Source organism: Ornithorhynchus anatinus, chromosome 1 (assembly GCF_004115215.2).
Source record: "Ornithorhynchus anatinus isolate Pmale09 chromosome 1, mOrnAna1.pri.v4, whole genome shotgun sequence".
NCBI classification, from domain to species: domain Eukaryota; kingdom Metazoa; phylum Chordata; class Mammalia; order Monotremata; family Ornithorhynchidae; genus Ornithorhynchus; species Ornithorhynchus anatinus.
The window spans coordinates 71,000,672-71,144,850 of record NC_041728.1 but is presented as its reverse complement, the minus strand read 5'-3'; the positions used below and the strand labels follow the sequence as shown (position 1 = coordinate 71,144,850).

Here is a 144,179-nt window from a genome sequence, read left to right as displayed (position 1 = left end):
CTATTATTATTTTTACCTCAATTACTATCAGGGTTATTATTAATGTTATTGCTATATTTATTAAGGATTTTTTTTTTGCTAGGTGTGCTAAGGATAGAGGTCTGTCGGTCAATTGCCGCCATATCGTATCCTATTCATAGCGAATCCCTGGACCCACTTTTTCCAGAATGTCCTACTTTCACCTCATTCTGGCATGTGCATTCATAGAGTTTTCTTGGTAAAAATACAGAAGCAGTTTGCCATTATCTTCTTCTGCATGGGGAGATTACAAAACAAAAATTTCATGCACAGTCTCGGTTCCACTAGAGGCTCACATTCTAAGAGGGAGGCAAGCATGAAGAGAAAGCGGTAATAAAACACAAAAAATAGGAAATTAAAAACTTTAATTTTAAAATATTTTAAAAAGTTTAAATACAAGTTAAAAAGATTAGAATAAGTAGCTAAAACTGTACTTGGAGCAAGTAGACCAGTATAGCTGATGGGATCTGTCATGTTTTCAGAAGACTCAATCAATCAGTGGTATTTATTAAGCACCGAAAGCAAAGCACTATATTAAGCACTTGGACACTATACTAAACAATAAGCACTTATGATAGAATTGCCTTGGTAGACATGATCCACCCATAAGGAGTGGGGAGACGAACTTGAAAACAAATCAGAGATGGGGAAATAGCAGAGCTTAAGGTTGTGAACATTAGGACTTGGAGTTGGGGTAAGTATCAAAGTGCTTTAAGGGGTTCAAGTTCAGAGTTGATGCAGAGATGGGGGCAGATGGGAGAGCTTAGTCAGAAAAGGACTAAGAAGAATGATGAACTGTCAGATGTGAAGGAAGAGGTAGTTCCAGGCTCAAGGGAGGATGTGGGCAAGGGCTTGGCAACTAGATAGATGAGACTGTGTCCAACCCAATTATCTTCTAATAATAATGACGGCATTTGTTAAGCGCCTAATATGTGACAAGCACTGTTCCAAGCGATGGGGTAGATGCAGGGTAATCAGGTTGTCCCACGTGGGGCTCACAAACTTAATCCCCATTTTCCAGATGAGGTAACTGAGACACAGAGAAGTGAAGTGACTTGCCCAAATTCATACAGCTGACAAGTGGTAGAGGCAGGATTAGGACCCACAACATCTGACTCCCAAGCCCTTCTATCTACTGGAGCATTTGGAACAGTGCCTATCGCATAGTGTTTGAAAAAATACCATTATTATTATGGTGGAGATCTGCTCCCTTCAACTTTCCCTTCTCTGTTGTTTGTGCCTTATAAAGGGCCAGGGCAGAAATGGAGAAAGCAGTGTGAAGACAGTGCATGCTTCTCTGTAGACACACAGAGAGAGTGTGTGTGTGTGTTGTGTGTGTGTGTGTTTACCCCTGTGTTTGCTTGCTTACTTGCTTACATTCCTCCCTGGGGAGACATACTGGTGGACATGCATCTATTCAGAATGGAAGCTCTCTCACTGAAGCCAGGTAGCCTTGGGGCAAATTTCCCTCTCAAGCCAAAACTGGCTGGAGGGGAAATCTTGGAGAAAGAGTTTCTTCTCTCCTTTAAGCTCTAGAAAGTGTCTGGTTGGGAACTTCTTGGTGTAGAGAGGAGTATTTAACCTCGCATCTAAGTCAAGCCATTTCAGCCACAACTTGTATTATTATGCATTCATTCACTCCATCGCATTTATTGAGCGCTTACGATGTGCAAAGCACTGTACTAAGTGCTTGGGAGAGTAGAATATAACAAAAATAGATACATTCTCTGCCCATCACCAGTGTTTTGTTTAGAATGCTGTTGCTGTGGGAGCATTACTTTTTTGTTGTTGTTATTTGTTAAGTGCTTACTATGTGCCAGACATTATACTAAGCACTGGGGTAGATACAAGTTTATCAGATTGGATCTAGTCCATATCCCACATGGGGTTCACAGTCTTAATCCCTATTTTACAGATGAGGGAACTGAGGCCCAGAGAAGTTAAGTGACTTGCCTAAGGTCAAACAGCAGACAAGTGGCAGAGCTAGGATTAGAACCCCAGTCATCTGACCCCCTATCCACTAGGCCATGCTGCTTCCCCAGGTCTTCCCACAATTCATGTCTGTCTACAGCACTTTCCTACAAATCTTTAAACTTTTGCATCCCCGTATCTAATTTATTTTAGTTTCCCCTGCTAGAGGGCAGGATCATGCCTACTAAACTCTACTGATTTCTCTCAAGCACTTAGTCCAATGCTCTACACAGAATAAGAGCCCAATAAATAATATTGATTGACTGCTGCAATGAGGTACAATGTCAAAAGAAACCAACCTTGGATCACTTATGCAACAGGCTTCCTCCATCCCTGCTGAGAATTCTTGGGGGAAATCCAAATACCTGGTTGAATTCTGCCACTTCATATTCTTCTTATTCAAAGCAAAGGGAAAGGAGTAATAAGGCAGTGAGAAGCTGGAGGTAGAAAAGAGAGTGAAAAGGGGGTCTGAGGTACAGGCAGAAGGAGATTTCAAGAGGAGGCAGGAGACCTCTTCAAAGACAGAGGAGGCAATAGTGAGACTATGGAAAGTTCATTCTAGATTGTAAACTCGATAGGGACAGAGAATATGTCTACCATCGCTGTCATATCGTACTCCCCTAAACATTTAGTACAGTGCTCTGCACACAGTAAGAGCTCAATAAGTGCAATTGATTGATTCCAGTTTTTCCTCTCATCAAGTCATATACTTCAATTTGTTGCCCAGATTATCTTTCTAAAATGTTATACTCTCAGGTCTCATCACTCATAGAAACCTTCGATGATTATTCATGCCTCTTGACATTAAGCAGAGACGCTTGTCCATTTACTTAAAACACTCAGTCAGCTCTCTTTCCTACTCACCCAATCTCTTCTCCCACACCACCTCAGCTCACATTCTTCCTCTTCCCAAGCTCACCTACTCACTGTGCCTCATTCTCTTGGCTCCAATTCCTTGCTCACACCTTTTCTCCTGCCTGGAACTACTTTCTTTCTTCAATCTGTGACCTTGGGCAAGACCATAAACTTCTCTGTTGCCTCAGTTACTTCACCTACAAATTGGGGATTAAATCCTCCTTCCTCCGATTTAGACTGTGAGTCCCATATGAGACAGGAACTGTGCCCAACTTGATCATCTTGTGTCTACCCCAGCACTTAGTACAGTGCCCAGCACATAGTAAACACTTAACAAGACTATTTAAAAAAGGTAATCCACCAGATTACAGCTCTCTCCATCTTCAAAGGCCTTTGAAAATCCCACTTCCTCCAGGAGGCTTTCTTTGATTAAGTTTTCTTCACTCCAAATCATAGGCTCCCACCTACCACCTCAGCCTTCAAGGACTCACAACCATCCATAGCATTTCCATACATTTCAATGAACACAAACTACTATTTAAGCTCTTGCTTTCCCAAATATCCATCTTTACAGTTTCTTCTTCCTCATATCTGTAAATTATTTAGTTTCTGCCTCCAATTTTACATTGTGTCTTGAAAGTAGAGATTCCCATCTTTTAAATCTTTTACATCTATTGTACCTTCCCTAGTGCTAAGTACAGAGCTCTGCACACAGTAAGTGCCTAAAAATACTATTCATTCATTCATTTAATTGTATTTATTGAGCACTTACTGTGGGCAGAGCACTGTACTGTACTCTTGGGAAAGTAAAATACAGCAATAAATAGTCACATTCCCTGCCTACAATGAGTTTACTGTCCAGAGTCAGGGAGACAGACATCAATACAAATAATTAAAATTATAGATATGTACATAAGTGCTGTGGGGCTGGGAGAAGGGAAGAGTAAAGGGAGCAAGTCAAGGCAATGCAGAAGGGAGTGGGAGATGAGGAAAAGTGGGGCTTAGTCTGGAAAGGGTTCTTGGAGGAGGTGTGCCTTCAATAAGCCTTTGAAGAGGGGGAGGGTAATTGTCTGTCTGATTTGAGGAAGGAGGGTGTTCCAGGCCAAAGGCAGGAAGTGGGCTTGGGGTCGGGCTGCAAGACAGACGAGATGGAGGCACAGTGAGAAGGTTAGCACTAGAAGAGCCAAGTGTATGGGCTGGGTTGTAGATGGAGAGAAGCAACATGAGGTAGGAGGGGGAAAGTGACTGGAAGCTTTGTTCTGAAAGTTCCTTGTTGACAGGGATCATGCCTACAAACTCTATTTTACACTTCCAAGTGCTTAGTATAGTGCTCTGAATATAGTTAAATGCTCAATAAATATCACTGACCGGCATTTATTGAGCACTTAACTGTGAGAGGAGCTATGTGATATTGATTGAAGAAACCGTTTTCCACCTGCATGTAGTTTCAGTAAAGGAATGAGGCCTATAAGAGTTTTCTGAAACACAAAGTTCTTCAGAAACAAAACTCACTTTATAGGAAAACTGACTGTGTCCATGTGGAAGGGCCATTGTGCTACAGAAAGCTTACAATCGAAAACAGACAATACTAAGGGGGGCAAAACATAAAATAACCTACCAGAAGAATCATATAACACACCAAGGGATAGTCCATTGGCAAGAGGCAGAGTTCTGATTGCATAAATAAGTTAATAAATGCTTAACTATTTACACTAAGTATCTCTGACCTATTTCTGCTATCTCTTATCTCCTGCTATCTCCTAACTGGGGCTCTCTCCAGCTTAATATGAAAAAAGAGTCTTATCTTCTCTCTGAACCCTCCCCTCTGATAAACCTCTCTATGACTGAGACCCTGCCATCTATCTCCAAGTTCTCACAGATACAGAATCACAGAGTTCTCACCCTACTTTCCAGACAGAACCTTGTGTTCCAGCCAAGTTCACCATGCATCGGTCATAGGTCCAAACTACCGATTTCAACTCTCTGTCCCATCCACCCATTACTGCTTAGAGAAGTGCTAGGTGCAGAGATGGGATCAGCGATCTCATCCTCACGTGACACCCAGTGACCCTTGTGTTCATTCATTCATTCATTCACTAGTATTTATTGAGCACTTACTATATGCAGAGCACTGTACTAAGCGCTTAGAAGGTACAATTCGGCAACAGATGGAGACAATCCCTGCCCAACAACGGGCTGATGGTATTGTCTTCATTCATTTATTCATTCATTCATTCTATTGTATTTATTGAGCGCTTACTGTGTGTAGAGCACTGTACTAAGCGCTTGGGGGAGTGCTAAATAAACAGTAAACATTCATTCCTGGCCCATAACGAGTTTACAGTCGTATTCCAGATATCCAGATGCCCAGGTATATGTGCTGTGCCAGGTACAGGTACCGAGACTGGGTAATGTAACAAGGACATAATGTAATATGGAACATTTTGCCCAAGTCTAGAGTTGTTGAGTGCTTTCTATATGCCAGGGACTGTAGCACTTGGGTAGATACAAGCTAATCAGGTTGGACACAGCCCGTGTCCCTAATGAGGCTCACAGTCTCAATCCCCATTATACAGATGAAATAACTGAGGTGCAAGAGAAGTGAAGTGACTTGCCCAAGGTCACATAGTCAACAAGCAACAGAGCAGGAATTAGAAACCATGACCTTCTGACTCCCAGGGCCATGCTCTATCCACTATGCCATACTACTTCTCTGGAGTCCCCCACTCTGCCCCTCACCCATCACTCAGGAACCACTGCATTTCCCTTCCAGGTTTCTGCTAAAGTGGAAATTACTTCCGGGCTGCAGGAGTCAGTAGCCAGAGTTAAGGTAGAGGGTATTTAAAATAAAAAACATGGGAAAATAAGCCTTCTGGTTCTGTACCCATACTGGATGAGGGACAGACCAGCAGAAAAAATCAATTGAATGGCCACCCTAACATTCAAACCTTAACCAAGTCTGGGTGTTTCACTGCAGCACCTTTAGGATTTCTCACTTCCTGTTTGGGCCAACCTGCCTGTAAAATAATCAATCAATCAGTGATATTTATTGAGCCCATACTATGTACAGAGGACTGTATTAAGCCCTTGGAAGAGTAATAATAATAATAATAATGTTGGTATTTGTTAAGCGCTTACTATGTGCCGAGCACTGTTCTAAGCGCTGGGGTAGACATAGGGGAATCAGGTTGTCCCACGTGGGGCTCACAGTCTTAATCCCCATTTTACAGATGAGGGAACTGAGGCACAGAGAAGTTAAGTGACTTGCCCACAGTCACACAGCTGACAAGTGGCAGAGCTGGGATTCAAACTCATGAACCCTGACTCCAAAGCCCGCGCTCTTTCCACTGAGCCACGCTGCTTCTCCAGAGTACAATTCATTAGAATTGGTAAACAAGTTTCCCTGCCCATAAGGAGTTTACAGTCTAGAGAGGGAGACAGACATTAAAATAAATTGCAGATGTGTACATAAGTGCAAGTAGGGAGAGGGTGGAGTGAATGGCAAGTGCTTAAAGGGTATGGATCCAAAGGCATAGGGAGAGATACAGAAGGGAGAGGGAGTAGGGGAAAAGAGAGGCTCAGTTGTGTAAGGCCTCTTGAAGGAGATGTGATTTTAATACAGCTTTGAAGGTGGGGAGAGATATGAGCTGTAGGATACAATGGGGAGGGGGATTCAGGCCAGAGAGAGGATGTGGTCAAGGGGATGGTGACCAGAAAGATGAGACTGAGGTACAGTGAACAGGATGGTGTTAGAAGATGCTGGGTTGTTGTAAGAAATCAGTGAGGAAATGTAGGAGCAGGGGAGAGAATTGAGTGTTTTATAGATGGTAGAGAGTTTCGGTTTGATGTGGAGGTGGATGAGCAACCAGCAGAAGTTCTTGAGGAATGAGGAGATATGGACTGAACGTTTTATTAGAAAAACAATCCCGCCAGCAGGGTGAAGTAAAACAGAAACATTCTAATCATCTGGCTCATCAATCTACCCTACTGAAAGGAATTATTTCAAGCCCAAGAAATAATTGACATAGAGAATTAGTTCCTTGCACTGGATGTGTGTGTTTTGCCCATACGGGATTACATGGGGTAATTCACAGGGTTTCAACAGGGCCAGTGTGTCTAGATGCGACTCCAGCTGGGAGACGGCAGAAAACCAGTCCAGCCATCTTCTTGATGAATCTGTGAGGTAAAGAAGCCGCCATTAGTAAAGGTGGATCCCAATGTATTGCATGGAGCCATGGAACAAAAAAGGGATTTCCGCTAGACTATAAACTCTTTGAGGCTAGGGAACGGATATTCCTACCTACTATTGTACTTTCTGACCTTCTACTGTAGTGATCTGTATGTAAAAAGTGCTCAATAAATGTTACTCATGGACTGATAGGCAAGTAGGTACATATAGCTGGGATGCATCCTTTGTGAGCCTTCCCACAGCTATGAGAAGAGAGCTGTCTTTGACACTCTTTGGAGTGGAAAGGCTGTCTCTCCAGCTAGCCTTTTGTTTGATTGTTTGTTTTAATGTTATTTGTTTAGAGTTTACAATGTGACAGGCTCAGTACTAAGTGCTCAGGTAGATACAAGTGGAAAGAGTTCGGGCTTGGGAGTCAGAGGTCGTGGGTTCTAATCCCTGCTCTGCCACTTATCAGCTGTGTGATTTTGGGCAAGACACTTAACTTCTCTGGGCCTCAATTACCTCATCTGTAAAATGGGGATTAAGACTGTGAGCCCCATGTGGAACAACCAAATTACCTTGTATCTACTCCAGCGCTTAGAACAGTGCCTGGTGTATAGTAAAGGCTTAGCAAATGCCATACTATTATTCCCAGACTAAGCCCTCGCTTTTCCTCTACTCCCCCTTCCCTCCCCATCACCCCTACTTGCTCCTTTTGCTCTACCCCCTCCCCCCAGCATTTGTGTATATATGTAGATATTTATAATTCTATTTATATTAATGATGTGTATGCATCTATAATTCTATTTATTTTTATTGATGCTACTGATGCCTGTTTACTTGTTTTGATGCCCATCTCCCCCCTTTTAGGCTGTGAGCCCCTTGTGGGCAGGGATTGTCTCTATTTGTTGCTGAATTGTACTTTCCAAGCACTTAGAACAGTGCTCTGCACACAGTAAGTGCTGAATAAATTTGATTGAATGAATGAATGAATGAATGAATGAATGAATACAAGATAATTAGGTTGGACACAGTCCCTGTCCCACATAAGGCTCTCAATCTTAATCCCCATTTTACAGATGAGGTAACCGAGGCACAGAAAAGGTAATAATAATAATAATAATTATGGTATTCGCTAAGAGCTTACCATGTGCCAGGCACTGTTCTAAGCACTGGGGTGGAAACAAGCAGATTGGGTGGGACACAATCCCTGTCTCATGTGTGGCTCACAGTCTCAATCCCCATTTTACAGAGGAGGTAATTGAGGCACAGAGAAGTGAAGCAACTAGCCCAAGGCCACACAGAAGACAAGTGGCAGAGCCGTGATTAGAACCCATTAACCCATGAACTTCTGACTCCCAGGCCGGGGTTCTATTCACTACACCATGCTGCTTCTTTTAAAGATTTTACAGATGAGTTAACTTAGGCACCGAGAAGTGAAGTGACTTGCCAGAGGTCACACAGCAGACATGTGGCGGAGCCAGGATTAGAACCCAGGTTGTCTGACTCCCAGGCCTGTGCTCTTTCCACTGGGCCACACTGCTTCCCCAGCCCTTTCTGGGTTGTCATCTCCATTTCCAGATATGCCTACGCTCAAGGTCACCCATTCCCTTCCTGCCACATCCTCTTTGTCCTGTTCCTCCAGCCTCCGTGGCCGCCATTCAACAGAACCTCCAACCTAACCCTCCTTTCCAGGTCCAAGGCTTCTTTCTCCTTTCCCCACTGTGATTGTCCGGTTCACCCCCCATCTTTCTCCACCCACTGCTAATTGCTCCCCCTATACTCTGTCCGCAACCTTGGCTCCTCGATCCAGGTCCTAGTCACCTCTCCAAAGGTCAGCAGGTCTGGGCTTCCCTCCCATCCACACAAGACATGGCTCCTAAACCACCAAGATACCGAAGTTTATTCTAGGAGGGTCTATCTGGGGGACTCTCTCTCTTGCCTTGTTTGATTGGGGGGGCTGCTTGGAACTGGGGCAATGTGAGTGCAAGCGGGGGTGGAAAGAGCCTGGGCTTGGGAGTCAGAGGTCATGGGTTCTAATCCCAGCTCCGCCATTCTAATCCCAGCTCTGCCACTTGTCAATGTGTGACTTTGGGCAAGTCACTTAACTTCTCTGGGCCTCAGTTACCTCATCTGTAAATTAGGGATTAAGATGGTGAGCCCTTGTGGGACAACCTGATTACCTTGTATCTCCCCCAGGGTTTAGAACTGTGCTTGACTCATAGTAAGCGCTTAACCAATACCATCATTATTATTATCCAAAGGTGTGGTGGGGTATCCCAGGGTGGCAGGCAAGGCCTCACTAGCATCACAAAGCCGACATGCACTAGGGAAAAGGCCTCTGGGAGAGTTGACAGGAGCTGGCGGGACTGGGAGAGGGAGAAGGTGAGATCTCTATGGCACACACCAAATATTTGATACATAACAGGGAGAGCAGACACCAAAACCACTACTACTCATTCTGGGTGTATTGTAAATATTTATTTTGAGTCTGTGTTCTGGCCTGAGTATGACCTTCCAGGTTTCAAAGCAAAATGTTACAGAAATTTCAGCTTTAAAACAATTTTCAATTTGGAGAAAGAAATGTATGATAAAATAAAATTATTCCTAACCTAAATGGGGATGAAAAAAGAAGTCCTAACCAATAACACAGCAGCACTATTTGTATCGCTACTGTGACTGATCCAGACTCAACTACTTATTTGCTGTATGGCCTTGGGCAAATCACTTAACTTTCTCTATGCCTCAGTTTCCTCATCTGTAAAATTGGGAGTTAAATATACATTTTTTCTCTTAGTCCCTGAGCTCCATGTGGGACAGGGACAGTGTCCGACCTAATTATCTTGTATCCATCCTAATGCTTAGAACAGGAAACAACACAGAGTAAACACTCAATAGCATAATTTACTGCTTCTTGTTTTGAATGGGCTCTTTTACTGGTTCCAACTTTATAACTTATTTTTAAACTTTGTGGTAAATTTTTTTAAGTGGTATTTGTTAAGTCCTATGTGCCAGGCACTGTATACTAAGTGCTGGGGTAAATACAAGCTAATCATGTTGGGCACAATTCAAGTCCCACGTGCAGCTCACAGTCTTAATTCCCCATTTTATAGATGAGGTAACCGAAGCACAGAGAAGCTAAGTGACTTGCCCAAGGTCACATGGCAGACAAATGGTGGAGCTGGAAGTAGAACCCAGGGCCCAGGCCCAGGTTCTTTCCACTAGGCCATGCTGTTTCTCTGAACTGTCTTTTGTTGCTAAAATATTTCTTCAAGAACTATGGTCATTAACATTCCTTTTTACTTTGGTCTAGCCCAAACAAAATTGATCAATTAACACTGTAATCACCTTTTACAGCCATTTAGAAGTAATTAGAGTTAGCACTTTCTCATATTTCCACATCCAAGAATGATGTGATGTTACATGTCAGCAGCCAGAACAGTTTGGTACTATCTAACAGAGGATAGCATCATTAGCAGTGCCAGGTATTGTATTTATCACTTACATAAGCTTACAAGAATTGGGTCAGAGGTGGTAGAAAGGGTGCAAGTCAGAAACCAAAAATAGGGGCTTGCTTTCCTGAGGAAACTAAACCTCTATTGGCATCAATTCACAAGTGTTATGATTTCCATGACTACCATTGTGAAAGGCCCAGTAAGAACCCATTAAACTAAAATAGCAGGCTTACTAACAATGAAAACAAACATAAAAAAAATCCCCACTCCAGTTATTTGTTTTGGTGATTCTTAGATTTTTATAAATGGGGTAACTGCTTGGAAAACAAAACCTTTCTTTTTTTCCGGGCATGGAGCACTGAGAAACCAATATTTGACTGAGATTTCAGTAAAACGCAAACCTAGAAAGAGAAGCCTTTGGTTATTAGAAGCTTAGACCCTGCCCACCTAACATTTCGAATTGGCCCAACCTCTAGTCGCTCAATCTGGTTTCACTCAGGAACAGGAAATGGCACCTAAGTATAAGGGTCAACAGGGGTGAGCTAAAGACAGGGAAGAGCTATGTATTTATCATTTCCCCAACTCTCACCCTCTACCCAGCCTCCCACCCCTGTCATGGATCCAATTCTCCCCTCCTACAGAAGATCCTGGAAGGCACAAGAGGAAGCTGAGAAAAAGGTTAGGTAGAGTTATATGGAGAGGGTGGGTAAAAAGATGTCTCATCATAAGAACAGAGTCATGTTTAATCTTCCTCACACCTGTGCTTCTTTCTGCCTCCCCATGGGCAGCTCTGCCTTTTCAAAAAAATGTGCCCCTCCTCCCTTCTTCTCACCCCTGTCTCAGCTCCCACCTCCCTATCCCTGTCCGCTGCCCTCTTCTCGGTGTACGGTGGCCAGCTACCTGATTATACACTGGACAGTCCGGACAGCCCGGTTCTCAGCAGGTCCGGTCTCTCCCCAATGCAGTCTCCCTCTGCCATGGCTCTCGCTGCTAAAGCCCATGTCTTGGAAGCAGCATGTGTGTTTGTACAGACCTGGGAGAGGAATTCAATAGTTCTGGAGCAGGTTATGGAGGTGGAGTTAGGGGGACCCTCTACTCAGAGAAACACTGTAGGGTTCAGAAGCAGTTGGCATACTTTGGCAAAATGGCACGTTTGACGCCATCACGTTACTTGTGAAAAAAATGGGATGATACATGCCCCTCTTGGTTTAGGAAGAATGAGGGTCAACAGTGGCCATCCCCTATATCCCCACCCAGGCCCATCCCAATCCAGTGAAGAAGTAGGGCCAAGGTAGGGGGTGGAAAGTAGAGTAGAGGACAGGGCCAATGACAGAGAGCAGTCAGAGCTTGAAATGAGTTGGCAGGGGACGAGACTGGCATGGGAGAGGGACAAGAGGAATGGAGCCGTGGGAGTAGACAAGTTTTCTTTTTACAAGGATAGAAGGGACGGGATTGGGGTGAGGGAGAAAGTAGTGGAGAGAGAGTGGAGTGGGTGAACAGAAGCCATATTAGGGTGGGGCAGAGGGAAGAACAGCAGGGAGCAGGGTAGAAACAGGTTAAAAAAAAAAGATTGCTTATTTCAGAACTGGCAGCTGTGGGGAATTTCTCGCTTGGAGTGGGAGCAATGTAAAGTTCAGATAGTTCACGAGTCTGACATGGCAGTGGTTTGATGGGTGTTCGTGTTAAGTGCTTAGAACAGTGCTCTGCACACCGTAAGTGCTCAATAAATACGATTGAATGAATGAATGAATGAGTGAGGTCTGCTGCTGGCCAGCCTCCCTCACTTCAATCCTCTGGGGTGGCTTGTTCCTGGCAGCCTTGTGGTTTTCAAGAACTGAGCTCCTTCATCCATCACTAGAGTGGGATAATTCATGGTCCCTGACTGGGCCACCCATCCCTAATCTTGTGCCCCCACCTCGCTGCCCAGGTAGTAATAAAAATAACTGTAGTAATTGTTGAATGTTTATTATAGCATTGTGCTAAACGCTGGGGTAGATACAAGCAAATCGTGTTGGACACAGACCCTGTCCCACATGAGGCTCATAGTCTCCATTCCCATTTTACAGATAAGGTAACTGAGGCACAGAGAAGTAAAGTGACTTGCCCAAGGTCACACAGCAGAAACATGGCAGAGCTGGGATTAGAACCCATGACCCTCTGACTCCCAGGCATGTGCCGTATTCACTATGCCATGCTCCTGCTAGAGTAGAGTTGGGAACAGGTTCTAATCCCGGTTTGCCTATTGGAGGGCCCTGAGCAAGTTACTTAATTTCTCTGTGCCTCAGTTTCCTCATCTGTAAAATGCGGATTCCCTCCCCCTTAGACTGTGTGTCTGTCCCCTCCTCTAGACTGTGTGTAGGAAAAGTGTCTGTTATATTGCACTCTCCCAAGTGCTTAGTACAGTATTTAGTAAGTGCTCAATAAATATGATTGACTACTGGGATTGTGTCTGACCTGTCTTGTATCTACCCCAGAATTTTACACAATGCTTGGCACATCGAAAGCACTTCACAAATTATCATTATTTCTACTATTATTATTATTGCTATTACTCCTACTCGGATGTCCCATTAACCCCTCAAAGTCCAAAATGGAACTCCTCAATCTTTCCACCCAAAACCTGTCCCTGCTGACTTTCCCATCGATGCAGACTGCACCACAATCCTCCTTGTTCCACAAGCCTGGCACTAACCTCGATTCAGGTCTCTCATGTAATGTATATTCAGTGTCATCAAATCTTGTTGTTCTACCTTCACAATGTCACTAAAATCCACCCTTTCCTCTCCAACCAAACTGCTACTATACCGATCCAAGTACTTACCCTCACCAACCTTGCTGCATCAACTTCCTCATTGACCACCCTGCTCCCTGTCTCTCCCCACTCTGCTTCACTTCACTCCATACTTCACTCTGCTTTCTGGATCATTTTCTACAAAATAGTTCAGTCCATGTGTCTTCTCAAGAACCTCCAGTGTATGTCCATCCACCTCCTCATCATACAGAAATTTCTTACCATTGGCTTCAAACCACTCAGTTCAACTCGTTCCCTCCTATCTTTCCTCACTGATTTCCTACTACAGCCTAGCATGCTCACTTCACTCTTCAAACACCAAGCTACTCACTGTACCTCAATCTCATCTTTCTCAATGCTGACCCCTCCCCCTCATCCTTCCTCTGGCCTGGAACTCCTTCCCCCTTCATATCCAACAATCCACCACTCACCCCACCTTCAAAGCTTTTTAAAAATCATATCTCCTCCTACAGCCCTTCCATAACTAAAGTTTTATTTCCTCTACTCCCTCTTCCTTCTGCATCACTCTTGCACTTGGATTTGTACCTTTTTTAAAAAAAAACTTGTATGGTATTTGTCAGGTGCTTACTATGTGCCAGGCACTTTACTAATCACTGTGGTAGATATGAGTTGATCAGGCCAGACACAGTCCATGTCCCACAAGGGGCTAACAATCTTAATCCCCATTTTACAGATGAGTTACCTTTTCACCCCACCCTCAGCCTCACAGCACCTATGCATATATCCATAATTTATTTTAATGCCTGTCTTCCCCTTTAGTCTGTATGCTTCTTTTGGGCAGAGAATGTGTCTACCAAAGCTGTTATACTGTACTCTCCCAAGCTCTTAATACAGTGCTCTGCATACAATAAGTGCTCAGTAAATACCATTGATGTTATTAGCAGGGCCAGATTCAGAAATTTGTCCTCTCTGTCCCCTTGAGGGTCAGTGGATGTTGGGGGCTGGGAGTTATGGAGCAGAATGGCCCCGGTGGGCATGATTCCTCCCAAGGAGGCAGGGAACAATTCACCCTGCTTCCTGTTCTGCATGTCCTCATTATGCTGCTCGTGGATGCACCATGCCATACAATGTCATATAGAACACCCAACCTATAAGTGTGGTTTAGTGGCAACAGCACGGGCTTGGGAGTCAGAGGATGTGGGTTCTAATTCCGACTCCACTTGTCTGCTGTGTGACCTTGGGCAAGTCACTTAATTTCTCTGCGCCTCAGTTACGTCATCTGTAAAATGGGGATTAAGACTGTGAGCCCCACGTGGGACAACCTGATGACCTTGTATCTACCCCAGCACTTAGAACAGGGCTTGACACATAGTAAGATCTTAACAAATACCGCCATCATTATTAATATTATTAGAGGGACATGGGACATTCTAGTGAGCCAGGCTTCTACTCCTTTCGTCACCACTTCTCTCCATGAACACGACCTCTTCCTCTTCCCTGTCTTCCTGGAAAGACAGTGGCTGTGGGGGACATGTGTTATGGAAGGGAAATGTCCAGGTGAGCATGGCCCCTCCCAAGGAGTCAGGAGACAGCCACCTTGGATTCCCCCAATGCTTGAGTAGCCTAGACACAGTGTTGTGAGGATAATAGAGTTGGAAGCAGCAGCAAGTGTGAGAGGGACCCCTCCTTCCATTGAGGGAACCAGTTCACGGTGGGGGACTCAGGGCTGACAGGGAGACGTCCCTCAGGGAGCTGGCCTTGGGTGGTGGAGGCAGCCCAATGGAAGAGGGCCATCCCTCCCTGTGTTCCGTTTCCGGAGCAGGGAGGGGCCTAGCCTTTGTGAAAGTCTTGTAACTGACCATGGTCAGTGATCTATCTCCCAGAGCTGGAGGGCTGGGGGCAGCGGCCATCCAGAGTCCTCCCTGAGGCGGTTCCCTTGGTTCAGGTTGGTCCTGGCCAGACCCCTGGGGATGTAGCATCTGGAGTGCAGGCTGACAGAGAGTGGGTGGGGAAGTCCTGGTCTATCTCGACTTCAAATGGGACCTAGCATGGAGAACTTATTGAGTAGGGTGACAGTTTTCCCTAGACAGTGGAAGTGTAGGAGGAAGGCCTCTGGATGGACTATCTGGTTTGGGGGTGGGGGGAGGAGACAAGGGGAGGAGGGAGAGGGCTGCCATCCTCTGGGTCCTTACAGGGGAAACTTGGGGCTTCTGAGGTACCCTGTTTCCTCACAAATCCCTCAGGGAGAGTGGAGCCAGGTAGCTGCTTTTCCCAGATGATGGTGCGGGGCTCTGGACAGTCCACCCAGTGACACAAGCCCCCCCAAAACAATCTGGGGTCTCATGAGGCACCCCAGGGTCCCCCAAGCCTTCTCTGCATCCTCTGGGGTTTGACCTCCCTCTTCCTCCTTCCCCTGGTGAGGAACCAGGACAAACGAGAATGAGACTGATTTTAATTTTTCAGAAACATTCTTTGTCCCTCTCTCTCTCTCTCTCTCCCTCTATGATTTCACTGGGTCAGAAAGCTGGCAGACCTTCCAGTGAATCAGATCCTGCCTCCAGGAATCAATCAGAGAACCTGGCTCATGAGCAAGATGTAAATCAGCCCCTTCAACTTGGTGGGGGATGATCGATCAATCAATCAATCAATCAATGATATTTACTGAGCACTTACTGTGTGCCAAGCACTGTGTTAAGCATTTTGGAGAGCACTATACAACAGAGTTGGTAGACATGTTCCCTGCCCACAGTGAGCTTATGATTTAGAGGTGGGGAAGCAGACATTAATATAAACAAGCAATTTATAATATATGACTTATAGATCTGTAAATAAGTGCTGTGGGGATGAAGGGGAGTTGAATACCAAGTGCAAGAAGAGAACAGATTCAAGTATATAGGTGACGTAGAAGGGAGAGGGAGTAGGGGAAATAAAGCCTTAGAAGGGGAAGCCTTGTTGAAGCAGAAGTGATTTCAGTGAGACTTTGAAGGTGGGGAGTGGGTGGATTGTTGGATAGGAAGGGGGAGGGAGTTCCAGGTCAGAGGAAGGACTTGGGAAAGGGGTCATCAGCAAGATGAGATGAGATCAAGGCACAGTGACCAAGCTGGCACTAGAAAAGCGAAGTGTGTGGGCTGGGCTGTAGTAGGTGATCAATGAGGTGAGGTAGCATGATCAGATAGGGGCACCCAGGGATATCAGTAATACAATCAATGTACCTTAGGCAAGGTAGCCTTACGAGAAGCAGCATGGCCTCATGGGGAAAGCACTGGCCTGGGAGTCAGAAAGACCTGGGTTCTAATCCTGGCTCTGCCACCTGTCTGTTGTGCGACCCTGGGCAAGTCACTTCACTTTTCTGTACCTCAGTGACCTCACCTGCAAAATGGAGATTAAGACTGTGAGCTCCACATGGGACAGGGACTGTGCCCAACACGATTTGTTTGTATCCACCCCAGTGCTTAATACAATGCCTGGTTGCCAGGGCAGAAGACATTGGTGGGGCTGGCAACCAAGAGCAGTGCTGAAATATAAACTACCCCAGATTCTTCTCCCCTCCTCCCACTCCTCAAGAACAGCCATGGGTTTGTGGAACAGGGAATAGCTCCCATCTGTCTGGGAGGGTCTAGGTGAAGCTCAGCCTGATAGTAAGGAGACTAAAGAAGGCCCTGACTAAGACTCTTTAGTTGAATAAGGGTAATAGTGATACCTTGGTTTTTATGGCTCTTTTAAACCTCAAAATTCAGATCCAAGTACTGACCACATTCTCACACCATCCCCGTGAGGTGGGGAGAGGGGAGGAGAGGAAGAGCTTACCAACCTCATTTAACAAGCATGTACACTGAGTCACAGAGAGGCTCATGACCTGCCTAAAACCACCTGGTGGGTAAGTAATAGAACCCAGATCTCCTAACTCCCTGCTCAGGGCTCACATTCTTCCTCTTCTGGGGTTTTGTGGAGCAAAGCAGAGAGAATGGGAGGGGCAGCAGTGGAAGCGATAGTCCTGGCAGGGGAACAGTTGGAGCAGCTGAAATAGCATGGCATAGTGGATAGAGCACAGGCCTAGGAGTAAGAAGGTCATGGGTTCTAATCCCAACTCTGTTGCTTATCCACTGTGTGACCTTGGGCAAGTCACTTCACTTCTCTGGGCCTCAGTTACCTCACTGGTAAAACAGGAATTGAGGCTGTGAGGCCCACATGGGGCTGGAACTGTGTCCTACCTGATATGCTCGTATCCACCCCAATGCTTAGTACAGTGTCTGGCACACAGTAAGTGCTTAACAAATGCCACAATTATTATTATCATTATTATTATTATTATTAGCCAGCTGGGGATCAGATGCTCCAGTGCAGTAAAGTTCAGGACAGCTGTAGTGTACTGGCTGTTAGCAGCCAGCTGTTGAGGGGCAGACAGCCAACTGTTTGAGCATCCTGGCCTCGTCTGCTATGTGTCAGAGCCAGATGGAAGAGGCATGTGTAAACCTAAGGCGGGGAAGGATGTGGGATGGAGAAGCAAGTGAAGCATGAGGGAAATAATGTGGCCTAGAGGAAAGCGTACAGGAGAGGGAATCAGAGGAACTGAGTTCTAGTCCCGCCTCTGCCACCTACTTGCTGTGTAACCTGGGGAAAGGCCCTAAACTTCCCTTAGCCTCAGCTTCATCATCTGTAAAATGGAGATTAAATTCCTGTTCTCCTTCCCCCTTAGACTATGAACAATGTGTGGGACAGGAAATGTGCCTGACTAGGTTATCTTGTTTCTACTCCAGCTCTTAGTTCAGTGCTTGGCACTCAGCGAGTTCTTAACAAATACCACAATTGCCATTACAAAAGAATGTCCTGCTAAATAATAATAATAATGATATTTATTAAGTGTTTATTATGTGCCAAGCACTGACTCATAGTCTTAATCTCCATTTTACAGATAAGGTAACTGAGGCACAGAGAAGTGACTTGCCCACGTCACACAGCAGACAAGTGGTGGAGTCAGGATTAGAACCCACGTCCTCTGACTCCCAAACACGTGTTCTTACCGCTAGGCCACACTGCTTCTCTGTTTGCCAGCCTGACGTTGGGCTCTGTGTGTTCTGCTGCTTGCTCATCTGGATGTGTGTGTCCTGTGATTGTCATCTATCTTTGTGTACTTTTGTGTGTCCAGCTATGCCTCTGGCCTTTTGTCCATTGTGTGTCTGGTTGCTTGGATAGATGTTCTGGCCTACTTTCACCATTAGACTGTGCATTTCTCAAGTTCAAGGGCTGTGTCTGGGTCTCTTTCTGTCTGGCTGTCTGTCTCTCTCATTCTCTCTGTCTCTGTCTCTCTCTTGCTCGCTCTCTCTTTCTCATTCGTTCTCTCTGTCTCCCTTTCCCTTGCTCTCTCTGACCCTCTGTCTCTCTTGCTCTCTCTTTTTCTGTCTCTATTTCTCTCTCTCTCTCTCTCTCTATAATTTGTGTTTACGGAAACTTTGGATCTGTGCGCTCAGGCTGCCTCCCGGATCAAACTTCAGTCGCCCCAGGGTCAGTGTCGAAATCTGATCCTTTCTCTGTCACTCCAGAGGAGGCCCGGATCCAGGACTTTGTATATGGTTCATTCAGCACCTACTCTGAACAGGTTCACTTTGGGGTGGGGAGGTGAAGTCTTCAACACTTCCTCCCTCAGGGTGTAGTTACACACCTGGGCTCACTCTACATTGGGATATAAGAGGGTCAACTGTGCTCAGGTTAGGTCTCTACCCATAAAAGGAAAGTAGAAAACTAGGGAAAACCCTCCAAAATAATGAAAGAAATTTGAAAAATGTCCTTGTGAAGCAAGACTCAAGAAGATGGGAGTGTTTAGGTTGATGAGGAGGCTAGGAAGGGGAAAAATAACTTCACCAATAATTCAGAGGTTTATAATAAGGATGGTCCAGACCAACTATTTCCATCTGCTTGGAGGACAGAGCCAAAAAAACTTGGCCTGGGTTCTAATCCCAGCTCTGCCATTTGACTGCTGTGTGACCTTGGGCAAGTCACTTAGCGTCTCTATGCCTCAGTGCCCTCATCTGTAAAGTGGGGATGAAGACTGTAAGCCCTATATGGGACTGGGAATTTGCCCAACGTGAATATCTTGTGTTACCTCCAATGCTTAGAACAGTACCTAGCACATAGCAAGTGCTTAACACATACCTTAAAAAAATTACAGCAAGAAAGATTTAGTCTAGGTGATTTAAAGAAGAAATTTCAGGGAAAAAAAAGTAAACTATAATACTGGCGCCCAATATAGGACGATTAAGCTCTCAGTAAATATGAATGACTGACTGTCTGACTTTTTTCTGGCCTCCTTTGTCCTTCCTCTACTTTACAGTCCCTTATATCCTTACCTGAGGGTAAGCTGGGTCTTGCCCTCTTCCTCATCTCTTTCCTTCTCAGGCCGTCCATCGTAATGTCTCCATTCTGCAGACTCTTTGCATTCTCCCACTCCACCACACCCTGAGACGTACTGCCTGGGCCCGTAGCTCTTCCTCCCCAGGCTGGGGTCCTCTCCAGCCGCCACCCTCAAATGGTCTCAGCCCCCTAATCTTCTCTGCTCTGAGGCCCCTCAGCTGCCTTCCCTGGGGCGCCTGCCATTTACTGGAAGCAGGAGAGGTTGAGGTAGACCCCACTGACACTCCCAATGATTCCCAATGATCATCACTCCACCCCCAAGCTCCCCCGCCATGCTTACCCAGCTCCTTCCCCCAGCCTCTTCCTCCTCCTTGCTGGATCCCTCAGGTCACACTTTTCCCTACAAAACAATCTACCAGGAACTTTTCCAGCAGGCTCAGTCCCCAGAGGATTTCAATATCCGGTCAGGTGGGAGTCCTGAATCCAGGCTGGGTGTCGATTCCCTTCCTTTTACTATACAGCAATCCCTCCCATCCCTCAGGTACCCTGCCCCCCTTCTCAGATGCAGGGCTCCACCACCCCACAACTCACCTCCTTCCTCAGTCATTCTGTAACTTCTTACCATCAAGTTTGTCTTCTTACATACTCGTCTTCCTTCGTATTCAAAGAAGACACCTCTGACAGGAAAGTTCACCTATGAGTAGGTATGTGTGGCTGAAATGGCCAATATGGGATTCACAGTCCCAGCTACACTGTGCTCACGAAGATACTGTCCCTTGTTGTGATGTTACACTTAATGTTGCAGTACCTGCTGCTCTTTTCTTTTTTGCCTCCTTGTTTTTCTTTCCTTATAAACTAACAGTAGCGTGACCTAGTGGAAAGAGCATGTGACTGGAAGTCAGGACTGGATTCTAACCCTGGCTTGCCTCTTGCCTATGTGACCTTGGGCAAATGAATTAGTTTCTCTTTGTCTCAGTTTTCACACCTGAAAAATGGGGATCAAATACCTGTTCTCTCTCCCCCTTAGACAATGAGCCCCATGTGAGATAGGGATTATGTCATATACCCCATCACTTAGTACAGGTCTTGGCACAGAGTGAGTGCTCGACAAAATACCTCAATTATTATTTTCCCTTCCTAAGTGCAAAGGTCAAGACTGCTTACACAATTGTACTCTCCCGGGTTATCTGTACAGTGCTGTACAGAGTATGTGCTCCATAAATACCATTGGCTCATTGATTTTGCTCAAAGACAGTCACTCCTTTCTTGATAATACTGCACCATACTAATCTACCCTCTAACAACTGACTCCCATTTTGCAGCTGTGTTGCAGCATTGTCTGGAGCTTTGTATTACCATGTCTTTACAACCTTGCCTCCGCCCTCTTTGCTTGTGGTTTCCCATTCACAGCTCTCGGTAAGGCAGTTATTTGGGTCTGTCACTCATTCTCTCCCAGGGTAACTGACTGGAGATGAGCACAGCTTCCCTGCTAGGCGCCTTCGTTCCAGAACTTCACTGTTTCTGACCTCATCTCGCCGTTTGATATCCAGGGGGACCAGCAAATGATACCGATGGAACTACTCAAGGAGCCTGACGGCCCACTGCAGCCACACTCTGACAATCTTCCAAAGGATGTGCTGGCCTTCTTGATTTGGTTTCCTACTTCCTTGTCATTGGCAGGTCAGTGTGCTGCCTAGAACTTCTACATTCGAAGCTCTTTGTGGGCAGGGAACATGACTACCAGCTCTGATGTACTGTATCTACCCCAGAGCTAAGAACAGTGCTTGGTACATAGTAAGTGCTTAACAAGTACCATTATTTTACTCTCCCACTCACATAGTTCAGTGCTCTGCACACAGTAAGTGCACAGTAAATAACCCCTCTATCAATCAATGGTATTTATTGAGCACTTACTGTGTGCAGAATACTGCACTAAGCACTTGGGAAAGTACAATATAACAGTTGGTAGATGCATCTCTGCCCACAAGGTGACTACAGTCTAGAGCGGGGAGTTGGGTTGGCAGGGAGACAGACAGTAAAATAGAAAAGGGGTAGGGGAATCCTCCCTCTTCCAACTCTCGATCACAGTGTTCCTGCCTGCAAAAGAGTTTCATTACCCTCTTTTAAAATCACAGTTCCAAGTACACCTGTTCCAGAATGTATATAATAGTAATGATGATAATAATAATAATAATGGTATATGTTAAGCACTTACTATGTACTAGGCACTGTACTAAGCGCTGGGGTCGATATGAGCAAATTGAGTTGGATGCAGTCCCTGTCGCTTGTGAGGCTCACATTCTCAATCACCATTTTCCAGATGAGGTAACTGAGGTACAGAGAAGTGAAGTGACTTGCTCAGGGTCATGCAGCAGACAAGTGGCAGAGTCAGGATTAGAACCCATGACCCGTGCTGTATCCACTATACCATGGTATATCCCAAATGATCCTACTTATTCTTCTCCCTTTGAGCTCAACCTGGGATCCATTTGTTCCTTTTCATCCTTGCACTTATTTGATCTATTTGTACATATTTATGTTAACTATATGTTTATCACTCCCATCTCCCACCCTCAGGCAGGAGAAAAGCAAACACTTAAAGCATCCCGTGGGCACTATAAATATTTTTCATTGAAGCCCTAGGGAAAGGCCCTGAGTAGTTTTTGTATAGTTTTCCCACTTCTCTACTGGTTTTAAGTCACTCAACCAGTTCTGTCTCCCTTTCCTTGCTTCTCTCCCACTTCAACCTATCCCCATACTTCACTCCTCTAACACCAACCTACTCACTGTTCGTTGATCTCCTCTCCCTCACCACCTACCCCTTGCTCATGTTAATCAATCAATCAGTCAGTGGAATTTAGTGAGTGCTTATAGTGTGCAGAGTACTGTATTAAGAGCTTGGGAAAGTAGAGTATAAAAGAGCTGGTAGACACATTCCCTGCCCACAAGGAGCTGACAGTCTACAGAGAGAGGTAGACCTTAAAATAAATTACAGATAGAGGGAAATAGTAGAATATAAGGCTCTGTATATAAGGGCTGTGGGGCTGAAATGAATACCAGTAACGGATACACAGCAAAGTGTGCAGGCAACAGAGAGGGAAAGGCAAGGTAGAAGAAATGAGGCCTTAGTCAGGAAAAGCTCCTTGGAAGACTAATTGATTTTTAAGTGTGCTTTCTGCCTGGAATTCCCTCCCCCTTCTTATCTGGCAGACCACTACTCTCCTCATCTTCAAAGTCCTACTAATATCACACCTCCAAGAAACCTTCCCTGACTAATCACCTGTCTCCCATTCTATTTTCTCTCCATCTCCCCAGCCTATTTTCCCATCCTCTTGCCTCACCTTTGTACTTGAGTCTGAACCCCCTAAGCACTTAGGTAAATAATAATAATAATGTTGGTATCTGTTAAGCGTTTACTATGTGCCAAGCACTGTTCTAAGCACTGGGGTAGATACAAGGTAATCAGGTTGTTCCACGTAGGGCTCACAGTCTTCATACCCATTTTACACATGAGGGAACTGAGGCACAGGGAAGTTAAGTGACTTGCCCAAAGTCACACAGCTGACAGGCAGCATAGCCATGACTTCTGACTCCCAAACCCAGGCTTTTGCCACTAAGCAGCGGTGGTGAGGCAGGGGGGTGAGCCAGTCTTCTTCCCCCAGGACCTGGCCCCTTACGTCCTTCATGGCAGCTGCTTCAAGGAGCGGGAGAGCCCCCCGGAGCTCCCATCGACCCCCCACTCCGCCCCTGATCCAGCCAAGACCAAGGTTTCCAGACCCCCCAAATGCTGCCTTCTCTAAGTCCTCTTTTATCCTACTTGCTCTCCTTTCTATGCCGCCAATGCATTTGGATCTGTGCTTTTTAAGCACTTCATCTTCACCCCACTTTCAGCCCTACAAGTTCTATTTACATATCATAATGTATTTACTTATATCAATGTCTCTCCCTCTAAGCTCCTGTGGGCAGGGAATATATCTACCAACACTGTTATATTATAATCAATCAATAGATTGTATTTATTGAACGCTTACTGTGTGCAGAGCACTGTACCATGCACTTGGGAGAATACAGTGTAACAATATAATGGAGTTAATAGACACATTCCCTGAACTCTCCCAAGCACTCAGGACAGTGCTCTGTACACAGCAGTTGCTCAGTAAATACTACTGAATGATTGATTGCTGCTTCCTCTACATGCAATGTATTTTAATGACTGTCTCCCCTCCCCCCCTCGGCCGAACTGTAAGCTTTTTGACCAACTCTGTTATATTGTACTCTCCCAAGTGCTTAGGACAGTGCTCTGCATGTAGTAAGCACTCAATAAATACTATTGATTCATCGATTGATTGTGAGCAGGAAGGATTGTGTCGACTAAGTCTATTTTACTCTTCCAAGTGCTTAGTACAGTGCTCTGCACATGGTAAGTGCACAAGAAATATCACTGATTGATACCAGCAACATTCCAGGTACGACTAATGTATGAAGACATAACTTTATTCTTCTAATTTTCTACTTTTTTCCTCTATCCAAGTGTTTTCTTTTCCCCTTTCATCCTATCTTTCTCATACCCAGGCATCATCCTACAGCAAGTTATTTCCTAGCTTCCTTTCCCTTGACTGTTCCTTGAAACCTTACTGTACACGTTTTTCATCTGTAATAATAATAATTGTGTTTTTTGTTACATGCTTATTATGTGCCAAACACTGTGCTAAGCTGTGGGGTGGTTTAAGATAATCAGGTGCCTTGTGGGACTCATAGTTTAAGTAGGAAGGAGAACCGGTATTGAATCTCCATTTTTGCAGATGAGGGAATTCAGGCACAAGAGAAGTTAGGTGATTTGCTCAAGGCCACACAGCAGACAAGAGGCAGTGCCGGAATTGAAACCCAGGTCCCCTGACTCCCAGGCCTGTGCTGTTTCTGCTAAACCACAGTTCCTCTCCCTACTTCTTAAGAATATTGAGGGTAAGATTAGATCACTGATGCAGAAGTGCTATTTAAAGGCAATGTGTTGTTACAATTGTATTTTGACTCCTGATTATCAGTTTCCTTTCCAGTTCAGAGAGTTGTTTCTGCACAACTTTGTGATTTTCTTCCTACATCAGTGTAATTTAATTATCCAACTCACAGACAATATATGAATTAGATGATGTGTGTGAACTCCAAGGCATTATTAAGGTGGTTGAGTAATATTAATAAATAATTTTTATAGGCCACTCTCAATGTACACAGTTACTGAAATTAAAATAGAGATGACAAAACCCTTCCTTAAATATTATTGCATACACACACGTATATAGATGTTTCCTAATGAGCTCAAATCAATCATCATCTCACTTATCCTCACTGCATGGTAATTGGGGAATTAATCTTATTTTCCAGTTAGAGAATTTGAGTCAGGAGTTGACCTTGACTCATTAACATTGACAGAAATCAAACCCAGGTTTACTTGCTTTCTAGTCTATTGTCCTTCACAGGGACGAAAGTAAAAGCAGCGTGGCTCAGTGGAAAGAGCACGGGCTTTGGAGTCAGAGGTCATGAGTTCGAATCCCAGCTCTGCCATGTGTCTGCTGTGTGACCTTGGGCAAGTCACTTCACTTCTCTGTGCCTCAGTTACCTCATCTGTAAAATGGGGATGAAGACTGTGAGCCCTACGTGGGACTACCTGATTCCCCTGCGTCTACCCCAGCGCTTAGAACAGTGCTCTGCACATAGTAAGCGCTTAACAAATACCAACATTATTATTATTATTATAAAAGATTTCTCATCTCTATGTCCATGATGTCACATGTGTCACATGCCACACTGGGTAGTAGTAATAGTAATAGTATTTATTAAGTGCTTGCTATGTGCAGAGCACTGTACTAAGCAATGGGAGAGAATACACAGATGGGAATTAGATCTGATCCCTATCCCTTGTGGGGGACTCACAACCTGGGACAATAAGTGGGGAGAAGGAACTGGAGACAGACACACATTAAAACACAATAGAGACAAAAACACAAAATAAAAACAAAATCAGGAGGGGGTTGTCAATAGAGAGGCAGATTTTCAGGCTCCTGTGTCTCAGAGTTCAAGGTATACCTGCAGTTCCCAGTTAGCGCTTAGAGCAGTGCTTGGCACATAGGAAGAGCTTAACAAACACCATTATTATTATCCCGGGTTTTTGTGGAGGCCTCATTCTGGGAATGTTTTTCTCTTTCCCTCTGCGGTGGTGGAAGGCAGGCCAGGGCGGAGTCTCCTTGACGAGGAGAGCCGGTGCCAGTTCCCAAAAAGGCAGCATCCGGTGGTTGGCCATGGACACTGAGAGCAAACTAAAAGAATGACATCAATCAATCAAATAGTGGTATTCATTGAGCGCTTACTGTATGCAGAACACCAGTACTAAGTGCTTGGAAGAGTACACTAGAACTGAGTTGGGAGACACATTCCCTGCCTTCAGTGAGCTTACTGCCTAGAGCTGGAGACAGACATTAATATAAATACCTAATGTATGGATATATAAATAAGTGCTGTGGAGCTGAATGTGTGGTGAATTGCAAGTGCCCAGAGGATAGAGATCCAAAGGTATAGATGACTCAAAAAGAAGTGGAAGTTTGAGGAGAATGGAGTTCATAGCAAACATCATAGGCCCTTTCCAGACCAGCTGTCAGACAGAGGGCAGAAACTCCCAGGAAAAGTCCTCTAATTCTCTCCACTTTCTCCACCTCATACCCAGGGTGGTTTTCCCGGCTGTCTGGTGGGAGCGGGTCCCTCAATTGTGGTCACCCAGGGGCCAGAGGGCTGGCCCGGGCCCTTCCACTCAGACCCGAGGTATCCCTTCCCTTCTCACCAGCCCCCACCCACCTACCTGATTGCTGCCTCCTGATCACTTTCTCCCAGAGAAGCAGTGTTGTCTAGTGGATACAGCACAAGCCTGGGAATCAGAAGGACCTGGGTTCTGGTCCCCGCTCCACCATTGGTTACTTAATTTCTCTGGGCCTCTGTCGCCTCATCTGTAAAATGGGAATTACGACCCTGAGCCCCATGTGGGACATGGACTGTGTTTGATCTGATTACCTTGATTACCCCAGCGCTTAGAATAGTGCCTGGCATAGTAAGTACTTAACAAGTGCCGTAAAAAATAAATAAATAAACACTCCCCAGTTCCTGCCCCAAGGACCCCATTGGTAACGATGGTGGTGACAAGAGGATAGGAGAGAGAGAAAACAGGAAGGAGGGAGGAAGGGGAGGCATGGGGAGGAAAGAGAGAGAAAGACTGAGCCCCAGAAACAGGGGCTCAGGGTGGGGACGGAGCTGCAGCTCACCCCTTGGCCCCTTTATCTACCAGAAACCACCAGGAACATTGTCGCTTTCCTATCTGTGCCCGAAATGCTCTGTGAACGTGGGCCCCTGAGGGCTTAAGCTACAGCAGAGGTGATCCCCCAACCTCTCTTTTCCAGTTGGCCAGGTCAATCCACCGGGAATAATAATGATGGTATTTGTTAAGCGCTTACTATGTGCCAAGCACTGTTCCGAGCACTGGGGTGGATACAAGGTAATCGGGTTGTCCCACTTGGGGTTCACAGTCTTAATCCCCATTTTACAGATGAGGTAACTGAGGCACAGAGAAGTTAAGTGGCTTGCCCAAGGCCACACAGCGGACATGTGGTGGAGGCGGGATTAGAACCAGGTCCTCTGACTCCCCAGCCCACGCTTTTTCCATTAAACCCAGCCACCTCCCTTCTGGACTATCTCGGGCCCCCTCTCTCCATATGCCCTGTGCACATTGGACCGTGGGGGAATTTAGTGGGAGCAGCATGTAGCTGCCACAAAATTTGGGAGACCCTTACAGATTCCTTTATTTGTCGATTGTTTTGTTTTCATCTTTCCTACTGTGCTTGTCACCAAGCACTCCCCCACCCTATTTTTAGACTGCAAGCACTTGGAGGGAGTGGGACCCTTGTCTCTCAACTATGTATTTTTTCCCTGGGTTTACTGCAGTGCTCTGCATACAGGAGGTGCCTAGTAAAAATGATGAATAAGAAAAGAAATAAAATAGGGATCTGGGTCTCTGGATCCTAAGTGTGCAGAGCTGAGAGGTGGGAAGCCCCCATTTAGACTGTGAGCTCCTCACTGTGCAGGAATTGTCTCTACCTGTTGCTGAATTGTACATTCCAAGCGCTTAGTACAGTGCTCTGCACATAGTAAGTGCTCAATAAATACTATTGAATGAATGAATGAATAAATGAATGAAGCAGTGTGGCTTAATGGGTAGAACATAGGCCTGGGAGTCAGAAGGACCTGGGTTCTAATCCAGGCTCTGTCACTTGTCTGCTGTGTGACCTTCTCTGGGCAAGTCACTTCTTCTCTGGGCCTCAGTTACTACATCTGCAAAATGGAGATTAAGACCGTGAGCTCCACGTGGGACAGGGACTGTGTCCAACCTGATAAGCTTGTATCTATCCCAGCACTACAGTGCCTGGCACATAGTAAATGCTTAATAAATACCCTTAAAGAAAGTAATGGAGCCCCTGATTGAAGTCCACTGGGGCCGGGAGATTAGAGGAGGAGACACTTGAGGGGCAAAAAGGGAGCACCGAGAAATGGCATCAAATGTCAGATCTTACTAAAATTCAATCAGGTACAAAAGGTGCCCAGGGAAGGAAAGATTTGGATCTTGCCAGTAGAAACAGATCTGCCAGGAAATCATATCTTGCCTACTTACTCTATCTTGACATTAACTTCTCGCTCATGACCTGCCTCTATTTCGGAACGCCCTCTTTCTTCATATCCCACAGACGATCAGTCTCCCCACCTTCAAAGTCTTAATAAAAGCCTATTTCCTCCAAGAGGCCTTCCCCGACTAAGGCCTCATTTCCGCTTCTCCCATTTCCTTCTGCGTCACCTTCGCACTTATTTTTGCATCCTTTGTTCACCCCTCCCTCAATCCCACAGTAATTATGTACATATTCATAATTTACTTTTATTAATGTCTGTCTCCCCCTCAAGACTGTAAGCTCCTAGAGGACAGGGAAAGTGTCTACTAACTCTGTTGTATCATACTCTCCCTGGAGCTCAGTACAGCGTTGTGCACAGTAAGAACTCAATAAATACGACTGATGGAGTGTTTGCCCAGAGCCTAAAGCAGCTAGCTATTCAAGTGGGTCAAGTTGACAAAAGATGTCTATTTCCTTCACTTTCCTGCCCCTGGTGAGGGTGGGCTGAGAAAAGTAGTAATAATAATAATTGTGGCATTTGTTAAGCACTGGAAAAGTGGCATGACGTAGCGGATAGAACAAGGGCCTGGAAGTCAGAAGGTCGTGGGTTCTAATCCCCGCTCTGCCACTTGTCTGCTATGTGACCTTGAAGTCACTTCACTTCTCTGTGCTTCCATTACCTCATCTGTAAAATGGGGGGGGGGTTAAGAGTGTGCAACCCAGGTGGGACAGGATGTGCCTAACCTGATTTGCTTGTAACCACCCCGCCGCTTACTACAGTGCTTGGCACAGAGCAAGTGCTTTACAAATACCACAATCATGATTACTATGTGCCAGACACTGTTCTAAGCACTGGGGTGGTTACAAGCAAATCGGGTTGCACACAGTCCCTGTCCCAAATGGGGCTCACGGTCTCCAACCCCATTTTACAGATGAATTTGTTGGGTTGTACTTTCTAAGCGCTTGGTTCAGTGGAAAGAACACCGGGCTTGGGAGTCAGAGGTCATGGGTTCGAATCCCAGATCTGCTACATGTTAGCTGTGTGACTTGGGGCAATTCACTTAACTTCTCTGTGCCTCAGTTACCTCATCTGTAAAATGGGGATTAAGACTGTGAGCCCTACGTGGGACAACCTGATGACCTTGTATCCCCCCCAGTGCTTAGAACGGTTCTCTGCACATAGTAAGTGCTTAACAAATACCATCATTAGTAATAATGATAATGTTGGTATTTGTTAAGCGCTTACTATGTGCAGAGCACTGTTCTAAGCGCTGGGGGAGACATGGGGGAATCAGGTTGTCCCACATGGGGCTCACAGTCTTAATCCCCATTTTACAGATGAGGTAACTGAGGCCCAGAGAAGTTAAGTGACTTGCCCACAGTCACACAGCTGACAAGTGGCAGAGCTGGGATTCGAACTCATGACCTCTGACTCCAAAGCCCATGCTCTTTAGTAGTAGTATACACAGCGCTCAATAAATATGATTGAATTGAATGAATGAATGAGGTTACTGCAGTCCAGAGGAAGGGAAGGGACTTGCCCAAGGTCACACAGTGAGCTCCTTGTGGGCAGGGATTGTCTTTATTGGTTGCTGAAGCAGCGTGGTTCAGTGGAAAGAGCACCGGCTTGGGAGTCAGAGGTCATGGGTTCTAATCCCGGCTCTGCCAAATGTCAGCTGTGTAACTTTCGGCAAGTCACAACTTCTCTGTGCCTGAGTTACCTTATCTGGAAAATGGGGATTAAGACTGTGAGCCCCACGTGGAACAACCTGATCACCTTGTATCCTCCGCAGTGCTTAGAACAGTTCTCTGCACATAGTAAGAGCTTAACAAATGCCATCATTAGTAGTAGTAGTAGTCTCATCTGTAAAATTGGGATTAAGACTATGAGCCCCATGTGGGACAACCTGATTCCCCTATGTCTACCCAAGCTCTTAGAACAGTGCTCTGCACATAGTAAGCGCTTAACAAATACCAACATTATTATTATTATTATTACAGTACTCTGCACACAGTAAGTGCTCAATAAATACAATTGAATTGAATGAATGAATGAGGTTACTGAGTTCCACAGAAGAGACTTGCCCAAGGTCATACAGGGAGCCCATTGTGGGCAGGGATTGTCTCTATTTGGTTGCTGAACTGTACTTCCCAAGCAGTTGGTACAGTGCTCCTCACACAGTAAACGCTGTGGATTGAATGACAAGTGGCGGGACGGTGATTTGAACCCAGGACCCTTCCGCCTCCAGGGCCTTTGCTCTACCCGCTAGGCTGCACTGCTCTGGGGGCGGGTTGCTGGAAGGTTTAAATGTATTTAGAAATCTAGAGTGTTGTGGGTGGCTTCAGGGACCTCCAGCAGAAGAGGTGCCCACCCCGCAAGCTCCGCTCCTCCGCCGCTCACCTCCTCACTGACCCCGTTCTCGCCTAGCCCGCCGTCAACCCCTGACCCACGTCCTCCCGCTGTCCTGCAATGCCCTCCCTCCTCACCTCCGCCAAACTAATTCTCTTCTCCTCTTCAAAGCCCTACTGAAAGCTCACCTCCTCCAGGAGGCCTTCCCAGACTGAGCTCCCCTCTTTTCCCTCTGCTCCCCCTCCACCCTCTGCTCCTCCCCATCCCTCCTTCCCCTCTCCTCAGCACTGTGCTCATTTGTATATATTATTCATTCCCCTATTTACTTTAATGAGGTGTACATCCCCTTGTTTCTATTTATTGTGATAATGTTGTCTTGTTTTTGTTTCATTCTGTCTTACTCAGCCATGCTTCTCCCCCGATTAGATTGTGAGCCTGTCACTGGGCAGAGATCGTCTCTCTCTGTTGCCCAATTGTCCATCCCAAGTGCTTAGTACAGCACTCTGAACATACTAAGTGCTCAATAAATACTACTGGATGAATGAAGAGGGCACAGGAAGCTGCAGGGGCCTCCTCCCCTTGGCTTTCTGGGAAGAGCCCAGATTCAGGCCAAGTTCACCCTTCCCTTCAACTCTGGCCTCGGGTAATAATAATAATAATAATAATGTTGGTATTTGTTAAGCGCTTACTATGGGCAGAGCACTGTTCTAAGTGCTGGGGTCGATACAGGGCAATCAGATTGCCCCACGTGAGGCCCACAGTTAATTCCCATTTTACAGATGAGGTAACTGAGGCCCAGAGAAGTTCAGTGACTTGCCCACAGTCACACAGCTGACAAGTGGTAGAGCCGGGATTTGAACCCATGACGAGGTAGGGGCTGAGGCCTGTGGGGTGGCCACCCCGGTCGAGGGCGGTGTGCAGGAGGGTTGTGCGGTGTTTGTGAGGGGGGGCCGAGAAGGGCCTTGAGGGCGCCCTTGTCCCTGGCCTCAGCCATCATGGTTCTTATTACCCTATTTATTTTGTTAATGAGATGTATATCCCCTTGATTCTATTTATTGCTCTGGTTTTTGTCTATCTCCCGATTAGACTGTAAGCCCGTCAAAGGGCAGGGACTGTCTCTATCTGTTGCCAAATTGTACATTCCAAGCACTTAGTACAGTGCTCTGCACATAGTAAGTGCTCAATAAATACTATTGAATGAATGAATGAAAGAGCATGGGCTTGGGAGTCAGAGGTCATGGATTAAAATCCCCGCTCTGCCACTTGTCAGCGGTGTGACTGTGGGCCAGTCACCTCACTTCTCTGGGCCTCAGTGACCTCATCTGTAAAATGGGGATGAAGACTGTGAACCCCACGTCCCACAACCTGATGAGCCTGTATCTCCCCAAGCGCTTAGAACAGTGCTCTGCACATAGTAAGCGCTCAATAAATACTATTGAATGAATGAATGAACGAGCATGGGCTTGGGAGTCAGAGGTCACGGATTCGAATCCCTGCTCTGCCACTTGTCAGCTGTGTGACTGTGGGCAAGTCACTTCATTGCCATTGTTCTTGTCTGTCCGTCTCCCCTGATTAGACTATAAGCCCGTCAAAGGGCAGGGACTGTCTCTATCTGTTACCGATTTGTACATTCCAAGCGCTTAGTACAGTGCTCTGCACATAGTAAGCACTCAATAAATACTATTGAATGAATGAATGAATGGGCTTCAGTAACCTCATCTGTGCAGCGTGGCTCAGTGGAAAGAGCCCAGGCTTAGGACTCAGAGGTCATGGGTTCGACTCCCGGCTCTGCCACTTAATGTTGGTATTTGTTAAGCACTTACTATGTGCAGAGCACTGTTCTAAGCGCTGGGGTAGACACAGGGGAATCAGGTTGTCCCACATGGGGCTCACAGTCTTAATCCCCATTTTACAGATGAGGTAACTGAGGCCCAGAGAAGTTAAGTGACTTGCCCACAGTCACACAGCTGACAAGTGGCAGAGCTGGGATTCGAACCCATGACCTCTGACTCCAAAGCCCATGCTCTTTCCACTGAGCCACGCTGCTTCTCTTGTCAGCTGTGTGACTGTGGGCAAGTCACTTCACTTCTCTGGGCCTCAGTTCCCTCATCTGTAAAATGAGGATGAATAATGTTGGTATTTGTTAAGCGCTTACTATGTGCAGAGCACTGTTCTAAGCGCTGGGGTAAACACAGGGGAATCAGGTTGTCCCACGTGGGGCTCACAGTCTTAATCCCCATTTTACAGATGAGGGAACTGAGGCACAGAGAAGTTAAGTGACTTGCCCACAGTCACACAGCTGACAAGTGGCAGAGCTGGGATTCGAACGCATGAGCCCTGACTCCCAAGCCCGTGCTCTTTCCACTGCGCCACGCTGCTTCACGGATGAAGACCGTGAGCCTCACATGGGACAATCTGATGACCCTGTATCTCCCCCAGCGCTTAGAACAGTGCTCTATACATAGTAAGCGCTTAACAAATACCAACATTATTATTATTATTATTCTCTGTGCCCCAGTTCCCTCATCTGTAAAATGGGGGTGAAGACCGTGAGCCTCACGTGGGACCACCTGATGACCCTGTATCTCCCCCAGCGCTTAGAACAGTGCTCTGCACATAGTAAGCGCTTAAGAAATACCAAGATTATTATTATTATTCTCTGTGCCCCAGTTCCCTCATCTGTAAAATGGGAATGAAGACTGTGAGCCTCACGTGGGACAATCTGATGACCCTGTATCTCCCCCAGCGCTTAGAACAGTGCCCTGCCCAGAGTAAGCGCTTAACAAATACCAACATTATTATTGCTATTGTTATTATTATTAAAAAGAGGATGAAGACCGTGAGCCCCACGTGGGACCACCTGATGACCCTGTATCTCCCCCAGCGCTTAGAACAGTGCTCTGCACAAAGTAAGCGCTTAAGAAATACCAAGATTATTATTATTATTCTCTGTGCCCCAGTTCCCTCATCTGTAAAATGGGAATGAAGACTGTGAGCCTCACGTGGGACAATCTGATGACCCTGTATCTCCCCCAGCGCTTAGAACAGTGCTCTATACATAGTAAGCGCTTAACAAATACCAACATTATTATTATTATTATTCTCTGTGCCCCAGTTCCCTCATCTGTAAAATGGGGGTGAAGACCGTGAGCCTCACGTGGGACCACCTGATGACCCTGTATCTCCCCCAGCGCTTAGAACAGTGCTCTGCACATAGTAAGCGCTTAAGAAACACCAAGATTATTATTATTATTCTCTGTGCCCCAGTTCCCTCATCTGTAAAATGGGAATGAAGACTGTGAGCCTCACGTGGGACAATCTGATGACCCTGTATCTCCCCCAGCGCTTAGAACAGTGCCCTGCCCAGAGTAAGCGCTTAACAAATACCAACATTATTATTGCTATTGTTATTATTATTAAAAAGAGGATGAAGACCGTGAGCCCCACGTGGGACCACCTGATAACCCTGTATCTCCCCCAGCGCTTAGAACAGTGCTGTGCCCAGAGTAAGCGCTTAACAAATGCCATCGTTATCAGTATCATTATTATTATCGTCCCTCAGGCGGTCGGGGGCGGGGCGGGGCGGAAAGTGCTGAGTCACGGTGGGGGGGCGGGGCGGCGCGTCACGTGCGGCGGCCGCGGTATCACAACAACGGGCCGAGCGCTAAGCCGGCCGCGCTTCCTACTCGCTTCTGCGCATGCTCGGGGGAGCCGCTCCGCAGTCCGCTCCGCAGGAGGCTCCGGGCCGGGTTTTGGCGGAGGCCGGGGAGCCAGGACAGCCTCCCTCCCTCCCACCCAGACACCGGCCTCGGGGGGAGCCCAGCCTTTATAATAATAATAACAATAATAATAATAATGGGGGAGCCCAGCCTTTATAATAATAATAATAATAATGTTGGTATTTGTTAAGCGCTTACTCTGTGCAGAGCACTGTTCTAAGCGCTGGGGGAGATGCAGGGTCATCGGGTGGTCCCACGTGAGGCTCACAGTTAAGCCCCAGAATAATGTTGGTGTTTGTGAAGGGCTTACTCTGTGCAGAGCACTGTTCTAAGGGTTGGGGGAGAGCCAGGGTCATCGGGTGGTCCCACGTGGGGCTCACGGGTTTCATCCTCATTTTAATTATAATAATAATGTTGGTATTTGTGAGGCTCACAGTTAATCCCCAGATTAATGTTGGTGTTTGGTAGGCGCTTACTCTGTGCAGAGCACTGTTCTAAGCGCTGGGGGAGAGCCAGGGTCATCGGGTGGTCCCACGTGGGGCTCACGGTCTTCATCCTCATTTTAATCATAATAATAATGTTGGTATTTGTGAGGTTCACAGTTAATCCCCAGAATAATGTTGGTGTTTGGTAAGCGCTTATTATGGGCAGAGCACTGTTCTAAGCACTGGGGGAGATCCAGGGCCATCGGGTGGTCCCACGTGAGGCTCACAGTTAATCCCCAGAATAATGTTGGTGTTTGTTAAGCACTTACTATGTGCAGAGCACTGTTCTAAGCACTGGGGGAGATGCAGGGTCATCGGGTGGTCCCACGTGAGGCTCACAGTTCATCCCCACTTTACAGATGAGGTCACTGAGGTGTATTGCAGGGGACACTTCGCCTGGAATCCCCTCTTTCAGATGGAATTGGTTGGGATAATAATAATAATATTGGTATTTGTTAAGCGTTTACTATGTGCAGAGCACTGTTCTAAGCACTGGGGTAGGTAGAGGGTAATCAAGTTGTCCCTCATGGTGCTTACAGTCTTAATCCCCATTTGACAGATGAGGGAACTGAGGCCCAGAGAAGTGAAGTGACTTGCCCACACTCACACAGCTGACAAGTGGCAGAGCTGGGATTCGAACCCATGACCTCTGGCTCCCAAGCCCGGGCTCTTTCCACTGAGCCACGCTGCTATCCCCTTTGGTGATGCACAAGGAAGGGAACTAGAGGATATAATAATAATAATAATAATGTTGGTATTTGTTAAGCACTTACTATGTGCAGAGCTCTGTTCTAAGCGCTGGGGGAGACACAGGGGAATCAGGTTGTCCCACATGAGGCTCACAGTTAATCCCCATTTTACAGATGAGGGAACAGAGGCCCAGAGAAGTGAAGTAACTTGCCCACAGTCACACAGCTGATAAGTGGCAGATCGGGGATTCGAACCCATGACCTCTGACTCCCAAGCCCAGGCTCTTTCCACTGAGCCATGCTGGATATGGCCGCTGTAATCAGTGGTGCTTAATGAGCACTTGCTGTGGGCAAAGGAAGCAGCATGGCTTGGGAGTCAGAGGTTGTGGGTTCAAATTCCAACACTGCCACTTGTCAGCTATGTGACTGTGGGCAAGGCACTTCACTTCCCTGGGCCTCAGTTCCCTCATGTGGAAAATGGGGATTGAGACTGTGAGCCTCATGTGGGACAACTCTGTCTCTCCCCCAGGGTTTAGAACAGTGCTCTGCCCATAGTAAGCGCTTAACAGATACCAACATTAATAATAACATAATAGTAAGGATAGTATTTAAGTGCTTACTATAATAATGTTGGTATTTAAGTGCTTACTCTGTGCATAGCACTATTTTAAGCACTGGGGTAGAGACAGGGTAATCTGGTTGTCCCACGTGAGTGAGGCTCACAGTCTTCATCCCCATTTTACAGATGAGGGAACTGAGGCCCAGAGAAGTGAAGTGACTTGCCCACAGTCACACAGCTGACATGGCAAAGCCAGGATTCGAACCCATGGCCTGTGACTCCCAAGCCCGGGCTCTTTCCACTGAGCCTTGCTGCTTCTTTATGTTCCCAGCACTCAACTAACAGCAAGCGTGAAGACAAGCAAATTACCGCACAGCCTTTTTTTCATTCATTCATTCAATCAGTCGTATTCATTAAGTGCTTACTGTGTGCAGAGTGCTCTATTAAGTGCTTGGGAAAGTCCATTAATAATAATAATAATAATAATAATGATGGTATTTGTTAAGCACTTACTCTGTTCAGAGCACTGTTCTAAGCGCTGGGGGGTAAATACAGGGTAGTCAGATTGTCCCACGTGGGGCTCACAATTTTTAAGCCCCATTTTTACAGATGAGGTAACTGAGGAATAGAGAAGTTAAGTGACTTGCCCAAGGTTACACAGCAGACAAGTGGCGGGGGTTGGGATTAGAACCCTTGATATCTGACTCCCAAGCCCGTGCTCTTTCCACTAAGCCAAGAGTACCAGCCCCTGCCCACAATGAGCTCCCGGTCTACAGAGGGGGAGGCAGACGTCAATGCCAATAAACAGACACCAATACAAATAAATAAAATTACAGAGTTTAGACTGTGAGCCTGTGGTTGGAGAGGGATTGTCTCTATCTGTTGCCAAATTGTACATTCCAAGCACTTAGTATAATGCCCTCCCTCCTCACCTGCGCCAAACTCTCTTCCCCTCTTCAAATCCCTACTGAGAGCTCCCCTCCTCCAGGAGGCCTTCCCAGACTGAGCCGTCCCTTTCTCTCTGCTCCTCCTCCCCTCCCCATTCCCCCTACTCCCTCCCTCTGCTCTTCCCCCTTCCCCTAACTTCAGCACTGGTGCATATTTGTAAATATTATTTATTACTCTATTTATTTTGCTAATGATGTGTCTCTATCTATGATTCTATTTATCTTGATATTGACGCCAGACTACTTATTTTGTTTTGTTTTGTTGTCTGTCTCCCCCGTTTAGACTGTGAGCCCATTGTTGAGCAGGGATTGTCTGTTGCCGAATTGTAATAACGTTGGTATCCGTTAAGCGCTTACTATGTGCAGAGCACTGTTCTAAGCGCTGGGGAAGATACAGAGTCATCAGGTTGTCCCATGTGAGGCTCACAGTTAATCCCCATTTTACAGAGGAGGTAACTGAGGCACAGAGAAGTGAAGTGACTTGCCCACAGTCACACAGCTGACAAGTGGCAGAGCCGGGAGTCGAACCCATGACCTCTGACTCCCAAGCCTGGGCTCTTTCCACTGAGCCACGCTGCATATTCCAAGTGCGTAGTACAGTGCTCTGCACATAGTAAGTGCTCAATAAATACGATTGAATGAATGAATGAATGCTCTGCACATAGTAAGCGCTCAATAAATATGATTAAATGTGTGAATGAAAGATGTCTACATAAGCGTTGTGGGGCTGGGAGATGGGGGAAGAGCAAAGGGAGCAAGTCAGGGTGATGCAGAAGGGAGTAGGAGATGAGGAAAAGTGGGGCTTAGTCTGGAAAGGCCTCTTGGAGGAGGTGTGCCTTCAGTAAGGTTTTGAAGAGCAGGAGAGTCTTTGGTGGATTTGAAGAGGGAGGGAGTTCCAGGGCAGAGGTAGGACATGGGGCAGGGGTCAGCAAGGGTGACACACAGTGAGCAGGTTAGCACCAGAGGAGCCAAGTTGAGCAAAGTCGGGCTGGGTTGTAGAAGGAGAGAAGTGAGGTGAGGTAGGAGAGGGCAGGGTGATGGACAGCTTTAATGCCAATGGTGAGGAGTTTTTGTCTGATACAGAGGTGGATAGGCAACCACTGGATATTTTTGAGGAGGGGGGGTGACATGCCATTGCTTTTATGAGATGTTCTTCCCCTTGACTCTATTTATTGCCATTGTTCTCGTCTGTCCGTCTCCCCCGATTAGACTGTAAGCCCGTCAAACGGCAGGGACTGTCTCTATCTGTTGCCGACTTGTTCATTCCAAGCGCTTAGTATAGTGCTCTGCACATAGTAAGCACTCAATAAATACTATTGAATGAATGAATGTCTTAATCCCTAGTTTACAGATGAGGTACTGAGGCACTGAGAAGTGAAGTGATTTGCCCAAGGCCACAGTGAAAACAAGTGACAGAGCCGGGATTAGGGACAGGATCTTCTGACTCCCAGGTCCAAGTGCTTGGGAGAGTACAGTACGACAGAGTTGGAAAACCGTTCTCTGCCCACATCTTAAATCTTAGAGTGGAAGATGGACATTAAAATTAATTTTGGGTAATGCTGTGGGACTAAGGGTGGGGTGAATATCAAATCTGTGAGGGCAGGGATCACGTTTGCTCCTTTTTATGGTACTATCCCAAGAGTTTATACAGTGCTCTGCCCTCAGTTAGATGCTCAATAAATGTGATGGATTAATGTGCCATGGATGGATTAAACGTGGGAAATTATTTTTGTACATATGGTATTGGTGATTTCACCGTGATCTTTATTAAGCGCTTATCAGGTGATAAGCACTGTTCAAAACTCTAGGGTAAATACAAGATCATCAATGAGGCATCTCCAAAAGAACTCACAATCTAAATGAAATCTGATGAAGAATCAGGGTGAAACATCAAAAATCCATTAGCGCTCAATAAGGAAAAACAAAAAGATGCTAGTGGAAGAAAAAAGTGACCTTAAAACCCATCCCTCCAAGAATCTAGGAACACATGTGAGAAACTGATAAAATGGAGCTGCCCTAACAATAATAACAATGGTATTTAAGTGCTTACTATGTGCCAAGCATTGTTGCTGGGATAGATACAAGATAATCATGTCACACCCAATCTCTGTCCCACATGGGACTCAGTCTAAGGTGGAGAGGGGGATAAACTAGGTATTTAATCCCCATTTTACAGATGAAGAAACACAGAGAAGTTAAGTGACTTGCCCAGGAGACTAGTGGCAGATCTAGGATTAAAACCACGTTCCTCTGACTCCCAGTCCCATGCTCTTTCCACTAGCCCATCCTCAAGAAAGCATATGGGTAAGGTCAAGGGGAAACATTGACAACCAGAGTCAAGCCTGGGGTCTGTATTCCTCCGCTCTCTGCAAAATAATAATAATGTTGGTATTTGTTAAGCGCTTAATTTGTGCAGAGCACTGTGGTAGATACGGGGTAATCAGGTTGTCCCATGTGAGGCTCACATTCTTAATCCCCTTTTACAGATGAGGGAACTGAGGCACAGAGAAGTTAAGTGACTTGCCCACAGTCACACAGCTGACAATTGGCAGAGGCAGGATTCAAACCCATGACCTCTGCCTCCCAAGCCCGTGCTCTTTCCACTGAGCCACGCTGCTTCTCTAATTCATTCATTCAATAGTGTTTATTGAGCGCTTACTATGTGCAGAGCACTGTACTAAGCACTTGGAATGTACAATTCGGCAACAGATAGAGACAATCCCTGCCCATTGACGGGCTTACAATTTAACTGGGGGCGACAGACAAAAACAATAGCAATAAATAGAATCAAGGGGATGTACACCTCATTAACTAATAAATAGGGTAATAAAAATATATGCAATGATTCCCAGCCTATTCCTCCCCTCCTACATTCCATATAATCGATCAATCAGTAGTATTTTTTAAGACCTTACTATGTGTGGAGCACTGTGCTAAGCGCCTGGGAGAATACAAAGCAACAGAATTAGCAGACATGCTTCCCGCCCATAAGGAGTTTACATAAAGATGGTATTAAGTGCCTACTATGAGCACTGTGAGCTCACTGTGGGCAGGAATGTGTCTATTTGTTGCTATACTGTACTCTCCCAAGCGCTTAGTATAGTTATTTGCACACTAAGCGCTCAATAAATACAATCGAATGAACGAATGAATTCTGTATACACTTAATAGTGCATAGATCAAGTTGGACACAGTTCTTGTCCCACATAGGCCCAAAACCTATTTTATCCCCTTTTAACATATGAGGAAAAAGGCCCAGAGAGGTTAAGCAATTTACCTGAGGTCATACAGAAATCCTGGTGGACAACCTGTGAATAGAACCGAAAGTTGGGCGTTAAATAATGATGATACTTGACCTAGATCTTAATCCAAATTCTGCCCTTGCTTGCTGTGTGACTTTGAGTGAGTTACTTCTCTGTGCCTCAGTTTCCTCATCTGTAAAATGGGGATTTCAATAGCTGTTCTCCCTCCTACTTAACTAAGAGCCGCATGTGGGACTGGGCCTACATCCAACCTGATTAACTTGTATCTACTCTAGTGCTTCTTTGGTACTTAGTAAGTGCTTAACAAATAACACAGTCATTATAGAGACTGCTTCTCATCTGATTCTCTTGCATGGGCTCGGGAGTCAGAGGTCCTGGGTTCTAAGTGACTGTGGGCAAGTCACTTAACTTCTCTGTGCCTCAGTTACCTCATCTGTAAAAATGGGGATTAAGACTGTGAGCCTCATGTGGGACAACCTGATTACCCTGTATCTACCCCAGCGCTTAGAACAGTGCTCTGCAACGAATACCAACATTATTATTAATCTCCCTTCGCCACTTGTCAGCTGTGTGACTTTGCGCAAGTCACTTAACTTCTCTGAGCCTCAGTTACCTCATCTAGTCTGTGAGCCCCACGTGGGACAACCTGATTACCTTTTATCTATACCAGTGCTTAGAACAGTGCTTGGCACATAGTAAGCGCTTAACAAATACCATCATTATTATCTTGTACATTCCCCGGCGCTTAGCCCAGTACTTGGCACACAGTTAACACTTTTATGTACATCACAATTATTTCCAGATCTTTCCCCTGGGCCATTCCTCTTACCTGAGCCTACTCACCCAGGCAACAGTCACTGTGCCTATCTAAACTGTGGCAATTGATGCCTTGGCCACACCCAGGATGAAACAATTCAACACGGTTGGCACCTCTCCTTTTTTCCATGCAGCAAACACATTCCCAAAATCTGAACGTCCTTTGCCTCCCTCAAGGCCTGAGTGAAGATCAGTCTGCTGAGTGTCACGGCCACACACCTCTCTCCCCACTGTGCCCCCACCAAACTCTCGACTTTCAATGGGTACAGGCCCCGGGGGGCCAGGTCGTTGGCCGGATCACTTATCGTTGTCTGGGCCTAGCATGGTCTAGTGGATCGAACACGGACATGGGAGTCAGAAGGACCTGGGTTCTAATCCCGGCTCTGCCGCTGGCCCATTGTGTGACCCTCGGCAAGTCACTTCACTCGTCCGGGCCTCAGTTACCTCATCTGTAAAAGCCTGTTGTGTGACCTTTGGAAAGTCGCTTCACTTCTCCAGGCCTCAGTTACCTCATCTGTAAAATAGGGATTGAGACTGTGAGCCCCACGTGGGACGGGGACTGGGGACAACCCAATTTGCTCATATCCATCCCCATCCTCATTACAGTGCCTGGCTCATAGAAAGCGCTTAATAAATACCACTATTGTTATTATTATTGAGTGTTTAACAAATACCACAATAATAAGCTCGTTGTGGGCAGGGAATGTGTCTGTTGGGCAAGTCACTTCACTTCTCTGGACCTCAGCTTCCTTATCTGTAAAATGATGGAGACTGTGAGGCCTGCATTGGGCAGGGACTGTGTCCAACCTAATTTGCTTGTAATAATAATAATAATGTTGGTATTTGTTAAGCGCTTACTATGTGCAGAGCACTGTTCTAAGCGCTGGGGTAGACACAAGGGAATCAGGTTGTCCCACGTGGGGCTCACAGTCTTAATCCCCATTTTACAGATGAGAGAACTGAGGCACAGAGAAGTTAAGTGACTTGCCCAAAGTCACACAGCTGACTAGTATCCACCCCAGTGCTTAGTACAGTGTCTGGTACATAGTAAGTGCTTAAGAAATACCATAATAATAATTATTATTGTTATACTGTCCTCTCCCAAGCGCTTAGTACAGTGCTCTGCACCCAGTAAGCGCTCAGTAAATACGATTGAATGAATATTATTATTTTTATTAACTAGGCAGGCTGGCTGGGCTGGCTCCGGGTTCGGCTCGAGGGGGCCCGGACCCCATGGGTTACCCACACACGGCCCACCTCCATTCATTCATTCATTCATTCATTCATTCATTCAATAGTATTTATTGAACGCTTGCTATGTGCAGAGCACTGTACTAAGCGCTTGGAATGTAGAAATCAGTAACAGATAGAGACAGTCCCTGCCCTTTGATGGGCTTACAGTCTAATCAGGGGAGACAGACAGACAAGAACAATAGCAATAAATTAATAAACCTCCAGGAGCTCTGCATCCCTCCAGCCGGTGCCATCACATGCCCTAGTATTTTCGGTCCTCTAAAGCAGGTGGCAGGGTGACATCGCTAAGCCTTTCAAGTAACTGGGGCTGGTGTGAGATTCCACACCAGAAACCGGATCTGCCAGAGCAGCATGGATTTAGTGGAGAGAGCCCGGGCTTGGGAGTCAGAGGTCGTGGGTTCTAATCCCGCCTCTGCCACTTGTCTGTTGTGTGACTTTGGGTATGTCACTTCACTTAGAGAAGCAGCGTGGCTCATTGGAAAGAGCACGGGCTTTGGAGTCAGGGCTCATGAGTTCGAATCCCAGCTCTGCCACTTGTCAGCTGTGTGACTGTGGGCAAGACACTTAACTTCTCTGTGCCTCAGTTCCCTCATCTGTAAAATGGGGATTAAGACTGTGAGCCCCACATGGGACAACCTGATTCCCCTGTGTCTACCCCAGCGCTTAGAACAGTGCTTGGCACATAGTAAGCGCTTAACAAATACCAACATTATTATTCTCTGTGCCTCAGTGACCTCATCTGTAAAATGGGGATGAAGACTGTGAGCCCCACTTGGGACAACATGATGACCTCGTACTTCCCCCAGCGCTTAGAACAGTGCTTGACACATAGTAAGCACTGAACAAATACCAACATTATTATTATTATTATCATTAAGTCACTTCACTTCTCTGGGCCTCTGTGACCTCATACGTAAAACGGGGATGAAGACTGTGAGCCCCACGTGGGACAACGTGATGACCACGTACTTCCCCCAGCGCTTAGAACAGTGCTTGACACTTCCTCCTTCCCCTCCCCTCAGCACTGTGCATTTTTGTATATATTATGTATTACCTTATTTATTTTGTTAATGAGGTATATATCTCCATGATTCTATTGATCTTGATGATGTTGTTTTGTTCTGTTTTGCTTGGCTGTCTCCCCCATTTAGACTGTGAGCCCGTTATTGGGCAGGGATTGTCTCTATCTCTTGCCATTTTATACATTCCAAGCGCTTAGTTCAGTGGTCCGCACATAGTAAGTGCTCAATAAATACTATTGAATGAATGAATGTTGGGCAGGGATTGTCTCTGTTGCCGAATTGTCCATTCCGAGCACTTAGGACAGTGTCCTGCACATAGCAAGCACTCAGTAAATCCGATTGAATGAATGAATGTTGGGCAGAGATTGCCTCTGTTGCCGAAATGTCCATTCTAAGTGCTTAGGACAGTGTCCTGCACAGAGCAAGTGCTCAGTAAATCAGATTGAATGAATGAATGTTGGGCAGAGATTGTCTCTCTCTGTTGCCAAATTGTACCATTCCAAGCGCTTAGGACAGTGCCCTGCACAGAGCAAGCAATCAATATGATTGAATGAATGAAAGTTGGGCAGGGACTGTCTCTCTGTTGCCAAATTATCCATTCCAAGCATTTAGGACAGTGTCCTGCACAGAGCAAGGGCTCAATCAATATGATTGAATGAATTAATGTTGGGCAGGGGCTGTCTCTGTTGCGAATTGTCCCAGCACTTAGGACAGTGCCCTGCACAGAGCAAGCACTCAATCTGACTGAATGAATGAATGTTGGGATTGGACTGTCTCTTTGTTGCAGAATTGTCCAAGCGTTTAGGACAGTGCCCTGCACAGAGCAAGCGCTCAATCAATATGATTGAATAAATGAATGTTGTGCAGGGCTGTCTCTCTGTTGCTGAATTGTCCCTTCCGAGTGCTTAGTACAGTGCCCTGCACAGAGCAAGCGCTCAATCAATATGATTGAATGAATGAATGTTGGGCAGGGACTGTCTTTCTGTTGCCGAATTGTCCAAGCGTTTAGGACAGTGCCCTGCACAGAGCAAGCACTCAATCAATCTGACTGTATGAATGTTGGGCAGGGACTGTCTCTGTTGCCGAATTGTCCCAGTGCTTAGGACAGTGCCCTGCAGAGAGCAACTGCTCAATCAATATGATTGAATGAAAGAATGCTGGGCCGGGACTGTCTCTGTTGCTACATTGTCCCTTCTGAGCGCTTAGTACAGTGCTCTGCACAAAGTAAGCTCTCAATCAATACGATTGAATGTCGGGCAGGGGCTGTCTCTGTTGCTGCATTGTCCCTTCCGAGCGCTTAGCACAGTGCCCTGCACAGAGCAAGCGCTCAATCAACACTACAGCGTGGCTCAGTGGAAAGAGCCCGGGCTTGGGAGCCAGAGGTCATGGGTTCGAATTCCTGCTCTGCCACTTGTCAGCTGTGTGACTGTGGGCAAGTCACTTCACTTCTCTGGGCCTCAGTGACCTCATCTGCAAAATGGGGATGAAAACTGTGAGCCTCACGTGGGACCACCCGATGACCCTGGCTCTCCCCCAGCGCTTAGAACAGTGCTGTGCACAAAGTAAGCGCTTACCAAACACCAACATTATTATGGGGATTAACTGTGAGCCTCACGTGGGACCACCCGATGACCCTGCATCTCCCCCAGCGCTTAGAACAGTGCTCTGCACATAGTAAGCGCTTAATCATTCAATAGTATTTATTGAGCACTTACTATGTGCAGAGCACTGTACTAAGAGCTTGGAATGGACAAATACCAACATTATTATGGGAATTAACTGTGAGCCTCATGTGGGACCACCTGATGACCCTGCATCTCCCCCAGTGCTTAGAACAGCGCTGTGCACAGAGTAAGCGCTTACCAAACACCAACATTATTCTGGGGATTAACTGTGAGCCTCACAAATACCAACATTATTATTATGATTAAAATGAGGATGAAGACCGTGAGCCCCACGTGGGACCACCCGATGACCCTGGCTCTCCCCCAGCGCTTAGAACAGTGCTCTGCACAGAGTAAGCGCTTACCAAACTCCAACATTAATCTGGGGATTAACTGTGAGCCTCACAAATACCAACATTATTATTATTATTATTAAAATGAGGATGAAGACCGTGAGCCCCACGTGGGACCACCCGATGACCTTGTATCTCCCCCAGCGCTTAAGCACACACAGAGTAAGCCCTTCACAAACACCAACATTATTCTGGGGATGAACTGTGAGCCCCACGTGGGACCACCCGATGCCCCTGCATCTCCCCCCAGCGCTTAGAACAGCGCTGTGCGCATAGTAAGCGCTCAACAAATACCCACATTATTATCTTTGTGGGTGATGTGCAGGCCGCCCCGCCCCTGAGCCCGGAGCCTCTCCCCCTCCGCCCCCGCCCCTCGGTGGCCTTTAAAACCCGGACCGCTGGAGCGGAGCGGAACGGACCGTCCCGGGCGGCCAGTGGGCATGCGCGGCCTCGCACGGCGCCCTCGCTAGCCGGAGCCTTCCCCAGCGGTCGGGGCAGCCGTCGGTCGCCTCGACGCCGGTCGGCCGGGGGCAAGCGGGGGCAAGCGGGGGCAAGCGGGGTCGGCCGAGGTCGGTCGGGGTCGGCGGGGGTCGGCCGGGGTCGGCGGGGGTCGGCCGGGGTCGGCCGGGGTCGGCCGGGGTCGGCCGGGGTGCCCTCCACCCGGGCCAGGACCGGCCGGTCCTTAGGGCGGCCATGGGGCTGTTGTCGCAGGGGTCCCCGCTGAGCTGGGAGGAGACGAAGCGCTACGCCCACCATGTGCGGCGCCACGGGGTCCTCCAGTTCCTGCACATCTACCACACCGTCAAAGAGCGACACAAGGACGTGCTCAAGTGGGGCGACGAGGTGGGTCGGCGGACACCCCGGCCGGGGCTTCCCCTCTCCGGCCCTCCCTCTCTCCCTCCCCGTCCTCACGCCGGGCCCCATCCTCGCCTTCCCTCCCCCGCCCGCGGGCTCGCATCACCGGGGAGGAGGAGGAAGAACGTTGCTCCGCTTTTAAGCCCTTACTCGGTGCCCAGCGCTGCGGGAGATAAGGGGTGATCAGGGTGTCCTAGGTGAGGCTCGCAGCCCTCATCCCCACTTTACAGGTGAGGTCCCTGAGGCCCGCCGAAGGGAAGTGACCGGCCCAAAGTCGCACGGCTCATAGGTGGTGATGAGGATATTTCTTAAGCGCTTACTATGGGCCATGCACTGTTCTGAGCGCCGGGGGAGATGCAGGATCATCAGGGTGTTCCATGTGAGGCTCGCAGTCCTCATCCCCATTTTACAGATGAGGTCCCTGAGGCACTGAGAAGTGGACTGGCCCAAAGTCGCACGGCTCACAGGTGGTGATGAGGGTATTTCTTAAGCGCTTACTGTGTGCCAGGCACTGTTCTGAGCGCTGGGGGAGATGCAGGATAATCAGGGTGTCCTAGGTGAGGTTCGCAGTCTTCATCCCCGTTTTACAGATGAGGTCCCTAATGCCCAGAGAACTGAAGTGACTTGCCCAAAGTCGCACAGCTGACAGGTGGTGATGATGATGGTATTTCTTAAGCGCTTACTATGTGCAAGCACTGTTCCAAGCACTGGGGTAGATATAGGGTAATCAGGATGTCCCATGTGAGGCTCGCAGTCTTCATCCCCATTTTACAGATGAGGTCACTGAGGCCCAGAGAAGGGAAGTGACTTGCCCAGAGTCACGCAGCTGACAGATGATGGTATTTGTTAAGCACGTACTGTAGGAGAAGCGCTGTTCTAAGCGCTGGGAGAGATACAGGGTAATCAGGGTGCCCCACGTGGGGCTCACAGTCTTAATCCCCATTTTACAGAGGAGGTAACTGAGGCCCAGAGACGGGAAGTGACTTGCCCAAAGTCCCACAGCTGACAAGCGGCAGAGCCGGGATTAGAACCCACCACCTCCGACTCCCAAGCCCAGGCTCTCCACCAAGCCACGCCGCTTGTCAAAGTAGCAGTGAAGTGCTTCTTGAAGAGACGTGAAGGTAGTTGCCCAAAAAGGTCGCACAGCAGACAAGTGGTGGAGGGGGGAGTAGAACCCAGGACCTTCCGACTCCCAGGCCCTCACTCTTTGCACTGAACCTCGGGGGTTTTGGCTTGGCAGCCTGACTCTCACTCTTGTACCCACTTCCCTCCCTAAGGGTGGTCGCCGAGGGCCGGGGATGCACCAGCCAGGGCCTTCTCTGGGGTGGTGACCTCCCTGCCCCAACCCTCCTCCTCTGCCCCCCAAAAAACAGACAGTCCCATGAGTCCTTCATCCCCTTTCCCTGCCCAACTTTTACCTGGAATACGGTTGGAAATGGGCCGGGAGAATTAGTTTGACTTTTTGCAGGCATCAGAACCTCCTTGGGGCCAGAAAAATGATGCTTTGAAGTTCTTCCTGAGTGCGTTCCTGTTGAGCAAAAATCTGCACCTTGACAGCTTCCCCTTTTTTGCCTCCCTTGCATTCATTTCTCTCCCATCAGTAGCTTTCCTGAAATTCCCCGGGGCTTCTTTTACTCCTCTGCAACTAGAGAGGAGAGCAGCATCCTAGAGAGTGTTCAGTTTTTGCATTGTCGACTGGCTCGCTGGCTCAGGAATCCTTGCTGAACTTTATTCAGATGCCCCAACATCTATTTCTGGGCATACTACTAAGCCCCTACTCATTTTCCCCTGTAATAGTTTCAGTAGTGTTCCCGGGGAGCCATTCAGTATATCATGCCCTTCTAGGGAACTTTTTTTTTAATGAGGTTTCCTCCTGTTTTGTCTTAGAATGTAAATAAACTAGTAGCGAAGTCACAGTGCAGGTTTGCATGTTGGCCCAGGGAGCCATTCAGTATATCAGGACCTTCTAGGGAACTTGTTTTTTTATGAGGTTTCCTCCTGATTTGTCTTAAAATGTAAATAAACTAGTAGCAAAGTCACAGTGCAGGTTTGCATATTGCAGAAGAATGATTTATCAAGTAGCTAAGTTTGACTCTAAAATGTGTACACACTCTAGCCTTTTCCATTAGGTCTATTTTGGCTTTTGTGACATGTTCACGTCAGTCAAAAGTAGCCAACAGTGGAGTGAGTTTTTTAAGCCAAACTTCATTCTTCTTTTAACTTTAGGTATTTGTGGATGAGAATTATTCTCGCCTTACCGACTGGAAGGTTTTGAATATCTGCCTTGTCGAGAAACCTTAGCTTTGGTTGGAGTTACTCTTCTAATTATTCTTGAAAAGGATAATGGTTTGTTGTATAAATATATCATCCAGATATTGTTTTCTTAATAAATGACCTAGAAGAGCTGTCATCTTTTTTTCTGAGTAGAACAAAAGAAGTCTGATATATTTTAATTTGGGATTGTGCTGGATATTTGTAATGCAGCTAGCTGAAGTAAAGTATAGACATAAAATGTCTTAACTAAATATTAAGCTTAGGTTTATTTCCACATGAATCTCCCAAACAACCCTAACCTCAATTCGTCTCCGACCTGATTAGTTTGTATCCACCCCAGTGCTTAGTGTTTAATACCTAGTAAGTGCTTATAAATGCCATAATCGTCATCACTTAAAAAAACAAATGGACCTCAAAATGCACCCCTTGGTGAGGGAGGGAAGATGAGCGAGTTGTGTTAAATTTGAATGTTCCTATAATCTGAAGTGAGTTTAAAGACTCGTATATAGATTATTTTAATGTGAAAATATGAATTCTACTCTTAGTTATTGTAATGGAATTGGAACTGAGAACTGGCCCCTTGGCATACCGCAGGGACCTCAAGTAGTTTGTCACAGTTCCCTCAAAATACTTCTCCCACACAGATTCAGGTCAGGAATGTTATGATGATCTTGACAGGAGCTTTTACTTTTATATTTATTGGAAGTTTTTCTAAGCTGTGTCTTCTTGAAAAATGGTTTCACGAGAAGTCCTGGTTAATTTTCCTTGCTCTTACAGAAAGAACCAAGAGCTCACACTTTATCTTTTCAGCACTATAGCTGTGAAAGTAGTTGACGACAATGTAGTCTGAAGAAAAGGGCACAAGACTATCATTTTAAGCTTTAAAAAAATGGAGCCCATCATTTATGCAAAAAGCTTGTCACTTTTGAACTGGCAGAGTTGAATTGTCTTTTGAGGGTTAGGAAATTTGGGGGGAGGGCATTCTCTCCTGCATGCCACTAAGATATCCAGGTATCCTTGCATTTAAAGTTGATGCTTATAGAGATGGTAGAATTTTACCTCTGAAGGAAAGGACCAGTGCCCCACCGACAATCCCTTCCGTGCTGTGTCCTCATAAAGTAGATGAAGGGACTATCCTTTACTGTGGCACTTTCTATTGCAGTCTTTGGTCAATCAATCGTATTCACTGAGCACTTTGTGCAAAGCACTGTACTAAGCAGTTGGGTAAGTCCAAAATAATAACAAGACACATTCCCTGCCCACAACAAGCTTACATTCTAGAGGGGCAGACAGGCATTAATAGAAATAAATTACCGATATGTACAAAGTACAGTGGGCAGTGAGTGGGGGTTGAATAAATCAGCTTGGCCTAGTGGAAAGAGCACAGGCCTCAGTGTCAGAGGATGTGGATTCTAATCCTGCTTCTGCTACATGTCTGCTGTGTGACCTTGAGCAAGTCACTTCACCTCTTTGTGCCTCAGTTACCACATCTGTAAAATGGGCCTCGAGACTGTGAGTCTCATATGTGAAAAGAGGGTCTGTGTCCAACCTGATTACATTGTATCTACCCCAAGGTTTAGCACAGTACTTGGTACAAGTTAAGTGCTTAACAAATACCACAATTATGGTTATGATTATCTGTCATATTTGAGTGCATACTGTGTGCAGAACACTATGTTAAGGGCTTGGGAAAGTCCATTATAACAGATGTGTGCATTCCCTAGCCCTTACCGAGTTTACAGTGATTCTCCCTATTGCTATCTTGGTCATTTGAAAAACCTGCTCTAAAGAGCCACCTGCTTTTGATTGCTAATAGTAATAGTATTTGTGTCCTTTGGATGCACTGCAGTGAGCTAAGTGCTTGGGGAAGTACAACAGAAGCTGATGGTCTTCAGATCCAGCCTGTCTGTCACAAGCCCTCAGCAATGCTACATTGCCCACTGCTGTTGTTGTGTTTTTTTTTCTTTTTAAATATTTCTTCCAACCATCGTGATTTGTCGCCCACATTTCAATAACTGCAAAAATATCATCCAGTTTCCTCAAGTTCCACCCAGTTTTTTTTATTGGAAGAGATGGAGAACAGTTTCGTATTAACAGTGGGTTTATAGAATCTTTCATCTCTAGGCAAGTTAGAAATAATTAATCTTAATTCATCTGTTAATTGGTAACTTATTTTCCCAGGGATAGGTATCCTTGTCTTTGAAACTACATCTCTCATAAGGGCTCCTTGGGAGATAAACAGGTGAAAGATGTTCACTGCATAATTCTTTTTTCCATTGATGTTTACTTTTGATGTTTACTTTGGTATTTTTAATTGAGGCATTATGTATAGAATTTTAGATTCTCCCCTCTAGACTGTCAGCTCTTTGTGGACAGGGAACTTGTCTGCTGGCTCTGATGTAGATTACTCTGCCAAGTGCTTCGTGCAGTGCTCTGCACACTGTATGCACTCAAATGCCGATGATTGATTTCTCAAATCGCTTTTGCATTATGGAACAAGGACCATGTGTTAAAAGAATATCTTATTATAATAATGTTGGTATTTGTTAAGCGCTTACTATGTGCAGAGCACTGTTCTAAGCGCTAGGGTAGATACAGGGTAATCAGGTGGTCCCTCGTGAGGCTCACAGTCTTAATCCCCATTTTACAGATGAGGTCACTGAGGCCCCGAGAAGTGAAGTGACTTGCCCACAGTCACCCAGCTGACAAGTGGCAGATCCGGAATTCGAACCCATGACCTCTGACTCCCAAGCCCGTGCTCTTTCCACTGAGCCATGCTGCTTCTCATAATTATTATATCCATGTACCTAGTACAGCATGCCCTCCCTCTGGACTGGAACTCTATCCCCATTCATATTCCATCACTCCTCCATCTTCCAAACCCTCCTAAAAAAAAAAAGATCCCATCTCCTCCAAGAGGCCTTCCATGACCAAGCCCTCATTTCCCCTGTTCACCCTCCTGCACCGCATAGGCAATTGGGTTTGTATCCCTTAGGCACTTTTATATTCCGTTCCACAGTGTACTTATATTCTGTCATTTTGCCTATCTGTAATCTATTTTATCTCCCCCTCCAAGCTGTCAACTCTTTGTGGGCAAGGATCAACTCTGTTAAAGGGTACCCTCCCAAGTGCCTAGTAGAGTGGTCTGCACCCAGTAAATATCATTGATGGATAGAAAGATAGCCGTTATTCTTGTGATATTTTTGAAGTAGTTTAATAAGTATTATTATAGGTTTAAAAAATGCTATTTTCTTTCAGTTACTACATTTTGGCTCCCCTCTTTTCATACTCTTTTAAACTCATTTCTACATACAGACTGATTCCGCAGCTTAATTTTTGTCTTCATGAGACTGGTTTGCTAGTTACCAACAAAGCTTACTAAGTGAGCTCACAAAATAGTCCCAAGGAACTTTAAGTCTAGGACAGATACTCTGCCTCTAATGGTTTTGGGGTAGTGCTGCCTACAGTTAGAGACTGAGCTCAGTAACTACAACGACAAAGTAATAAACACACATCCCAGTTTCAGCCAAAACATTGAGCTCCACATGAGTTGACTGTGCAGACTGGGACCAGATTCGGATTGCAGGGAAAAGAAGGGGGTACCTGGGGCCTGTTCTGGAGCCAGGGAGTGTTGTTTGGAGTTGTAGGAGTTCCTCAATCATTCTGGTGGTTGGGAGCTGACCTAGCCTGCTTTTAAATACTTTGTATATAAAAAGCGATTCTGAAGCTAGCAGGGAAATTTGTGCCCGAAAATTGATTTGATGGGGGTGTATTGAGTGCTTGCTGTGTACATAGCAATCAATCAATCTAGCACTGTCAAGGATTTGGGATAGTACTATATATTTAGTAGACACGATTCACGCCTTCAAGGAGCTCAGTCTAAGGGATCAACAAAATTAAAGGGGAACAACCTTGCAGAAAATGTTTTTTCATGTGACTAGATGCATCAATACATCAACCTTATTCAGACCGAGCAGTCGTGGATCTGATGTCGGTGCGTTGCTGGCAGTAGGCTGAAGAAGCTTCCCACTACCAGATGAAGTAGGGCCGAGGTTGGTGGGTAGTTTCCTTGTTGATTCTGTCTCATCTGACCCCAACAAGTTTCAGCCTTATGTCTTCGGTCTCTAGATTGATTGTGTTGAACTAACTTACTTGGTGGTTTAACAGGTTGAAAACTCTTGCACTAAAGGGAGGTAGACTAGTTTTAACAGCAGCTCTGGATGTTTAAACTGATGCTAGAACTGCAATGAAAATTTATATTAAAACCCAGAAAAACATAGGCCAATGGGGTATTATATAGAGAGAAATAACTGCATGAGTTTTCTAATGATAATGATGGTATTTTTTTAAGCACTTACTGTGTGCCAAGCACTGTTCTAAGTGCTGGGGTAGATACAAGATAATCAGGTTATCCCATGTGGGGCTCACAGTCTTAATCTGATAATTGAGTAACTGGTAACTGAGGTGCAAGAGAAGTAAAGTGACTTGCACAAGGTCATACAGCAGACTTTGACTCTGGGCTCTCTCCACTAAGCCACATTGCTTCTTTAGGCCTTGCAAAGTGCATTTGGACATTTCCAAAAAGTTTGCAAAGAATTCAGAATAAGAATGTACATGTCATATATGTCATGTACATATAGGTTGAAGAGTGAAAATTTGGATAGTGGAGTTGGGTGGTTGCTTTTGATGTTGGTTTTTAATGGAGCTTCCTATTTACTCCCTAGATACTTTCATTTTGGTATTTTAATAGTTTTCCAGGAAAAAGTAATGCATGAAGAGGATTCCCTTTTGAATCTTTCCTAGCAATGAACTTGAAGCAATCTGACCTTCCCAAGAATTACTGTGTGTTGGTCCCCTTACCATTGGTCAGTCAATCTGTCTACCGGGTGTGAGCGGGTTGGGTGTATAGGATGAGAAGCAGCGTAGCTCAGTGGAAAGAACCCGGGCTTGGGAGTCAGAGGTCATGGGTTCGAATCCCGGCTCTGCCACTTGTCAGCTGTGTGACCGTGGGCAAGTCACTTAACTTCTCTGTGCCTCAGTTACCTCATCTGTAAAATGGGGATTAACTGTGAGCCTCACTTGGGGCAACCTGATTACCCTGTAACTAACCCAGCGCTTAGAACAGTGCTCTGCACATAGTAAGCGCTTAACAAATACCAACATTATTAAGAGGGTATACAGAAATGTGGGGTGGTGGAGAAGAAGCTTACCAGCTAAGTCACTGGTAATAGAACCATTGATCATTGCTGGACAATATGATTTAGGAATGATCAGAGAGGGACAGATTGCAGTGTAGGGAGTAAGACTAGGAATTGAATTACATACTCTGAGGAATGTCTAGCAATCCTGATATCCGTGGGAAGAAAGACTGGGAACTGGGGTGTTAGGACGGTAATAGACGGCGATAGTATGTCGCGGGACGTACTTTCCGAGTGCTTAGTCCAGGACTCTGCACACAGTAAGCGTTCAGTAAATGCCATTGAATGAATGAATGAGCATCAAGGGAGAAGATGTATTAGGAAGTACAGTTCTTGAAATGGACCTTATGAGCTTTCTAAAGTAGTTGTTTGATGCCACTTAATCGACCGCAGCTTCGGACGCAGGCAAGGGAAGAACAGGATTGGTATTTAAATGACAAGCCATGGATTCTTTTCATTCAATAGTATTTATTGAGCGCTTACTATGTGCAGAGCACTGTACTAAGTGCTTGGGATGAACAAGTCGGCAACAGATAGAGACAGTCCCTGCCGTTTGACGGGCTTACAGTCTAATCGGGGGAGACGGACAGACAAGAACAATGGCACTAAACAGCGTCAAGGGGAAGAACATCTCGTAAAAACAATGGCAACTAAATAGAATCAAGGCGATGTACAATTCATTAACAAAATAAATAGGGTAACGAAAATATATACAGTTGAGCGGATGAGTACAGTGCTGTGGGGATGGGAAGAGAGAGGTGGAGGAGCAGAGGGAAAAGGGGAAAATGAGGCTTTAGCTGCGGAGAGGTAAAGGGGGGATGGCAGAGGGAGTAGAGGGGGAAGAGGAGCTCAGTCTGGGAACGCCTCTAGGAGGAGGTGATTTTTAAGTAAGGTTTTGAAGAGGGAAAGAGAATCAGTTTGGCGGAGGTGAGGAGGGAGGGCGTTCCAGGACCGCGGGAGGACGTGACCCAGGGGTCGACGGCGGGATAGGCGAGACCGAGGCACTGCGAGGAGGTGGGCGGCAGAGGAGCGGAGCATGCGGGGTGGGCGGTAGAAAGAGAGAAGGGAGGAGAGGTAGGAAGGGGCAAGGTGATGGAGAGCCTTGAAGCCTAGAGTGAGGAGTTTTTGTTTGGAGCGGAGGTCGATAGGCAACCACTGGAGTTGTTTAAGAAGGGGAGTGACATGCCCAGATCGTTTCTGCAGGAAGATGAGCCGGGCAGCGGAGTGAAGAATAGACCGGAGCGGGGCGAGAGAGGAGGAAGGGAGGTCAGAGAGAAGGCTGACACGGTAGTCTAGCCGGGATATAACGAGAGCCCGTAATAGTAAGGTAGCCGTTTGGGTGGAGAGGAAAGGGCGGATCTTGGCGATATTGTAGAGGTGAAACCGGCAGGTCTTGGTAACGGATAGGATGTGTGGGGTGAACGAGAGGGACGAGTCAAGGATGACACCGAGATTGCGGGCCTGCGGGACGGGAAGGATGGTCGTGCCATCCACGGTGATGGAGAAGTCTGGGAGAGGACCGGGTTTGGGAGGGAAGATGAGGAGCTCAGTCTTGCTCATGTTGAGTTTTAGGTGGCGGGCCAACATCCAGGTGGAGACGTCCCGGAGGCGGGAGGAGATGCGAGCCTGAAGGGAGGGGGAGAGGACGGGGCGGAGATGTAGATCTGCGTGTCATCTGCGTAGAGATGGTAGTCAAGGCCGTGAGAGCGGATGAGTTTACCGAGGGAGTGAGTGTAAATGGAGAACAGAAGAGGGCCAAGAACTGACCCTTGAGGAACTCCAACAGTTAAAGGATGGGAGGGGGAGGAGGCTCCAGCGTAGGAGACCGAGAATGATCGGCCAGAGAGGTAAGAGGAGAACCAGGAGAGGACAGAGTCCGTGAAGCCAAGGTGAGATAAGGTATGGAGGAGGAGGGGATGGTGCCGAAAGTTAGTGGAAATGTGGAATGGTAGAAAAACATTTTAGGATAAAATTGTGTACTAAAAATTTTGTTTTGATTCATCTTAAACTGTTAAGTAGATAAGCGGGACTATGGGTGAACAGCCTGTAAAGTAGGTTTTATTAGTGAAATGCCAAGACTCAAAATCATGCTCAATCAATGGTATTTATTGAGCACTATTGTGCTCAGAGCACTGTACTAAGCGCTTGAGAGAACAGTACTGCAGAGTTGGTAGATGCATTCTGTCCCCACAGAAGTTTACAATCTACAGGTGGAGGCAGACCTTAAATAAAGAATATGCACAGTGAACATTCTGATAGCTGGATACACCCTTATAAGTGTAACAGTTGCACTGAACAGCTTTGACATAAGCTTACACAGGCAAGCAAAGCCTTTGAAAAAGACATCCCTGTTGGCAAATGCAAGAGGGGTTTTTTTTAAAATCATTAAAATCAACAGCTGATTTCACTTGATAGATATGCAGACTTTGTAAAGTTCATGCACCATTGCCAGATACAATATCAGATCGCAGCTTTGTATACTAGTAATTCATCCTTTTGAACTTCTGACATTGACAGTATTTAATTCAAATGTCGGGGTTTGTGCCAACAGAGTTCTGAAAGGCCAATGCATACTTTAAATAAAAATGTTAAATTCCTGTTCAGTGTGATCTACATTATCCTTCCAATGGTATGATGTTTTTGTTGGATGACTTAAACTGCTATTATCTGGCACATTTTTAAAAGAGGATGTAGAGATGCTGTGACAAGTTTGTACTAGATTCCTAGTCGATACCTTGGCAGAGCTTGCTGTGAATCTCTGGTCTTATGTGACTCCCAAAATTTATACTTTAGTATTATGTGTGTTTATTCAACCGGGCTTCCCAAGAAGTACATCTGTTGATCATTGATATTACTTGAATAACATTTCTTCATTTCTCTAATCTGTAAGCTTCTGATAGGCAAGGAACGTGTCTACCAATTCTGTAATATGTACTTTCCCAAGCACTTAGTGCTCTGCCTACAGTAAGCGCTCAATAAATACCACAGATTGATTCAAACTCATGCCTGCAAGTTTTGTGTCACTTTTCTGGAGCCAACCTAGCTTGTTTAGGTGTAGTCTTCCTTTCTTATTTCCCTTCTCTGTTCCTTGCCGGATAATTTGGTTCGTCCTTTTTTAGCGGCTCACTTGTATAGTCTAAATGCCAAGCGTGTAGAGCATTTTATTTATTTCTGGCTCATTCGTCCCTTCAGCTGACACTTAATCTTGAACAAGAGCACCTTCCAAGAATATACTTATACTATATGGGCCATTAGCTGCTCAACTTGTGTTTTGCTTGAGATACAAGGTGCAAAGGGAGTGCCTCAACACACCCAGGGTGGCTTTTTTTAATCTAATAGGTGCTGTGTTTGGGGTGTGGTAGTGTGCTCACACAGGAAATACTGTCGGTCATTAAGCATAAGGAAAATGGAAGAGGAAGAAGGTCCAGGAAAGATTGAGGCACTGTGAGAAGCCAGCCACTGGCCCACATCCTACCTCTGGCCTGGAACGCCTTCCCTCCTCCAATCCACCAGACAACTACTCTCCCCTGCACCCCTCTTCAAAGCTGTACTGAAGGCACTTCTCCTCCAAGAGGCCTTCCCAGACTAAGCTCCACTTTTCCTCATCTTCCACGTCACCCTGACTGACTCCCTTTGCTCTCCCCTCACCCTCCCAGCTCCACAGAACTTATGTATATATCTGTAATTTTATTTATTTGATGCCTTTCTACCCGCTGTAGACTGTGAGCATGTTGTGGGCAGGGATTCTCTCTCTTTATTGTTGTACTTTCCTAAACGTTTAGTCCAGTGCTCTGCACACAGTAAGTGCTCAAATACGATTGAATGAATGAAAGGTCCCCCAAAAAACTTTTCCTTTTGTTATGGGCTCTCTTCCTCAGCAATAGTAATGGGTACATGGCTGTGATTCTAAAAGTTGTATATCGAAGAGTGTGGGGCTCTGATGAAAGTCACCTTCCAAAAAGTTAGAACCAGAGGTGATCCCAACCAGGTTGGGAATGGACTTGCAAAGTGAAGCGTTGGTAAACTGGGCAGTTTGCATTGTTGAGGTGCTTCAGTGTACACCAATAGCTGCTTCTGAGTTTGCCAAATTTCTGTCATTGTATCTTTTTTTAACCAGTCAAGAAGGTGAAATTACCCTCATTTCTTAGAAATTCAACCTATTTGTCCAAACTCTGAAATAATAACATCCTCCAATAACTCATTTTTCTGTGTTTTTCTTATATAAAGACCTAACCTAAATTCTTCCAATACTTGTTGGAAAAATGATACTATTTTAAGATCAACTTTTCGAGAATTATTTAGTTGTTATGCAAGCACCCCTCTCAATTTCACATAGCTGAACTGCTCAGTGAAATATAACATTTGGTTCCCAAACTCCTTGTGGACAGGGAAATCATCTACCAACTCTTGTGTTGTAACCTCCCAAGCGCTTAGGACAGTGTTCTGCTCACAGTAAGCTCTCAGTAAATACCATAGATTGAATGAGGTGAGAATATGGCCATGTTATCAGTGTCTTAACTGAGTACTTTTCATAGTGGCCTATAGTATTCTGCCAGCTAAAATCTGGAAACCTACTTGACTCCAAAGTGCTTTGGGGACTCCCCACAACCTCTTTGCTCTGCAGAATGGAAAGTGTTCAGTCAGATTCAAAATGAAATATTTCTCTGAGCAGTGTATCCCCTTGAACTGCTTGGGGATTCATAGCCTCCCTCCTCTTCCTGTGAAATCCTGCAATGGAAGTAGAAATGTACTTCCTTCAATCACGGGGTCACTAATAGGCTGGTTGCCTTCTGCCCTCCATAGCAATATGGTCGCTAAAGGACTCCAGTAGTAATAGCATCCACCGGTTGCAATCCACTGTCCTAGACATTACTAAACACCTGGCGTATTCAATGGTCGCATGTTTCCTAGCCACAGAAAGCTTACGCTGTCTGTTAAGAAAGATGGAACGGTATTTACAAGTAGTCACCAAAATAAATCATATTTCTCGAGTACTTACTGTGGGCAGAGCACTGTACTAAGCGCTTGGGAGCTTATGATATAACAGAGTTGGGAGATACGTTCGCTGCCCACAATGAGTTTACAGTCTAGAGGGGGGATTGCAGAACTGTGCAGAGGTGCTGAGGGGCTGAGCGGTGAATAAAGTGTGCAAATTCAAGTACAAGGTCGATGCAGAAGGGAGTGGGAGAAGAGGAAATGAGGGCTTAATTAGGGAAAGCCTCTTGGAGATGTGCCTTCCATAGGCTTTGAAGGTGGGAAGAGTGATGGTCTGTCAGATATGAAGAGGGTGGTCGTTCCAGACTAGAGGCAGGATGGTGGGCAAGAGTTTGGTGGAGTGTGTGGGTTTGTATGTACATATATACCAAAGATTTGAGGAGTTCCAGCTTCTATCCATCTTCAGCACTTTTGTATATGTTTATTCACTTGTATATTCGATTATTTATGTGATTCCTCTTATTTAAGTATTTTTATGTCTGCTCCCCCAAAAGAGTGTCAGCTCCTTCCAAACCAGGAATGTGCGCTTCTTTATTTTGTACTTTTCAAGTGCCTGGTTCAGTGCACGGCACCGAGTGGGCACACAATAAACACCAGTGCACTAATTAAGAACATAAAGTGCAAGAGATGACTGAAGTTTATATGACTTGGAATGCTGGGAGACTTCCTGGAGGAGGTAGAATTTCAGAAGGACTTTGAATATGGAGGAGGTCTGTGGTCTGTCTGACTTGAGGAAGTTCCGCGACTGGTGAGCAGTATGAACTAGGGGACGGAGGCGGGAGAACTGCGAGCGAAGGCACAGTTAGAAAGTTATCTTGAGGAGTGAGGGAGGGGAGTAATGAGTGAAGGGGAGATATGAAAGGTGGGGTGAATTGGTGGAGAGCCATGAAGGCATATGTAAATTTTTGATGTGAAAGAGCACAGGGAGCCAGTGGTAGAACTTGAGGACTGGAGAGGTATTTGCCAAGCAACACTTAGATGACTTGAGCAACAGTATATAGTTTATATGGGAAGGTGGAGAGGCTGGAGGCAGGGAGACTAGTGAGGAGGTTAATACAGTTGTCTTCCCACAGTATAATTAGAGCTTATAACGGGAATGAAAAGACAGATCCAGGAGAGGATTTGACAGTGGATAGAAGATGCACATTTAAAGGGCAGCGAGAGGTTGAGGATGACACTGGGATTGCAGCTTTGGGGATAGGGAATGTAGTTGTGGTATTTAATAATTATGGTATTTAAGCACTTACCTGCCAGGCACTGTACTAAGCACCGGGGTGGATACAAGCAACTCAGGTTGGACACAGTCCCTGTCCCATTTAGGGCTCGCAGTCTTCATCCCCAGTTTACAGATAAGGTAACTGAGGCACAGAGAAGTGAAGTGACTTGCCCAAGGTGACACAGCAGATGAGGGGCATGGCCAGGACTAGAACGCATGACCTTTTGACTCACAGGCCCATGCTGGATCCACTGTGCCATGCGCTTACTATTTTCATTCAATCGTATTAAGCGCTTACTGCGTGCTGAGTCCAGTAATAAGCGCTTTGGAAAGCACAATATGACAGTAAACTGACAATCCCTGCCCACAGTGAGCTCGTAGTCTAGAGGTGGGGAGACAGATATCATACAAATAAATAGACATCAATAGAAATAAAATTACAGATATGTACGTAAGGGTGTGGTGCTCAGAGTAGGTGGAAGATCAAAGGGAGCAGGTCTGGGTGAAGCAGAAGGGAGTGAGACATGAGGAAGGGTGGGACTTATTTTGGGAAGACCTCTTGGAGGAGATGTGCCTTCAGTAAGGCTTTGAAGTAGGAGAGGGTAACTGGCGGATTTGAGGAGGGAGGGCATTCCAGGCCAGAGGTAGGACATGGGCAAGGGGTCAGCGGTGAGACAGGGGAAATGGAGGCACAGTGAGAAGGTTTATTCAATAGTATTTATAGTATTTATTGAGCACTTACTATGTGCAGAGCACTATACTAAGCGCTTGGAATGAACAAGTCGGCAACAGATATAGTCCCTGCCGTTTGATGGGCTTACAGTCTAATCGGGGGAGACGGACAGACAAGAACAATGGCAATAAATAGAGTCAAGGGGAAGAACATCTCCTAAAAACAATGGCAACTAAATAGAATCAAGGCGATGTACATTTCATTAACAAAATAAATAGGGTAATATATACAGTTGAGCAGATGAGTACAGTGCTGAAGGGATGGGAAGGGAGAGGAGGAGGAGCAGAGGGAAATGGGGGGAAAAGAGGGTTAAGCTGCGGAGAGGTGAAGGGGGGGTGGTAGAGGGAGTAGAGGGAGAAGAGGAGCTCAGTCTGGGAAGGCCTCTTGGAGGAGGTGAGTTTTAAGTAGGGTTTTGAAGAGGGGAAGAGAATCAGTTTGGCGGAGGTGAGGAGGGAGGGCGTTCCAGGACCGGGAGGACGTGGCCCGGGGGTCGATGGCGGGATAGGCGCGGCCAAGGGACGGTGAGGAGGTGGGCGGTAGAGGAGCGGAGCGTGCGGGGTGAGCGGTAGAAAGAGAAGGGAGGAGAGGTAGGAAGGGGCAAGGTGATGTAGAGCCTTGAAGCCTAGAGTGAGGTTAGCACCAGAGGAGCAAAGTGTGCTGGCTGGGTTGCAGAAAGAGAGAAGTGAGGTGAGGTCAGAGGGGGCGAGGTGATGGACAGCTTTAAAGCCAAAACTGAGGAGTTTTTGTTTGATACCGAGGTGGTTGGGCAACCACTGGAGACTTTTGAGGAGGTTGGTGACATATCTTGAACACGTTTCTGTAGAAAGATAATAATAATAATAATGTTGGTATTTGTTAAGTGCTTACTATGTGCCAAGCACTGTTCTAAGCGCTGGGGTAGACACAAACTAATCAGATTGTCCCACGTAGGGCTCACAGTCTTCATCCCCATTTTACAGATGAGGTAACTGAGGCACAGAGAAGTGAAGTGACTTGCCCAAAGTCACACAGCTGACAAGTGGCAGAGCCGGGACTAGAACTCATGACCTCTGACTCCCAAGCCTGGGCTCTTCCCACTGAGCCATGCTGCTTCTCATGGCTCCAAGCAGTGGAGTGAAGTATGAACTGGAATGAGGGGAGGCAGCAGGTTGAGAGGTCAGCAAGGAGGCTGATGCAGTAATCTAGGTGGGATAGGATGAGAGATTGTATTAACGTGGCAGCGGTTTGGTTGTAGAGGAAAGGGCAGATTTTAGCTATGTTGTGAAGGTGACACCGACAGGATTTGGTGACAGATTGAATATGTGGGTTGAATGAGAGAGAGGTATCAAGGATAACGCCAAGGTTACAGGCTCGTGAGACGGGAAGGATGGTAGTGCCATCTACAGTGAGGAGAAAGTTTGGGAGAGGACAGGGTTTGGGTGGAAAGATAGGGAGCTCTGTTTTGGACATGTTTGAGTTCATCCAAGTAGAGACCTCTTGAAGGGAAGAGGACGACGCAAGCCTGTAGGGAGAGAGATTAGGGGAGGAGATGTAGATTTGGGTATCATCTGCATACAGGGAGTAGCTGAATCTGTGGGAGCGAATGAGTTATCCAAAGGAATGAGTATTAAGCATTGCACTAAGCGCTGGAGTAGCTTCAAGATGATCAGGTCCAGCATGGGACTTACAGACTAAGTAGAAGGGAGAACAGGTATTGGATCCCCATTTTGCAGATGAGGGAACTGAGGCCCAAAGAAGTTAAAAGACTTGTCCAAGGTCACATAGACAAGTGGCAGATTGGGGATTAGAACCCAGGTCCTCTGACTCCTTTACTCACTGCTTCATTACCATAAATATGGTAATGTTAACTGAAATGGAAAAATTAGGGTGAGTGTGTTTAGGGGGAAAGCTAAGTATTTCTGTTTTGGTACCTATTGCATTTACTGTGCCAATGGGAAATCCAAGAGGAAGATGTCCTGGAAGCAGGAGGAGATACAGGATTCAGTCATTCAGTGGTATTTAGTGCGTGCTTGCTATAGGGTGTTAGCAGAGGCTTTCTGGAGTCCAAGGGTAAGCAAACATGGCTTCGTTACTTATTGATTTCTTTTAATGCCCCTCTTCCCCCACCTAGACTGAAAGCTTGTTCTGGGCAAGGAAAGTGTCTGCTAACTCTGTTGCATTGGACACTCCCAAGCGCTTAGTACAGTGCTCTGCACATAGTAAGCGCTCAATAAATGCCATTAATTACTCTGTGCAGAGCACTGTATTAAGCACTTGGGAGAGTAGAATATAACACTTGGTAGACACCTTCCCTGCCCACAACGAGCGTTACCGTCTAGAAGGAGGGACAGGCCCTAATATAAATAAATAAAATAGGTAATGTACATGAGTGTTGTGGGGCTGAGAGGGGGTAAATAAAGGGTGCAAATCTAAGTGCAAGGGCAGCGCAGAAGAGAGCAGGAGAAGAGGGAATGAGGGAGGTTGGAGAAGGCCTCTTGGAGGAGATGTGTTTTTAACAGGGCTTTAAAGGTTGAGAAGAGTGATAGTCTTTTGGATATGAAGAAGGAGGGAGTTCCATGCCAGAGGCAGGATTTGTGCGCGGTGGTGAATAGACAAGATCGAGATAAGATCGGCTTGTGACCTTGGCAAAGCTCTTGACCTATAGAACAAGCTGTGTCTGCTTACATTCTGTTGGACTAAGTTCTTTTGATTCAGTATCAGGAAACATACTAAAACTGTTTTCCTTGTACTTAAAACATGAGATGTTTACCAGGTTCTCAAAAGTTTTGACCCAGTTTAGTCATTTATTTTGAATGCCAAACAACACTGAAGTTTGAGTGTAGGCTAGAATTTAAAGGAAGTCAGACCGTTCATTCAAATGTATTTTTTGTGCTCTTCAGTATTTGTTGAAAAGCCCAGGATTTGCTTTTGTTTTGAGCTATTCAGCACTTACTGCACCAAGTAAGAATCCTTTTGTACCTGCACAGATACTTCTTCCCCAAGTACACATCCTTTGAAGTTGCTTTAAAGCCTTTGAGTTGTAAGCCCCACCCTTATTTGAACAATGTCCTTTCTACCCTGGGTTTATCTCTAGTTGCTGTGTAATACAGATGCCAGACTATGAATGCATAAATAACAGATCCAGTGTGGCAACAAGATGCCCAGTTGCAGTTTGAAACAACTGTATTTGAAATCCGACCAAACCAAAAGCATTGGTTCTGGGAAGGTTGATGTCAAGCTAAAATTACATTGTTCCTCCTTATGAGAGAAGTACTTTTTTATTAATAAAAGGAATGGGAAGGTTATTATTTGCAGAAGATAGTTGTTCTGAGATTCAACTGATCTGATACTGAGTTTTTTCAGTGTGGTGGATGATAGCCTTCATTCTAGTGTAACACACACTGATAACCTCTGGGTATGGGGATGTAGTTCAGGGGACTGCAACCTTTTCATGCAGAAGAATCAAATCAAATGAAAACTATGATTAAATGGTGTGCAAAAAGCCAATCATACGATTTAAACAGATGAGGAAAGAAAAGGGAGGGAGTGGTGGAAGTAGGAGAGAGAGAGAATGAGAATTTGTGGTTCACTGGGAAGGGAGGAGGAGAGGTGTCAGAGTAGCAAAACAGTGTGGTGTTTGTTGTTTCACACTTGCCTCTCTGTTTCCAACAACACACACATAAACACAACCCCCCCCCACACACACACACCCTTTTCCCCATGCCACCACTGCTCTGGACCATTCACAGTTGGGGGATGACTCTTTTCATCCAGTGTACATGTAGAGCTGGCCCCTCTGCCCCTGCCCTTCCCTGCCCACTGTGCAGCTTTCCTGCTACCTTTTGTGTGTAGTACCCAATGCTGTGGGGAGTTGGACACTGGTTCCCCTTCCCTGCCCAGCTTGGCTGGCCTACCTCTGCACTACTGCTCATGGATTGCATCATTTGACTCTCAGGTCAAAGCCCCATCTCCCTCTTTCCAGGTGCTGTTCCCTGCATGGAAAGTCTGGCACTTGATAATTTAAAATTTGGAGAGACCTGATCAGGAGTTCTTTATGGAGCACCCCTTAATGGGATCCTCTTGAAGGATTTTGCCTGATTAGCATTTCGTAGAACAAAATCTCCCAAATCATCGCAGGACTTCAGCCTCACGCTCATCCTTGCCTACCATTTTCCCATGGGGAAGTGGGGGCAAAAAGCAAGTAGGTGGGTAGGGATACAGCATAGTGGAAAGTGCCCCGACTAAAGATTTGGCATTCAAAAGTGGCCATTGATGGCTTGCCAAGGCAGCTTCACTCACTTTAGCCAATTATTTTCAAGATTCCTGCTGAACCTTAAGTGGTTTTTTAGTCAGAAAATGTCCCCACTGATGGTCTAATACTTTCTTGCTGCCAACACCATGAGGTATGGGTTGGGTGCAACTTTGTGTGGATCAGAATGTCGTAAATGCTTAATAAATACCATAACCAGCTAGGAGTTGTCAGCACACTGCTAGATTTTCATTCTTTTGAACTGTTATCCTCAGTAAGAAATTAGGCGCCTACAGAGGGATCATAATTGTCAGCCAGAGGCCTGCAACATGCCTCTAAACTTCCGTCTTCTTTTTTGTACCTACCCCAGTCTTTATGCTTATTTAGTAAATTTAAAGTAAATTGAGAAGCAGCATGGCCTAGTGGATAGAGCCTGGGCCTGAGATTCAGAAGGACCTGAGTTCTATTCCCAGTTCCACCACTTGGGCAAGTCACTTCACTTTTCAGTGCCTCAGTTACCTCATCTGTAAAATGGAGATTCATACTGTGAGCCCCATGTGGGACAGAGACCATGTCCAAACCAATTAGCTTGTTTTTACCCAGCACTTAGAACAGCACTTGAAGTGTAGTAAGTGCTTAATAAATGCCATCATCATTACTATTGTCATTATTAAATGTCATAAGAGAAGCAGCGTGGCTCAGTGGAAAGAGCATGGGCTTGGGCGTCAGAGGTCATAGGTTTGAATCCCGGCTCCGCTACTTGTCAGCTATGTGACTGTGGGCAAGTCACTTAACTTTTCTATGCCTCAGTTACCTCATCTGTAAAATGGGGATTAAGACTGTGAGCCTCACGAGGGACAACCTGATTACCCTGTATCTACCCCAGCGCTTAAAACAGTGCTCTGCACATAGTAAGCACTTAACAAATACCAACATTATTATTACAAAGGAATGATTTTAAGCTCATGGGGGATTAAAGTCCAAGAAGCATACTGGGTCTATGTTTTCCCACACTGTCTCTCATGCTAGAGTTGATGGACCTCTGGAGATACATGATGGAATTTAGGAGGTCTGCAAATACCAAGCAAAACAGTCAGACTAAAATGGGCTTTCCTTGTCTTCCTAATATCAAGACTCCAACCAATCCAGACTACGTGTGTGTCCTGAATCCCACCCTAGTTGGTTTAAGGGACTGTAAAAATTTTTTTTAATTAAAAGGTAGTCTTGGATAAAGTTTGAGTGATGGCTCTAATTTCATTTCAACTAAATACCCCACTGACATTTGACTAAATGTCATATACTCCTTTTCATTGTTTTGTATTAATTTCAACTTTCCACATGCTGCATGCAAGTTACTTGGCCACCTAAGGTAAGTGGGCTCTGGGGACTTCTGATTAAATCATAAAGGGAGGTTTTCCCTCTCCCAACTAATATTTTTAGAGGACGGGGAAACTCCGTCCAACCTTTGGGGGGGGGGGGAAGCTCTGAGCCCCAATATTCCTATGGCAAACCTTGAAACAAATGAATTGATAGTTATGGCAAAAGGTGAAAAGTACTGAATTACAGTGAAACTTCCCCCCCCCCCCCCCCCAACCCCCCCAGTGGTATCTTTTAAGTGCTTACTATGTGGCAGTCACAGTACTAAGGGTTGGGATAGATACAGCATAATCAGGTTGGACACAGTCCATGTTCCACATGGGGATCACAGTTTTAATCCCCATTTTACAGATGAGAGAACTGAGGCTCAGAGAATTGCAGTGACTTGCTCAAGATCACACGGCAACCAAGTGGCAGAGCCAGGATTATAAGGTCCTTCTGACTCCCAGGCCCAGGCTCTATCCAATAGGCCATGCTGCTTCTCAGTTTATTTTTATTGATACTGTACAATCAGTTCTCTGATAATATGGGAATTATGATCTTGATGGAGCCCAACCCAGTGAGCATTCACACAACCGTGTCTTCTAACATTACATCACATTTTTTAATGGTATTTGCTAAGTGCTTGCTATGTGCCAATTTTGTACTTTCCAAGTGCTTAGTACAGTCCCCTGCACACAGTAAGTGCTCAATAAATACGATTGAATGAATGAGCCAGGTACTGTACTAAGCACTGAGGCAGATTCATGCTAATCAGGTTGAACACTGTCCATGTCCCACATGGGGCTCACAGTCTTAATCCCCATTTTACAGATGAGGTAACTGGAGCACAGAGAAGTGAAGTGGATTGCTCAAGGTCAATCAGCAGACAGGTAGGAGAGCTGGAATTAGAACTCAGATTCTTCTGACTCCCAGGCCCGTGCATTATCTGCTAGTTCACAGTGCTTCTCGGTGTGTTGGAAGAGTACTCCCTAATTCTCTAGCAGCGTTTTTTCCAAAATGTGTAGTGTAAACATACTTTATAGAAGAACTGATTGTACTATTTCCTAGTCAATAGTGGTATTTATCAAGTGCTCACTGTGCAGAGCACTGTACGATACTTTAGTGACTACAGTACAGCAGAGTTGGTAGAGAGAATTTCATACCCACGAGTTTATAGTGTGGTTGATTAGGACTTGCAGCATGGCTTAGTGGCAAGAGCAAAGGCTTGGGAGTCAGAGGTCCTGGGTTCTAATCCCTGCTCTGCCACTTGTCAGCTGTGTGATTTTTGGGCAAGTCTTAATTTATCTGGGCCTCAGTTACCTCATCTGTAAAATGGGGATTGACTGTGAGCCCCACCTGGGACAACTTGATTACCATGTATCTCCCCCAGTGCTTAGAACAGTCCTTGGCACATAGTAAGCATTTAAGACATACCATTATTATTATTATTATTATAGTGGGCCTTATTAACAATGTTGACCTCGCTCAGCCACACCAAAGATATGTTCTCTCCTCTTCTGATTTTCTTTAGTGATGTGGCTATGTATCTGTTTACATGTTTGACTTTTCTATTCAAATCTTTTGTCTATCTCCAGCAGCTGGAAATTGCATAATGTGTAGGATGAGCCTTTGATCCTCCCTTAATTGATGACTATATTTCATTCATTCACTTGTATTTATTAAGGGCTTACTGTGTACAGAGCACTGTACTGAGCACTTGGGAAAGAACAGCACAAAAATAAATATTGAGGACTTACTGTGTGTAGAGCACTGTACCAAGTGATTCATTGTTACATTTATTGAGTGCTTACTGTGTGCAAAGCACTGTACTAATTGCTTGGGAGAGTATAACACACATTCCTGCTCACAGTCTAGCGGGGGAGACAGACATTTAATGTAAATAAATTGCAGATATATAAATGCTTGGGAGAGGACAATACAACTGAACTGGTAGACACGCTCCCTGCCCACAACAAGCTTACAGTCTAGAGGGGGAGGCAGAGATTAATATAATATTGGAGAAGGAGGTGTTCTGTGTCGTGGCCAGATGAGAAGTGGAAGAGAATTAGTACAGAGAAGAGTCCGTTTAGATTAGGCAAGAAGGAGGCTATTGATCTTAGAGAGAGAAAGGTCTCAGTGGAGTAAAGGGTGGGTCCCAAATTCAAGAGGGTCTAGAGAGGATTGGAGGAGGGGAAGTGGAGGCCGTGGGTTTGGGGAGTTTAGACAGAATGGGAGGAGGGAAATGGGGCAATGGCTATTGGTGCAGTTAGGCTAGGTAGGGGTGACCCTGGTGTGTTTGAAGGCAGAGAGGAGGCAGGGGAGAAGAGAGGGCACGAGTGCTTTTAAGAAGCTGAGATGTGTTGAGGTTGGGAGCAGTTAACTTTTGAAAGCAGGTGGGAGATCTCTTGTGAGATAACAGAAAAGGAAGAGTGAGAGGATGTAGGGGTGAGTGAAAGTGGAGGAGGTGAGAGGACGATTCTTTGGAGAGCCCTTACCTGGTGGTTTCAGTTTTGTCACTGAAGTAATTGACAAGGTCAACAGGGGCAAGAAAGAGAAGGTGGGGGCACTGGGGAGTTAAGGAGGACGTTAAAGATTTTAAATAGTTCTTGGGGACTGATTGCTTGAGATTTGACGAGGAAGATTGTCAGCCTGGCCTGTTCTGCCAGTAGCAATTCGTGGAACAAGCCCAGGAGTGGAGGAACTGTACTGTGGAGGTGATCCGGCGTAGGGGTTTGATGCGAGATCAACAGAGGGGCAAAGGCTCAAGTTAGTCATATTAAGCGCTTACTGTATGCAAAGCCTGTATGAAACGCTTGGAAGAGTAAACACGTAATGAACAGATTCCCTGTCCACAACGAGCTCACAGTCCGGGGGCGGTTTGAATTCAGAGAAGAGTGCAGAGCATGGATTAGTGCATCTCATTATTTTTCCTTCCTATAACTTATTTTAATGTCTGCCTCCCCAGCTAGACTATAAACTCCTTGAGGGTAGGAATGGTTTCTGCTTATTCCATTGTACCCTCTTAAGACCTTGATGCGGTGTTCTCTGAGCTCACAGCTCAAAAAATGCTGTTGATTGATTGGAGGCTAGTGGTAGCCGCTTTAGGTCGTAAGCTCACTGTGGGCAGGGAATGTGTCTGAGCTCTGTTATATTGTACTCTCCTAAGCACTTAATACAGTTCTCTGCTCACAGTAAATTTTCAGTAAATATGATAGATTGATAGTCCAAATAAGGCCTGATAGCCTGGGCTAAGTAGAGGGGTTTTGGTGATCAGAGGTCTCTGGTGGAGGGGGAGAGCAGTTTTGAAGAAAGGGTGGATATGCGAGGTCATGATCAGAGTGGGACTTCAGAGTTGGTGAGCTACCTAAATCACATCATCCCTGGATCATATTTCTCTTTTTCACCCTGAATTAGAGAAGCAGCATGGTGAAATGGATAGAGCAGGGGCGTGGGAGGCAGAAGGTCATGGGTTCTAATCCTGGATTCATCACTTGTCTGCTGTATGATCTTGGGCAAGTCACTTTGTTCCTCTGTGCCTCAGTTACCTTGTCTGTAAAATGGGGATTGAGACTGTAAGCCCCACAGGGAACAGGGACTGTGTCTAACCTAATATGCTTGTATCCATCCCAGTGCTTAGTACAGTGCCTAGCACATAGTAAATGCTTAACAAATACCATTATTATTAACCTCCTCATTGTGCCTCGTTCTCACCTGTCCCGCCGTCGACTCACCTGTCCCGCCGTCGACCCCTGGCCCACGTCCTACCTTTGGCCTGAATGCCCTCCCTCTCACATCTGCCAAACTAGCACACTTCCCCCCTTCAAAGCCCTGAGAGCTCACTTCCTTCAGGAGGCCTTCCCAGGCTGAACCCCCCTTTTCCTCTTCTCCTCCTCTCCTTCCCATCACCCCGTCTCCCTTCCTATGCTCTACCCCTCTCCCTGCCCCACAGCACTTGTGTAGATATGTGTACATATTCTATTTTATTAATGATGTGTGTATATATATATATAATTCTATTTATATTGATGCTATTGATGCCTGTCTACTTTTTTGGTTTTGTTGTCTGTCTCCCCCCTCCTAGACTGTGAGCCTGTTGGCTGGGTAGGAATTGTCTCTCTCATGCCGAATTGTACTTTCCAAGTGCTCAGGACAGTGCTCTGCACACAGTAAGCACTTAATAAATACAATTGAATGAATTATGGGGTTGCCTCTACGAGGGATATTTTTGGTCCATCACTGTATTTCTGGCGGGAATATAGATAAAGCCCAAAGTCTTCTTTTCGTGGCAGCTGCCTGTAAATGCTCATGACTTTTTTTTTTAACAGTAAGAGATTATATTTTTGCTGAATCATTTAATTAGTAGCTGCCAAAACAGCCGAACTACTACCCCTTAGAGGAGCTTATTTTTGTTTTTTTCACCTTTCACTCCTTCCTTGCCCCACCTTCCCCCTCACCCTTCTTCAAGAATGCTATTTTAGATCTTGGACTGGAGAGACCATTAGTGTGGTCCAATAATAATGCTCATGTTGTTAAAGTCAGTACTGGCGATCTACTTGGCCATAAGAAGCAGTATGGCCTTGTGAAAAGAGCATTGTCCTGGGAGTCAGAGTACCTGGATTCTAATCCTACGGTTACTTGCCTGCTGTGTGACCTTAGGCAAGTCATTTAACCTCTCTATGCCTCAGTTTCCTTATCTGCAAAATGGGGATTCAGTACCTGTTCTCCCTGCTACTTAGACTGTGGGCCCAATGTGGGACTTGATTATCTTGTATCTACCCAAGTGCTTAGTATGGATCTTGGCAAATAGTAAGTGCTTAACAAATACCACTATTATTATTATTATTACTATTATTATTGAGACTGTGAGCCCCGCGTTGGACAGGGACTGTGTCCAACCCAATTTGCTTATATCCACCTCAGTGCTTAGGACATTTCCTGGCCCATAGTGAAAGCTTAACAAATACCATTATTATTATTATTACTCTGATATTCTTAAAATAAAACTTTTTTCAGCCTTAAGTTTCTTAACTCTGCTTCTGTACCATTCCTTTTAAAATGTTGTGTCCCTGGGTTGAATTTTAGCCAATGTTTTAATCAACCTTAAAGGTAAGATTTTTCAGAATGAACAAGCTAGACAAATCTTCCTAACTCACTGTGAGTTCACAGGACCATTCCCTGCACCTGTATTAGCCTTTGTAGAACTTCTAGCTTGTGACCCCCATTCGTGTCCTAACACTTGCCAAGAGAACCTGAGCTCTTTTTTTAATTAACTGATCAGACCCATAGCATGGGCCTATTCATGTAAGTTATCCAAATAATTCACTCTAATGCATAATTTTAGTCTCTAAGTATCAAATATTTCAAGTCACACACCAGAAAATTGACTTGTGTATATTTTGGACCTGCGTTATTCATATAATTTCCCTTCAGTAGGGATCATGGCTATCAACTTTGTTATAGTTTCCCCAGTACTTAGTACACTGCATTGCACATAGTAAGTGCTCAATAAATACCACTGATTGATGTGTTGATTATAAAATTTTCTAACCTCACAATCATCACCTACTGGTAGGACCACAATAGCTGTAGCTTCATTTTCTCTCCAGTTCAGGCCTCACTTGATACCTGATTCTGTAGTGGCAACAGCTCATCCAAATGATTCTGAGAACATCCTCTCAATTTTCCAGTTATGATCCATTTAGGAAGAACTTTTTATCTGTATTAAGCCTTGTCACACATTGCAATGGCTATTTGTGAATGCATTATTCCTCTTGTACCCAGTTTCTCCAAATTGCAAAATAAGTGCTGCAGAAAGAGGGGACACACTTTCTGGAATAAATGTTTAACCAAAAAAAACCCACCTGAGCTCCTGAGATGAATGATTTCTTCTAATACAACAATCAGTCTGTCCTCTGCCTCCTGGGTGTAACAGATTTGAAGTTAGATTACCATTTAATGTTTTTTTGAACTAGACTTTGATTTCTACAAAGAGGCATACTTATCAGGCTTATCAGAAATTCCCTTGGGAGTTCTACCTGCTTCATTCAGATAATAGTATTTGAAGGCTTACTCTCTACCCAGCACTGTTCTAAGTGGTTGGGAAGGTACAATAGAATTGTAGGCACGATACTGTATTCAGGGAATTTACAATTAAGAAGGAAAGATAAAACATTAAAATAAAGCACAGGTAGGGGAAGCAACTGTGATTAAAGTTATGTTCCTCAGTGCCTTGGGAGGATCAGCGTTGACTGAAAGTTTACTATTTGTAGAAGTAGCACTGCGTGATTAATTTTAGGGAGATAAGGACAAGTCATAATGTTGGTATTTGTTAAGCACTTACTATGTGCCAAGCACTGGGATAGATACAAGCTAATCAGGTTGTCCCATGTGGGGCTCACAGTCTTCATCTCCATTTTACAGATGAGTTAACTGAGTCACAGAGAAGTGAAGTGACTTACCCACGGTCACACAACTGACAAGCGGCAGAGCCGGGATTAGAGCCCATGACCTCTGACTCCCAAGTCCTGAAACTGACTTTCTGAACTTGCGCATATATGTATGTTTCTCCATTTCTAGACTAAAGTACGAAAAATAATTTGAGGAATAAGAAAGCTTTCAGTCTTATTCAGTTTATAGGTGCACTGTCGTTAATTTAGCCTCAGACTTTACCTGCTCTTTCCCTTGTTCTGAGGTCAATGAAATAGTGTTTCGTGATAGTATATACTGCAGCTGTTGTTCCAAACTCCACTATCGTAGTTTTGTCCATACCAGCCAAATTTCAGCCTCTCTTGCCCTGAAACTTCACTGCAGAACATGCACATGGGCTCCATCTTAACTTGAATTTATTGAGGCAGGAAGAATGTGAATTGCTTTATCTGACCCTTTTTTGTTTTCTTTTTATTTTCAACAGGTGGAATACATGTTAGTCTCTTTTGATCACATAAACAAGAAAGTGCGCTTGGTTCTGTCTGGAGAGGAAGTCCTTGAGACACTGCAAGCAAAAGGGGAAAGGGCAAATCCAAAGTAAGCAGACTGAAAACCAAATTCCTTAAGGGGTTAAGAGTAGCGGTTAGGAGTATTTAGTACCCATTTGGTGCTGTAAGGGAGTAAGGTTAAAAGGTTGCTGTTCTAGATTTTGAAAATCTAGTTAAGGCCATTAAGGATGTTGGTTAGTTACCAGAAACACCTGTGCTTGCCTCAGGCCAACCCACAAAATTCATTCTGTTTCTTCCCCAGGAGTGGCAAACTGAGGAAAATTTCAGGGTGCTACCACAGGGGGACTAGGACCAACCTGATCAAATCGGGCTCCTGCCTCTGTCATTCTAGGTCCCTGGGCCAGCCTTTACTGATTATCTCTCCCAATGCTGCTCCCTCCTTACCTCCCTTCTCACACCCCACACCACTTCCTGTCACTTTAGGAAACCAACTAGTGCTCAATACCATGAATCAATCCAGAAGATAAGAGTGGTTTACATTCTACTGTCATAATAAAGGCTGAAACTATTTATTATATGGTATGTGGGTTTTTAAAGGTCAGCTTGGGTTGTTAGATGAATGCTGTGCATATTTAAACATCTACTTTTATCGTAAACTGAGGATCTGTGACTTTTGAGTGGGTATTAATGTGGATTTTTGCTTCATTTTTTTTCTGGCTTTATAAAAATATTTGTTTTTTGATAAACTGAGCGGGTATCACTAAGGGAATTTAAGCAGTACCTTTTTCCTTCTGTAGCCATCCTACTCTTTGGAGACCAGAGTATGGAAGTTATATGATAGAAGGGACACCTGGACAGCCATACGGAGGAACAATGTCTGAATTTAATACAGTTCAAGACAACATGAGAAAACGTCGGCTGGAGGCTTCCTCAGTGATGAAAGAAAATGAAGCTCTCTGCACTATTACATCATTTCCTAGGTTAGCCTCTAAATTAAATGCCTTGTTGTTTTTTGAAACTTTCCCCTCCCTGATTTTTAGATACTGAAACAGTGCAGAGGTAGGGAGCCTGCAACTGTTGAACATGACTGTTATTGCTTCTAAAAATCAAATGTTTTAAAAACCTCACAACTGCTGAACATGACTGTTATTTCTTCTAAAGATCAAATGTTTTAAAAACCTCACTCTGTTAAAAAAATAAATAAATAAATAAATAAATAAATAAAAAATAAAAAAAAATAGGCTTAGCATTTAACTCTTGATGCCAGATGACAAAACACGAGTGTGTGAGACCTACCTTGTCAGAACAGTTGCATTGTTTAACCATCTAACAACAAAAGCAGCAAAGCAAAGTGGAAGGGACTGCTTTTCTTCTTTATGCTGGATGTGCATTATGGTGTGTAGGAAGAATGATTAAATGTAGATACAGTGAATTTCAATCCCTGGAGAAATTTACATTCTGTATTCAATAAATTATGCTGCTCCAATAAATCTGTTATTTGTACTGGATGGTGAAGGCCATTTTGAAGACATGAACTGTTTTGGGAAGTTTTGCGTGGAGTTGAAGAATATGGTTGTATAGTGGTAACTCCTCTATTCAGCGCCTATACAAACCACAAAGATTTTGAAGAGATTTTATTGTGGCCTTAGCCAGAAACAAAAGAGATTTAGGACAAAGGCTGAAAACTTCTGAGTTGGGAATGTCCAGACTTTAATTTGTTGCAGAGGGTGGCCACAGCTGTTCTTGTCATCTCCAGACTCAGTCCTGCCCTGAACACTGCCATCTTGGTAATGGCTCTCTGGTTCTATAATTAAAGTTAATTTGAGATTGATATGGTGACCGCTTCTGTAGTTGAGCAGGAAAATTAGAAGGAAGTTTTGAGATTGTGCAGTGCAGGGAGAGATTGGATAGTATAGTATAAAGGAAGCAGTGTGGCCTAGTAGATGAAGTACTTGCCGGGGAGTCAGAGGACCTGGATTCTTAACCCAGCTCTGACATTTCCCTGCTGTGTGACTTTGGACAAGTCCCTTAACTTCTCTGCCTTAGTGTCCTCAACTGCAAGATGGGGAGTCAATTCTTCTTCCTCCTACTAGACTATGAGTCCTATGTGGGACAGGGACTGAATCCAGCCTTCTATCTACCCCAACAGTTAGAAATGCGCTTGACACATAGTAAGTGCTTAACAAATAACTTAAAAAAAAACAACTGCATAGTATTTTCTCAAAGAGGTAAACTGCAGTTGAGGGAGTGCATATGGTAGCCCACTCATCGCATATTGGTAGAAACCACTTCTGGCTGACGTTCTTTTGGTCAAGGGTAAGTTATGAAATTCTGCTCCTTCATAATGTTTGCCTACAATGATCTCCCGGTACATCTATTGGAAGTTTTAGTTCTTCATAAATTTTTTGTAGATTAGGCTGCCCTGGGTTCACAGTTCCAGAGCATAAACCTACACCAACTGAAGGAGGTGCCTCAAAATCTCTCTTCTTTCCAGATGAAGCAATAAACAAGCACCCCAGGTTCAGGTATGTGTGCTAGTGGGTTTTGTATTTGTAGCTACAAGTTAAATGACTGGATTTCAGTAGTTAATCTCGGTCCCCTCATAACAGCTGACAGATTTTAGGGTTACTGCGGTTCCTACACTACTGCTTTTCAGAGGCAATATCAACCTCTGACACCGCTTTGAGAAGCGGTATGGCTTAGTGGTTAGAACATGGGCCTGGAGTCGGAAGGACCTCGGCTCTAATCTTAACTCTGCCATTTGTCTGCTCTGTGACCTTGGGCAAGTTACTTAACTTCTCTGGGCCTCAGTTACCTCATCTGTAAAATGGGGACAGAGACTATATCCCCTGCTTAGTCTGTATGTACCTCAGCGCTTAATAAAGTGTCTGTCTGGCACATAGTAAGAGCTTTACAAATACCATATAAAAAAAAAATCCTCAAAGTCCTCCTCCAACTGTCTCTCTGCCTGGTTACCATCCACTCTTACTGTTTTCATTATTGTATCCATGGCTGCCTTCTTGCTGTCCTCACACTCTTCCACTTCCTTCCTGTTGTTGCCAAACAACACCCCTCCTTCCCTTTCCCTGAGCCCAAGGCCCCCTCCTTCAGGAAACTTTTCTTGACTAATTCTGCGCACTCTGACCCAACCCTCAGCTCACTCTTGAAACTCTAGCACTTGTATATGCATTTATATTGATTCTGGATTTGTCTTGGGAGGCAGGGACTATGTTCAATTCTTGCTATGCTCCTAGAGTTATCGGTTTCCTGACTAAAATATTCAGGTATTCCACTACTCGGTCCTTCACCTAAGATTGGTAGGGTTAGAGCTTTTGTCATGTTAATAGGCACCAAACCACAACAAATTCCTCTGAAATTGGGTAGCAGTGTGGCGTCGTGGAAAGAGTATGGGCCTGGGAGTCAGGACCTGGTTTCTAATGCAGCTCTGCCACTTGTCAGTTGTGTGATCTTGAGAAAGTCACTTCATTTCTATGTACCTCAGTTACCCCATCTGAAAAATGGGAGTTAGAGCTATGTCCAACCTCATTATCTTATTTTTACCCAGGACTTAATGCAGTGCCTGGCACATAGTAGGCACTTAACAAATAAGCATTAAAAGAATGCATTAACCTTGGGAATTAGCAAGATTTAAAACAGCACTCTTAAAGGCACAATTGTCTGTGGACATTTAATTATGTATATTCCTTTTTGTACTTTTACTAACACAGAGCAACTCCATTTTTTCACAAAATAATTTTATTCAGGTTTCTTTATTACTGGCACTTGTTTTCTAAAGTCACTTGTGCTTGCTTCCTGTGAATAATTTACTAGGGTCTTTTTTTTTTTTTTTTTTAGTCAAAACTTCACTTTCACCCTCTCAAACCTAAAAGCATGAGTAAAAGAAACTGACATTGGCTGCAGATCAGTTTGGGATCTCAGCAGATTGAAGGAACAAGGCTAATTAATGCATATTTCACTGCAGCACCTTGCCTCCAGGGCATAGTAATTCCAAGTTTGTGATTAATTGTAGCACTCTGCCAAATGTTCTTACTCTTACCTGGTATCTCAGAGGGGGCTAAGGTGGTTGGCCACTTTATTTTCCTTGCACTGTATTTAGACAGTGGGGTAATCTTCTTGATGGTGTCTTCGTGACCTTAGAGAAGGTGGTTTATTTTTAGTAACCAAAAATAATTGTGGTTGAGATTATTTTACTGATTTTTGTTTTGTTTTCCTTTTGCTTGTTTTCATGCTTATTTTTAATTTTTATTAGTACCTTGACAAGAAATATCCGACATCGGAGAGGGGAAAAAGTTGTGATCAATGTACCGAGTAAGTAAATGGTGGCTTGGAGTATGTGGGGAATAAATTTGAGTAATTCATGTAGCTTCTCACCTCTTAATTTATAACTCTCCCTCTTTCAATGCAGTATTTAAAGACAAGAATACTCCATCTCCATTTATAGAATCATTTCCTCAGGATGATGAAGCAGCAAAAGCTGCTAAACCGGACCATATTTATATGGATGCTATGGGATTTGGAATGGGCAATTGCTGCCTTCAGGTATGATTTTTTTTTTTTAAATATCTGAGTTGAAAATGGAGTGGAGGTGTTTGAGTTCATCCGTTCATGCTTACTAAACTTCTAGAAATATTAGGGGAAAATACAGATTTTTAGAAATCTGTAAATTTTTAGTTGTTGTTGATAGGTCCATAATGGGTTATCAGAGCGAAGAAGTTAAGGAGTTTAGAAGGCAAATTCCTCACCATGAGGTTGAATGGCAAGGCAGGCAACTATCATACTGTCTTTCTTAATGTCTTTTGGTGCCGCTGTCCAAGGATAGACATCTGGCTGGACCATTGAATTGACTCAGATGGGTTCTTATTGCTTGGTGATCAGAAAGGGGGAGGTTTTACTAAAGGGAAAGACAGGGATGCCAACTTTATATTATGTGGATGGGGGTGATGGAGGGGCTTCAAAGAGTATTCATCCATTCATTCAATAGTATTTATTGAGTGCTTACTATGTGCAGAGCACTGTACTAAGCTCTTGGAATGAACAAGTCGGCAACAGATAGAGACAGTCCCTGCCGTTTGACGGGCTTACAGTCTAATCGGGGGAGACGGACCTGGGCCACATGAATCCAGAGCCTGAAGGAAGAAAAAAAAAGTGAGACATAGATCAACACAGTATCAGAAGCCCTGTGAAGTGCAGACAGAATCCCTACTGAGCTCCCAAGGCTAGACCAGAAAGAAGAGAAGTCTCTGGCTTGACTGCAGGCCCATGGGGAAGCGAGAGGAGCCCAGGTTCACCTCTAGGCTTCTACAAAGCCTGACTAAGGCGCCTGGAGGAGTGAGAATGCCATCAGATTCTGGAGCCAGTGTTCAGTGACCTGCTGACTGAGCAGAGGTCAACAAATACGAGAAATTATAAATTGACATACCTTTAGTGTTTCAGGATTTATTTTTTTCTGTTAGTGTGTGTTTAAATAGAAAAAAGAAAAAGACAACTGTTTTAAAATGTCATCTTGCCTCCACTTTTGGCTCCAAGAGACAAGCTAAGCTTGTGGGGCAAAAGAAATGTTCACTCTCTCTCTTTTCTCCCTCCCCACACAGTGCCTCCTGTCCTTCTATAGGGTACTTTCACCCTGGGTTCAGGACATGGCAGAAATATATACATATATGAAACCAAAAATTCAGTGAAGATACTTAATTGTTTCCCATGTGCAACCTTTTGATTTGCCCCTTGGAAATCAAGTACAGAGTTGTTCTATTGGAGCAGAACTCTAGGAAGGACATGGTTCTAATAAGCAGCACCAGGCTCAGCTCAACGGAAGTCTCTCCTTAGAGGTGAAAAGGACTGTCATCTTACTCATCCACCTGTCCAGCCATGTAATCTCTTGGACGCAGTCTCTCACCATGTTGGAAAGAGACTTTGTCTAATACATGTACAAAATATCTTAGCACTTAGCACATAGTCAGTGCTTAATAACATAAATTCCATACTCCAGGAGAAGTTGATGGCCATGTTACTACAATTTTGAGGAATTGATCCCTGAGGAACCCAGAATCCAAAAACCTCTCCTACCAGCTTCCTCTTTTTCTGTGGCATTCCTGGGCCGACGGTTAGGGTGTAGGCTGCATCTCTCTTTCCACTAAGTCCAGGGCCCCTGCTCACCTTCCCCCTACCTCCTGCATTCATCCATTGGGCTGTTAAAAGACATAGGCAGATTTCAAACTGGTATCATGAAAATTCTCACTTAGGTCAGAAAATCGCAGTAAATTTGTAATTAAGAGTTTACTGGACTTCCCATAGGTTTGTTTCCCAGGCTACTGACATTCAGGTTTAGGTCACTTGCCATCTAGACAATAATCGGTCTAAATGTGCTGGCTTTTTTCTGACTTGAAAAGGCAGCCCCACTCCTATTTGATCATGTGAAAATAACTTGCATAACTGAATAGTATCTGATGCACATTCCTGTTTAATGCTTGAAACAAAGGAAATGTTAATGTTTACTTTCAGAACTTTTTGCTTAGCCCACGTTCCTGGCTTATCACATGGCAAAGCCTTTAATGAAAAGAATCTGTGAGGCTATAGGGGAGCAAAGAGGTGGAAACAGTTTCATAGGGGAAAAAGTACTACATAAACTGTATATTTTCCATTACCCTATTTATTTTGTTAATGAAATGTACATCGCCTTGATTCTATTTAGTTGCCATTGTTTTTACGAGATGTTCTTCCCCTTGACTCTATTTATTGCCATTGTTCTTGTCTGTCCGTCTCCCCCGATTAGACTGCAAGCCCTTCAAATGGCAGGGACCGTCTCTATCTGTTGCCGACTTGTTCATTCCAAGCACTTAGTACAGTGCTCTGCACATAGTAAGCGCTCAATAAATACTATTGAATGAATGAATGAACATGGTATTAGGTAGGCTTAAACTTGACTTTTTAATAAAGTTTTCTGAAAGCAAACAAATTCCATACTTGACCATACTTTAAAGTGCCCCACTTGACTTAACCTCACTCTCCTAGCTGAGCTACTGTTTGCTCTGGGGCAAGTATGGTGGGAAGTTGCAAAGCTGCCTCTACAATGATGGCAATATTTGGCATGCAGTTTATATTATCCTTTATATTTGTTCAAACCCTGGGTGATCTAATCCAAACAAGAGTGACTTTGCCCAAATGTAAATTTTTGTGCCTGATGACCAATCCATAGACTTATTTAGTGATGATTAGCCAGGCAGGCAACACACATCTTTTAAACATCGCTGAGTTCCAAAGCTCTGTATTAAGTCACTGGGATGACTAACTGTAGAGCAATGTTTTGTTTCTTTCCCTTCCCCCTCAACTCCACATCCCCAAGAAAGGGACTTCTACTTAAAAAGTCATCTTATTTTCTTCCCTCTTATTCAGTGTGATTAAACACAAACTGAGCAGACAAAAATCCTGCAGATATGTCAATTTATAATATCTCATTTGTTGACCTCTGCTCATCTCTAAGGAGATCTGTTAGAAATCCATTAACAGACTTCAGACAGTTTAAGATTTATTCAGAAAAATTAATCTTCCCGAACATGTGAACACATAAACTTGTATAAATTTTCTGTCTTAGAAAAACAGTGCATTATGAGAAAGAATAATTATGTTGCTCAGTGTACAGTGGATTATATTTTAAAATTTGTTTAACAATACATGGATCTGAATGGTTTTTCGGTTTAATATTCATTTTAGAGCATTTAAGAATAGCAAACTTGTGGGGGAAAAAGTTTTTTATTCTCATTTAAAAGAAACCTAAATACATTTTCCCCAAATGTTGCTGATAAAAACATTTTATCATCAACTTCCTTTCAGATAAATTTGTATCCATGGACTAAAATGCCACATTTTTAGCAGCCTGACCCCCATAGTTCACGTAGTTCAATTTAGAAAATGATTGTTGTTGTTTAAACATAAAAAAGTATGGCGTGAAGTGAGATGCTAGTAGCCCATTTTCATGGTTTAACTGGAACTAAGTGGCTATCCCTCCAATTTTTAAAATTAGTGAAGCATAACTTCAAAACAAAGAATATTTTGGCCACACTCCAATTCCGTCCTAATTTCAATTTAGAGCTGGTAAATCAGTCTTAGAAATCAATTCATGTGCAGTGCAGGTTCTCAATGGTGAGATCTTAAATAATTTTCTTTCTAGGGAAGTAGTCTAACTTTTTAAAGTTTTTTTGTTTTCTAGGTGATTGGGAGTTTTATTTCTTTTAAATGAATTTTGTTCAGAAAACTTGGTTATTTCCTTTGGCCTTGACTCTCCCATCCCTGTTTCTCAGTAACCGTGTCTGTCTCCATGCCTGTTAAAAATGTCCTTTTAAAAATATCTGGAGTACCAAAATGGCTTGGACTCTAAGTGCAGAGGATTTTTCTTTTCTTCCCCCCCACCCCCCCTTTACCAATGGCATTGCAGTGCTGTTCTAGAATGCCCTGGATAAATGATCTCTAAGCCGTCTCTGAGGGAAGGGGTCCATTTGTTGTTATTCAAGAGAAAAGGTAAATGGTAAATTACCAGGGTTGAAACCCCTTCATATCTTTTCTCAGAACTCGAATGTTGAATAAAATAGTTTCTCTTCACTAATTATTCCATGGCATGCTTACCAGTAAAAATGTTCAAAATATTTTAGGCCATCTAAGACCACACATTGTGTCTCCCCCTCCCAGAAAAAAATCCATTATGAGGAAATACTAAACTGAGAACATAGTTAACTATACCTAATAATGACAATAATAATGATCGTGTTGTTTATTAAGCACTGAGCTAGTATCAAGAAAATCTCAGTTCAGATGCAGTCCCTAACCTACAGAGGGCTCACAGCCTAGGAGTAGAGGACGAATACATATTTTATCCCCATTTGCTTATGAGAGAGCTGAAGTACAGAAAAGGTAGGTGACTTGCCCAAGGTCACACGTTAGGCAGGTGGTGGAATCAGTGCTAGAACCTGCTTCTCCTGACTTCCAGTCCTGTGCCCCTTCCACTAGACTATACTCCCTGCCAGATCTGCCTCTTAAGGTCTTCAGTTTTGAATATCTTCCCAAAATTATGAATGACTTTTTAAAGGGTCCTTTATCCATCAAATCAAATTTTCCTTTAGTTTTTACAGAAAATCTCACCTCCCTTTTCATTGTTCTTCCTAGGTTTATGCAAATATCTGACTTGCTGGTTGGTTTTTCCTCTTTATCTGGCTGTGAACATCCTTATTCACTGTTCACAGGTGGTTCTTGCCATGTCTCAACAGGTCTTTGTACCTACTAGCCACTCTCACATCCTGGTATGCCATGCACATGTCTGGTCAACAGAGAAAAGGGGAACTGGTGTGAAAGTCCTTGAACTAGATCATGCAGAGGAAGTATTGTCAGATGGTAATTCCTGTGGATATTGAGTAGTGGGTTTTAGAAGGCAGGTTATACTGTAATGCAGCTCGTGAGTATACCCTTGATTCTTATTAGACATGGAAGTTGGGTTCACAGAGGTGCAGTTGAAACATGGTTTCCAATTATGTGGATACTAGGCAAGAGATGAAATCTCTGTAGTCTGATTCTCCTGTTTGTCATCAATGGGTAGGGAACTCAGTATCGAATGAGCTGGTAACTCATCCTTGGTAAGTTTTCTGGGGATCCACAGGAGCCCTCTTTCCACCTACTCCCCTCCCACCCCCACACAAACATAGGTTATAATAATAATCGTGGTGTCTGTTAAGCACTTATGTGCTTCTCATTATGGGCAGGGAATGTGTCTGCTAATTCTCCTGTATTGTACTCTCCCAAGTGCCTAGAACAGTGCTCTGCACATAGTAACTGCTCAATAAATGCCAGTGATTGGTGTGCCAAGCACAGTAATAAGCTCTGGGGAGAGACATGATAATCAGGTCCAACATAGGGTTCACAGCCTAAGTAGTAGGGGGAACAGGTATTGAATCCCCATTTTGCAGATAAGGGAATTGAGGTTACAGACAAGTTTTGACTTTCCCAAGGTCAATAGCAGTTAAGTCGTAGAACTGGGATTAGAACCCAGTACCATGCTCTTTCCACTAGGTCACGCTCCTTAACGCTGCTTGTGAGGCTGGGATCATGTGAATTCCTCTGAGGAGTCTCACTTTGGCCCCAACTGTTGGTTGACCGTGTGTTCTCAAATGGTTGGGTTTCTCTCGGGTCTTGGCTTATCCTCGTTGTAGATTGTCAATGACTCTGAGTTTGTTTTAGGGGAAAAAAATCTGTGATCAAATCTAATCAATTTATCCGCCTGGCCTAAATTGCTGTGCTAGTGAATACAACTATGGCATATAATCAGTAGACTAATGATAAAGTTCTTAAACTAGTTAACTATACACTACTTAGGTTTTCAAGTCTCAGAGTAAACTTGACTTTGGAAAGGAAATCTTATTTTAAGCAGTCCATGTCAAATTATAGGACAATGATAGATGGATCAGGGATTAATCATTTGGGTCTAAAAGTTAAACAATGAGTTAGGTTATATGAAAGCAGGACACAGGAAACGTGGAGGGAGGTGCAATGATTTTTAGGATGGTATCTTCCCCTGTTTAACTCTAGGATCTGTTAAGTGTTTTTTTGTTGGTTGTATATGGTATCGTTGTTAAGCACCTACTGTGTGCCAGGCACTTTACTAAGTGCTGGAGTAGATACAAGTTAATCAGGTTAGTAGCAGTCCCTGTCACACATGAGGCTCAGCTTTTTCATTCCCATTTTACAGGTGAGGTACAGTTCCAGAGAAGTGAAATAAGTTGCCCAAGGTCACAGAGCAGACAAGGGCAGAGACAGGATTAGAACTCAGATCCTTACTCCCAGGCCCGCATTCTATTCACTAGGCCATTAACTTCACTCTTTGGAGTAAAAGTAATATATTTAACAGTTGAAAAATACAGGATCAAATGAAATTCCCAAGCTGATTGTATTTGTTGAATTTTAGAATATAGAAGAGAGCTGATAAATTTTGTTTAAATGATGAAAGAAAAGTAAACTTAATTTAAAGGTAATATCCTGATTTTGTAAAACCAGGATTTCTCTGTGTATAAATCATTTTATTTGGATTGAGAATGACTTTTGGGGAAGGGGGAATGCTATTAAAAAAATTATTCCTTTCTAATTATCTTTAGACATGAGGGCCAGTTCTTTACGCTTTAGGAATTCTTGTAACTTTTTTTGATGTGGGGTTTTGGTTGAGTATTTTGCCGGGAGGGTGTTTATTTTTAAAAGTCTAATTTAATTTTTAGAACTTAAAGAATGTGCTTTTGACTCCTTCATGATTGTTTTTCACTGACAGTGTTCATTTTAAACATCTCCAAATTTCTCACAAAAATTAAGTTTTCCATTGCAACCTCAACTACTGGGAGCAAGGTAGTCCTAAAACCTGCTGACTTTGAAAGCACTTAGTACAGTGTTCTGCACACAGTAAGCGCTCAAATGTGATTGAATGAATGAATGAATGAATGAATGAATGAATGAAAATGAATGAATGAATGAATGAATGAACAAGTGAAATTCATCTTTCAGAGCAATTGAATTTAGCTTACAATACTTGCCTCTCATTAATGCCTGAAGTATGTGTGTTAAAATATATGCTGTTTGCAAAAATCTATCGGTTAATGCAATATTCTAGCCTTAGCAACTTAAAACTTTTAGTTGGATTGCACTTGTCATTACAGCGAATATCATCAGTCAATTATATTTGAGTACTGCTCTGCTCTAAGTGCTTGGGAGAGAAGGGCTGTAACAGATTTGGTAGACACGTTGCCTGCCCACAAGAACAGGCACATTTTGTCTACTGACTCTGAGAAGATGGTTGACAACTCTGCTGCTTCTTTAACAGGTGACATTCCAGGCTTGCAGCATATCTGAAGCCCGATACCTTTATGATCAACTAGCTACTATCTGCCCAATTGTAGTAAGTAGAAAATTTTCTTTGAATCAATCAATCAATTGAATTTGAGTGATTATTGTGTGCAGAGCACTTAACTAAGCTCTAGGGAGATAAAAATACATCAGAGTTGGTAAAGTGTTCCCTTTTTACTAGGAGCTTTTAGTCTACAGAGTAGCTTACTCTGCACAAGTAGTTTCAAATCTAAAGATCTGTCCTTCTGCTACCTAAACCTGGAAGCCTCAGTCGAAAATTGGCTGAGTAGTGTACAACGGCAAAGATATAGTTCAGATTAAAATATTTATATTATTTATATATCCCCACAACAGATGATAACTGTATTATAGATAACCAAATTAACATGTCTGTTTTGTAGCTTGAGTTAATAGCTAGTGGTTAATATTACAATACCTGGTGCAACCATCAGGTTGTTTCTGAGACCTTTCTGCACTGCTTTTTATTGGAATGTTTATTGTAAAAGTTTGTTATAATTGTTTGGATAAAGAGAACCACTATAAGAACATGTTAAGAAAAATTAGACCAAGCTTACCGAAAGAATCAACGACTTGAAGTGGGGTAATTAAATCAGTTCCAGAAGAGTTGGTCTTGCCTAAAGTAATTTGCCTGTTTCTTTTTTCTAAGCAGGTAAAATATTTTGACATAGTATCTGTAGAAGCTAATTTTTATTTGTTTCTAGATGGCTTTAAGTGCTGCATCTCCTTTCTACAGAGGCTATGTTTCAGATATTGATTGTCGCTGGGGAGTAATATCAGCATCTGTAGACGATAGAACACGGGAAGAGAGAGGATTGGAGGTGTGAATGCTTTTTCTTTAATAGCCTTTTTTAATTAAACAGGTAAAATGAGAATCACATTGTTTTAAGATATTTTCAAGAGTCTTGAATTTTACATCTTGAATATCAGTTGAAAAAAACCACACTTTGATAGAGGCTGTCAACCTTTTTTCCCCATTGTTCTTTGCAACTTTCTAAGTCCATAAGGGTGTCTGTGGTTACCTGTGAGAAAAAAACAAAGTAATAGGAAAAACAAAAAAGCAAAGGAAAACACTCTTTTGAAGTCTTTACCCCCATACAAAGCTGCTTACTTTAAGCTCCTCTTTTACAAAAATCCATGTTCCATATTCTGAAAGTCTGTGGTAATTGTCATTTTTACCATCAAGCGTTTAGAAGATTGTTTCACTCTGAAGATAAATTACTCTGTATTTTAATAATAACAATGATAATAGTTGTAATATTTATTAAGTGCTTACTATGTGCCAGGCACTGTACTAAACCCTGGGGTGAATACAAACTAATCAGGTTGTATTGTAATAATAATGTTGGTATTTGTTAAGCACTTACTATGTGCCGAGCACTGTTCTAAGCACTGGGGTAGATACAGGTTAATCAGGTTGTCCCACGTGAGGCTCACAGTTAATCCCCATTTTTACAGATGAGGTAACTGAGGCACAGAAAAGTTAAGTGACTTGCCCACAGTCACACAGCTAACAAGTGTCAGAGCCGGAATTCGAACCCGTGACCTCTGACTCCCAACCCTGGGGTCTTTCCACTGAGCCACGCTGCTTCTCTACACAGATTGTACACAGTCCCTGTCCCACATGGGGTCCACAATCTCAATCCCCATTTTACAGATGAGGTAACTGAAGCCCAGAGAAATGAAGTGACTTGCCCAAGGCCACACAGCAGACAAGTGGCAGAACCAGGATTAGGACCCATGACCTTCTGACTCCCAGGCTCGTGCTCTATCCACTGTGTCATGATCATTAACGTAGTCACATTCTGTAGCCAGTATAGAAGATTATGGGTGGTGTTTGTATGTTTAAACTGCAAATTCCTGTGTAAATTGTATTGAACTCATTTATCTCAGACTGTGCACCATCTAGTGTTGGGGACATAGCGAAACAAAAACGGTGGGGATGCAATGACCTAGCCCACCCATCCTCTACCACTAGGACTGCGCTGAAACCATCCCAGAGAAATAGTTGGATTCCTTTCTCTTGACGATATCCAGAAAGACAGATAACGCAATCTCCCACTTGTCTACTATCAGTACTTTATCCCTTTCTTTTTAAGTTGACCTCTAAGTGATAGCTTTATCTGAAGTGTTTAGACTTTTTGGAATGGCATTTTTTAATGTGTTTTTTTTTTTAATTCCTAAGGCATTTTTAACATATGTGTTCAATTTTAGCCTCTGAAGAACAACATATATAGGATCAGTAAATCACGTTATGATTCAATAGACAGTTATTTATCTAAATGTGGAGAGAAATACAATGACATTGATCTGACAATTGATAAAGAAATTTATGAACAGCTATTGAAAGAAGGTGAGTGCTGTACCATATCCACTAGAATCGTGGTTCTAGTCATTCCTATTTTAATGTGAAGTCCTGTTTTAACCTTTCTTGGGAATTTTCTTCATCCTCATTCAGATAGAGGGTTTTTTTCATTCATTTAATCGTATTTATGGAGCTTTTACTGTGTGCAGAGCATCATACTAAGAGCTTGGGAGATTACAATACAACAGTAAACAGACCCATTCCCTGCCTACAACAAGTTTACAGTCTAGAGGTGGGGCATTTAGACTGTGAGCCCATTATCGTTTAGATTGTGAGCCCGTTATTGGGCAGGGATTGTCTCTCTCTGTTGCCGAATTGTACATTCCAAGTGCTTAGTACAGTGCTCTGCACACAGTAAGCGCTCAATAAATACTATTGAATGGATTAATGAGACAAACATTAATATAAACAAATACATTTAACTTAAGTGCTGTGAGACTGGTAGGGGGCAAACACAAAGGAAGCAAGTCAGGGTGATGCAGAAGGGAGTGGGAGAAGAGGAAAGAGGAGCTTAGTCTGGGAGGCCCCTTTGAGATGTACCTTTAATAAGGCATTGATGTGGGGGAGAGTAATTGTCTCTCAGATTTGAGGAGGGAGGGCATTCCAGGCCAGAAGCAGGACATGGGCAAGGGGTCAGTGGCAACATAGATGAAATCAAGGCATAGTGAAAAGACTAGCATTAGAGGCGTGAAAGTGTATGGGCTGGGATGTAGTAGGAGAGGAGCGAGGCAAGGTAAGAGGGGGCAAGGTGATTGAGAGCTTTGAAGCCAATGGAGAGGAGTTTTTGTTTGGGAGGATGTGGATGGGCAACACGGGAAACATGTCCTGAACATTTTGGTTTTAAAAAAAAAAATGGTCTGGGCAGCAGAGGGAAGTATGGATTGAAGTGGGGAAAGACAAGAAGCTGGGTGGTGAGCAAGGAGGCTGATGCAGTAATCCAGGTGGGCTAGGATGAGTGATTGTATTAATGTGGTAGCAGTTTGAATGGAGAGGGAAGGGCAGATTTTAGCAATGTTGTGAAGGTGGGTTGACAGGATTTAGTGACAGATTAAATATGTGGGTTGAGTGAGAGAGAGGAGTCAAGGATAACGCCAAGGTTATGGGTGAAACAGAAGGATGGTGATGCCATCTACGGTGATGGGGAAAGTCGGGGAGGACAGGGTTTTGGTAAGCTGATAAATTCTGTTTTGGACATGTTAAACTTGACGTAATGGGAGGACATCCAAGTAGAGATACCTTGAAGGCAGGAGGAAATGTGAGACTACAAAAGAGGAGAGAAATCTGGGCTGGAGATGTAGATTGAGGTATCATCCTCAGAGAGGTGGTAGTTGAAGCCATGGGAGCAAATGAGTTCTCCCAGGGAGTGGATGCAAATGAAGAATAGAAAGGGACTGAACTTGAACTGAACCTTGAGGGACCCCCACAGTTACAGGGTGGGAGGCAGAGGAGGAACCCACAAAGGAGACAGAGGAGAGAGTTGTCTGACTCAGTGCAGCAGGTAGACTCAGAGTGGATAAACCAATACCAGGAGATTGAAAATTTTGATGTGGTTTTTAAGCCAAAGAAACTGACTTCTAAAAGTGCTAGGCAGGTCTGTGTTTTAATCCATTCTATAGATTTGTAGTGAGTCATGGTGCCCCAAAGTCAGTAGAAATAAAAACCAAGACAGAAGGCATTCCAGAACCAAGTAGTCATTGCCTGAAAGAAATCTCTCTGATCACTTTGGAGTTCAGCAGGCCAGCTCCTCATCCAGACTCTGCTCTTTCCTTGGATCTTGCTCTCAGACTAGGCTCACAAAATTGTATCTTGTTTTCCTGTGGATCTTTTTACGTTTAGGTATTGATCATCTCTTGGCGCAACACATCGCACATCTCTTTATTCGAGATCCTCTGACTCTTTTTGAGGAGAAAATACACCTAGATGATGCAAACGAATCTGACCATTTTGAGGTATCCTTCGGGCTAAACACAGTGACTTCATGAAAAGCTGAGGGGGGAACAAGTAGTTTTTGTCATATTCATAGGAGAGATTTTCCATCTCAGTATTTATTAATATCTGGGTCTAACGATAAGGTACTGAGAATTGAGAAAAATTAGAATAGCTTTCAAGGGTCCTGAGAGGGGATTTATAGTACACTGTGCCTAAATTTTCTCAAATAGATTATAGTAACTTCTGCCTCCATGAGTGATAATTGTTAGAGAAGCAGCGTGGCCTAGTGGAAAGAGCACAGTCCTGGAGTCAGAGGACCTGGGTTCTTATCCCAGATCTGCCACTTGTCTGCTGTGTGACCTTAGGCAAGTCACTTAACTTCACTGTGCCTCAGTTCCCTCATCTGCAAAATGGGGATTCAAAACATGTTCTCCTGCCTGCTTAGATTGTGAGCCATATGTGGGACCTGATGATCTTGAATCTCCCCAGCGTTTAGTACAGTGTTTGGCACATAATAAGCACTTAACAAATTCCACTCTTAAATATTATTATTATCTCAATGGTATTTATTGAGCACTTACTATGCGCAGAACTACTAAACACTTGGGAGAGTACAGTACATGGAAGTCACCATCTCTGCCTACAGTCTAGAGGGGAAGAAAGGCATTCAACTCAATTATAGGGAAAGGGCAGAATACAAGGATATGCATATGTGTTGTGGGGCTGAGAATGGGGTAGATACTAAATGTGGTCCCTTGATTGTATCCTGTTGTAAATTGAAACTCATTCTTCTGACACTGAGTTACAGTCTGGAAAGGTAGTGTCGCCCTTTTCATCTCAGCTAAACTTGAGTTCACCGATAATGAAAATTACATACCAGTGAGTTGGACTAGAGCCATTTTTGTGTTTGTGAGACGGGTAACATATTGTACTTTTTACACTTAATCATGGACATACCCAATCAATGGTATTTGAGTGCTTACTGTGTGCAAAGCACTGTACTTGCTTTTGGGAGAGTACAATACAACCTAGTTGGAAGACACGTTCCCTGACCACAACAAGCTTACAGTCTGGGGGGTAATAACAAAATCCGCTTCTCAGGTATACTTGAATGTTGAACCGTCCTGAACCTTGGTTGACTTTGGAAATCAGGATCTATTCAGACTCTGCTCAACCTTCGTGGAGGATATTTCATTAATTTTTTTTGGCACACTTGTTGACAAAAAAGCTTTGTTTAACTTGGTTGTCATTAACCTTCAAATATTGAATCTTCTAGAATATTCAGTCGACAAACTGGCAGACTATGAGATTCAAGCCCCCTCCTCCAAATTCAGATATTGGCTGGAGAGTAGAATTCCGACCCATGGAGGTAAGAAGGTTAATTAGCGTGTCTGTAGGAGTTAATAAATGAAGAAGGAACAGATTTCTTTCTCTCCTACAAACAAAAGGTCTTTGTCAGTGTGTGGAAGAAAAGCTATCTATTAAAATACCTCTGTAGATTAGAAGAATATGGTCTATGGTTTGTGGGAAATAATTGGGGGCCATTAATCAATGGTGTCAATTTAAAACGTTTTAAATACTGATACTATTTTGGATTAGAAGAAACTTAACTCCTTATATTAATCAGTCCTCACCAAAAAAGTGATTTTGATAATTTTCAAGATCTAGTATTTTAAAATTGTAAATCCATTGCTGCCTAGGTTCAGCTAACAGATTTCGAGAACTCTGCCTATGTGGTGTTTGTAGTGCTGCTAACCAGAGTGATCCTTTCATACAAGCTAGATTTTCTCATCCCTTTGTCAAAGGTAAGCGTGGCATTATGTTTGTACCAATTCTGTTTTCAAGTAGCACCAGATTCAGTGACCCAAAATGTAAAAATAAAACTGTATTACCACTTTTAGTTAGAGAGTAATTTTCATTAAGAAAGAGCTTGCTTATTTTTCCCTTAACAAACAATATCCATCTTAAGCTTCTGGTGGAGTAGCTAATGTTTCATTTGTGGAGAATACTCTGAGGAAAAAAAATAACAGATAATGATGGAGCCTCGCATTACGAATGAGCTTCAGTCCTGCCTTGAGATTTCAGAACTGAGGACCAGTACTGAGGAATTGTCATAGTAGTGATCTGTTGTCACGCTCAGTCAGTCATAAATACTGAGTGTTTACTATGTGCAGAGCAGTGTACTAAGCACTTGGGAGAGTACAATATAGCAGTACAGCAGACATATTCCCTACCCAGGACAGACACCAATATAAATAAATCCATTACAGGTACGTACATAAGTGCTGTAGGTCTGGAGTGGTAGGGATAAATAAAGGGAGCAAGTCAGGGTGATGCAGAAGGGAGTTGAAGATAAGGACAAGAAGGCATAGTCAGGGAAGGTCTCTTGGAAGACATCCATCACATTCCCACCAGGGCAGAGGATGCAATGAGCATGTGGGTAAGAAGAGGTGCATCCCGTTATAAAGTGAATGCTATAATTTTTTTAACAAAAACCATTTCGGAGAAAAGTGATTACAGCTGTTACTGCAGCTGGGCCGTAACCCAGAAAACAGTTGCTTTGGTAGTTACCATAGTCTTTGCCTCCCACTTTCGCTCACTACTTTGAGGATTCCTCCTGGACCAATTTTCCTGGAACTTAGTACAGTTCTCTGCACACAGTAAGTGCATAATAAATAATATGACTGCTACTGTTGTGGTGGTGGCTAGATGTGTGCCATTTCCACAATCTGTTTTAAGACACTAGGTGGAAAATAAATGGATAATGTTTTACATTTGAAATTTTAATGGGTGGATTGCAAGCAATTATTTTAATGATAGCTTTGATATTTTACTGGGCAACCTAATCTATGTAATGAAGAACCCAGCAAATAACAGCATCCAAGTGGCGATGCAGCCTTATTGTTTGTGGATGTGAGCAGTCACTCTAAGTTTGAATCATTCCATTCTGGAGTCCATTGGCTTATTTTGAGTCTCTTGAAAACAAAATGTCAGGAATGTCTTGTACAACTAAACCTAGGCTAGCATTCTTAATTGGTTCCCTGAAAGTGGTGTTAAGTGAAAGAAGACTAAACAAAGTGTAACTTTTCATTGGAAATAATATAAAGTGCATTAATATGCTCCTAGGATCCAAAAAAATCAAACTTATATAAATGTATTTTAAAAGTAATTAGGAAGAGCACAGTTAGTATAGCTATGTGAGCAAATAAATGTAAATATGTACTAAGAATTTGAATTACATTTGTTATGTTTACATAATGTAAATTCTTAACTCTTTAAAAACCTTCCATTATACCTAAAGGCACTCCATGCTAAGGGATCGTAAATCTGTGACTCTATGCTAAGTAGTTCCATTATTATGAAATGCCAAATTAAAATAGGCCTTAATCACTCTATTCCAATCAATCAGTGGAATTTATTGAGGTCTTACTGTGTGTAGAGCCTTTACTAAGGCCTTGGGAGAGTACACTACAACAGCGTTGGTAGACACAGTCCTTGCCCACAATGAGGTTACAGTTTGTTCACATTAGTCGACATAATTCATAGGAATTGGGGTGGTGTTTAAGCCAAAGCAAGTTTTGCAGGTGTGTGGGGGAGGAAGAGATGGGGGCGAGAGAGAGCGAGAGAGATCCAAGAAATTCAATATTCAAAAAATATTGGCATAAAAATTCAATAGCCCTATCATTAAGGAGCACTAAAAGAATTTTATAATGGGATCCCAGTACACGGAATTTGACCCAAATGTACTCCTACTCTGCTGCTCCTCATTCTACCCTAAAATACACGTAATGAATTTGCACAAAACAAAGGAAACCAAAGTGAATTGTGTAAATGGACCCAATTTAATGTTGTGTTAGTTTAAAGGAAGCTTATTTTTTGTTGTTATTTTTTAAATGGCTCATCTTTGTAGTAGTACCTGCTGCCCAATTTTCAAAACACTATTGAAAGTGTAACTGCTTCATTCAAGAAATAAATCTGAGTGTTTTACTGAAAAGAAGTACAAAAATGTACCCAACCATCAAATCCTTCCTGCAGTAATTGAAATCAGCTCTTTCTTCTCCTTGCTGGACATTGGTTATACCCATCTAAGTAGAAATAGTAGTAATAATAATATATTGGAATGCCCTCTGAGTACAATGTGGTATACTAAGGTTGTGAGAAACACATTCCCTGCCCATAAGGCCCATGCCTTCATTTTCCTGGGTGGGAAGAGAGGCATAAAAACGTTTATGAACAATGTGGGTGAGGCAGGGCGGGCAGGGGGTGGGGGCCGAAGGAATGAGAGTGAAGTACAGTTTAAAGGTTAGCTTGGGAGGAGCAAAGAGAGTGAGTTGCAGTAGCAAGTGAAAAGAGCAAAAATGTAAAATGGTGTCCAGTTGGGGGGTGGGGAGAACCCTGAAGCTGAGTGTGGGGAGTTTTTGATTGAAAGTGGTGGGGCCCCCAGTGAGCACTGGAAGGTTTTTGAAGAGTGGAGAGATGTGTGACATGCAACATGCTAAGATGATCCATGCAGCCTAGATTGGTGGGGTGGGGGAAGAAGGACCAGAGACCGGTGCACTAATCTAGCCATGCGTTGATTTAGACCTTGGGATGAGTATGGTCGTTGAGTGGGTGGATAGGAAAGGACAGACCCAGGAGTTATTCCGTAGGAAGAAACAGCAGAATTTGGCAGTCGGTCAAATACAAGAGTCAAAAGACAGTGAACAATGCTGACCTGCAGGCAACTTGGGTCCAGAGACGTGATGGTATTGGTGGTGGTATTGACCAAGATGGGAACATTCAGGAGAAGGAGTAGAAAGGGGGAAAAATGAGGAGGAATAGTATTTATCTGCATGTTTGCATCAGGATTTTTCCAATAATCCTGGTTACAGAAGGGTTGTTGGGAGTTGGGGAGAGAAGAGGGAGGGGTCACGTCTTTTTGACAAGTAGTCAGAATTTAACTACTCTGCACTTCACCTCAGCAGGATTTCAGTTTCAGTATTCCCTCCTTTAAAACAATAACACAAAAAATCTTTTGGTGAAGATAGAGTTAAGTGACTGGGGGTTGTGTTCCTAGAAGGAGAGCAAAGGAAATCTGATAACTCTTCTTACAAACCCACTAGCTGCTTGACCTTTCTTATGAATATTTTTCTGAGCAGCAGAGATTGATCCTGTTAGAAGCAGTTATTCTTGCCCTCTAGTCCAGGGTTTAGCAATTAGTTAACTTCTCTTTTGGAAATTAGACTTAAATTTCTTTTTTGTTCCATAGAACAGAGAAGTCTATTCACCTTATTGAGAAATGACTGGCTTCTCAGTTCAGCCTGTGTGCTAGTTGCCCTTTTTTAATCCATTAAATCACAACTCTTTGGCAATTGCCAGCCTATGGAGCAAGGATTTGTCGATTCTGAATGTTTTCCTTCAGTCTCTAGGTGTTCCAGGTCTTGGCAGTCAGCTTCATAATCCTTTTCGGATGACAGAGCAATCACTTAAACAGTCCATTACCTTCGTCATCTCAAGGTGGTTAAGTTTTTGTTAATCACGTTTTTCAGCTGCACTGATAAGCTCAAAGGTTAGGCAACTTTGAGCCATTGATAGATCAAGACGAAGAAACCAAAGGTGTTCAAGTCCTTATCGGTTGTTCGGGTGGAGATTGGACGTAGAAGTAGCATGGCCTAGTGGCAAGAGCCCAGACCTGGGAGTTAGAGGACATAGGTTCTAATCCCTGATCTGCCACTTGTCTGCTGTGTGACCTTGGGCAAGTCACTTCACTTCTCTGTGCCTAGGTTCCCTCATCTGTAAAATGGAGATTAAGACTGTGAGCCCCAAGTGGGACAACCTGATTACCTTGTATCTCCCCCAGTGCTTAGAACAGTGCTTGGCATGTAGTAAGTGCTTAATAAATACCATAATTATTACTATTATTATTATTAAGTAGGGGACTGGAGAATGCTTTTATTTTTTTTCTTGAAGCCTGAAACTATCTTCACTTTATTCTCATGCTGTAGGTGGATGAAAACATGAAAGTGGCTCAGAAACGAGATGCTGTATTACAGGGAAAGTTTTACTTCAGGAAAGATATTTGCAAAGGTATTGACATTTTATATCAATGGTTTTTAAACCCTTCTCTTTTAAAATCACTCAAAATAAAACAGCCATGCTATCTTTCCCCTCTTCATAAGGTGGCAATGCTGTGGTGGATGGCTATGGGGCAGCCCAGAATGGCATGGAGACAGACACAGAAGAATACACCTTGATGAGCATAGATACCATCATTAATGGGAAGGTAAAGTTAGCCTAATGAAGCTCATCTGGACCCATGACCAGTCATCATTTGGAGATCGGTTGAAGTGCTCTCCCATGGTCCTCACTGGCAGGGAAGTCAATCAATCGTATTTATTAAGCTCCTACTGTGTGCAGAGCACTAAGTCATCAGGGGAAACCTGATTTAAGATGGAATGAGTAGGTTGGGACAGAAATTGAGAGTCCAGAAGGTGTTATCGAGGGGTCGAGGAGCAGAGGTTCTAAGTCAGTACACTTCATAGTCCCTGGATAATAGTGCAAAACAAATTAACCATCTAATTATTCTTCTAGGAAGGTGTCTTTCCTGGTTTAATCCCAATTCTCAACTCCTACCTTGAAAACATGGAAGTTGATGTGGACACCAGATGCAGCATCCTGAACTACTTGAAGTTAATCAAAAAGAGAGCATCGGGTATGGAATTTTTGCCTCTCGATCCACAGAGGAGTCGGACAGTGAATCTCAGTTTTGAAGTCTGTATTTGTAGTAGCTTATCTATTTTTCATGCTATCACAATAGTTATTTGAAGCATAATAATAATAATAATGGTGCTGTTTGTTCCGAGCGCTGGGGCAGATACAAGATAATAAGGTCCCCACACTCAGCTTCAGGGTTCTCCCCACCCCCCAACTGGACACCATTTTACATTTTTGCTCTTTTCACTTGCTACTGCAACTCACTCTCTTTGCTCCTCCCAAGCTAACCTTTAAACTGTACTTCACTCTCATTCCTTCGGCCCCCACCCCCTGCCCGCCCTGCCTCACCCACATTGTTCATAAACGTTTTTATGCCTCTCTTCCCACCCAGGAAAATGAAGGCATGGGCCTTATGGGCAGGGAATGTGTCCAAGTAGGAGGGAGAAAAAGTATACAGTCCCCATTTTGCATGAGGGAACTATGACACAGAAGTTAAGTAGCTTGCCCAAGGTCACCCAGCAGACAGGTGACAAAACTGGGATTAGAACCCAAGTCCTCTGTCTCTCGGGCCCACTCTCTTACCACTAGACCATACTGCTTCTATATGACTGGGAGTGTGTGACTAAAGTGTTTGGTTAGAGCTGGTGTGTCCATTCCAAAAGAGTTATTTGGATTTTTTTTTTCTTTAGGACTATACAGTTAAATTGAATTTCACATGTTTTTGTGAGTCAAACTTTCAAAATTCATACATTTTTCAAACAGTTCTGAGGTATGAAATAGTATGGAGACTCAATCTGATTATCATCTAGTTTTTTCTTTGTTTTGATTACTTCTGGAAAAAAAAGCAGCAGTAGTAATCCATCTTTTTTAGGCATAAGCCATATTGTACTGTGTTCCCTGCACACAGCTTGTCCAAAGAGGAAGATTTAGTACTGTGTAGTAAAGCAGCATTGAGGAGAGTTTTGTAGTAGTTAAATGCTCCCAAAAGGTTTTTACCAGCAAATGGAATGTAAAGTGATATCCCCATTCCCTGACCAGTAATCAGTGAGTGAAGGCACTAGGAAGGGGAGGGCGAGAAGGATTTGAAGTCTTGTTTTCGGTTGCCGTTTATATGGATCAGTTGAACTCCATCTTGCATTCCCCATTTAAATGAGGTTCTTGGGACACAAATTCTGCCACCTCATCAGCGCTCCACATCTGTTTCTTCCAGTCCACTTTCCTCTCCTATTTAGAAAAGGGAAATTTAAAGCAGGTTTGTTTTGGTGTTTCTGCAAAATCAGAATGCATTCTGTATGCAAAAACCAGCATTTCTCCAACTGGACCCTCAGGTTCCCTTAGTATCAGGCACTAGGACTAGTCTGGAACTTAAGTAAATGCTATCAAAGAGATGTAAGCTCCTTGTGGGCGGGGAACATGTCTACCAACTCAGTTATATTGTACTCTCCCAAATATGTACTACAATGGTCTACCCACAGTAAGCTCTCCATTAAGTATTATTGATTGATTGGTAATGGGGTGTTAGAGTTATGTTCACAGTTTCAAAACCTCTAACCTTTCACACTCGGCAGTCTGGATGATCTTGCTTGAAAGACTTTAGTTCCAGCTCAGTGGAGGAAAACTGGTTTACTGTCTCAATCTGTGACCCTCTTATGAAATCCAACCTTTGTACCTTTCTCTGTATCATTTGGGTTCCTGGTTCCAGGGTGAAAAGACCCAAATACGAGGGCAAAGAACCTGGCCAAATACTCTCTATCCAGGTTCTGGGGTTGGGCTCTGAGGCAGGGCTAGTAGTAAATGCCACTAAAAGCAACCCCCAAATCTGTGCTAGATAAAACACCTCCAGACCTTTATTTAGGGTTTGCCCTTTAGATTCAGAACCACAGGAGATGTTTCTGGAGGGAGCAGTCAAAAATGCATTCGCCTCTTGCACATTCATCCGGTGGTCCACACTGATGTGCACCATGTAAACTGGAAAAACTCAACCAGATGATTGAAAAATCCTCCAAAGAAGAAACAGATTTGCATATGCACATGCCTCACCTCTCCTTGTTTTCCTTAACATGTGCTGTGGCTGCTCACTCCACATTCCTGACTTTGGAGCACTCTGATCATGAATTGTACTTTCCAAATGCTTAGTACAGTGGCCTGCACAAAGTAAGCACTCAGTTAATATAGTTGATTGAATGAATGAATGAATGACTAGGGCCACACACTGTGTCTGAGGTTTTATTCTGTGGGGCAAAACTAACCAACCTGTATTTAAATGGTTTAGGCAGGACTTGAGCTGCCCCTATAGATTTATTCCCACCAGGACAAGTGGACCAGTGACTGGGCCAGTGTGTACATTCGTTCATTCAGTTGTATTTATCAAACGCTTATTGTGTGTAGAGCACTGTACCAAGCGCTTGGGAAAGTACAGTACAACAATAAACAGTGACAATACCTGCCCACAATGAGCTCACAGTCTGGAGGGATGATGCCTCACTCGAGGTTTATCTCCCATCCTAAACAAGATGCTTAAATGTCCATTAAGCACCCTTTCATACTCTTCTCCTGCCTTACTAGTCTGCAGGATGACAGGCAACAGGAGAGAGGGAACATTCAGGCTGTCTGTACCCACCTTGGATATGGCTGTGTTCCGGCCTGACTCCCTTAGGCTCGGGTTCCAAGTTGTGGATTGGGCTATACCAGACACAGTCTAACCTGACATCTTTTACATTCATTCGGTTTATAGTCATTGAGCACACACTGTGTGCCGAGCACTGAATTAAGCATTTGGGCGAGTACAGGCTTGGGTCCCAAAGGCAGACTCTTCCCTGACATCTATATTCAATCGATCGTATTTATTGACTGCTTACCGTGTGCAGAGCACTGCACTATGCATTTGGAAGAGTACAGTACAACAGTTGGAAAACTAGTTCCCTACCCACAGAGAGGTTGTAGTCTTGAGTTGGAGCAATCGGTCTTAACTCTGCCCTGATGTCTTTTAAATTCAGTCAGTTGTATTTGAGTGCTTACTGTCTGCAGAGCACTGCACGTGCAAGAGAGAGTACAGTATAACAGTTGGTAGACCCATTCCCTGCCCACAAGGATCTTGCAGTCTAGAGGAGAAGCTTACAGTCTTAACTCTACCCTGCCATCTTTTATATTGCTCAAGTTTTCCAGAACTGCAGCTCTGCGCTTCATCTGGCTGAAGGAAGAAAAGGGAACAGAAAAGGTCAAAGGGGACCAGAGCAGTGGTCCAACCTGTTATCGTAAAATTTGCAGATTGGTTTGCCAGGAGGATTTTTTCAGTATCCGTCAATCAATCAATGACATTTAGTGAGCACTTACTATGTGCAGAGCACTGTACTAAGAGCTTGAGAGAGTACCATACAAAAGAAGCAGCAGATATGTTCCTTGCCCATAACAAGTTTACACCTTTGTACAACTTGATTTCTTTGTTTGAGCGAAAGGCAGATCTCACTTGTGTTCAGGTAAAGCACATGCATGAGTCCCTTTAGTATGTCAAACAGTGCATTTGTGTGGATTTGTCACTTTTTCTCCCCATTTCAAACATTTTCCCAGGAGAACTCATGACAGTCGCTCGTTGGATGCGGGAGTTTGTGGCCAACCATCCAGACTACAAAAAAGATAGTGTTATCACTGATGAAATGAACTACAGCCTTATTTTGAAGTGCAACCAAATTGCAGACGAATTAACAGAGTGCCCAGAGCTGCTGGGATCGGCATTTAAGAAGACAAAATATAATGAGAACAAAACCGGCTCTTCAAATTAGGTAGACTGTGTGAGCGTTTTAGTCAAGAACTAGCTGCAGTACTGTGAACCCCATGCATGGTGTGAAGACCAAAAACCAGTAATTCTGCACTATCACCTGGGCCAACCAGCCTGACATTCATATAAAGGCTTCCTAGATGGGCACCTTCAGAGTATATACCGTGTACAATGTAAATAGTAAAATATTTTTATGATTAACAATGTATTTTATTAACACTGTACCTAAGTCATTGTGAACTGGCTTGTAAAATTTTTTTACGCTTACTCTGGAGGAGCTCTACTGACCTGAATAGTTTTATAAATGTAATGTACTAGTAATTGTACTTTATATATCTGCATTCCAGGGGTTGAATGTTTACTGTAAATTTTTGTTCTTCTAAAGAAACTACCTTGGTGAAAAAGAATCGATAGGGCCTGATTCACTGAATTCCCATGTCACTTTAAAAACACACTATCCAAGACTTTCCCACCTCTTTCCTTGGCACGTGATTACACTAGGCAAGCGATTCTCAGAATTCAGTCAGAAGACTTCCTGTGTAAGCACCTTCCGTAGACTGATCCCTTTCCAGTAAGGGTATTGTTCCTGCAGAGTCACTTGAGCGGTCTGTGCCACACTTTAGGATTGAACAAAGCCGCCTGTTGGACGTGACCTCATTTCTGTTCAGTTTCCTCCGCCGCCCTCCTTGTGTGTTCTCACATTTAGATCCAGGGTCATAATGCCCAGGCAGTTACGGGAGACTGGTAACTAAGACCTCTGGCCCACGATCTTTTGTTTGAAACTCATAACGTGCTTTCTCAGTATATTTGTCTTTGTCCAAGATATTCTTTTCCTTGTAAATCCTAAGAGAACTGGAATTTAAATGGGAGCGGAAGGGACTTGATGAATAGTCATTGGAAATGGCTTGAGTGTCTGCTATTTATGCCCCATTTCAGATTCTACCTCTAATTGCTGCTTAATCTAGACTTGCAAGTCACACACAGTACCCAACCCAAAGATGAGTTGAATATCAAATCTTTTGGAGGTGTGTCCATTCCTTTTCCCATCCCTCCAGTAAGCTCGTTCACAAAGACTTGTCAACTAAAAGCCATTTGCCTCAGTCTCTGACTGGGTAGCGTGCTATGCACTGCTTAACTTCCTGTATAAAATTTACAAAGGAATCATGGATTGCACTAGAGTTTTGTGAATCAGGACCCTAAGTGGTGGAAGATTGTAAATAATTAAAATTTAAGACAATTGAATTGTTAGATGTAGTCATTTGTTGTGGGATTTTTCAATTTAGTTAAAATTCATTACTGCTTCTAAAAACTTTACTGTAGATTATGCAGAACTTAATATGAGCATATCTAAGATGTAATTCTAATTTTACAAAAGAAATTGCTCTGAAGCTGTTTATGTATAGAGTTTGTGCTATATTCATAGGTGTGCTTTAGAAAAATTTGGGTGCCTGTTTTGGGGTTTGTTTGTTTTTTTTTATTTGGCTTGTTTTAATCAGGTTGTCAATGACAAGAAAGATCAAATGTTTTGTGGAACAAGAAAATAAAACAATAGAATTTGCAATATGTAGTGCTGTGGGTTTGTAGTAAGACTTTGATCTACTTCTAAGGCCTCCCCATCATGCACAAAGGATTTAGGAACTTTTCATTGATTTAGTTCTGAGTTTTACACCCTTAAAGAGGATTTCCTTTAAGCACTCTAAATTCACTCATTTAAGCTTATCATTACTTAGCAGCCTCAGCTTGGTGAAGGAGTTAGGGAGGGTTAAAAAAAAAAATTGGTGAGAGATAAAAGGTTAAGAGCATTTCCTAGTCAAGTGACTCACGGCCAAGCCCCCTACTAGCAATGAAAGGAAGCTGGCAGGCTCAGGAAGGCCAGCATCTGGGGAAAAAAGAGAAACCAAAACCTATGAACAGGCCTGGGAGGAGCCTCTGAGCACTTGGAGTGCTAAGGCTTTGAAGATGACTGATCCCGATGCAATCTTTAGGACCCCAGTCACAGGTGAGCTCCCCTGACCCATCTTGTTGAAAAAGATCTAATCTCCCAAACTAAATGTAGCATGAAATACATCAGTGCCACCAGAAGAGATGCCCTTCTCTGCCTAGCTTGCCCCGCAGGCCCTTGCTCCAAGTTGAGAAGGAAGTTGTGCCAAGGGGCTGCTCTCCAGGGTGCTTGGGGGGCAGAGGAGAGGGGGCATAGGGGAGAGAAAGGGCATGTTGTAATTTTTTTCTTCCCCTTTGGACCCCAGCGAGCAGCCCAAAGCAGAAGCAATGATCTGAGGTGCCAACAGGGGAAGGATAATGGCCTGGGGAAAGACTCCAGGCCTGGGAGCCAGAGGACTCAGGTTCTAATCCTGACTCTGTCACTTGCCTGCTATGTGACCTTGGGGAGGTCACTTCACCTCTCTGTACTTGTTTCCTCATCTATATAATGGGAATTGAATTCCTGTCCTGCTTTTGACTGATACCCCATGTGGGACAGGGACATGTCTGACCTGATTATCTTGTATGTACCTCATTGCCTAGAACAATGCTTGGCATATATATAGTAAGCCTTAACAAATATCTCTGTCATGTAGTGGCTAGAGCCCAGGCCTGGGAGTCAGCAGGTCATGAGTTCTAATCTCAGCTCCACCACTTGTCTGCTGTGGGACCTTGGGCAAGTCTATTCACTTCTCTGGGCCTCAGTGACCTCATCATCTGTAAAATGGGGATTGAGATGGTGAGTCCCACGTGGGACAGGGACTGGGTCCAATCTAAGTGGCTGGTATCCACCCCAACGCTTACTACAGTGCCTGGCACATAGTAAGTATTTAACAAATACCATAACTATCATCTTCAGTGCTTGGCACATAGTAAGTGCTTAACAAATACCATTATTATTATTATTTTTATTATCTTTATTAGGGATGAGAGGAGGGCACGTCAGATGAGACCTTGGAAGCACAAGAGGAGAAGTGCCAACTTTTAATTCTGAAAATGGGGGTGTAAAAAGGGTAGGGATTTTGAGGGGGGGATGCAGACTGGAAGTCATCATTTGAGATCTTTTCAGTCAATCAGTGGTATTGTCCTTTTTTATGATATTTGTTAAGTGCTTACTATCTGTCAAGGACCATTCCAAGCAGCAGGATAGGTGCAAGTTAATCGGGCCCCAAATAGTCAAGCAGGAGGCAGAACAAGTATTGTATTCTCATTTGACAATTGAAAAAACTGAGGTAGAGAGAAAAGTTAAGTGAGTTGTCCAAGGTTACGCAGCAGGCAGATGGCAGAGTTAGGATTAGAACTCAGGTCCTCTGTCTCTCAGGACCATGCTTTAAACTCTAGGCCATACGGCTTTTCACCATACATGTAATTTAGGGTTCACTCCTTTCAATCCGTTCTATTTACTGAGCACTTACTCTGTGCACTGGGCAAAGTCCAATGGAGTTAGTAGACACAATCCCTACCCTCAAGGAACTTAACAGTCTACTGTGTGTAGGGTTCTGTACTGAGCTCTTGGGAGAGTCCAACAGAGGTAGTAGGCATGATTCCTGCCTCTAAGGAGCTTACAGTCTATTTTGTCTATGGTAAGTGCTCAATCAATACTTTTGATTGAGCATACAAGCCAATAGAGTTGATAGGATCCCTCTCCTCAAGGAACTTAATTTAGTGCAGTAGATGACATTAAAATAAATTACAGGGGAAAGAGCAGAATATAGGAATATGTATATAAGTGCTATGGGCTGGGAGTGGGGTAGCATTGGGTAAAGTATCAAAGTTGCTTAAGGGGTACAGATGCCAACCAATAAATGATTTATTGGTCTTCTGGCTCCCGGGCCACACTTTACCCACTAGACCACACTGCTTCTCACCATTCACATAATTTAGTATTCACTCATTCTTTCAATCAATCCAAACTATTTATTGCTCTGTGCACTTGAGAGGTTCCAATAGAGTTAGTATACATAATGTGCCAAGCACTGTTCTAAACACTGGAGTAGATACGAGGTAATCAGGTTGGACGCAGTCCCTGTCTCACATAAGGCTCAAACTCTTAATCCTCATTTTACAGATGAGGTAACTGAGGGGCAGAGAAGTGAAGTGCTTTGCCCGAGATCACAAAGCAATCATGTGGCAGAGCCGGTATTAGAACCTAGGTCCTTCTGACTCCCAGACCCATGCTTTATCCACTAAGCCGCAATGCGGCACTTAGTACAGGGCCTGGCAACTAGCAAGTGCTTAACAAATACTATTATTCTCCTTAGATATGAAGAGGAAGGGCATTCCAGGCCAGAGGAAGAATGTGGGTAAGTGGTCGGTGGTGAGTTAGATGAGATTGAGGTACAGATGAATAGGTTGGCAGTAGCGGAATGAAGTGTGCAGGCTGGGTGAAAGAGGAAATCAGTGAAGTAAGATAGAAAGGGGCAAGCTAATTGAGTGCTTCAAAGCCAGGTAAGGAGGTTTTGTTTGATGTGAAGATAGATGGGTTAGTAAGCACTCAAATGCCATTGATTGATCATCCTACCATTTGCAGAGCATTGAACTGCACACACACTGTCTGCAAACTTCATTGGCATTTCCCCTGAAGTCACGTAGTCATGGGAACACGCCTATGTAGATTCACATCGTGTTTTGGTTGCAGTGTACCTGCAGCCATCATTCATTCGTTCTTTCAGTCGTATTTATTGAGCGCTTACTGTATGTAGAGCACTGTACTAACCTCTTGGAATGTACAATTGGGCAACAGATAGAGACAATCCCTGCCTAACAGGCTCACAGTCTAAAAGCACGGACTTGGGGGTCAGAGGTCATGGGTTTGAATTCCGGATCTGCCACTTAGCTGTGTGACTGTGGGCAAGTCACTGAACTTCTCTGTGCCTCAGTTACCTCATCTGTAAAATGGGGATGAAGACTGCGAGCCTCACGTAGGACAACTTGATTACCCTGTATCTATCCCAGCGCTTAGAACAGTGCTCTGCACATAGTAAGCGCTTAACAAATACCAAAAAAAACAAAAAAAAACAGGCCCACCGGCCTTTGGGGTTTGACAACAGTTCTTCGATAAGTAATTTGTGCAGGCAATAAGACCGATGCATGATTGGTTGTCCCCTCTGCCTCACACCCCTCTCCCCTGGCCCCTGCTCTGCTACCCGTGGAGCCGCCCTAGATTGTAAGCTCTTTGTGGGCAGGAAATGTGTCTGTTGTATTGCTACCTCGTACTCTCCCAAGAGCTTAGTACAATGCTGTGCACACAATAAGCATGTGAGCCCGTCATTGGTCAGGGATTGTCTCTATCTGTTGCTGAATTGTAGATTCCAAGCGCTTAGTACAGTGCTCTGCACATAGTAAGCACTCAATAAATACTACTGAATGAATGAATAAGCACTCAATTAATAGAGTTGACTGACTCCTGCATTTATTTCTCCTACTTGGTATCCTGACTTTCCTGAAACCCTGTTCTAGGATTCATTCAATCACACTTATTAAGTGCTTACTGTGTGCAGAGCTCTGTACTAAGTGCTTGGGAGAGTACAATATATCAATATAACAGACACATTCCCTGCCCACAACGAGTTTACAGTCTAGAGGGGGAGAGAGACATTAATATAAATAAATTACTGATAAGTGTGTAAATACTGTGGGGCTGGGGTGGGAGATGAATAAAAGGAGCAAGTCAGGGTGAAGCAGAAGGGAGTGGGAGAAGAGAAAAAGAGGGCTTAGTCAGGGAAGGCTTCTTAGAAAAGAAGGCTTTGAAGGGAGGAGAGAAATTGTCGGTTATGAGGAGGGAGGGCATTCCAGGCCAGAGGCAGGATGTGGGTGAGAGGTCGGCGACAAGACAGACAAGATTATGACTATCAGTCTTTTACTGACCATTGCACACCAGACTGAATTGTCCCACTGGGTGGTTCCAGCTGACCATGATGGTTCAGCCGTGTCTTCTGTGGCCTCACTAGGCTATGCTGCCAAATGCTTCTTTTTTTTGTATGGTATTTGCTAAGTGCTTACTTTGTGCCAGGTACTGTACTAAGTATTGGGGTAGACACAAACTAATCAGGTCGGACATAGTCCAGGTCCCTCATGGGGTTCCCAGTCTTAATCCCCATTTTACAGATGAGGTAACTGAGGCACAGAGAAGTTAAGTGACTTGCCCATGGTCACATGACAGACAATCAACGGAGTCAGGATTAGAACCCAGGTCTTGCTTGCTGGGAGCTGGGCCCAGCTTAGGCTCCCAATGGAATGGGCACCAACTTAGGGACAGGTTCTAGAAAAGCTTGGAAACTTTGGACACAATATAATTAAACACACTGATGCAAAATTGACCTAATTCTTCCAGTCAGGATAAGTGGGCAAAAGATAATACCCCAATCATTCTGCAATGGTTCGCGGGCTGGAGGGAATCGTGGAAAATTCAGCTTCAAAGGGAGTGCCTGAGGAATGGGGAGGCTGTAAATTCCCAGGACCATGAAGGAAGGGGAGTGACCGTAACGTCCAGGGGTTGGTGGAGGGGTGAGACTGTTAGGTCAAGGGGCTGATGGAGGGCAGAGACTGTAAGGTCCAAAGATTAGTGGAGGGTAGAGACTGTTAAGTTCAGGGTCTGATGGAGGAGAGAGTCTGTAAGGTCCTAGAGGGTGGTAGGGGGAGAGACTGTAAGATCCAGTGGGGTGTGAAGGGGAGCGTCTGTAATGTCCAGGGTTGGCAGGTGGAGGAGAGTGTAAAGTTCCAGGGGCTGGTAGTGGGGAGAGACTGTAAAGTACAGGGGCAAGAGGAGGGGAGAGACTGTAAGGTCCAGGTGCTAATGGAGGGGAGAGATTGCGAGGTCCAGGATTAGTGGAGGTAAAGACTGTAAAGTCTAGTGGGTGGTGGAGGGGAGAGACTGTACAGTTTAGGGAGTGGTAGAGGGAAGAGATTGCAAACTCCCAAGAGCTGGTAGAAGGGAGAGACTGTAATGTCCCTGGGTGGGGATTGCAGCTGTTTCTTCCATTGGGTGTTCCCAAATCACCCTTGCAATGCTCTCCTCCTAAAATGCTTCAACACAGTTGGTAGACAATCCCTGCCCTCAGGGAATTTACCACCAATTGAGGGAGACAGACATTGAAAGAAATTACAGGTAGAGGAAGCAACAGAGTGTAAAGATATGTACATAAGTGCTGTTGGGGTGCAATAGGCTGAGTACCTAAGTGCTTAGGGGATACAGGTCCACGTGCATTAGCGAAGCAGAAGAGAGGGAGAGTAGGGTAGGGAGATGAGATGAAATGAATCAGAGAAAGCTCTCTGGAGAAAATGTGATTTTAGTGGGACTTGGAAGATGAGAGTAGTGACCTGTTGGATACGAAGTGGGAGAGCATTCCGGGCAGGAGGGAGGATGGAGCAGGCGGTCGTTGCCGTGAGAGACAAGATCGAGGTACGGTGAGTAGGCTAGAAGAGCGAGGTGTGTGGGCTGTGCTGTAGTGGGAGAGGAACCAGTTTGAGAAGGGGAAGACAGGCCTGTGTTCCTGCCAGCAAAGAAGCCCCACTCACTAACTTCTTTTTGCATGAAATCAATAGGGGACTGTGATGGGTGTCAAGTGGCAAAGATGGACATCTAAGTAAAGCAAACCAAGAAGTTTGCAGGGTTAACATAATGACCGAGAGGACCTGGGGAACTCCAACTGGGCATTTGGCACCCAAACCCGATAACAAGAACGATAAAAAAGAAAGTATTGAAAATATTCCAGCTGCCCTCTCCAGAGCCAAAGGGCTGAGGGCTAGACCAGGTGGAGGCAGAGTCTAGGCCCCGGTTGGGGTCCTGCCATTAGCGGCACCACAGCCCTGTGATGGGGTCTGCCGTTAGGGGTGCCTCGGCCCATGATGGGGTCTGCCGTTACCTCCTCTTTCACTCTCCTCCCAGTCCGCAGCTCTTGTTCATGTTCACCTTCAACTGTCGCAGGAAAAACTTCTGGCAGCCGCCGAGGTGAACTTTAGCTGAGCCCAAATGAGGACATGAAACCCAACAGGGGACGAGCCAACGGAGCATCTGGTGCCGAAGGCCGGCCCGGTGCCAGAGCGTGCCGGCTCAATAAATAGCACTTGGCCTATTTTCACGTATGCTGGGTGAGTGCATTACAGTATCTTGGGTGCATCTCTGCCATTACAGATTAACCTCTGAGTCTAAGCAGAGAAGCAGTGTGGCTTAGTGGAAAGAGCATGGGCCTGGTACCCAGAGGTCCTGGGTTCTAAGACTGGCTCCGCCACTGCTGTGTGACCTTGGGCAAATCACTTCATTTCTTTGTGCCTCAGTTCTCTCATCTGCAAAATGGGGATTCAGTACTTTTTGCCCCTTACTCAGACTTAGAGAAGCAGCGTGGCTCAGTGGAAAGAGCACGGGCTTTGGAGTCAGAAGTCATGAGTTTGAATCCCAGCTCTGCCACTTGTCAGCTGTGTGACTGTGGGCAAGTCACTTCACTTCTCTGTGCCTCAGTTACCTCATCTGTAAAATGGGGATTAAGACTGTGAGCCCCACGTGGGACATCCTGATTCCCCTGTGTCTACCCCAGCGCTTAGAACAGTGTTTGGCACATAGTAAGCGCTTAACAAATACCAACATTATTATTATTATTATTACTGTGAGCCCCATGTGAAACCTGATTATCTTGTATCTACCCCAGCTCTTAGTGCCTAAAATAAGCTTAATGACAAATACCACCATTTTTATTATTAAGTTTATTTTAGACACAAGGATGCCATTGAGGTTTCTGAGTCCCCAAGAGCCTGGACCTAAGAGAGGGAACTTAGTAGTGGCAGCAAAAGAAACAGTGAGATGTAGCAGAAAGAACATGGGCCTGGGAGCCAGGGGACCTGGATTCTCATCCTGGCTCCACCTGCCTATCATAGAACCTGGGACAAGCCACTCAAAGCAGCGTGGCTCAGTGGAAAGAACACGGGCTGGAAGTCAGAGGTCATGGGTTCAAATCCTGTCTCGGCGGTGTGACTGTGGGCAAGTCACTTAACTTTTCTGTGCCTCAGTTTCCTCATCTGTAAAATGGGCATTAAGACCATGAGCCTCACGTGGGATTACCTGATTACCCCGTATCTACCCCAGTGCTTAGAACAGTGCTCAGCACATAGTAAGCGCTTAACAAATACCAACATTAACCCCCCACACCCTGATTAGACTGTAAGCCCATCAGTGGGCAGGGATTGTCTCTATCTGTTGCTGAAATGTACATTGCAAGTGCTTAGTACAGTGCTCTGCACATAGTAAGCGCTCAATAAATACTATTGAATGAATGAATGAACTTCTCTGTGCCTCAGTTCCCTCATCTGTAAAATGGGGATTCAGTGCCTGTTTTCCCTCCTCCTTAAATCGTGAGCCCTATATGAGATAGGGACTGTGTCCAACATGCTAATATGCTAATATTGTATGTATCCCAGTACTTAGTATGTCGCTTGGCACGTAATAAGCATTTAACAAATTCTACTGTTATTATTATTGCTATTATTATTATTATTACTTGTATCTACCCCAGCACTTAGAACAGTGCCTGGTACATAGCAAGTGCTTAACAAATACCATTATTATTATTATTATTGTTAACAGGAGGGCCTGACTGAATCAGAGTGCTTCCAAGAAGAGAATTTTTCTGCTCAGATGGCCTGCTGATTCAGGAGGACAGATGGTGGATTAACCCACATGCTTAGAGCTCTCCTAGAGTGGTGGCCCCAGGAACCCCTCCTCTGCTTTCACACAGCACCAAACACCAGCTTTTGACCCAAAGCGGGGCTGGGCTGGAAGTCTCACTAATGATTTAACACAGGAAGGGTTGGGCCCAGCCAACTCTGACTAGTTTTACCTTGAAGTTGTTTAGCACTTGTATTCTTTCAAAACACTCCCTCGATTTCCTCCTTTTACCCTTGTGTCACACTGAAACTGTGGGAAATAGTCTCATTTTACAAATAAGGAAACTGAGGCACGGCATGATTAAGCAATTGCCTGAGATCTCGCAGCAGGCCAGTGATAGGGCTGAGACTTTAACCCAGTTCTCAGAAGTCTTTGACCTTTGCTCTTTCAACTAGATAGCATTGAAAATAATAATTGTGACATTTATTGATATGTACCAAGCATTGTACGAGTTCTGGGGAAGATGCAGTACCATCAGCTTGGACGTGGACCCTGTTCCTTATGGGGCTCATAATCTAAGGGGAAAGGAGGACAGGTATTGAATCCCATTTTTCAGATGAAGAAACTGAAGTAATAATAATGTTGGTATTTGTTAAGCGCTTACTATGTGCCGAGGCCTGTTCTAACCGCTAGGGTAGACACAGGGGAATCAGGTTGTCCCACGTGGGGCTCACAGTCTTAATCCCCATTTTACAGATGAGGGAACTGAGGCACAGAGAAGTTAAAGATTTGCCATGCTAGCAGCAAGCGGCAGCACTGCAATATACTTCTGCATGTATTCATTCATTCATTTAATCATATTTATTGAGTGCTTACTGTGTGCCGTGCACTGTACTAAGAGTTTAGGAGAGTAGAGAGGCTGGGGTCCTTCTCCTGTGTGCAGTGTGCAGTGGCCGATGTCCTTGCTGGTGCAATCAGTGGGGATGTGAAGGGGGATATCTTTAGCCCCGCTTCGGGGACCTTTACACCACTGAAACATCAGCACTCATCTTTTTCTAACTCCACTGCTGGCATTTAGGGGAGAAGAAGTCCGTGGAGAAAACTGAGACACTAAATAGCTCCTGTGCAAAGCGTAGGAAAGAACGAGATCCAGAATCCCAATTTTTCTCCTCGGAGACAGTTCATGCTGGTGGATGGAGAGAAAGAGGGACAGGCAGCAGGAAAGGAAGGTCCAAACCCACCTTACTACAAACATAAAATGTGACCATAGATGCATCTGTCTCTGGGCCTGTTTGTTCTCAATCTGTCAGTGGTATGAATAGTTATTATGGTACTTGTTAAGTGCTTACTGTGTGCCAAGTACTGTTCTAAGTGCAGATTAATCAGATTGGACACGGTCTATGTCCCAAATGGGGTTCCCCATTTTACAGTTGAGGCCCAGAGAAGTGAAGTGAGTTGCCCAAGGTCATACAGCAGACATGTGGTGGAGCCAGGATTAGGACCCAGGTCCTTCTGATGCCCAGGCCCTTGATCTATCCATTAAGCCAAGTGCTCACCATGCTGAGCACAATTCAGCACGCACAGTACAAATACAGTTAGTAGACATGCTCCCTGCCCATAAGAAGCTTACAATCTAGTCAGGGAGACAGACTACCACTCAATCAGTGGCATTTATTGAATAATAATGTTGGTATTTGTTAAGTGCTTACTATGTGCAGAGCACTGTTCTAAGCGCTGGGGTAGATACAGGGTGATCAGATTGTCCCACATGGGGCTCACAGTTTTATTCCCCATTTTACAAATGAGGGAACTGAGGCTCAGAGAAGTTAAGTGACTTGCCCACAGTCACACAGCTGACAAGTGGCGGAGCCGGGATTCGAACCCCTGACCTCTGACTTCCAAGCCCGGGCTCTTTCCATTGAGCCACACTGCTTCTCCAATTGAATGCTTAGGGCATCCAGACAACTGAACCTAGCACTTAGGAGAGTACAGTACAATAGAGCTGGTAGAGAAGCAGCATGGCCTAGGGGATAATCAAGCCCCACATGGGGCTCCCAGGAAGCAGTGTGGCTTAGTGGAAAGAACCCAGACCTGAGAGACAGTAAATCTGGGTGCTAATGTGACTCCATCTCTTACATGCCATGTGACCTTGGGCAAGGCACTTAACTTCTCTGTGTCTCAGTTTCCTTACATATGCTAAATGGAGATTCAACACCTGTTCTCCCTCCTACTTTTTTATGGTATTTGTTAAGCCCTTACTATGTGTCAAGCACTTTCTAAGCACATAGATCTGTCAGGTTGGATGCAGTCTCTGTCCCACTTGGGGCTCACTAACTAGGTTGGAGGAAGGAGGATTGAATCCCCATTTTACAGTTAAGGAAACTGAGGCACAGAGAAATTAAGTGCCTCATCAAGGTCACACAGCAGGCAACTGGCAGAGCCTGTATTAGACCCCAGGTCCTCTGAGCCCGGGCCTGCGCTCTTTCCTCTAGGCCACACTGCTTCTTGGGAGCCCCATGTGGGGCCTGATTATCTCGTATCTACCCGAGCACTTAGTACAATGCTTGGCATATAGTTAGTGCTTAACAAATACCACACATATTATTGTTATTATTATTATTATTAGATACATTCCCTGCCCACAGCTACAGCCTAGAAAATAAATTACAGGTAGAATAGTAGTAATAGTATTAGCAGCAGTAATAATCTTGTCTTATCTTATGCTATCGAGTCATCTCCAAAGTCACGGACACATCTCTGCCAGAACGCTCCACCTCCATCGCAATTGTTCCGGTAGTGTATCCAGAGAGTTTTCTTCATAAAAATACAGAAGTGGTTTTCCATCGCCTCCTTCTTCATAGTCTATCTGAGCCTCCCTCCTCGACTCTCTCCCATTCCACAGCTGCCTAGTACGGGTGAGTTTCAACCTGTAGCAGATTGCCTTCCACTCACTAGCCACTGCCCAAGCTGGGAATGGAACAGATAGGCCTCTGCTTGACTCTCCCTCCTGTAGTCAAGACGGGTAGAGTACTGGAAACTCTCCAGTTGTGATCCTGAGAGGTTAGCAGTAATAGTAGCAGTAGTAATAAGCAGTGGCTGTGGGCAGAGCTCTGTAGCAAACAAGGATACATATATAAACCCTTCCTCCTTCCTCCCTTCCTCCTCTCTCTCCTTCCTTTCCCTTCCCTTCCCTTCCTCCTCTCTCGCCCCGCTCCAGTCTATTCTTCACTCCGCTGCCCGGCTCCTCTTCCTGCAGAAACGATCTGGGCATGTCACTCCCCTTCTTAAACAACTCCAGTGGTTGCCTATCAACCTCCGCTCCAAACAAAAACTCCTCACTCTAGGCTTCAAGGCTCTCCATCACCTTGCCCCTTCCTACCTCTCCTCCCTTCTTTCTACCACCCACCCCGCACGCTCCGCTCCTCTGCCGCCCACCTCCTCGCCGTCCCTCGGTCTCGCCTATCCCGCCGTCGACCCCTGGGTCACGTCCTCCCGCGGTCCTGGAACGCCCTCCCTCCTCACCTCCGCCAAACTGATTCTCTTTCCCTCTTCAAAACCCTACTTAAAACTCACCTCCTCCAAGAGGCGTTCCCAGACTGAGCTCCTCTTCTCCCTCTACTCCCTCTGCCATCCCCCCTTTACCTCTCCGCAGCTAAACCCTCTTTTTCCCCTTTTCCCTCTGCTCCTCCACCTCTCCCTTCCCATCCCCACAGCACTGTACTCGTCCGCTCAACTGTATATATTTTCGTTACCCTATTTATTCTGTTAATGAATTGTACATCGCCTCGATTCTATTTAGTTGCCATTGTTTTTACGAGATGTTCTTCCCCTTGACTCTATTTATTGCCATTGTTCTTGTCTGTCCGTCTCCCCCGATTAGACTGTAAGCCCGTCAAACGGCAGGGACTGTCTCTATCTGTTGCCGACTTGTTCATCCCAAGCGCTTAGTACAGTGCTCTGCACATAGTAAGCGCTCAATAAATACTATTGAATGAATGAATGAATATAAACAGTGCTTGGCACATAGTAAGCGCCTAACAAATACCATAATTATTATATAAATGCCCTAAGGGTGGGGATGAATGACTAGCAAAGTACTTGGGGGCCTGAATACAAGTGCCTAGGTGACTCAGAAGGGAGAAGAATAAGGTGGGAGATGAGAGAGAGGATAGCCAGGGAGGCTCTTGGAGGAGATGTGATTTTAGGAAGGCTTTGGAGGTGGGGAGAGTGACCAACTAGCAGATATGAAGCGGGAAAGGGTTCTAGGCTGGAGGGAGGACGTGAGCAAGTTGTCAGGAGTGAGAGAGGTGAGATCGAAGTACAGTGAGTAGGTTGGTGTTAGGAGAGCAAAGTGTGCAGGCTGCATCCTAGTGGGAAAGGAATGAGGTTCTCCTCCCTGTACCAGGATGTCGTGGGATAAAATGTGCTATAGTACAATAATAATAATGGTATTTGTTAAGCACTTACTATGTTCATTCAATAGTATTGAATGTACTATGCACATACTATGTACATGTACATTGAACAGTACTATGTGCCAAGCACTGCTCTAAGCACTGGGATAAATATAAGGTAATCAAGTTGGACACCGTCCCTTGTCCCACGTGGGGCTCACAGTTTCAATCCCCATTATACAGATGAGGTAACTGAGGCCCAGAGAAGTTGTGACTTGTCCAAGGTCACATAGCAGACAAATGGCAGGACTCTTAGTACAGTGGCAAATGCTTAATACAGTTCCAAGTGCTTAGTACAGTGCTCTGCACACAGTAAGTATTCAATAAATAAATTGATAAAGCAAACGGGACCCTACACTGGTCTCTGTGACAGTAAACTCACCGTGGGCAGGGAACGTATCTGCCAACTCTGTTGAAGTGTACTCTCCCGAGCGCTTAGTACAGTGTTCTGCACATCGTAAGGACTTAAAAAATATCATCGATGATGGGAAATCAAAGCGCTTCATGCTTATTGAGCAGCTATTGTTCCTCGGGTTACAATTCTTCCTGCTAAAATCTGGATTTAAGCGTTTCTCCATTCAGCTTTGGGTGGAGTGCCCCCTAGTGCAACATAATATTGTTGCAGCTCCAATCCCGGCCCTTCTCTCACTTAATTCTATTTATTGAGCGCTTACTGTGTGCAAACCACTGGACTAAGCGCTTGGGAGAGTACAGTATTAAGAGACACATGGGATCTCCCGAAATCACAAGACAGGGCAGGGCTTGAAATGTAAATAGAACAGAAAAAAGGAAATCCTCTTGGAGAGGCGATGATTAGTCATAAGTGAGACTGGGCAACATTATTGTTATATTTATTAAATGTTTACTGCGTGCCAACCAAGCGTGGTCTTAATTATTAATAATAGTATTAATAATGATTGGGGAATTTGTTGAGCTCTTAAGGAAGGAAGTGACATGTCCTGAACGTTTCTGTAGAAAGATGATCCGGGCAGTGGAGTGAAGTATGGACTGGAGTGGGGAGAGGCAGGAGGATGGGAGGTCAGCAAGAAGGCTGATGCAGTAATCTAGGCAGGATAGGATGAGTGATTGTATTAACATGGTAGCAGTTTGGATGGAGAGGAAAGGGAGGATCTTAGCAATGTTGTGAAGGTGAGAACAATAAGATTTGGTGGTGAATTGGATATGTGGGTTGAATGAGAGAGAGGAGTTAAGGATGGCACCAAGGTTACAGGCTTGTGAGACAGGAAGGATGGTAGTGTCATCTACAGTGACAGAAAAGTCAGGGAGAGAATAGGGTTTTAGAGGAAAGATAAAGCTCTCTGTTTTGGACATGTTAAGTATGAGGTGGCAGGAGGACATCCAAGTAGAGATGTCTTGAAGGCAGGAGTAGACATGAGCCTGGAGAGAGGGAGATCGGGGAGAAGATATGGATTTAGGTATTATCCACATAGAGATGGCAGTTGAAGCCGTGTGAGCAAATGAGTTCTCCAAGGGAATGAGTGTAGATGAAAAATAGAAGGGGACCAAGAACTAAACGCTGGGGGACCTCCACAGTTAGGGGGTGAGAGGCAGAGGAGGAGCCCATGAAGGAGACTGAGAATGAAAGGCCAGAGTAATAAGAGAAAAGCTAGGAGAGGACAGAGTCAGGGAAGCCAAGGTTGGATAACATGTTGAGGAGAAGGGTGTTGTCCACAGTGTTAAAGGCAGCTGAGAGGTCAAGGAGGATTAGGATGGAGTGGAAGCCATTGAATTTGGCAAGAAGAAGATCATTTATGACCTTTGAGTGGGCAGTTTCAGTGGAGCGAAGGGGACAGAAGCCAGATTGGAGGGGGTCCAGGAGAGAATTGGAGGAGAGGAATTTGAGACAACGGCTGTAGTCAATGCTCAAAGACTTTGGAATAGTAGGAAGGACATGGGGTTATAACTGGAGGGAGGTGTGGGGTCAAGGGAGAGTTTTTTTAGGATGGGAGAGAGATGGGTATGTTTGAAGATAGTGGAGAAGAAGCCACTGAAGGTACATTTCCTCCAAGAAGCCTTCCCTGACTAAGCCCTCCTCTCGTCTTCTCAGGCTTCCTTTCTGCACTGCTCTTACTTGCTCCTTCATTCATCCCCCTTCTCATCCCCACAGCACGTATGTATATATCTGTATATATCTGTAATTTATATATCTATTTATTTATATTAATGTCTGTCTCCCCCTCTAGACTGTGAGCTCAGTGAGAGAGGAAATGTGTCTGTTGTTATATTATACTCTTCCAAGTACTTAGTTCAGTGCTTTGCACACAGTAAGCACTCAATAAATACCATTGAATAAATGAATGAATATGTACACAGTAAGTGCTCAATAAATACAATTGAATGAATATAATAAAAATTGAGTGGATACAATCCCTGTCCCACATGGGGCTCACAGTCTCTATTTTACAGATGAGGAATCTGAGAAATAGAGAAGATAAGTGACTTGCCAAAAGTCACACAACAGGCAAGTGATAGAGGCTGGATTTGAACTCAGGTCTTCTGACTACCAGGTCTGTGTTCTTTCCACTGAGGTCACATTGTGTAGCAGCTAGAAGTTGAAGACCTGCCAGCTGCCATCAGTGGTGAAGGTTTTTGAATTAAGATGCTCATCATCATCATCATTATCATCAGTGGTATTGATAGAGTGCTTATTGTGTGCAGAACATTGTACTAAGAGCTTCAGAGAGTACAATATAGTATAGTTGGCAGACGTGTTCCCCGCCCACAGGAAGCTTACAATCTAGAGAGGGAGACACATTAATAAGAATAAATAAATTATATAATTTATAGGTAGGTACATAAATGCTGTGGGGTTGAGGATGGGACGAATATCAAATGCCCAAAGGTCACAGATCCAAGTGCATAAATGATACAAAAAGGAGAGAGAGAGCCTGGGGAAAAGAGGGCTTAATTGGGGAAGGTTTCTTGGAGAAGTTGTGACCTTAATAAGGTTTTGAAGGTGAGAAGGGTGGTGGTCTGATTGGTCTGGACGGGGAGGGAGTTCCAAGTGAGACAGAAGACATGGGAAAGGGGTTGGTGGAGAGATAGAGATCGGGACGCAGCACGTAAGCTGGTGCTAGAGGATTGAAGTGTGTGGGCTGGACCGGAGGTGGATGGGCAACCACTGGTGGTTCTGGAGGAATGGAAAGACATGGACTGAAAGTTTTTGTAGAAAAATGATCTGTGAGGCTGAGTGAGGTATGGATTGGAGTGGGGAGAGACAGAGGCAGGGAGGTCAGCGAGGAAGCAGAGGCAATAGTCAAGGCCAGTTAGGATGGTAGCAGTTTGGTTGAAGAGGAAAGGGCAGATTTTAGCAATGTTTGGAAGGAAGATCCCACAGGATTTCTGTGACAGATTGAATATGTGAGTTAAATGAAAAAGATGAGTTGATGACTAACACCAAAGTAATGGGCTTGGAATATAAGGAGGATAGTGGTACTGTTTATAGTGATGGGAAAGACAATGGGAGAGAAGGTTTTGGGAGGAAAGATAAGTTCTTTTTTGGACATATTTATTTTGAGGTGTCAGAGGGATATCCAGGTAGAGATGTACTGAAGTCAGGAGGAACTGTGAGGATGCCGAGAAAGAGGAAGTTCAGGGCTGGAGATGAAGATTTGGGAATTATCTGCACAGAAATGGTAGTAGAAGCCATGGGAGAGAATTGAGAATCAGTGTGGCCTAGCAGATAGAGCATGGGCCTGGGAGTCAAGCAGACAAATGGCAAAGCAGGAATTAGAACCCAGATCCTTCTGACTCCCAGGCCTGTGTTTTATCCACTATCAGTGGTGTCCTCACAGATGGTGGTTTCTGGGGAGTCAATGGGGCAGAAACCAGATTGGAGAGGATCAATTAGAGGAGAGGAAGTGGAAGCAGTGAGAAGCAATGTAGCCTAGTGGATAGAGCATGGGCTGGGAGTCAGAAGGACCTGGATTCTAATGCCAGCTCCACCACTTATCTGCTGTTTTTCCTTGGGCAAGTCACTTATTTCTCTGTGCTTCAGTTACCTCATCTGTAAAATGAGGAGTAAGGCTGTGAGCCCCATATAGGACAGAAACTGTGTCCAACTCAATTACCTTGTGAGACTGTGAGCCCTATTTAACCTAGCACTTAGAACAGTGCCTGGCACATTATAAGCATTTAATAAATACCACTTAAAAAGTAAAGAAAGGAGTAGTGGGGGTAGACAACTCTCTCAAGGAATTTGGAGAGGAATTGTAGGAGGGAGATGTGGCAATAACTGGAGGGAGCTCTGGGGTCAAGGAGGGGCTTTTTTAAGATAGGGGCTATGTAAGCATGTTTGAAAGCAGCAGAGAAAAAGTTTTGGAAAATGCTCCTTGGATATTGCAGGAGGTCGATGGGACCAGTTGGAATTCCCGAATCAACAAGGGTTACTGAGAAGCCCTCCTGACTGGGAATTCAGTGAAGAACAGCTTAAACCATTGGACTGACAACAACACATATAGGAGAAATTCCCAGTGCTTTAAACTACAAGAAGGGAAATCAAACAACCCATCTTTTGCTTTCTGCCACTTGGCATTGATTCAACCACTTGTTAAGCCCCAGCCTTCCCAGCTAAACCCAGGGACTAAAATACCTCAATCTGGCATTCTTTACTCCTGGCCCCAAGATAGCACATGGAAATTAGATTCCTTCACTGAGTTACAATGAATCCAGAGCAGACAGAATGAGCTCTTTTTTTTTCCCCAGAAATGAAAATTTAAGGCTTGAAAATTAGCTTCTGGTGCTAAGCATTCACTCTCTGTCCCTATTTCAGGTCTGGAAACTCACTGATTCAGAACACTTGATGGGCTCACCACTTCTGTTGTGAAAAGGCTATCAGGCACCCGAGATCTGATTTAGCTTCAGGGGAATGCTTTTTAACCATTCAACTACTGTGAAGTTTCCATTTAGTTTTACTTTTGTTGGCCTGTTTACTGAGGGTGGTATAATTAATTTTTGTTCACAGCTGCATTGTGACTATGGGTTAGAGATACTGAGAATTATTAAAAGTAGTTTTAATAATAGTTGTAGTAGGAATAGTAATGTTTATTCAACACCCACTGAGCACAATGCACTGAACTGAACTGAACTGCACTGAATGCAGAGAAGCAGCGTGGCTCAGTGGAAAGAGCACAGGCTTGGGAGTCAGAGGTCATGAGTTTGAATCCTGGCTCTGCCACTTGTCAGCTGTGTGACTGTGGGCAAGTCACTTCACTTCTCTGTGCCTCAGTTCCCTCATCTGTAAAATGGGGATTAACTGTGAGCCTCACGTGGGACAACCTGATTCCCCTGTATCTACCCCAGAGTTTAGAACAGTGCTTGGCACATAGTAAGCGCTTAACAAATACCAACATTAACTTGGGAAAGTACAACAGAAATGAAAGACTCATTCCCTTCCCACAAAGAGTTCTCAGTCTAATGGGGAAGACAGTCAGACAGGAACAGATATGCAGTAGAGTGCATTTTTTAATGGTATTTATAAATGCTTACTAGGCACCAGGCTCTATACTAACCATTCATTCATTCAATAGTATTTATTGAGCGCTTACTATGTGCAGAGCACTGTACTAAGCGCTTGGGATGAACAAGTCAGCAACAGATAGAGACAGTCCCTGCCGTTTGACGGGCTTACAGTCTAATCGGGGGAGACGGACAGACAAGAACAATGGCACTAAACAGCGTCAAGGGGAAGAACATCTCGTAAAAACAATGGCAACTAAATAGAATCAAGGCGATGTACAATTCATTAACAAAATAAATAGGGTAACGAAAATATATACAGTTGAGCGGACAAGTACAGTGCTGTGGGGATGGGAAGGGAGAGGTGGAGGAGCAGAGGGAAAAGGGGAAAATGAGGCTTTAGCTGCGGAGACGTAAAGGGGGGATGGCAGAGGGAGTAGAGGGGGAAGAGGAGCTCAGTCTGGGAACGCCTCTTGGAGGAGGTGATTTTTAAGTAAGGTTTTGAAGAGGGAAAGAGAATCAGTTTGGTGGAGGTGAGGAGGGAGGGCGTTCCAGGACCGCGGGAGGACGTGACCCGGGGGTCGACGGCGGGATGGGCGAGACCGAGGGACGGCGAGGAGGTGGGCGGCAGAGGAGCGGAGCGTGCGGGGTGGGCGGTAGAAAGAGAGAAGGGAGGAGAGGTAGGAAGGGACAAGGTGATGGAGAGCCTTGAAGCCTAGAGTGAGGAGTTTTTGTTTGGAGCGGAGGTCGATAGGCAACCACTGGAGTTGTTTAAGAAGATAACCAATTTGGACATAGCCCTTGTCCCATATATGGCTCCTAATCTTAATGCCCTTTTTGAAGATGAGGTATCCGCGGTTTGGAGAAGTCAAGTGACTTGCTCAAGGTCACACAACAGATAAGTGGCCGATCCGGGATTAGAAGACAGGTCATCCAACTCCCAGACCCCTTCTCTTTTCACTAGGCCATACGGCATCTCCTTAGCATTTGCTAAAATGAACTGTCAGAATGTGTAAATTGTACAAATGTATCTATTTATGCATATAGATGTGGATAATGGGTAAAAATGCATAAGTGCTAGCTGTGGTTATTAGATTGCTATGGCTTGAGGTGTTGAGAATTAACTGGGGAAGCCTTCCTGGAGGAGATGGGATTTTAGTAGAGTTTTGAAGATGAAGAGTGCTGCTTGATTCTGATATCAGGCAGTGAGCTAAACATGTCGGAGTAAATTTAATTTGTCTTTCCCCAGTGGGTTCGACCTCCACTACTAATGATAATTATGGTACTTGTTAAGTGCTTACTATGTGCCTCAAATTCCTCATTTGTAAAATGGGAATTCAAACCCTCTTCTCCCTCCTTCTTGGACAATAAATGCCATGTGGGGCAGGGACTGTGTCTGACGTGATTACCTTAGAATGGTGCTTGCACATAATAAATGCTTTACAAATGCCACAGTTATTATTGAATATACTAAGTGCCTAACAAACATGATAATTATTAAATATTGGGTCACAGACCCTATGTGATCAATCTTTCTGATGGAAACTCCATATTTAGCTTAGCATGGCGTTCCTTACTTTATCCTGCTTCATGGTTGCAGCTGGAGTCCAATCCAGGTGTTTTTGAAGCTCCTTTCCACAACACCCTGTGAGAAGACCGCCCCCCCCCTTCTTATTTGGCAGAATTAGTGCTTCAACTTGAGGGCACACAGCTGATAAATAAATACAGGTTCCCAAGAACACCAAACCTAAGGGGGGACAGGCAGCTCCAATATTCTACTAATCTCGACTAGGGGAGAATCAAAGAGAGGTATGCCCATTCCATTCCTAGCTTGGGCAGTGGCTAGTGAATGGAAAGCAATCTATTATAAGTCAAAATACACCTGTGCTGGGCAATAGCAGTGTGGGAGCAAGTCAAGGACAGAGACTCAAGTTTACTACACAGAAGGAGGCGATGGTAAACCACTTCTGAAGTTTTACCAAGAAAACCCTCTGAATCCACCACCAGAACAATTGCAGATAAAGGTGGGGCTCTCTGGGAGAGATGTGTCCGTGGTGCCGCTGTGGGTCGGAGATGACTTAACGGCATAAGACAAGATTGTTACTGTTGCTACTCCTCATCCTAAACTACTACTACTATTCTACCTGTAATTTATTTTATAGGCTGAGTTTGGGCAGGAAATGTATCTAATAATAATATGTGTGGTGTTTGTTAAGTGCTTACTTATATGCCAGGCAATGGTACTAAATGCTTGGGTAGATACAAAATAAGCAGGCCTCACATGAGGCTCCCAAGAAGCAGTATGGTCTAGTGGAAAGAACACACGTCTGTGCTCAGAGGACCTGGGTTCTAATACCGGCTCTGCCAATTGTCTGCTCCGTGACTTTGGGTAAGGCACTTAATTTCTCTGTGCTTCAGTTTCCTCAACAGGGGACAGAGACTGCATCCAACCTGATAAATATGCATCTACACCAGCGCTTAGAACAGTGCTTGGTGTACTGTAAGGGCCAAACAAATACCATTAAAAAAGTAGGAAGGAGAACAGGTGTTGAATCCCCATTTTGCAGATAAGGGTGAGGCACAGAGAAGTTTAAGAGCCTTGCCCAAGGTCACATAGATAAGAGATGGATCCAGATTAGAACCCAGATCTGCCATCTCCCAGGTCAGGGATCTTTCCACTAAGCCACACTGCTTCCTGGGAGGCCCATGAGGGGCTTGATTATCCCCTAGGCCACGCTTCTTCTCTACCAGCTCTGTTGTATTTTACTCTCCTGAGTGCTAGGTACAGTAGTCTGGATGCCGTAACCATTCAATAAGTACCAGTGATTGGTAGACTGTCTCCCTGACTAGATTGTAAACTTCTTATGGGCAGGGAGCATTTCTACTAATTGTATTTGTACTGTGCACACTGAATTTTGCTCAACCCATGGCATAGTGGATAGACCACGGGCCTGGAAGTCGGAAGGTCATGAGTTCTAATCCTGAATCCACCACTTGTCTGGTATGTGAGCTAGTCACTTCACTTCTCTGTGCCTGTTACCTCATCTGGAAAACGGGGATTGAGCCTGTGACTCCCATGTGGGACAGGGGACTGTGTCCAACCCAATTTGCTTGTATCCCCCCGACCCCAGTGTTTAGTAAAGTGCCTGACACACAGTAAGCGCTTTAACAAATGCCATAATTCTTAAGCACTTTACTTAATGGATAGAGGAAGGATCTGGGTTCTAATCTTGGCTCCGCCACATGTCTATTGTGTGACTTTGGGTGAGTCACTTCACTTCTCTGGGCCTCAGTTACTTCATCTGTAAAATGCGGATTAGAACTGTGAGCCCCAAGTGGAACGGGGACTATGTTCAAACATGTCTCTACCCCAGGGCTTAGAACAATGCTCGATATATAGTAAGCGCTTTATAAATGCCATCATCATCATCTACTCCCACCTACTTCCTGGCTTCAAACCTGCTACATCCTGAACTCTGGCCACCTGGCAGTAGCCATAACAACTTGTTACCCACTCTCCAACCCCCCCAACCACATCTTCTGAAACTCTTCCTTCCTCAACCCCTCCCACAGCCAACCCACCACCATAAACATCCACATCACTGACCTCAATTAATTAATGGAGTTTATTGAGCACTTAACTTTGATCAGAGCATTGTACTAAGGGTTTGGGAAAGTACGATACAATAGAGCTAGTAGATGCAATCCCTGCTTTCAAGGAGTTTATAGTCTACAGGGAGGGGCAGGAATTAAAGTAGATTAGGAGTAGGGAAACAGTAGAATAAAGGAATATTTACTTAAGTATTGGGGGACTGGGTATCAAAGTGCTTAGGGGATTCTATTAATGTCTATTTCCCTCTCTAGACTGCAAGCTCAATGTGGGCAGGGAATGTGTCTATTGTTATTGTACTAGAGCATAATAAAAAGGATTAAATGAATGAATGAAGAGGGGGAGTGGGGAAAGAATTTACTCTGGGAAGATGTCATGGAGGAGATATGATTTTAGGAGGGTTTGGAGGTGGTGAGAGTGTCTGATTTGAAGGGAGAGAAAGTTCCAGGCCAGAGGGAGAATGTGAGAAAAGGGTTGGTAGTGAGACAGGTGAAATTAAGGTACAGAGAGTAGGTTGGTGTAAGAGGAGAGGAGCAGGTGGGTTGGGTTGTAGTAGGAGATCATTGAGGTATGATAGAAAAGAGAGCTGATGGAATGCCTTAAAGCCTTAATGCCAACCTTAAAGCCTTAAAACCAAGCCAATCCAGAGAAGCAGCATGGCTCAATGAAAAGAGCATGGGTTTGGGAGTCAGAGGTCATGGTTTGATCCTGACTCAGCTGTGTGACTGTGAGCAAGTCACTTAACTTCTCTGTGCCTCAGTTCCCTCATCTGTAAAATGGGGATTAAGACTGTGAGCCTCACATGGGACAACCTGATTACCCTGTATCTACCCCAGCGCTTAGAACAGTGTTCAGCACATAGTAAGCACTTAACAAATACCAACATTATTATTAACCCTATGAAGTGGATAGGTAACCAATGGAGGTTTTTGAGGAGTGGAGAGATATGGACTGAACTTTTTGTAGGAAAATCATCCCGGCAGCAGAGTGAAGCATGGACTGGAGAGAGGAAAGGGCAGAGAGATCGGAGAGGAGGCTGCTGCAGTAAACAAGGTGAGAAATGATGAGTGCTTGGATCTGCATGGGAGCAGTTTGGATGGAGAAGATAGGGCAGATTCTACAGATGCAGTGAAGATAGAACTGACAGGATTTCATGACCGATTGAATATATGGGTAGAATGAGAAAGATAGGACAAGGATAATGCCAAGTTTATGGGCCTGTGAGACAGGAAGGATGGTGAGATGCTGGTGATACTGTTCTACAGTAATGGGAAAGTTGGGGAGAGGACAGGGTTTAAGTGGGAAGGTGAGAGTTCTTTTTTTATTCATGTTAAGTTCATTCAATCATTCAATCATATTTATTGAGCGCTTACTGTGTGCAGAGCACTGTACTAAGCGCTTGGAAAACACAATTCGACAACAGATAGAGACAGTCCCTACCTAACAATGGGCTCACAGTCTAGAAAGGGGAGACAGACAACAAAACAAGTAGACAAGCAAATCTCTTCTCTTCCTCCTCCTCTTTTTCCTCCTCTTCTTCCTCTTTTTCATCCTCCTCCTCTTCATCCCTCTCTTCCTTCTCTTCCTCCTTCTCCTGCTCGTCCTCCTCGTCCTGCTCCTCTTCCTCCTTCAGTGGATGGAGCACTGGCCTGGGTGTCAGAAGGACCTGGGTTCTAATCCCGACTCTGCCACGGGTCTGCTGTGTGACCTTGGGCAAGTCATTTCACTTCTCTGGGCCTCAGTTACCTCATCTATAAAATGTGGATGAAGACTCTAAGCCTTATGTGAGACGGGGCATGATTAGTTTGTATCTACCACACTGTTTAGAACAGTGCTTGGCACATAGTAAGCACTTAACAAGTACATAATTCTTATTACAAGGTGGAGGGACCTTTGGGCTGAGTGGCAGGGAAAAGTGCCATCTTGGGTCTCAGGACCCTTGGCCAGGTCAGAGCAAACAACGGGCAGAGCAGCCACCATTTATTCATTCAATCGTATTTACTGAGTGCTTACTGTGTGCAGAGCACAGTACTAAGCACTTGGGAAAGTACCATACAACAACAAATAGTGACATTCCCTGCCTACAGTGAGTGTACAGTCTAGAGGGGGAAGATGGATATCAATACAAATAAATAAAATTATAGGCATACATAAGTGCTGTGAGGCTGGGAAGGGGGAAGAGCAAAAGGAGCAAGTTAGGGTAACATAGAAGGGAGTGGGAGATGAGGAAAAGTAGAGTTTAGTCTGGGAAGGCCTCTTGGAGGAGACGTGCCTTCGATAAGGCTTTGAAGAGGGGAAGAGTAATTGTCTGGTGGATTTGAGGAGGGAGGGCACTCCAGGCCAGAGGCAGGACTTGGGCCAGGGGTCAGCGGTGAGACATTTGAGATGGAGGCCCAGTGAGAAGGTGAGCACCAGAGGAGCGGAGTGTGCGGGCTGGGATGTAGAAGGAGAGAAGCGAGGTGTGATAGGAGGGGCAGAGGTGATGGACAGCTTTAAAGCCAATAGTAAGGTAGCTGAACTTGGCTGGGAGGGAGAGGGAAGGGTAGGGACATTGCCAGCTGACAGTTGCTTGAGTGGAAGAATCGTGCACATTTTAGAGATTCAAGGTGCTTGGAAGAGAGACAAGCCTTTGGTCTTTCCATTTGGCCATGCTGCCTCTCTACTACTGTCTCCCCATCTTGCCCATCCTCTGCTTCCATTTCATCATCCTTGCTCGGTATGGGCAGGGAACATGTCTACTAACTTTGTCATATTGTACTTGTCCAAGTGCTTAGGACAGTGCTCTGCACACAGTAAACACTCAATAAAAACCTTCGATTGACTGATTGTATTAGTTCCAGGGTATCCTACCCAAACTGCTTCCTCTGACAGTGCCTCTGGGTGTTTGCTTTTTTAAATGGTATTTGCTAAGTGCTTACTCTTTTCCAGGCACTGTATTAAGCACTGGAGCAGACACAAGTTTAGCAGGTTGGATGCAGTTCCTGTCCCACACAGGGCTTACAGTCCTAATCCCCATTTTGCAGATGAGGTGACTGAAGCATAGAGAAGGGAAGTGTCTTACCCAGAAGACTAATGGCAGAGCCAGGATAATAGAAATAATAATATTATAAGCGTTTAGGACAGTGCTCTGCATCCAGTAAGCACTCAATAAATATGAATGAATAAATGAGTAATAATAATTATGGTATTTGTTAAGTGTTTACTATATGGCAGGTACTGTACTAAGCACAGGGTGGATACAAGCAAATCAGGTTGGATATAGTCCCTGTCCCACATGGAGCTCACATTCTGAATCCTCATTTTACAGATAAGGTAGTTGAGACCTAGAGTAGTGAAGTGATTTGCCCTAGGTCTTATAGCAGACAAGCGACAGAACCGGGACCAAAACCGAGGTCCTTCTGACTCCCAGGCCTGTGCTCGATCCACTAGGCCACGCTGCCTCTCGGGCATTTCTGCTCTCAGTGTGCCATTCTGTTTCTTCATTTTCTTTAATACATAGCCCATCTCCCTGCTCATTTTGAGATGAGCGTCAGAACCACTGCATCATTTGGCTTGGGCTATACGAAATGGATGACAAACGTCCTACCAAAAAAGTAGTGAGAAAAGCACCTTGGAACAAAAAAATGCTAAATGAATTCAAAATATTATTATTTGTGCCCTCCCTACCCCAAAAACCTTGTTTGGGGTTCAGGGGAAAGACGGTCCTGGGCATCCTGGGTTCTAGAACTGGGGATGAAGGTTTCTGTCAAAAAAACCATTCAAGGTGTTCGGTGAGTGGACAGGTCCAGCAACAATCATGAAAAGAAGATGGCTAATGTTGACAGCAGAGGCTGTCGAGGCAGCTGCCTACTGGGAAATATGATTGATTGCTGTGGCTCAACATTGGACCTAGGCTGTGGTCACTTTGGCTGAGAATGAGACTTGTATGTGGTAAAGAAAGAAGCTGTCACTTAGAGTGTGTGCTTCACCCCCACCCATGCTCACCTCCTAAACTCCAGCCCCCAGTGGGAACATGTGTGGCAGGAATACAGAGGGTCAATGTGGCTCTCCACAAGCTCCCAGCGCAACAATCATTCTGCCTGCACAGGTTCTGGGACCTAAGATTCCCCCGAGCCTCGCCTTCATTCTCCAAAGGACACTTTACCCTTCCATCTCTAGAGGGTAAGCTCCCTGTGGGCAGGGAATGTGTCTGATATATTGTTACATTGTACGCTCCCAAGTGCTTAGTACACTGCTCCAGTGGTTTCCCATCCAACTTCTCATCAAACAAAAACTCCTCACCATTGACTTTAAAGCACTCAGTCACCTCGCCCCTTCCCACCTTACCTTGCTTCTCTCCTTCTACAACCCAGCTCGCGCACTTCACTCCTCTGGTGCTAACCTTCTCACTGTGACTCCATCTCGCCTGCCTCGCTACCCACCCCTTGCCCAGGTCCTACTTCTGGCTTGGAACACCCTCCCTCCACAAATCTAACCAACAGTTACTCTCCCCAGCATCACAGCTTTATTGATGGCACATCTCCTCCAGGAGGCCTTCCATGACTAAGCCACCCCTTTATTCTTCTCCCACTCCCTTCTGCATTGCTCTGACTTACTCTCTCTGCTCTTCCCCCCTTCCACCAGCCCCATAGCATTTATGTACATATCTGTAATTTTTTTATGTTAATATCTGTCTCCCCTACTCTAGACTATAAGCTCCTTGTGGGCAGAGAAAGTGTCTGTTTATTGTTGCATTGTACTTTCCCAAGTGCTTAGTATTGTGCTCTGCACACAGTAAGTGCTCAATAAATACAACTGAATGAATTGAATGAATGAATGAATGAATGTTCTACACACAGTAGCACTCAACAAGTATGAGTGATTGATTGATTTATTCCCCACCTCTGATGCCAGTGACCTGGCAAGGGGATCTTGACATGAGCAGCCTAGCAGAAAGAGCATGGATCTGGGAGTCGGGATCTAGGTTCTAATCCTGGCTCTGCCACTTGCCTGCTGTGTGACCTTGAGCAAGTCACTAAACTGCTCTATCCCTCTCTATCCTCATCTGTATAATGGGGATTCAATATCTGCTTATCCCTTCCCCTTAGACCGGGAGCCCTGTCTGGGACAGGGACTGTGTCCACCTGAACATCTTTTATCTACCACAGTGCATTAAAAAAAAATAGTATCAAGTGTTTACTATGTGCCAGGTACTGTATTAAATGCTGGGGTAGATACAAACTAATCAGGTTGGGCACAGTCCCTGTCCCTCATAGGACTCACAATCTAAATTTCCATTATTATTATTATTATTAGCTTCTCTTATGAGTCAAGCCTCTGCTTTTCAATGGTTACTTCCGAACAAGGTGACTTTAAAGGAAGTCTAGGAGCTGAGAAGGTTTTTCTTTGAGGTTAACTTTGGGAGCTTGTTTATTTCTGCTAAAAGCTGCTTGTTTATTTCTGCTAGAAAGAAAATGAAACAAAAGATTGAGGGTTTTTCCTCCTTTTTGAAGGGACCACGCTCCTCACACAAGGTTAGTACAAATTCAGCTTCCTTCTAAATCACTCTGAGACCTTCTGGGTGCTCTGTGCAGACGTCTGTTTTCAGCTCAATGACATTCTCTGCAGCGACGCTGTCTGTTTCCTTTCCCTTCTCAAGTTTGCATTTTAAAATCTCTTTCCTAGCTGAAGCATACTGCTTTTCATCCTCCGGATGGAGTTTGCCAGTGACAGTTTTACAAAACTGACTCAGATGGGAGCAAGTTAGCCATTCCTTTATTTAAATCTGCATAATCTCCCTATTTTTCTTGCCTCTGTGGAAATAAAAGAAACAAACACAGACGCTCACTGTTGACTTGTTAATTTATCCTACAGAGCCTCAGTTTCTCCAGACTTTCACTAGGTAGAGTTTCTGAATTTTACCTTGTCTTTAGAAAAGGAAATTTCCACTCCTTGTCACCAAATCCTAGTTTGGACCCTGCTGTGTGGCCAAGCAATATTGATAAGGGATTATTGCTTTTTTCCAAGGGTCTCCATTAGGGCTGGCATTAGAAGTGGTAGGGGAGTGGTGGTGTGGTGGAGGTAGAGGAGGTCTATCTGGGTGCATATATATGACAGTCTCCCTCTCAACACACCCCAGAAACCAACAGACATCCAGCCAGCCTCATGTTGTTCTGTAATAATGGTAACAATAATGATAACAGTTCTTAAATTAGAAGCAGTATGGCCTAGTGGAAAGAGCATGGGCGTGGAAGTCAGAGGACTGGCCCACCACTTGTCTGTTGTGTGACCTTGGGCAAGTCACTTAACTTCTCAATGCCTCAATTCCCTCATCTGCAAATTGAGGATTCAATACCTGTTCTCCCTTCTACTTAGATTGCGACTCCTATGTGAGACCTGATTACCCTGTATCTACATTTAGTCCAGCACTTTTCCTTTGGGAAAAGGAAAAGAATAGGAATGACTGTTGGATTTTTGTTCTTTTCAAAACTCACAAGGTTGTCCCTGAGCGGTGCCCCAAGGGAAGATGGGATGTGAAGGAAGATAGGAAGGAAATGGAGAAATGACAGGGAGGGGCAGGCAGTGAACAATGTGATAATGGCTCTTAGAACAGTGCTTGGCTTAACAAATACCATAATGATAATAATAATAGGAACCTTTGTCAGGTGCAGAAGAGAGGACAGTGCTGCTAAGAGCATCAGCAATGTCTTCATTCATTCATTAGTATTTATTGAGCGCTTACTATGTGCAGAGCACTGTACTAAGCACTTGGAATGTACAGTTCAGCCACAGATAGAGACAACTGCTGCCCGATAACGGGCTCACAGTCTACACCGGGGAGACAGCAAAGCAAAACAGAGCAAAACAAAAACAAGACATCTTCAAGATAAATAGAATCGGGGGATGTACACCTCATTAACAAAATAATAGGGTAATAAATAATATATACAAACGAGCACAGTGCTGAGGGGAGGGGAAGGGGAAGCAGCAGAGGGTGGGGAGGAGGGAAGGGGGAGCAGAGGGAAAGGGGGGCTCAGTCTGGGAAGGTCTCTTGGAGGAGGTGAGCTCTCTGTAGGGCTTTGAAGAGGGGAAGAGAATTAGTTTGGAGGATGTGGGCCAGGGGTTGACGGCGGGATAGGCGAGAATGGGGGACGGTGAGTAGGTGAGCGGCAGAGGAGAGGAGTGTACGGGGTGGGCAGTAGAGAGAGGTGAGGTAGGAGGGGGTAAGGTGATGGAGAGCTTTGAAGCCAAGAGTGAGGAGTTTTTGTTTCGTGTGACGGTTGATAGGCAACCACTGGAGTTTTTGAGGAGGGGAGTGCCATGCCCAGAGCGTTTCTGTAGGAAGATGATCAGGGCAGCGGAATGAAAAAGAGACTAGAGTGGGGACAGACAGGAGGAAGGGAGATCTGAGAGGAGGCTGACATAATAATCCAGTCGGGATATTATGAGAGTTTGTCTTAATGACTGACAGTGCCTACATCTTCTCCGAGTGAGTCAATCGTATTTACTGAGACTTGCCAAGCCTCTTTGGAGGAAAAGGCTGCTGCCGGCTGCCCATGAGCAGGATCTGGACAGAAATGCCCAGGTATCGGCTATGCCAAGGCAGAGCTGACCAGGGTGGCTGCCGCAAGCGGCTCTGTCCTAGACGCCAAGGCCTTTCCAGCAGCATGGCCTAGTGGAAAGAGCACAGGTCTGGGAGTCAGAAGGACCTGTGTTCTAATCTTGGCTCTGCTACTTCTCTGCTGTGGGTCCTTGGGCAAGTCAATTCTACAATTCTCTAGACTGTAAACTCATTGTGGGCAAGGAATATATCTATTATCTGTATTAGTTATCTATATCTGTACTCTCCCAAGTGTTGAGTACATTGCTGTGCACACAGTAAGCACTCAATAAAAACAATTGTCTGGCTGACAAATACGACTGACTGACTGACTCCACTTCAGTGTACCTCAGTTGCCCCATCTATAAAATGGGAATTATGACTGTTAGTCCTCTGTGGAACAGAGACTGTGTCCAACGTGATTAACTTGTATCTAACCCAGCACTTAGCGTGAGCCCGTCACTGGACAGGGATTGTCTCTATCTGTTGCTGAATTGTACATTCCAAGCGCTTAGTACAGTGCTCTGCACATAGTAAGCGCTCAATAAATACTACCGAATGAATACAGTGCCTGGTACATAAGAAAGTGCTTAGCAAATAGCATTAAAATAAAACAACACATATTGGTGAGCAATGGGTAGCCAGGGGGAGAATACAGAAGGTGAAAAAGTTAAGAAGCTTGGTCTTGTCACAAATACAAGAATCCCTAAATGCTACCCTGGAAAGTTTCATCACTGTCCCTGTGTGCCACATTGGTGGGAAGGGCTTATCAGCACTGAGGTCCTGAGGAGCCGCTCAGTATTGCATCTCGGTTGATTGGGCAGTGCGTGTGAGGAGAAAAGCAGCGTGGCTCAGTGGAAAGAGCACGGGCTTTGGAGTCAGAGGTCATGAGTTCGAATCCCGGCTCTGCCACTTGTCAGCTGTGTGACTGTGGGCAAGTCACTTAACTTCTCTGTGCCTCAGTTACCTCATCTGTAAAATGGGGATTAAGACTGTGAGCCCCATGTGGGACAATCTGATTCCCCTGTGTCTACCCCAATGCTTAGAACAGTGCTCTGCACATAGTAAGCACTTAACAAATACCAACATTATTATTAAAAGATTACAATGGGCCACCGAGCACCTGCAAGATGGGCAGTGGAAGTGTAGGATGGGTGCATTTATCCACAGAAAGTGCTCAGCCTCCAACCACAGGGCTACGTGGGAGGCTCTTGAGAAGCCACGATGTGAAGCAGCCAACAGCCAATTTGGTAGGCTGCCATTAGGAAACAGGTGACTGTTCCCAAATAGAGGCTTCAGACAATGGCAAGGCAAGAGGTAGGGTTGAGGGGTGGGGAATGTGTCTACCAGCTCTAATAATATTAAGTATTATTATTATGGTATTTGTTAAGCACTTACTGCATGCCAGACACAGTACTAAGCGCTGGAGTGGATTCAAGGAAATTGGTTTGGACACAATCCCTGTCCCACGTGGGGCTCACAATCCCCATTTTACAGATGAGGTAACTAAGTTCCAGAGAAGTGAAGTGACTTTCTCAAGGCCACACAGCAGACAAGTGGCATAGCTGGGATTAGAACTCATGACCTTCTGACTCCCAGGCCCATATTCTATCCACTACGATCTACTGCTTCTCTAGTGCATTGTAGTCTCCCAAACCCTTAGTAATAACAATAATAATAGTAATGATAACGGTAGTTGTTAAGCACTTACTACATGTCAAGTACTATTCTAAGTGCTAGGGTAGATAATAATAATAATAATAATGTTGGCATTTATTAAGCACTTACTATGTGCAAAGCACTGTTCTAAGCACTAGGGGGATACAAGGTGATCAGGTTGTCCCACATGGGGCTCACAATCTTCATCCCCATTTTGCAGACGAGGTAACTGAGGCACAGAGAAGTTAAGTGACTTGCCCAAAGTCACACAGCTAACAAGTGGCAGAGCTGGGATTTGAACCCATGATTCCCTGACTCCCTAGCCCGTGCTCTTTCCACTGAGCCACGCTGCTTCTCTGATATAAGCTAATCAGGTTGGACACAGTTCCAGTTCCACATCAGGCTTACTGTCTTAACCTCCATTTTACAGATGAGGTAACTGAGACCCAGAGAAGTGAAGTGACTTGCCAAAGTTCACACAGCAGACAAGTGGCAGAGCTGGGAATAGAACCCATCTCCTTCTGACTCCCTGGCCGTGCTTTACAATGCTCTCTTTTGGAGGCAAAAGTTCTGAACCTGGCAGCATAATAATGATTATGGTATTTGTTAAGCACTTATTAAGTGCCAGGCACTATACTAAGCCCTGGGGTAGATATGGAAAATCAGGTTAGACACAGTTCATGTCCCACACGAGGCTCATGGTCTCCATCCCCATTTTACATTTGAAGTAACTGAGGCACAGAGAAATGAAGTGACTTGCCTGAGGTCACACAGCAGACAAGTGGCTAAACTGAGATTAGAACCATGACATGACCCACTATCATGTTTGGGGTGCATAAGATCTTCACTGACATATGCCTCAATCAATGGTATTTATTGAGCACTTTCTGTGTGCTGAGCCCTTTACTAACCGCTTGGGAGAGTACAATATATCAGAGTTGGTAGACACATTCCCCACCCTACAGTCTCCTGGTCAAGCGAATGTGTCTGTTATATTTTTATATCATATTCTCCCAAGCACTAAGTACAGTGCTCTGCACAGTAAGTGCTCAATAAATAGGATTGATTTATTGAGCTAAAGGAGCCCTTTGAGAAGAAGCAAATGGTCTCGAGCGCTGTGTTCTACAATCGGAGCCCCATGCGCTCTGAATGATGTTGCAGCTCTTGAACCCACTGCAGAAGGCTCATCGCCTCCAAGAAGTCTTCCCTGACTAAGTCTGCCTTTCCCCTTCTCCCTTTGGCGGCATCCTGACTTTCTCCCTTTATTCATCCCCACTCCCAGACCCACAACACTTCTGTACATAGCTGTAATTTATTCATTTATATTAATTTCTCTCTTCCCCTGTAGACTGTAAGCTCATTGTGGGCAGAGAATGTGTCCATTTACTGTTGTATTGTTCTCTCCCAAGCACTTAGTACAGTGCTCTGCACACAATATGCATTCAATAAATACTATTGACTGATGGACTGACTATCAGAATGCCTCCGACCAATTTTTTTTTTTACGGTTTTTGTTAAGCACTTAGCAGCGTGGCTCAGTGACAAAAGCACTGGGTTGGGAGTCAGGGGTTGTGGGTTCTAATCCTGGCTCTGCCACTTGTCTTCTGTGTGACCTTGGACAAGCCACATCACTTCTCTCTGTCTCAGTTACCTCATCTATAAAATGGGGATTAAGACAGTGGGCTCCACGTGGGACTACCTGATGACCTTGTATCTACCCCAGAGTTTAGAACAGTGCTTGGGACACAGTAAGCACTGACAAAAATAAATAATTATCATTATATGTGTGAAACACTGTTCTAAGCACTGGGGTAGGTACAAGTTCCTTAAGTCGGACACAGCCCCTGTCCTTCATGGGACTTCTAAGGGAATGGTTGGAGCACACCCTGGAAGACAGTGCCAATAGATGTATCTGATTCCTCAAAGATGCCATCTTGTGAAGCAGCATGGCTTAGTGGATAGAGGACGGGCCTGGCAATCAGAAGGTCATGCATTCTAATCCTGGCTCTACCATATGCCTGCTGTGTGTCCTTGGACAAGCCACTTCACTTCTCTGGGCCTCAGTTACCTCATCTGTAAAATGAGGATTAAGGGTGTGAGACCCATGTGGGACAGGGTCTGTGTGCAAACTAACTTGTATCTACCCCAGTGCTTAAACCAGTGGTTGACACATAGTAAGTGCTTAACAAGTACCATTATTATTATTATTATTACTATTATTACTATGCGGGGTGTTTAACATGGTATCCGCAGGGAGGAAACCTCTCCAAGGGACTTGTAGTTGCATTGTACAGTGCTCTGCCCACAGTAAGCGCTCAGAAAATATGATTGAATGAATGAATAAATGAATCAAACTGTGCATTTATCAAGATATGCTTCTCATGGCCAAAGAAAACATCCTTGAGACTATAAACTCGTTGTGAGCAGGGAATGTGTCTGGCGACTTTGTTATATTGTACTCTCCCAAGTGCTTAGTACAGTGCTGTGCACAAGGAGAGTGCTCGGTAAATACTGCTGATTGATTACAGGCATGGTGAAAGCAAGGGTGGCTTGCCAGGATTGGCAAGAGAAGATCCTTGTCCTTTCTCAAAAGGCAGCTGTGGTGGTGAAGCAGGGAGGGTGAGAAGATGACCTCAGAGTCCTATTCATCCAGATCCCTTCTTCAGTCCCATCCACATGCAGATGGAGCATTCTTTCATCCTTCTTCTTTCACTGGCTGGGCAGCCCAATCAGTGATCACCTTTTTAAAAAATGTTTTCATGGTATTTGTTAAGCACTTATAATGTGCCAAGCACTGTACTAAGTGTTGGTGTTGATAGAAGCTAGACAGGTAGGACACAGTCCATGTCCCAGGTGGGACTCACAGTCTTAATCCCCATTTTACAGATGAGGCAGCTGAGGCATGGAATATTTAAGTGACTTGCTCAAGGTCACACAGCAGACAAGGCAGAGCTGGATTAGAACCCAGGTCTTCTGACTTTTATCCACTTTTATCCATTTTTATTCATGCTTTTATCCACTAGGCCACGCTGCTTCCCACACTGTTTTTAGGAGGAAGAGCCTGATCCACTGCTGGTGACATAACATATCAAGCTAGATAAAGAGAAAGATCTGAAACTGAACACTGCCTCCTGTTTCCTTGGATAATGTTACATGCATGTTGCTGGAAAGAGAAGAAAGGGATTAAGAGAAACAAAAAGACTAAAATTGAGGATGGGAAATGGGGAGAAGAGGGGAGTTTGGAACTTTTGGTTTTATGCTGAATAGTTTGTAACTGTATGATGTGCTTTAGGGAGTGTCAGGCCTCAGGCATCCAGAATCATTTAAGGCTCTAGATAAGGGTGACATTTCTAGAGTACAGGAGGGCAACAAAGTGGCCTCCTGGAAAGAGCATGACTGGGAGTCAGAGAACCTGGGTTCTCATTCAGGCTCCACCACTTTTCTGCTGCGTGGCCTTGGGCAAGTCACTTCACTTCTCTGGGCCTCAGTTATCTCATCTGTAAAATGGGGATTCAATTCGACTCCCTTCTATTTAGACATTCAGCCCCCTGTGAGACAGGGACTGTGTCCAACCTGATTATCTTGTATTTACCCTCACGCTTAGTACAGTGTTTGGTGAATAGTAAAACACTATTTTACTGAATACTAAATACTATTTTATTAGTATTTATTAGCATTTATTATATTTATATTTATTTATATTTATTAGTATTTATTGAATACTAAATACTATTTTACTATTTTGCTACATGGCTCAGTGGAAAGAGCCCAGGCTTGGGAGTCAGAGATCATGGGTTCGAGTACTGGCTCTGCCACTTGTCAGCTGTGTGACTGTGGGCAAGTCACTTAACTTCTCTGTGCCTCAGTTACCTCATCTGTAAAATGGGGATTAACTGTGAGCCTCACGTGGGACATCCTGATTCCCCTGTGTCTACCCCAGCGCTTAGAACAGTGCTCGGCACATAGTAAGCATTTAACAAATGCCAACATTATTATTATTATTATTATTGTTATTAAAAGCTTGACAAGTACCATAAAAAAACCGCTATTGATTGATTACTTGATTGACTGCCACTTATCTGTTGTGTGACCTTGATGAAGTCCCTTCAGTTCTCTGTATCTCAATTATCTCATCTGTAGAATGGAGATTAAGACCTTGAGCCCCATGTGGGACAGGGACTGTGTCCAATCTGACTAGTTTGTAACTATCCCAGCGCTGAACAAATACCATTTTTTTAAAAAAAACTAGCTAACAGACTAGAGGGGGACACATACTATGCATTTAACAGACAATCGACAGTATTTATTGAGCATATCCTGTGTGCAGAGCACTGTACTAAGCACTTGGAAGAGTACGGTATATTAAAGCTGGTAGACATGTGATGACGATGAGCTTACAGTCTCCCCCTCTTGACGTCTTGTCTCCCCCTCTTGACAATGAGCTTACAGTCTAGAGGGGGAGACAGACATTAACAGAAATAAACTAATTACAGATATGTAAAAAAGCACAGTGTGGCTAAGGAGGGGTGAATAAAAGGTGCAAATGCAAGTAAAAGGGTGATGCAGAAGGGAGTGGGAGAAGAGGAAAATGAGGCCCTAGAAGGGGAAGGCCTCTTGGAGGGAATGTGCTTTCAATAAGGCTTAATAAGGTTTAACAAATACCATAATACAATAATAATATTCAATAAATGGCATTTATTGAGCACTTATTGTGTGCACAATACTAAGTGCTTGGGAGAGAACAATACAGTTGGTAGACATGATTCCTGCTTTAAATCAGCATGGCTTAGTGGAAAGAGCACGGGCTTGGGAGTCAGAGGACGAGGGTTCTAATCCCAGCTCTGCCACATGTCTGCTGTGTGACCTTGGACAAGTTACTTAACTTCTCTGGGCTTCAGTTACCGCATCCGTAAAATGGGGATTGAAAGTGTGAGCCAGACTTGATTACCCTGCATCTACCCCAGTGCTTAGAACAGTGCTTGGCACATAGTAAGTGCTTAACAAATACCATTATTATTAGTAGTAGTAGGGGGAGAGACAGATGTTGAAATAATTGCAGGTAGGAAAAGCAATTGAGCATAAGGATATGATTGCAATTGAGAAGGACATTTTTGTTATAATTTTCCTTAAGGGCAGGATGTTCAAGGGAGAGATGTTCTTGAAAACACAGGAAATATTGCAACGAGAGTTAGCGAGAAGAACACAGAGTACATGGAGCTGATTAGTTGACACAGATTTACTTGTAAACAGTTTAATCATAAAAATAGTTCTTTGTTTCATAAAATCTAAAATGCTTGACTTCCTTCTCAGGGAAGACAAGCCACAAGCACCAGTCAGGATTGCTTCTTGGAAGCAAATGAACAAACATATAAAATGACTGGAACTAGTCAATCAATCAATTGCACTTATTGAGCACTTAATGTGTGTCAGCTGTGTGACTTAGGGTAAGTCACTTAACTTCTCTGTGCCTCAGTTCCCTCATCTGTAAAATGGGGATTAAGACCGTGAGGCCCACATGGGACAACCTGATTAACTTGTATCTACCCCACCACTTAGAACCAGGCTTGGCACATAGTAAGCACTTAACAAATGCCATCATCATTATTATTATTAGGGTCCTCTACTAAGCACCTGGGAGAGTACAACACAACAATATAACAGACACATTCCCAGCACACAATGAGTTTACGGTCTAGAGGAGGAGACAAATTAATGTAAATAAATTAATTATAGCTCTGTACATAAGTGCTGTGATCCTTGGCATCCCAGAAAGGACTGGGAAAGAGGAAATGAGGGCTTAGTCAGGAAAGTCCTGTGCCTTCAATAAGGCTTTGAAGGTGGGGAGAGTTAATGTCTGTTGGATAAGAGGAGGAAGGGCATTTTAGGCCAGAGACAGGATGTAGGCGAGAGTAACAGTGAGTTACTAGTTACTAGAAGGGCAGTGAGATAGACGAGATTGAGGTACAATGAGCATTTGGCATTAGAGGAGCTACTTATGTGGGCTGAGTTGTAGTAAGAGAGTAGTGAGGTGAGGTAGAAGGGGGCTAGGTGATTGAGTGTTTTAAAGAAGATGAAAAGGAGTTTCTGTTTGATGTGGGGGGTGGATGGGCCACCACTGGAGGTTCTTGAGGAGTGGGGAAACATGGACTAAACGTTTCTGGAGAAAAATGATCCGGACATCAGGGTGAAGTATGATCTGGAGTGGGGAGAGACAAAGAGGAAGGGAGGTCAGTAAGGAGGCTGATACAGTAATCAAGGCAGGACAGGATAAGTGCTTGGATTCACGTGGTAGCTTTTTGGATGGAGAGGAAAGGACAGATTTTAGTGATGTTGTGAAGACTGAACCAGCAGGATTTAGTGATGGATTGAATATGTGGGTTGAATGAGAGAGAAGTATCAAGGATATTGCCAAGGTTATGGGCTTGTGAGACAGAAAGGATGGTGGTGCTGTCCACAGTGGTGGGAAGCTCACCTCCTCCAAGAGGCCTTCCCAGACTGAGCTTCCCCTTTTCCCTCTGCTCCTTCTCAGCCCCACTTCACCTCCCCTCAGTTAAGCCCCCTTTTCCCCCCCTTCCCTCTGCTCCTCCCTCTCTCCCTTCCCCTCCCCTCAGCACTGTGCTCATCTGTACATATTTTTATTACCCTATTTATTTTGTTAATGAGGTGTACATCCCCTCGATTCTATTTATTGCTATTAAGTTGTCTTGTTTTTGTCTGTCTGTCTCCCCCAATTAGACTGTAAGCCCATCAGTGGGCAGGGATTGTCTCTATCTGTTACTGAATTGTACATTCCAAGTGCTTAGTACAGTGCTCTGCACATAGTAAGCACTCAATAAATACTATTGAATGAATGAATGAAAGTGAGTGGGAGGACATGGTTTTGCAGGGAGATGAGGAGTTCTGCTTTGGACATGTTAAGTTTGAGGTGACGGCTGGACATCCAAGTAGAGATATCTTGAAGGTCGGAGAAGAAGCAACATAGCCTAGTGGATAGACTGTGGATTAATTATGGGACACGGACTGTGTCCAACCAACCTGACTAGATTATATCTGACCCAACCTTAGTACTTGCACTTGTCTGACACATAGCAAGTGCTTAACAAATACCATTAAAAAAATGTTATTGTTAGCTTCTGTTTCCATTGTTTCCTGTGGTAACATATCTCATAAGCTTACTACCTGCAGTGGAAGAAGGGGGTTTGTTTGATTTGAATTGAGCTCAGGCAGACATCCATGGTGCCTCTGAGATTTGCTGAGCAATTCTAAATTGACCTTGCATGAGTTTGAAGAATTCAGGATTCTCTCCCATTTTAAATTGTATTAGTTCAGATGCATGGCTGCATGAAGAGTGAAAATGTCATAAATCCAGTTGCAGCATATTTTTGGAAAATACTTTGATCCACGCAAGCAGGCCCTGCTTCAGACAGGGAGATATTGATTGATTGATTGATTGATTGATTTGGAGATTGAAACAGTGTTGCCTAATGGATACAACATGAGCCTGGGAGTCAGAGGACCTGGATTCTTATCCCGGCTCCACCATTTGTCTGTGTGACCTTGGGCAAGTTATTTCACTTCTCTGGACCTCAGTTACCTTGTCTCCAAAATGGGGATTAAGACTGTGAACCCCAGGTGGGACAGGGACTGTGTCCAACCTGACTATTTTGTATCCACCCCAGCACTTAGTACTATGTCTGGCACATAGTGAGCACTTGACAGACTCTTTTTTTTTAAAAAAAAAAACGAACAACTATTTCACACAGAGTGCACCATCACCCTCCAGGGCAGCAGGAATTAGACATTTGAAAGGGTCCAGCCTCTCTCCCCACATTGGCAATGACCCCCATGAGAAGGTGGGAGGGGATGCAGTCACCCTGAGATCAGGGGTGTCAGGGTCCCAAGACTCAGGGCTTCAGACCAATCCCTGTAAGTCATACTACAGGAGAAGCAGCGTGGCCTAGTGGATAGAGCACGGGCCTGGGAGTCAGAAGGACCTGGATTCTAATGCCTGCTCCACCACGTGTCTGCTGCGTGACCTTTGGAAAGTTACTTGACTTCCTCTGTGCCTCAGTTCCCTCATCTGTAAAAGGGAGATTAAGACCGTGAGCCCCTCGTGGGATAGGGACTGTGTCCAACCCGATTTCCTTGTATCCACTCCAGAGTTTAGTACAGTGCCTGGCACACTGTAAGCACTTCACAGTTACTACAATGATTATTATTATTATCACAATTCTCTGCATGTGACGATGGAGTTCAGCATGCTGCATGAGTCTGTGGCATAGCAGAGTGACCTCTTTAGAGTGGAAGGGAGGGGTAAATTTTTCCCTGTCTCAGGGCAGGCAGCCAAATCTCCAAAGGCATCCTGGCACATAACCCCAAAGGCGTCCCATCACATAACCCCAAAACTCACAGGCTTTTGAAAACTGGGAGAATTTTCCTCAATGTGGGCCCCAGGCCAGCATCAAAGCAGCATAGTGTAGTGGACAGAGAATGGACCTAGGAGTCAGAAGGTCATAAATTCTAATCCTGACTCCACCACTTGTCTGCTGTGTGACCTTGGGCAAGTCACTTAAGTTCTCTGTGCCTCAATTACCTCATCTAGCCTCAATTACCTCATCTATAAAATAGAGATTGAGACACTGAGGCCCTCGTGGGACAGGGACTGTGTCCAACCTGATTTTCTTGTGTCCAACCTAGTGCTTAGTATAGTGCCTGCCACATAGTAAGCACTTAACAAATACCATAATTATTATTATTATTATATGTGAGGCAGATGTCACTCACAGGGGAGACAGTGCCATGTTGAGTTGTAGTTCAACCCCTTCTTCGTGGGCTTGGTAGAACTGAGATTCATCCAATCATATTTACTGAGCACTTACTGTGAGTAGAGCATTTACTAAATATTTGAGATTGTACAATATAATGAAGACATTCCCTGCCCACAGCAAGTTTACATTCTAGAGGGATGGGACACCCAGACACTTTCATAAGCCAACCAAATGTTTCTTATACAAATAGTACCTCTGTCATGGTCCCAGTAAAGGCAAGGATTGTGTATACTAACTTTCTCTCTCTGCCTTTGTCTCTGTCTCTGTGATTCTCTCTCTCTCTCCTTCCGAAATTCACTCTGTCGTTCTTCCTGGCAGAGTTCCCAGGCAGGGCCAGGCACCTCCACCTCCAGCAGGAGAGCCTGCAGTCACACAGGGACTCAGTACAAGACAGCCAGTGTGACTGCAGAGAAAATTTGAGAAAATACTTGTGACACTAACTTGCATTGGCCCCCAAATTTCTCCTGCACCCGGAGTTCCCCTTTGCCTGAAGAGGAGGCCGCCACCACTGGGATGGTGCCCGTAAGTGCGAGAATCTTTGAAAATCTCTTGCACATCTGCTAACTGTGCCCATGAAAATCTAACAGGACACTTTTCTGGCCCTTGATGCTGGGGTGAACATTGCTCCAGCTAGAATATAAGCTCCTTGAGGTCAGGGATCATGTCTATCCACTCTAATATATTGTACTCTGCCAAACTGCTAAGAGGCAGAGTCACCTAGTGGAAAGAGCAGGGTCCTGAGAGGATCTGAGTTCTAATCCCAACTCTACCACTTCCTCCTCGATTACTGAATCTGCCTCCTTGCCTACCTCCCTGCCTCCTTTCTCTCCCCACTCTAGTCCATACTTCATTCAGCTGCCTGGATTATTTTTTTATTAAAAACATTCAATTCACGTTTTCCCACTCCTCAAGAACCTCCAGTAGTTGCCTACTCATCTCCACATCAAACAGAAACTACTCATCATTGGCTTTAAAGTGCTCAGTCACTTTGCCACTTCCTACCTCACCTTGCTGCTCTCCTACCACAACCCATCTCGCACACTTCACCCTAATGCCAACCTACTCACAGTATTTTGATTTTGTCTATCTCACTGCCGACCTCTTGCCCACATCCTGCCTCTGGCCTGGAACGCCCTTCCTCTTCATATCCGACAGACGATTACTCTCTCTACCTTCAGATTCTTATTGAAGGCACATCTCCTCCCAAAGGCTTGCCCTGACTAGACCCTCATTTCTTCTTCTTCCACTTCATTTTACAACACCCTGATTTGCTCCTTGAATTATATCCCTCCCTTCACTTGAGTACATGTCCGTTTCCACCTCTAGACTGTAAGGTCATTATGGACAGGAAACTTATCTGCTAATTCTAGTGTACTGTACCCTCTCCCAAGTGCTTGGTACAGTGCTCTACACATAGCACTCAATAAATATGATTGATTAATTGATATCCATGGTTTATTGATTTATAATAATGTCTGTCTCCCCCTCTAGACTGTAAGCTCATCGTGGGCAGGGAATGTGTCTACCAACTCTGTGATATTGTTATTTTGTATTCTTCCAAGCTCTTAGTAAGTACAGTGCTCTGCACACAGCAAGTGTTCAATAAATACTATTGTTTGATTGATTGATTGATTGAAGTTTCAGATAAAATTGACACGATCAGGCGTGATCTCCTGAAAACCTACCCTCACCTGCCCCTTCTTCAACTCTCCCATCTTTCCCAGCAGTATCTCAAGAGGAGATCTCCTGCCTTCTCTCAAAATCCACCCCCTCCACCTGTGCATCCAGCCCTATTCCTTTGCACCTCATCAAAACACTTGCTCCCTCCCTTTTTCCTTTCCTAAATGTCATCTTTAACTGTTCACTCTCCAATGGTTTCTTCCCTACAACTTTTAAACACGCCCAAACCTCCCCTATCCTAAAAAAAAATCCTCCCTTGACTCCACGCCTCCCTCCAGTTATCACCCTAACTCCCTCCTCTCCAAATTCCTTGAGTGAGTCATCTAAACCCACTGTCTCAAATTCCTCTCCTCCAATTTTCTCCTTGACCCCCTCTAATCTGGCTTCCGTCCCCTTCCCACCACAGAAACCACCCTCTCAGAGGTCACCAATGACCTCCTTCTTGACAAATCTAATGACCTATCCTAATCCTCCTCAACCTCTCAGGTGCCTCAGACAACTGTCTTCCACTCCCTTCTTCTGGAAATTTTATCCAAACTTGGCTTCACTGACACTGTCCTCTTCTGGTTCTCCTCCTATCTCTCTGGCCATTCGTTATCAGTCTCTTTTGCAGGCTCCTCCTCTGCCTCCCACCCCCTAACTGTAGCTGTCCCTCAAGGTTCAGTTCTGAGTCCCCTTCTTTTCTCCATCTACACCCACTCCCTTGGAGAACTCACTTGCTCACATAGCTGCAACTACCACCTCTATACGCATGACTCCCAAATCTACATCTCCAGCCCTGATCTCTCGTGGCTCAGTGGAAAGAGCACGGGCTTGGGAGTCAGAGGTCATGAGTTCGAATTCCAGCTCTGCCACTTAGCTGTGTGACTCTGGGCAAGTCACTTAACTTCTTGGTGCCTCAGTGACCTCATCTGTAAAATGGGGATCAACTGTGAGCCTCACGTGGGACAACCTGATTACCCTGAATCTACCCCAGCGCTTAGAACAGTGCTCGGCACATAGTAAGCGCTTAATAAATACCAACATTATTATCTCTCTCCTCTGCAGTCTCACATTTCCTCCTGCCTTCAAAACATCTCTACTTGGATGTCTTCCCATCACCTCAAACTTAATATGGCTAACACTGAACTTCTTATTTCCCCACACAAACCCTGTCCTTCTGCTCATTTTCCCATCACTGTTGATGGCACCACCATCCTTCCTGTCTCAAAAGTCCATAACCTTGGTATTATCCTTGACTCCTCTCTCTCGTTCAACCCACATATTCAAGCCATCTCTAAATCCTGTCAGTTCTACTTTCACAGCATCACCAAAATCTGCCCCTTCTTCTCCCTACAACCTGCTACCACACTAATGCAAACACTTATCCCACCTTGATTATTTTATCAGCATCCTTGCTGGCCTCCCTGCCTCCTATATCTTTCCACTCCAGTCCATACTCCATTCTGCTGCCCAAATCATTTTCCTTCTA

General features: G+C 44.5%; 1 protein-coding gene and 1 non-coding gene across 2 annotated transcripts; one reads left to right on the top strand and one right to left on the bottom strand.

Moving 5' to 3' along the window:
- The first annotated feature begins 46,006 nt into the window (after window positions 1–46,006).
- Window positions 46,007–101,406, top strand: GCLC (glutamate-cysteine ligase catalytic subunit). Its single transcript, XM_029059247.2, has 16 exons — window positions 46,007–46,227; window positions 73,153–73,265; window positions 73,975–74,157; window positions 75,589–75,702; window positions 77,448–77,506; window positions 77,604–77,737; window positions 85,041–85,115; window positions 85,786–85,902; window positions 87,296–87,434; window positions 89,283–89,395; window positions 90,652–90,744; window positions 91,076–91,180; window positions 95,360–95,441; window positions 95,534–95,637; window positions 95,946–96,066; window positions 99,636–101,406. Exons 1-16 carry the CDS (start codon window positions 46,078–46,080, stop codon window positions 99,845–99,847), a joined length of 1,914 nt encoding a protein of 637 aa, XP_028915080.1. The 5' UTR covers window positions 46,007–46,077; the 3' UTR covers window positions 99,848–101,406.
- Window positions 101,407–112,345: 10,939 nt separating this feature from the next.
- On the bottom strand, window positions 112,346–112,483 carry LOC114816961. The gene has a single exon (XR_003764778.1). It is a non-coding gene; the product is annotated as a small nucleolar RNA SNORA7 (small nucleolar RNA).
- Between the last annotated feature and the right edge of the window lie 31,696 nt (window positions 112,484–144,179).

Bases quoted from the DNA above. Each gene is read 5' to 3' on its own strand.
- GCLC (XM_029059247.2), top strand. From the start codon at position 46,078: ATGGGGCTGTTGTCGCAGGGGTCCCCGCTGAGCTGGGAGGAGACGAAG. The intron at 89,396-90,651 runs GTATCCTTCGGG...TGAATCTTCTAG, and splicing joins ACGAATCTGACCATTTTGAG to AATATTCAGTCGACAAACTG. The intron at 95,442-95,533 runs GTATTGACATTT...CCTCTTCATAAG, and splicing joins CAGGAAAGATATTTGCAAAG to GTGGCAATGCTGTGGTGGAT.